The sequence below is a fragment of the Crocodylus siamensis genome, chromosome 10, assembly GCF_052110815.1.
Source record: "Crocodylus siamensis isolate JL-2025a chromosome 10, ASM5211081v1, whole genome shotgun sequence".
Taxonomy (NCBI): Eukaryota; Metazoa; Chordata; order Crocodylia; family Crocodylidae; genus Crocodylus; species Crocodylus siamensis.
The window spans coordinates 59,412,675-59,519,797 of NC_143404.1; the positions used below are offsets into that span (position 1 = coordinate 59,412,675).

Genomic DNA, 107,123 nt, shown 5'->3' on the forward strand with positions numbered 1-107,123 from the left:
CAAAAGAACGCTTTTGACGCTATATGGATTCCTATTTGAAATCTCAGGTTTTATCTTGTGAATCGAGTGTAGGTGTTCACACATATAACTGTACTCATATTGTGTGGCGCCCTGCAGCACCCTTAAAAGAATCTTGTAGCATCCTGCACTGTGTGAGAGTCACTGTCCTATACTGTTCAAGCACTTAGCTCCATAACTAAGGGGAAATAATAAGGGGAAAAAATCCCTCATGGTTTTCCTGACCCCCTTACTATTGTGTCCAAGTGACCTACTTCTGCGTCCGTTCTGAGACCTTTCTAGCTGTTTCTCCTCAATATTGTACAATGCTCTGTTTAGTGCTGCTATTTCCACCCAAGTCCTACTGCATAGTTTGGGTCAGTAACAAAAATAAGTTCCTTTTTCTTCTGCTGCTCCTGCAGTTGCCTGGAAAAGTGTTCTGAATTCTTACCTTCAACATTGTCACCCAGACTGCTTTGGTTCTGTAGAACATAATGGAGATGAATGCCTGGAAAACATAATCCTTCTCAACCACAAAGAAACGTTTTCTCATTTTCACTACAGAGGTCACGAAAATAAGAACCATGGAAATGTAACGGCCCTATCTGCTCTGGGCACCTTGGGGAAACAGTTCTGCAGGAAAAGAGGAAGCTAAAAACAGAGCCTTCCTCAAATCCAGAAGTCAGTTCCTGTGCCTGCAATAGCTTACATTTCTGTAAACTCTGCTAGTTTCCAGTTATTCTAACAAACATAGCATTATGGTTTTCAGTTGTTTCCTTTGGCTGTGTGCGAAGTGTATTTGAAAGGCAGCAGAGGGAGCAGTGTGAACTGAACATCTTTAACTGGCACTTCATGACCTTCACTGGCTGGGGGCCTATATTTTGCAACTCTGTAAGGCGGTTGGGCTACCATGAAAATGATATGCAGAAAAAAGCATTGTTGTAAAATTTACACAAAAATCTTTGGTTTGCATTTGGGAGGTAACACGCACATTAATTCCACACTGCAGGCCTTTTCCTTCAACAATGTAACTGCTAGAGAAAAAACACAACATACAAACTCCTGTTGTCAGAAATACGTGTGCAGCAGTGTATCCAGCTATATAGCTCCAGTGTAGCTAAGACATCCAGCTGTTCATAAGTATCTGCATTTAACATCATTGCACATGCATTTTAAAAAAAGAGTAGGCATACAAATGGGCATTTGAGATAGAAAATATTCTCCTGTGTTTTGGGAAATAACAGAACAGAGAATGTTAAAGCAAAATGTAGCATCAGATTTTATTCTAGAACATACGAGATAATTAAGTTAAGATTTTGTACAAAAACACCCAACAAACAAACAAAATCTGGGTTATTTAATATTGTTATGTGAAGCATTTTCTGAGCTGTCTAATAAAATCAGTAACTACAGAAGCTCACATTATCAGCTTCCTTATATATGCAGGATTGAGAATTTTCACAGAAAGCATGAATTGCTAATACAGTTATTATGAAGTGTCAAATTTATTCCTGGTGTTAAACAATAAAATCAATGGAGTTACCCAGGAAATGAATATGGCCCTATATTTCCAATTCAAATTATAACAACAGTGAAGCTGTTCCCTACAGGGAAACCTGAAAATTGAACTAAGTAAAGAAGCAAAAAAAAATCCCACGTTGTAGCATGACTTCCAGCAGAATAAATCCAAACTGAGGCTCCAATCCTGCTATGAACACACTGTCTGAAATATTTTTATAGTGCCTGCATTGTAATTAAGACTCATTCAACATTGTTTACCTCTGTTATTCTAGTGCTCTCATCACAATAATATCTAGCTACCGAAGTCTTTGTGTTTGTTACCAATGGTTGTGAACCTCTAGAATGAGTAATCCTGCGATATCATGAGTGCCAGAAAATCTATTCTTGCACTGAGCTAATGGACCCTTTGTAGATCACATTTTTATATAGGTTAACATTTTTTGATTGACCCTTTTTGTATAATACTAGGTATGATTTGTGTGTGTTTCTTTTCTGCAGTCTATTCTTTTATGAACGCCTCACACAGCTTGATTAGTAAAGGATTTTAATACCTGTTCTATGTTCATGTTTCCACCTTTAACCTATAAAAATGATTATATGACGCTTGGCAGTATAGCATGCTAGCATGGTGCCAAGGTTGATGGACAAAAGGCTGTTAGTCTTGTCAAAGCATGCTGAGCCTGAGTCACTCTGATTGTCATCAGCTTGAAACTTTTCCTATAACCCTGTTCTAAGGTCTCAGAACAGGTGTTTTGCCCCCTACTATGTGATCTATAACTTGAATATTTAAAACTAGAGTGAGAATCCACTTGCTAATAAAGGATTGTTTTCTTTGAGAAATTTCCTTCTTCCTATTCTCAATCAGGGAAGTAAGGTCTGTATATTTCATTTTCTCCATGTGTTCAATCACCTCCCTTCCTCTTTACCATTATATGTACTGTAACATCTGTTCATTTCCCTTACATCCAGCTGGCCTTCTCTCTGGATCTGTATAACTCCTCTCCATAGAAGAGAATAGCTTGTGTTGTCTGTGTGCCAAAGTTAAGTCTTTCATCCAAAGGTCTCTGAGCATTTTATGAGCATTATTAATAAATGAAGCCTCACAACTCCCTCTCTTTAAAGGAACTAAATATCATTATTTTCTCAAAGCAGACAGCAGCAGGTGCCCAGCCAAGAACACGGGGTGTACTGCAAAATATTTTGAAGGAGATTCTGATAGAGAACAGTACATAGATGGCCTGGGACAATACTTTTTAGGGACATGGGGTAGGATTTTATTCTTTGTGAGATTAACAGATACCAGTACATGAGCAACTGAAAAAACTGGAGGAGATTGCAGCAAGGAAGATTTAGGCTGGAGACTAGGAAAATGTAGCTGCATGAGGAGTGAAGCACTGGAGTTGGCTTTCTTACAACAGGGATTTGGAGGTTTTCAAGCACAGGTTAGACCAGTGATTCTCAGCCAAGGTGTTGCAGCACTTTGGGGTGCCTTGAGATCTTTTCAAGGGTTCTGTGATGTGCCACACCATGTTATCACTGTTAGGTGTGCAAACATGATTCACAAAATGAACCCAGAATTTTTAAATAGGAATCCAGGGTGTGAAAAACATTCTGACTTGTGACCTTTCTGAGTTCCTTGCAACAGAAGAATTGCTGTATTATTTCTCTGTAGCCGATAAAGTGAAAATGAAGAGACGGCATATTCTGAAGGGTGCCTTGAGTCAAATGAGGTTGTGCCTTGAGTCTAAAAAAGTTGAGAAACCACTGGTTATACAAATATCTGAAAGGGTTAGTTTTAGTGTACTTGATTCTGCTCAGCACAGGGATGAACTTGATCTCCTGAAGTTCTGTCTTGCTGATGTTTCCGTGATGCTCCAATTTCTAGCAATTAATTTTCAACTCATTTTAGTTCTTTAATGAAAAGGAAACTTCTGACCATCTACCCTGCAACTACTCCAGCAAACATTCCCTTGCCGGACTTCAACTGTTCTGCATAGTTTTGCCATTTATTACACTGCACATTTCCTATCAGCAAGGAGCTAAACCTAGTGTTAGCTGCAAGAGAATGGTTATAACTAGCAGGTTTTCTCTGAAATCACACCCTTTGAGACTGTGACCTCATTACTAATCACACTTATGTCACACCCATTCCTGGACTGGAGATCGCTAAGGAAAACTTGGTCTTAAGATGTCAGCAAGCCTTAAAACAGTTTCTGAAAGATGCATTTTCCACTTCTTACCCTTCACTAATAGCACTCACCAGTCCCCTTCCTATTTGAGTTATCTTTTAAACATTAATTGAGTCCGGAGTCCAGAATGAGCAAATCCGTAGTAATGTGTCGGCCATGGGGTTGGTCACGGAGCACCTCTTTACTTTCCTCAAAGTCAATATTAAATCAAGGCCATAGGAAGTATCTTTTGGATATGAGTTCTGCTAACCAAAGGTCCATTTATGCCATTTGGAAGGCTTTGTGTAAGCCCTATTGACCTAGATATATTGGGTCATGTAACAATCTAGATAAACTAACAGACCACAGTAATTTCAGCTGGATAATATATGCTTCACTTTTCTGTCTGAGCCCATTGTGTAATGTTGCTGACACAAATGAGGCCATGCATTTCCATGGTGGTTTTAAGTGGCAATCCAAGCACGGGGCAAGGATGATCTAAGTATGCAGTAAAAGTTTTTCATAGATTCTTTTAAAGAGTCTAGAAATTAATTTTGGCTATGATGAGCTTCTATTGCTGAAGTGTAAAGATCAAGAGATGAAAGTTCATGGGTTGGCAAAAGGGATTTGGTTTCTGGGATTTTGTATTCTGTTCTTAGTAACCCTGCCTTATTGTGTGACCTGGGCCAAATCTCTTGAATTTACACTTTTAGAGTTTCCTTTTCTATAAAATGAGACTGATGCTGTAACAGTTCATTTTAAAAAACACATTGAAATTTTTAGATTAAAAGGCTTCAGAATGGAATGTTAAGTAAGACCTTAATTCAGCTTTCTTTTCAGTGCCCAGAATTGTGTTTGTACAAATAGGCAATGCAATAAATTGTATGGTACACACTAGACAGACAGGGTTCTTTGGGTGAATCTGAACAACCTTGTCTACCTATGTCCTTAGACCAACATGACTACAACCTACATCCATAGTACACACTATTTACATGTCTTTGGGACTGAAAAAAGACTGTGCACTCACCCAAACTTAATGTAAGCAGGCTCATTAAGTAGAAAATAGCCTATCTTTCTGTCAGTGCTGGGGTACTAGCAGTCCTGCAAGTGACCACTCCTGTCATTTTCAAGGCTTTTAATAGACAGTTTTGTGTCTGATAGTCAAAAATTAGCCAGTGCTTGCCAGTGAGCTTGCCAGTGTCAGGGCTGCTATCTCCCCTCATTTGCAAGCTTTCTAATAGTAGCTCTGAAACTGCCCAGTTCCTATCATTTCAAGGTTTCTGATAGTAACCCTTTGACAGTGCTCATATCTGGCACTGAATGTTTTCATGTAGGGAAACAGAGAGCATTGTAAAATGCTGCTGAAAGATGCTACGTGTCTAAGCAGTTTCTATGTGCCTCACTGCTATAGAGATCATTGAAACAAAATGAAAATTGTAGACAATATGTACATAGTGTTGATTAAAAATTAATTTTGATTTAGTTGATTAAAAATCAATTTTATTTAATTTTAAATAGACCCTGTTTTGATTTCTTTGATTATCCTATTTTTTCCTCCCATTTCTCTTTTTCCTAATGGAAAGAAGAAAGCTAAGGAGAGAGAAAAGAGGCGGGGAAACGGGGAAAAAAATTTATTTGACTAGGAATGGATCAGAATGACTCATTTTGATGAATTAAAAAACTGTGGAAGAAAAAATCAAAAACTTTTTTTTTTTTAAAAGTACCGAGGCATTTTGTAATAAGCCTTTATCACGTGGCAATGTTGTCCGGCAGTGAGCGTGTTACCAATCTAACGTACCTAATGGCAATGCACCCAAAGGACACGTTCACGGGACTAAGCCAAGAGACTGTGCTGCCTCTGTGCCTTTGAAACTGGGGTTCACCCCATCACGCTCCTGACATGTAACGGCCACGTGAGGGGGCTGCCGTGAAGCAGGCATGCTGGGTTTTGGTGTAGGCACATCCACGCTGTTGCCAGGGGTCAGCACCAAGACGGGACCTCCTGACTGGGCCGAAGCCTAGGGGCAACAGGACCAGGCCATTTAGAAAAGTGCGAGTGTGTGCGTGTATAGATGTGCTTATGTGTGTGTATGCATGTGTACGTGTGCCTGTGTGTATGTGTACATGTGTAGGGGTGTGCATACATGTATAGGTGTGTGTGTGACCTCAGAGCTCCCCCTCCCCTTCCCCCCGCCACACCAAGCCCCGCCCCTCTCCCCTCCGTCCCACCCCATTGGCCGCCGGAGGCGGTGGGGTCAGAGGTCAGCCGGGGAGGCGGGGGGGGGGGGAGAGCGAGATGTCAGTCACGTGACGGCTCCAATATGGCGGCGCCGTGTCCCTGGCGCTGCGGCAGCTGCTGAGGGAGCCGCGTCTCTTCCGGATCATGGGCCGGAGCCTGTGAGCGCGGGGTCGCCCGTTTCGTGGGGGGCGACGGCCATGCAGCCCCCGGCGCGGGAGCAGGACACGCGCACCAAGAGCATGTTCGTGTCCCGGGCGCTGGAGAAGATCCTGGCCGAAAAGGAGGCGAAGCGGCCGCCGCACGGGCAGTTGCGGAGAGCCTGCCAGGTGGCATTGGGTGAGTGCGCCGGGGGTGGGCCGGGCTCCTGCGCCGCGGGGTCGAGCTGCGCTGCCACGTTGGATCCTCCTGGACTTTGCACCTCCCAGGGAGGATCCCCGGGGAGGGGGCGGTCAGGCGCGCACCTCTCCACACACCTGGGGGAAGCAGAAGTAGGATGGGGGCATCTCCACAGGGAAGGGCAATGCTGCAGATCCTCCTTAGGCTCATCCCACCCTGGTGTCTCCGCCAGTCGGATCTGGAGTGGGTGGTCACAGGCTCCTCAGCTTGAACAGCAGAGTTATCTATCCTGCTACTGCTTTGACATGTGTTGTCTCCTTCCAGCAAGGCAGCACTTGGAGGTGGCCATTTGTGTGTGGTCAGCTTCGGGGGGCACCTCTGCTGCTTTCTGCATCCCCACTGCTTCATTTTAGAGTTTATGGTTTTCCTGCAAAAGTCATTTGCCGTCTAGCCAAAGCTGTCCGGGGGCGTTTTGGTAGTGTTCCTATTTTTGAGGGATCACATCAACTTGAAATCAGATTGCAGTCGGTGTTGCAAATTCCAACCTGGAAACTTCAGTGTCTGCACAGTTGTTTGCACCCTTGTAGTTGGGTTTTTTCTGTTTTTTTGGAGGGTTTTTTCCCTTCAAAGTGTGTATTCCCTATTACTGTGCAAAGACCCAAAAGGGAGGAAAAGACTAACTGAATAGGGAGGGAAGAGTGAAACTTTACATTTAGAAGGATACAAAGTCCTGTTAAATGTAAACAGACAGAAATAGTGATGCTGGCTTCTGCCACTTCCCCCCCCCCACCCTTGTACAACAATACTGGGTGTTAATTGCAATGACAGTATGGGAAGAAGTGTATATATAAGGGGTTATATATATTTACAGTTATGTGGTAATCTTGACTTCTGCATATGGCCTGAGCACTACATTAGGATAAGGGCCCTGTGCTGTTCAATACACAGAAAAGATCTCTGCCCTGAAGAATTCATAATCTAGGGCTTCCATCCAACAGCTGCATCTGTGTGCCCAGATAGATGTGTGCTTGGACCCTGTGGCAGGACTAAATAATAATGTGTAAAAGACAATGAGAGTGGGGAGAAAAGAACGAATGGAGTTGTTGAGATAAGAACATGTGTCCATATATATATGAGATGTCATAATTAGCATTCATGTTTTAAAAAGTTTAATCATATTTAATTTATATTGAATAACATACTTGCTGCCTACTGGTAAGCATGTGGGTTTTGGTTTCTCACTATTCTTATTGCTTTCTTATTCGTAGCTTTTGAGGTAAAACAGAAAACCGAAACCCTCTTATGAAATCAACCAGTGTTGCCTTAAATTAATTGTGTTTTCTCTTTCACTGGGATGATTCTGCTAATGAATAAATAGTAAAATTGTGCATGTGTGGTTTTTTTTTCTTTTCTTTTATTAAACTGCAAAATTAAAAAAAAAAAGTAAATATGTGCTTGAAGATGATGGGTTTATTTAATATAAGTAATGTAATTCCTCTTGCTCAGAATCCGGTAAGGGTGATGTAAAAGGATTCATAGTGTTGATGTGGATGTGTGAGGGAGAAGGAGATAATGGTGACGGGTATCATGAAGCTGAAATTTTATACTTGAGTCATCTAGTCTAATCCCCTGCACAAATACAGGATGTGATCTTCCTAAACCTTCCGAGACAGATGCATGTCCATCCCTCTCATGAAAACTTGGGTAACCTGTTCCATTATCTTGCTGTTTTGACACTTAAGGAAGTTTTCCCTGAGTTGTATCCTAAAGTTTTTCTGCTGCACTTCAGATCTGTTGCTGCATCTCTCTGTGGCAAAGGAAAAATGTTTCTCTTTCCTTTACAGCTGCCTTCCAGATATTTAAAAACTGGTATCGCATGCCCTCCTCACCAACTTGTAGTAACTGTTCTTCAAACTAAACATACGTGTTTCCATCTGATTTCCAGTTTGCTTTTCAGCCTCTTTTTAGTCTTCATTACTCATTTCTGGACCAACTCCAGGTTGTCTATATCCTTCTTAAGACAGACTGCTCAGAATGACTCCATGTTCCAGCTGAGGCCTGAGCTGTGTTGGTACGGTCACCTCCTGTGCCTTTCCTACAGTGCTTTTGTTTAACTTTCTTTTTTTTCCCTATTTTGTAAGTTATGGCATCTGCAATAAACAAGCTGGAATATAATTATTCTAAATTCCATTTATTAGAGTAGTAAATTATTAAATAAATGAAGGTCTCTTCAGTTAGATGACTTACTGGTATGTTAACCCACAAATTAGCAAGTGAGGTTACAAAACACTTGTATAGATGTCACTCATGCTACCCATATGATTGAAATACATGGTGCACATAGAGTTGGTCCACATCCTAAATAAATGGGGAGGTCCAGGCCCTCTGTTCATTTGCTCTTAATTCCTTATTAAGCACCTGACAGAACCTCTCTATATTAAACGAGTAGATTTGAATTATGTAATGTTAGCACTGTTTAGCACTAAAATTAAATAACTTATTCTAATATCTAACTTTAAGACCACACTTCTGTAACTCTTGTGTTATATACAGGCTCAATTCAAATTAACTTTTAAATTCCATTGCCACTCTTAAAATCAATGGATAATATTAGAAGATTTGACCAAGGAATGTGTCATATTAAACTGATCTGGGGTTGTGGCAAAGGGGACCTTGATCATGCTTGGCTGGTCCTGTAACACTAAATTATTCTGCCGGTTATAGCTATCTGAGCTTCATATATGTCAGGAATTAAGAAATCCTGTAGATAAACTACAAAAACCTACAAAAAAGCCCCCAAAACCTCTTCCTTGTTATACTGGAGAAAATCTAATGGGAATAATACTTCTCTGAAATTCTGAAACAACAAAAAGTAAATATAACATTAGTCTGCTGATGAGAGGATGGAAATTCAAGTGAATTGCCACATTACAGTGAATGTTGTAGTGATTCTTATTCAGAAGTGGAGGTACTGTTTCTCTGTAATTTAAAGAATTTTCTGACTTTTCTGACAAAAGTCCTACTATCCCCAGTTAAACTCAGGCTAATATATTTTTTTAGGGACTGCAGAACTACTTGATGTCTAGCATAAATTCCATTAAAGGAATGAGAAACAAGTAATATATTTTTTAAAAGGCCAGAGAGGAATGAAAGGGAGTGTCTAAGGCATGTAAAATGTTTTGCTTGCTATGCCCAGTAACACAATTAGTTCCTGTAGACTTTTCAAAGTCTGAGGCGCATAGAGCATTGGGTGAGAATAAATGGAGTTTGAATAGATTCCTTCATTCCACCTTTTGCTTCAGTGGTGGATGTAATAGTTGCAGCTTGTACTCATAGTGCCAGTAAATCCCAGGAGAGACTGGGAGAAATGGAGCTTTTAAACAGAGGAGGCTTTCTGTTGTGCTCTAGGGAACAGTGTACATAGGAAAACCAGTTTTCAATAGACAGGTACCTAGTACTTCCTGTATAAATAGTTGTTTGATAAACGTACTCTAAGTATATGACTCCTGAAGAGTTACAAAGAGACATAGAGAAAACATAGGACAGCAGTTAGAGTGGATGCAAAGCCAGTCATACCTCTGTTTCAAGCAGTACTTGGCAGTGGGCTGTGATAACCTTCTCTGTGGATCCTGGTTTTCTCTTATTTAAAAAAAAAAAAAAAAAAAAAGCAAATTCTCTGATTAAAAATGCACAAATCCATGATTAAAATGAAACATCACTATAGATGTATATAGGTATCAGTTGAATACAATGTTTTATTGATATATTTACAATTTTTAAAGCAACTGGAAGCCTACCAGCGCCTCAGTCTCCATAGTAAAATAAATTCTAAATACCTATGAATTTTAATGTTTGATTTTGGGTTTTTTATTATGGAACGTCAGAACTCCCCCTGCCCCCTTCACTCACCAGGCTGTCTCCTGCCTCTGCTTTGTGGTGCTGAGCAGCCCTGACATGCCAGTGCCCTGCCCATGTTACTGCCCCTCACTCCCAAGCCACAGCCTCCAGCCCTGCCGGAGGGGACCGCCAGCTGCTAGAGCTACAGGGCCAGGGACCCATGTCTGCAGCCCCCTGCAGCAGTGCCTGAGCTCCAGCTGCCACCTGTGGGAGGCAGCGGCTATTGTGGCAGAGCACAGTGTGGAGATTGACTTTCCTCCCGTACGGGTGACACAGTCAGAGCAGAGCCAAAGTTATGGGGGAGGTGGGTGCGTGCTGCCTGCTGCAGGCTTGGGCTTGGGCTCCCCACCCAGCTGCCTTCCCCCAAGGGTCCCTGCAGTGCAGTGGGCGGGACCTGGTACAGCACGGCAGAACAGAGTGGGGCCAGACAAGGAAGCTCATTGCTGCTGCTGCTGGGAGCTCTACGCCGCCATGGTGAAGGACCCCCTGCCTGCCAAGCAGCAGCGAGGTCACAATTCCATGCTGTCACCCATGCTGCCGCTACTGTGTTGGGTCCTGCCTGCTGGGCTGTAGAGATCCTAGGATGAGGACAGCAGGCTCATCCCAGCCCCACAGTGGATAGCCTGCCCCTGCCCTGCACCCAAATCTGGGGGCATGTGTGCCCCCCCTCTGGAGTGCATGCAGCAGCAGGGAACCAGCCCCTTCCTCCCCACCCCACCCCAGATGAGCTGCCGTGTCTGTTCCACTTCCTGCCTGGGCCCCACAACCCACAGCAGCTGGGCACCAGCCCTGCCCAACTCCCTCCCTCAGTATGGGGGCCTTAACCCTGCCCCGCCAGACTTACTTGTGGCAGCTGCTCTCCAGGCTGCCTGGTGGTCATATGCACGTGTACATATGCCCATGGCACCCCCTGCCTGACTGCCCTCCTCCTGCTCCCTGCAGCCCCTTTCGGGCTGGAATTCTGCCAGCCTGGAAGGGGAAACCCACCATTTCCCTGCAGTTTTCTCCTTAAAGGAGAAAATCGGGCTTTTACCACATTTTTCTGTGGTGAGTGGAAAACCCAGATCCCTGGTCTTCTCTGTCCAGGTAGTTTAAATGACAGCCAACCAGGTAGCATGATCTTTGCCAATGGAGGAAAAACTAGGTTTTTTATATTTGATGTTTAAGGCTTCTGTTAACATATGCTAAGTAAACCTTTTATAAAATCAGATTAGCCAGGACACACATTTGCTGCCTATCCTGTATGACCTTCTGTGGCATCCTTGAATAAGCAATTGCAGTGTGTAATATATGAGCTAAAATTCACAATATAGTTGGGTAGCCTGTTAAAACAAAACCCCAGTCTTAAGATGTGACTTCTTGGAGATGTCTAGCTAGCACTCAGTATAGACAGCAGATGGGTTGTTTTTGGGGGTTTTTTGGGTTTTTTAAATAATACCTTTTTCCTAGTGAAGACACATGTTACAGCCTCTTGGCCAGCATTTGTTGTGGAAACGGGAGCCAGCAAGGTGTGTCATGTTGGCAAAGAGAGGGTCTTGCATCACTACCAGTAGGTTTCTCAAGAGGGCTGGTAGGGTGTTGTTTGCTCTACAGACTTATCTTTGTGTTAAGCATTTCTTGATTCATGGAAACCTGAAAATGTGACTATGTTACAGACCAGCAAGCACACCATAGTTTTGCTGTGTTTTAAAGATTTTTTTTCTTTAGAGGTACATTGCTTGACTTTCTGTTTAAAGCTGCACAGCTTGCAGTGATGCATTGTATGGGAGAACTTTATTTTCTCCTGGAGATTATGAATGTAGAGGTTTGACTTTGAGGGCTCCCACAAGTCAGCTAGTGCAGCCAATCACACTTTCCATTTGATATCTAGTCTGCAGCCCAGGTGCAGTCACAGTATGGATCTTCCACAGCTCAGTGACATGCTGTTGCTGTGGCAGCTTTCATATTGCTATGGCTTTGTTGAGAGGCAGTGCAAGAAGTTGCTAAAGGCCATGTTAGGTATTCCAGCTGAGGTTGTTACCTAGAGAATGTGAAGGCATGAGATTGAACAGGGAATGCACCAACTGCAGAAGGAGCTGCGGGAAAAGATGCTGTTGTGAATAGATGCAGTCTCTTTATAGTGGATGAAATGCTCTTGGTTCAACAGCTGTTCTAGAAATGACCTACAACCAATGCAGGGACTGTATATTGTGGAGATGGGTGTGGAGATGGGTATGTAGCTGTGGACCCAGAGCTGTGCAAGGAACTTGTGCTGCCCCTGGATATGGGAGCGTAAGAACAAGAATGGCAGTTACAAGTTAGAAGCGCATGGCTTTCCCCTCTTGGAATTTGACTGTGGCTGATTTAACTGCTGGCAAGTCCTGTGGATATTGTGGTGATGTGGTTTGGCAACAATTTCTGTATCTTGCTACATATGCCAAGTTATTTGTGTATGAAACTTTAAAATTGTTATGTGTACATCCATGGCTCGCTCTTCTTCAATTTCCAAGGAAGTATATTATTAAAAAGCATACTATTCATTTATGAGGTAGGCCTTGGTAGATCAGAAGTTTGGGAAACCTTTTTCTAAAATGGGTTCCCAACCCTTGGACCGTGAAGGGTTGGCTGCCAATCTGCAGGAGGGTTGGCTGCCAGACCGGAAATCCGGAAGTGACTGGCATACTGTGAACCAGCAGCCAACCCTTTTTCATATTGAGTATAAAAAAGGGTTGGGTGCCTGCTCGCAGTATGCCGGCCACTTCCGGTCCATGGTTTGCCAGTCCACAGCATAAAAAGGTTGGGGAACCCCAGTTCTAAAACACTGGGGAAACTCATCCAGACCTTAGCTAAAAAGCTGTTGTTGAGTAGTGTAGGATTTGGAGGCTAATGTCTTGGGGGCTTCAACATGAAAGGGACTTCTTGTCATTTAAAAAAAGAGTGGAACAGTTCATACTACAGCAAGACTAATGAGTAGCAGAAATTCTCAGTGCAAAAAAAAGTCAGAGATTATTGCAGTATTAAGGGCGCACATTAATCCTAGCCAAGTCTCTGCAAGGCCAAGATTCTTAAGAATTTTCCATCTTAAACATACTGTTTGAAGAATAAGAGCAGGCAAAAAAATTCTCAGTTCCTATGTATGGCCTTCTGTATGCCTTGGAGAAGCAGACACTTGAATGCAAAAACTAACATTCCCTAGTCCTTTTCAGTTTATATAATAACAGAGCTTTGAAGTTCTTTTAACTTTCTCTTCTAAATGCTTCTCAATAAATCAACATCTATTATAAATTGTAAATTTTTATTTTAAGTGTTTTAAACTTTTTACAGAAAATCCAGTTCTTTGGCAAGTATCTTTTTGGACTTCTTTTTAAGGAACAATCTCTAAAATAAGTTACTTTTCCATTAGAAACTTTTGTTTGAATGTTGATCTGATCTAGTTTCTTGTGAGACTGAAATGTTTCTAGAGTGTGGCTTGGCCTAATACAGACTACAGAAAAATTTTTGGGGTGTCCAAGCAAGGACAAGCCTTTTTCTATGCAGTGGTATTGGCAGTAGGTTTGGAGGGACTGACTTTCATCACTTCCTGGCAGAAACTAAGTTTTGTCAAAGTGTCTGTAGCTGATTGGGTGGGGGTGGGGGCACGGAGAAGGGAAGTGGGGAAAAGGTGAGTGCTGAGTGTAACCTTAAGAGTAAGGGTCAACTCAAGGAGGTGGCCAGCCAATTTCATGGGGAGATTGTGGAGCTGGCTGCCATTTTCACAGGCTGATTGTGGTGCCCCCCCCACCCCCCCGCCACCTCTATCCAAGGGGCCTTGGTGGCCTCACCCCTTGCCACTGATTGGTTGCAAGGACTGTCTGTCATTTGTCCTCCTCACCCATTGGTAGAGAGGGGCAGAGCTGCAAAACAGGCAGCACTCTCAGCCAATCAGCAGTGAGGGGTAGGGCAGTAGTCATCTTGGACTTCCCTTTGGTCTGGCAGTCCCCCCCACCCCCACCCCCCCGGTGTGCTGCATGGCTAGGCTGTAGCAGCATGGGGACTGCTGGCTTCCTCTGGGGAGCTAGCATTTTATTTTCAGTCAGGGGTTTTTGTTTTGTTTGGGTTTTTTGCAATTTCCGCAAAATTACAGTTTTGTTAGGTCCCTACCCATGAGTGGATGGCTTTAATATGATGCCCCTGAAATATAAAAACACAGAGTAGTTTTAGTGACTGTTCTTTGCATCTCTCAGTATATCTGTCATACTTGAATGCTGGGGGCAGAGGGAAGAGTGCGGGAGTTAATCTAAATGCAATATACTTCTGTGCACCAGGAATACAAGTGACACTGTTAATAACATGTTATAAATAGAAGCATGAAGCATGTTGATAATAAAAATTTAAAAATGTTGTGGTCAAACAGCTGGTGCACAGCAAGCACTAGGATCTCTTTTTGGTATTGCTAAATCAAAACTTTTTCCTTTTTTTAATTAAAAAAAGAAATTTCTGGTCCTGATTGGGTGGGGGGGGGGAAATTGCCTGAATCTGCTCATAACAGACCTATCTCAGAGAAGTGTGAAAATACGTGTCACTTCAAGAGGGCATGAATTCTGGAGCCAAAGCTTAATTGAAATGTTAACGTTAACTTGTGTCATTGCTTTAGAAATCCAGGTCCTGGGATTGTGGGCATAGCTTCAATACTAGTTTTCTTTGCCAAGTCTCTCTCTTTGGCTTTGGTATACTGTGCTAATAAAGCCTGTGCAAGTGTTTTAAGCAGTCTGTCCCCATATGCACAAACAACCGGCCAATAATAAAGATTTAGACCAGCCTAAAGATGAGGTAAACAGGTGCTTGATCAGTAATTTGTTAGATGCTTTTCCATGATCTAGCTGCCAGAATAATTTGTGGCATGCTCTTAGTGTAGCTTTGCCTGCATAATTATGCCTCTATCCAGTTTTTCCTTACTGTGGTACCTAAATCCCAGAACTAAGGATCTTAATACTTTTGTTCATAAAACATTTGACTCTACTGCTTGTTTAACCTCTGTTCTTTGGCTTCCTTTATACTTTTGGCAGATGATTTCCCCTGATTTACCTTTTCCTTTCTTGCTTATATTCCACAAAGGGATTCATAACAGGTTTAATATTGAGCTTGGAAGAGTTGGGACTGAGGTGGTATTTGTAGCAGCTTTCTCTAACGACACAGGAAGTAGCAAAGGCCAGTACTATTCAGTTGGAAATGTCGTTTTCATCAGTCAGCAGATAATTCTGGTCTGTTACCTGCAGCAGTGTTTTCGGGGAGGAGAGGGTAGAATAAGCCTACAACTCCTTTCCTTTTTAAACAAAAATGATTATATGCAAGATAAGGCAGTTGAGCAGGGGAGGCAAACCTGAGATCAAACATGGCTTGAACAATGGAAGACTTGGATTCCATCCCATCTGTGAGCCAAGTATCGGCTAGCAGAAACCATCTAATAAAATAAAAGCCTTAGTTAGTCTGTCTGTCTGTCTGTGTGTCCGTAACGCTTTTGCCCAACTGCGCATGTGCCGATTGGCTGGGCGGGTGAGCGGGTGGGACCAGCTGAGTTCAAACGGGAGCTCCTCTGCAGCCGCCACTGCCTCCTCCAGTGTGGCAGCTTCCTCCATCCCACCTCCACTTTATAAGTGTCCCTGTTTTTTTTTAAGCCCCCTGATCACTGTCCAGGTGGGTTTTTTTTAAAACTGCCCAGAGGTTCAGGGTTTCCCTTTTGCTCTGGGGGTAAGAGCAGGGAGAGGGCAATGGGAGGCAGCAGGGAGCACACATGGACTTGTTTGCAGCCATGCGGTGCTCCCTGCTGATTGCCTCCCCCTGCATCCACCCCTGGAGCACAGCAAAATCTGAAACATTTGGTCAGGGCAGGGGGAGCGGGGGCTGCAGCTGTGACAGGGCAGGGGGGTGGGGAGGGTTGCTTGTTTTCCAGCAGGGGGAAAAGGGGTGAGGGCCAGCGGAGGCAGCACAGGTGCTGGTGCCTGTACTCAAGGGGCTGAGCAGCCACTGCCTGGGGAGGGGGGAGAGGGAGAGGGGCTGTGGCCTGGCTGCCTTGCAGGGCACTGCAGCCCTATCCCAGGGTGGGAATGGCACAAGCCTCCCTTCCTCTTCCCTCAGCCCACGCTGGGGCTGGACGTGCTCTGCCGCTGCCTGTGTGAATTGAAGCCACCGTGCTCCTGCTCAGGCAGGACGGGGGCAGCTGGGGCCCTCCTGCAGGGAGGGGGGGACAGGGGGCTGGGGACAGTGGGTTGGGAGTGTGGGGGGCTTTAGGTCAGGAGTGAGGGGCACTGGCAGCACTGGGGGGCTGCAGGGCAGGAGTTGGGGGCACCAGCAGGGACAGGGTTAGTGGGGCTGTGGGTCAGGAGTGAGAGGCACTGGGGTGGAGGCGGGGGACTGTGGGCTGGGAATGCAGGTCAGTGGCAGCATCATGGGGCTGTAAGTCAGGAGTGAGGGGCACCAGCAGGGACGGAGGAGAGGGCTGCAGGTTGGGAGTGAGGGGCCTAGGGGGGCAAGGTACTGTAGTTTGGTGAGTAAGAGGCACTGGCAGGGCTAGGGGGCCTGTGACTTGCCAGTGAGGGGCAACAGAATGGGCAGGGCCACCCTTTGAGGTCGGCCATGTAAACACGCCTTTGAAATCCATCATTCGTGACGGGCAGTTGGTATGAGAGAGGTCTCATTTTGTAAGAGAGACCTGAACAATTCATTTCCAGGCATGATAGTTTCAGTGAGTGTTTAATCCTTGACTTCTATTTAACTGTATATAAAAGTAAAACAGTAACTATCAAAGAGTTGAAAGAGAGGCATTTTAGATGATTGCGTCAAGTTCTTTTGTGATGAACCGGACGTTAATTTGCATTTTGGTAACCTGTTGCATTTTTCAGTCGCCACGAATATAGATTCTAATTCAGGGATGGGCAAAATATGGCCTATGAGTCAGATCCGGCCTGCAAATTGATTGTATCTGGCCTGTGACTGCCCCTGTGGTGCTCTGCTTAGGCATGTAGTGCCTAGCATGTGTCCCCATGGCTGCCACTGCTTTCCTGTGCTGCCTGCTGCCCAGAGGGGCGCAACAGGAGGAGGAGGAGCTGCTGGAGGTGGGGGGAGGCCAAGCAGTACCCAGATGACTGCAGAAACAGTGGGTGCAGCCCTGCCAGGAAACTGCATATTGGCCCAGGGCAGTGCCATCAGTGGGTCTGGGGCAGGTGTGGATGGGAGTATGGCGTAGGCTGCTGCAGGCGGAAGCAGGTGAGGCTTTGTCTCATGCGGAGTGGTGTGGGGGCAGCTGCAGGCCAAGGGGGAGGGACACAGATCTTACCTACACCCTACTGCCTGGGTGAGCTCTGCTGCACATGCCCCCTGTTGGCACTTGGGAATAGAGGGTCTCTAATCTCAAAAATACCCCTCAAATATACCTTCCTTGGTGATTTGTTCTTATATAAATTGCTTTCTCATACTGCTTTCGTTTCTCCATTTTACAAATGACAATAGCACTAACTTGCTGATCTACTTCTTGGGCATTCTGTGATAAGTTTTCATTTATTTTGAAAAAAAAAAAAGGATATTCAAAGGTTTAGAACATGTAATACAGAGCAAGTCATCGTCTAAAATGCTGACCCACTCTACCAGGCAGTGGGCTCCCTGTCTAGCTGTACAAACTGAGCTGCTTATACAATAAGATTCTGTGGTCGCATCTACGTGTGCTATTAATCCAAAGTAGGCTTACTGCACAGTAAAAATACTGTGCAGTAAGCCTACCTGGGAACAGATTTGTTCACAGTGGGAGAAGCCTGGTACAGGGCTGCTCCTGCCCTGCTCTCCCCCGCTGTAGCAGCCAGGGGGAGCTCCAGGCTCCTCCTGGGTGCTAGCCCAGGGACTGGCAGGAGAGCTCTGCCAGCTGCAGTGGCAGCTGTCTCCTGACCCTGTACACATTGGCAGGGGTCCTGATATGCACAGGACCAGGAGACAGCTGCTGCAGAGCTCTCCTGCCCCAGCACTTGGGGATAAGCCCCATGCCCAGTGGGGGCTTCGCAGTGCAGCCTGGGGCTGTCCAGAAACCGTCCGGTTCTGGGGCATGTCCCAGCCAGCTTCAGGCCGAGTGGAGAGTTCAGCCCTTGCTTGTCCCCCAGATTAGCCAACTCTGCTGAGGAGCTGGGACAGGGGACAAAGAGCTCTCCAGTCCTGGTGCTGATCAGCTCCTAGCTTCTGTGGGGAGCCAGGGAAATGAGCAGCACCAGGACTGAGAGAGTCCCCTATCCCCTGTGGCTCCTTGCTGGCTAGTCTGACCAGGAGCAAATTTGTTCTTGGACAGTGTCTACATTTGTTTTACTGCTCAGTATCTACTACACAGTTAATTTACTATTTGTATTTATAGACTAGCCAATTGCCCATCAAGAATGATGGGCGAGGGGGGTCCCTCTTACCCCACCCTCGCCCCTGCAGCTTCAGGGTTGGGCCCGTTCTACACCTCCCCTCCCCCCTTTTTGGGGCTGGTGTTGGGGCGTGGCAGCCGCGGCAGTGGTGGGGTGCTGCCACCATGCCCTCTCCCTGTCAGCTTTTGTCAGGGCCTGGCCTCTCCTTGCCCCCCTGCGTCTGGCCCTTCCCCTGCTTCCCATCCAGTTGGGGGAGTGAGGGGAATGGGCCTGCTCCTCCCCTCCCCCCTGCTCCATTGCTGCTGCCTGTAGCGAGTGGAAGGGAAGCAGTCCAGCTGTGTTGGCCTGGCTTTCCCCCCACCCCAACTCCATCCCCTGTGTCCCCGCCATCATGGCAGCACTCCGCCACACCGTCTCCTGTTCAAACACTTGGAGCACTCTGGTTGGTTGTCAGCCAATCAGAGTGCAAATAAAGCATTATGGACAGACAGAATAAGGCTTTTATAATATTAGAATAGTAGCTAAGTGCACAGTAGACTAATTTTACTCTACAGTAAATATGAGTACATGTAGATGCTGATGCTTTGCTGCTCAGTAGACTACTATACGGTAAAGTGTCTGGTGTAGATGTACCCCATGTGCATTTCTTTTGTCCTTGTCTTATGCTGCTACTAGCAATAGAAAATGTTAGACTAGGTCAGCCAGGTGGGTTCTTCATCATTGCACTGTCTTATTGCCTGTGTTTTGATTACACTAGCATTTCCTAGAAAGTGGGAGAAATACTTTTAAATTTCTCTTCGGGTGAAGTCCAGTAGTGGATCAAATTCTCAGGTGGGCTAGTGAGCACGAGGGTTTGATTTGAAAGGGATTGGAATGAGAGTGGAAGTATTGGTTGACTAACTAATTCTGGCATTGCTGAGAAATTTGCATAAACTCCACAAAAACAAAATTGGGAGAGGAGGTTCCAATATTTTAAGAAATTCCATTGTATTTTTCTTTAAAAATGGGACTACTGTTTTATGAAGCATGGAAAAGGTTCAACCTGTTCAAAGTACTTTGAGAGCTTTGCATGGCAAGTGCAAACTCTCATTAAACTCTAAACAACTGTAGATGCCACAGAGAGGCATTGCAGTTGCCATGTGTTAACGAATTACATCGTGAGCCAAGTGGCCCACTATATAGTATCAGCACTTGAACTTAAGAGAGACTCTAAGCATTCCACTGGGGAGAAAAATATTTGCCGTTCTACGTAGGCTTTGTTACTCGATGTGGATGGTGTGTTTCAAAGTCTACCAGTAGATAATATCTGCTGGCTGCTAATAGTAAAAGCATAATCATAGTACTTGAGTCCTGCAGGTGTCTCAGCAGTTTTGTCATCTCCTTTCTTACTGTCATTTGCATAATTACACTTTTGAGAGTGCTTATGTAACTGGCACTGTCCAATAGGGGTTGCAAAGAGTACCTATGAAGTGAATTGCCTATCACTTGGACTTAACTTTGTAACTGGAACTAGTATGGTTAATAGTAGCAGCCCAGTGGAGTTATGGTCCACAATTAAATCTAGATGCTATACTAATAAAAATAACCATATTGGGATGTTAAATTGATACCACTTTGAGTAAGGTGATGAAGTCTCTGTTGATACTTCTGAAGACTTCTGGAAGCATCACTCTTTCCATGGGGTGCTGCAGCACCTTCATTATTCTTTCTTTTCTTTTTTTCCCCAGATGAAATAAAAGCAGAGATTGAAAAGCCAAGGTAAGTGTCTAATTGCTACACCATGTTACAGTTTTTATTTTTGACCGTTTGTCAACATCTACATGGTAGCGAATGTGCAAGTATCTGAGTAGTAATAGGTGCAAGCAAGTTAGTTTATTGGAACAAGTTTATAAATGTGTTCCTGGCAAGAAAGGTTTCAGGGGCGGGCAAGGGATGTCCTAATTATGAAATACTCATGATTTGACTACCAGGGCCACAACTGCTATTGTAAGTCAGATTATTGCTACACTTCCTCAGGATGTGGAAAATTAGCATCCTTTCTTTTAACTGGATTTTTCCTTCAACAGATTTTGAAGAAATTGTGCATGTTAATGAATTACACTTGGTGTCTCGTGTGTGTTCAACTATGCATGCTATTATTCGTCTGGACCAAAGATACCAATACATAAAAACGTTTAATTAGATATCTGTTAATCAAGTCTCTGTATTTCTTTCTAGCATTATGAACTTTGAATTTGAATTGAAACTGAAAGGTGGGATGGCTTTCATGGAAGAAAGTGTATGGGGTTTTTGTATGAGATCATGAGCACTTAAGGATTTGGTGTAAAACAAAATATTTCACTAGAGATTTGTACACTCCACAACCTTTTTTCAGGAAAGCAGAAGATGTTTCATAGCTTAGACAAGCGCTTCTCAAACTGGCTGATGTGGCGGACCGGCAGGTTTTTTTTCCAGTGGGCCAGGGGCCGGTGCCCGGTTCAGCTGGTGGCAGCAACTGTGTGTAACAGTGCTACACAAATGCGCAACCGGCTATTTCTTTCCCTTTCCTCACCTTGCACGATGTGACATCACCTGGAGTGTTGGAATGTACAAACTGTGGCACTATGACATCAATATTATGCTTCTGAAAATATATTTCTTTCTTTCCGGGCAACTCGCTGCAGACCAGCACCGGTCCGCAGATCACCACTTTGAGAAGCACTGGCTTAGACTATGCTTTCTTACTCGGACTATATTAGTTGTCTAATAAATAATCAAAATATAATCCAGAAGCTAGTTTATTTTTTCTGTGCAAAGTTGGAGAGAGCAATTGTTAAGGCCTGTTTACTTCTTATCTCTAATAGGTTCTGTTTCTAGCGAAACACTTTGACAGCAAGGTGAAAAAGCATTACTGATTTCAAAATGGATAAATAGCAATTAAAACTTGTTTGTGGAACTCAGTCATGAAGATCTGTCCTTTGTCTTGCTCAGATTTTCAAGACATCATTATCTTATCTAATTCTGCTACTAAGAGTAAAAATATTTATTGTGGTCTCAGTATTCCTCCCCCCTTGCAATCTGGAATTCATACTCCTCCCCCCCCCCCAGCTTACATACCAGGAATTCATACTTGCTTTCTAAAGAACCTACAAAAATATGGGCTGCTGGCCATGCACCCAGCATTTCATCCATTTATTAGCTCTCTCTGCTTCTCTGCAAGTTGGTTGATATCCAACTATTTTCAGTTGAATTGGCAATTTAAGTAGAATAACATGAAATGTCACTTTTGTATGGTCCTTTCTGTACCTGCTGTTCATGTGCTCAGAGGGTGGGCATTTTATTTAAAGTGGCTCCTGGACAGCTGCTCTAATTAAAATGGCTCACCAGCACGTTTATTGGGCCCCTGTGCATTTCAGAGTGGCTGTGGGATGCCTTATCTAAAGCTCATTTGATGAGGTTTGAATAAAGCGTCTCTGGCCATTTTGAAACGTGGGGACTTAATACACATGATGGCAAGGTGATGCTGGAGCGTTTTAATTCGAAAGAAAAGCAGACTCAATTAACCAACAATTAACCTTAACGATTAATCAGTACTGCTCTGATGCATTCTAGCTAGAACATGAATGAGTGTGTCTGTAGGTACAGTCTGTCTTGGAGAATCATTGAGGAAAGAGTAGGCTTGTTTTCCCCCCTCCCTCCCTGCCCCCACTTCTCATTTGTATTTGCTGAAATTAGGAGCAATTCTACTAAAGCCATGATATCTTCAAATAAAATGCATGGAAAGTGAATTGGGTTTTGTGTGTGCTATTGTTGATGGGCTCATCAAAATGAATAATGGAGAGAGAACTTAAAGTCTGTTTTTGGTACACTGCTTATAGTGTGATTTGATAAAAGTGTGTATTTAGTGTTTTGGGGATAAATCTGCATGTTCTTTACATAATGCTGACTCAAATGGCACAGAGCAGTCATTCTGATGGGAAAGAAATGCAGTCATTTTTAGGGCAATTACTTCTTTTCCTTCTTAACTCAGTCAAGGCACTGCTGCCCCACCGAAAGCTAACTTCATTGAAGCAGATAAATATTTCCTTCCGTTTGAGCTGGCCTGTCAGTCAAAGTCCCCACGTATTGTCAGTACCTCACTGGACTGCTTACAGGTGAGTCTTCTGTCTAAACTTGAATAATATGAGAAATGGGCAGACTGGCAGGTGTAAAATCTTGACACTCACTGTAGAAATCATTAAGGTGAAGGAGTTAGTTTAGCCAGGATGCATACAATTCCAGAGTTGCGCTATTCTGCATTTACATATGTACACGTAAGGCTTTACAAAACGTGGTTGAAACTGCTCTGTGCTGAAAGCGGACATTGTTAAAATGGGAAATGTGTGTGGTTTCCCTTGGGGTCTTCCCCAGAAAAGGTCGCTTTCATTCAGTCTTCACTTGAAGAAGTTTCTGAACTGAATAAATATGCATCAACTGCAGATTTTTTTTTAATGCATTTCAGCATTTTCTGTCACCATGTAAAGCCTTTTCCATAAAGAGTTGAGCAGAAACAAGCACTTCCAGTGGGGCTATTGTATCAAACTCAAACTGCCTTCTAGTGGTTACTTGCAGTCAGTTGAGTTTTTTTGCATGAAGGATTGATCAGATAATTGGATTGTGTTCCCTTGTCTTCTGTCTTAAATGAGTTAAAAAAATTAACTTCTTGAACAGAATTAGTCTGTCTGGTATTTTTAAAAACAAGTCCTTTTGAGTTATTAATGGCAGCAAATGGTGATAAAGACCTATATTTTAATGGCTGTAATGCAGATTGATATGGTGAAATCCTTTTGCTTCATATATAGCTATTTTAGACATGACACCAAACTTCGGGGCAAAGCATCCATGCCAGAAGATAGGCAGGTGATCCAGGCTGACCTGGACAGGCTCGGCAAATGGGCGGACGAGAACCTGATGGTGTTTAACACCAAAAAATGCAAGGTTCTCCACCTTGGAAAGAAAAACCTGCAGCACCCTTATAGGCGCAGCAGTGCTATGCTGGCTAGCACTATGGAAGAAAGAGACTTGGGGGTCATCGTTGACCACAAGATGAACATGAGCCTGCAATGCGATGCTGCGGCTGCGTGCTGTGACCAAAATGCTGGCTTGCATCCATAGATGGTTCTCAAGCAAATCCCGGGATGTCATTCTCCCCTTGTATTCGGCCTTGGTGAGGCCGCAGCTGGAGTACTGCGTCCAGTTTTGGGCTCCACAATTCAAAAAGGATGTGGAGAAGCTCGAGAGAGTCCAGAGACGAGCCGCGCGCATGATCAGAGGTCAGGAAAACAGACCTTACGATGACAGGCTGAGAGCCATGGGGCTCTTTAGCCTGGAAAAGCGCAGGCTCAGGGGTGATCTGATGGCCACCTATAAGTTTATCAGGGTTGACTACCAGTATCTGGGAGAACGTTTGTTCACCAGAGCGCCCCAAGGGATGATGAGGTTGAACAGTCATAAACTACTGCAAGACTGTTTTGGGGTGGACATAAGGAAGAATTTCTTTACTGTCCGAGCCCCCAAGGTCTGGAACAGCCTGCCATCAGAGGTGGTTCAAGCACCTACATTGAACACCTTCAAGAGCAAATTGAATGTTTATCTTGCTGGGATCCTATGACCCAGCTGACTTCCTGCCCTTTGCGGCGGGGGGGCTGGACTCAATGATCTTCCGAGGTCCCTTCCAGCCCTGATGTCTATGAAATCTGTTGCTTGCAAAGGAGGTGCTACATTGTCTAAGTATGGAAAAATACTTAGAATACTTCAAATTCTTTAAAAGTTTAGTCTGCCTAGAGCAGGTATGGGCAAAAGGGTGGATCTGGCCGGTAGTCATACTCCATTTCCCAGCAGCCCCTACCCAAATCACTGCAGCCAGTTTCCAAGGAAGGGCTTTGATGGTGTGGGACTGGAGTTTCCATGGAGGCTGGCCCAAGCTTTGCTGGCAGGGTACATGGCCAGGCAGAGAGCTGCACTGGGACTGGGGCTGGGATTTTGTGGCAATGGTGGTCTGGAGCCAGGGCAGAGCCATGATTCACTGTGTATGTGCCCCAGGGCATAGACCAACCAAGCAGATGAGTTCATGGCTACCGAGCACTACCAGGAGTGACTGGAAATAACCGTCACAAGCTGGCAGAGGGTAGATTCAGACTAGACATCAGGAAGCGCTACTTCACTGTCAGGGCTCCTAGGATCTGGAACCAACTTCCAAGAGAAGTGGTGCAGGCTCCTACCCTCAGGGTCTTTAAGAGGAGGCTAGATGAACACCTTGCTGGGATCGTTTGACCCCAGTACTTGTTTCCTGCCACGGCAGGGGGTCAGACTTGATGATCTGCTTAGGTCCCTTCTTACCCTATGAACTATGAAACTTACTACTAACTATGAAACTATATTTTATGAAAAGTCAAGCGTCTCCTAGAATGGTCCTGTTAGTTCATGGAATTGTAGACTAAAAGAAGGCTTCTGTGCTACCCTGCAGGTGTTTGGTACTTGACAATATGTAATTTGTATTATCTCTGCTTAGAAACTCATTGCGTATGGGCATATCACTGGCAATGCTCCAGATAGTGGAGCTCCTGGAAAACGCCTCATTGACCGGATAGTGGAAACCATTTGCAATTGCTTTCAGGGACCTCAAACAGATGAGGGAGTTCAGTTGCAAATAATAAAGGTATTTGACTTTGATATTTCTAATACAGTTACTTTAAGAACTTAATTTGCTTAATAGAAGATTCCTTTCATCCTGTGCTTTAAGGTGCTACAACAGGCTTCTTAAATCTGAAACTTCATTTAAGGACCAGTTTTTCCACTTGTTGCACTTTATCTAGCCATAGGCATTTTGGGAGGCTGTCAAATCAGTAAGGAATTGGGGCTCAAAAACAACACCCCCCCCACGAGGGTGGGGGTGGAAAGGAAACCACAGATGAATAATTATGACCAAACTATAAAATCGGAGGTATCTGTATAAATGGCTTCTAAATTTCTTACCTCTCTCTGGGACGAAGCCTTGATGTGCAAGTTTCATGTGTCAGAAATTGAGGAGAGGAATTGGCTGCTAATCCTTTTGGCTTTTCCCTAGATTATTATTAGTCTATTTCTCCTCTTATTCAGGACTATTTGGGTATTGCCATTGATGGTAAAAAAAAAAAAAAAAAATACTGATTTGGTGGATGTTGAATAATTTGATGCTAAATCTTTGAGGTTTCCCTGGTCAAAGATAGGAATCCTCATAATAAATGACTGCTAAGACAGGTGCTAGGGGTGCTAAGACAGGTGCTAGGGGTGGAGGTAGAAAGGGTTTACTTTGACAATAAATCTTCTACTGAGGCAAACACGCACTGATTTGAAAAATAGCTGCATAGAATAGATCATCCAGTATATGAGAACTCTTTAATCATTCCAATTAAACTTCCTCCAGTTTATAAAGATTGAAAAAAGGCACATTTAAAGATGATTATGTGAATGGCCAGGAGTAGATGCTCCTATAACTTAGTTTAAATCTACTACAAATATGGCTGTTCCTGTGTATTTAGATCTGTTGTACTCTTTTGTGCTTTTTTTTTCCAGGCTCTGCTTACTGCTGTAACTTCTCCATATATAGAAATTCATGAAGGAACAATCCTTCAGACTGTTAGAACCTGTTACAACATCTATCTGGCCAGCAAAAATCTCATTAATCAGACTACTGCCAAGGCTACCCTTACTCAGATGTTGAACGTTATTTTCACACGGATGGAAAATCAGGCTGTATGTAGCTATTACCTTTTTACTGATCTGTCTTCTCTAATGTTGGTGCCTTGGAAAAGGAGCCACACTATTCTGCTTTTTGTGCTACCATAATTGAATACCTCTGGCTTTAATAGTGAAGAGCACCGAGTCCAGATTCTGCACTTAATCATGTTGAAAGCCACACACTTCAAACCTGATTGAAGCATGTTCCTGATAACAAGATATGACCCTCTGTCTTCCACTTAATTCTGCATAAACAAATTGAGAGATGCTATAAGCTTACAACTAGAGCAGAAGGAATTAGTGTTAACTTTAATCAGCTAATTGTCCTCCTGAATTTGAGACACTTGGTATACTTTTCATGGTGTATATCCTTGTTTGGTCCTTTAGTTACATTAAGTCTCTGCTTTATCATGTTGCATCATAGAGAGAATTTCTATCATGCTGGGTTTTTTTTTTAGATACAAGAAGCCAGAGAATTAGAAAAAACAAATCAACAAAAATCCCAATCTCCTGTGATTCAAACTGTAGCAGAGTCTCCAAAGATTAGTAAACTAAAGCACAACCAACAGGAAATGATGCTTTCTACCCCTGCAAAAGGAGATTTAACTAATGGGGAGCCTGAGAGTACAGAAAATGGGGACCAGAAGCCAGGGAAAGATCAGACTTCTTCAGTATCTGGTAAATAAGATTATATTGTCTCTGCTGACTCTTTTTGACAATGGTTCTTCCATCTTTTGCCCTTCTTTGTAACCCAGGCCTATGTCGCTTTAATTTCTTTGTCAAAAGAGTGATTGTGGCAGTCAAGTTATTCAAATGGGGTTTTAGTTTTCTGTGTATATGAGTGTTGTCACCTTTTAGTTGCCCAACCAAATATTCCAGGATCCTGCCATTGACTGCAGTACCTTTTTAAACTCATTAGTAAATGAGATGCATCTTCCTTGGAACTCAAAAACATTCTCTACCAGATTAAAACCATTTACCAACAAATCCAGTGTTATATTTTATAGTAAAATAATGACGTTTGCATATGTAAGATTTGCACTGATTGTGCCCTTTTGATATTCAGGCGATGGGTGAGTGGGAAGGAAAATGGAAAGCTGAGCTATGTTATTTGGAAATGTCAGCACTAAGCTTGGCGTTGGCCCTCTTGGAAGAAATTGTATGTGAAGTTTTTGTATAGCTTGGACCCTAGTGAATGCACACTAAGGTTCCACAGGCAGCTTTTACTTTTGGAATTTCCTAACTTTTGTGTGCTTGGCTTGGCACTCTTCATGTCCTGTTTAAGTAGGGTTTTTGGCATAATAGTAAAATAGTGTAATTTTTAACAATAATTGAAGCATAGCATTAATATTTTACTGCAGTAATTAAAATATACCATTTCCTAATGTTGAGTATCTCATGCATGTATGTATTTTTATATATGTTTAAAAAGGCCTTTTAAAATAGATTTAAACTTGCAGTATTCTTAACCCTTCTGTCTCCCCTCCTGCCCATCCCTCCTCCTCCCCTCCCCCACCATTTTTTTTTTTCTTGGTATCAGAAGAAACAACTGAAGGAGGACAGGAAATGATTAAAGACATCTTGGAGGATGTGGTCACATCAGCTGTTAAAGGTAAATCTTTTATTTGGGAAGAACCTTTCCCAAGCAGTTGTATAGCTGTTTGTCCAGTGTTTTTCTCTGCTGTCTTAAAAACTACACGTCTTGTCTAGGGCACCTACTGAGCCATTAAGTAGAAACACTCAGCACCCTCCTACACATTAGCTTTTAGTGCATTACTATAACCCTCCTCTGGCTAAGGCTAAGACAGAGTCCCTAAGCTATTAGTGCTGCTCTCTGCATCAGCAACGGGAGTGTCACTTGTACACACAAAGCATTTAATCATACAGGATTGATATGGAACATAATTTATTATCACAAGTATTTACCTTGTTTTTTGGGTTTTTTTAAGTGGCTGAGGAGAAGCACGTTGTATCTGAAACAGTCAGGGCCTCATCAGAATCAGAAGCTGTGGATCTTGCCCATTCTGGTTGTAGCAATGAAAATGTACAAACAAACGGAATTCCAGATGACAGACAATCTGTTTCCTCCACAGATAACTTGGTAAATAGCTTTCATGGTTATTGTATTAGTAATATTTTACTTTTGGGAAGGAAGATGAGGCAAAAATAACTCTAATGTTGCTTTCATGTTAATTTGTTTTTTTTTAAAAAGGGTGACTAAACTGGGCTGTACAGGTACTCTGCAACTTGTATTGCCTTTTTCAGCTGTTCTGAAAGTTTCATGTTATGGTTCTTGATCCATTAGGAAACAGATGTACCTGGACCTCAAGCAGCTGCCAAATTCTCCCATATCCTGCAAAAAGATGCCTTCCTTGTGTTCCGGTCACTGTGCAAGCTTTCAATGAAACCCCTCGGTGATGGACCACCAGATCCCAAGTAAAGACATCTTGTTAATTGAATCTTACTTCTTCCTGGAAGCTGTTATAAGAACAAAATGAATTGAATTCTGTATTACTTTAGAGCACAAACCTGGATATCCAGAGCTTCCAAGTTACTTCCTTGTTTCAGATATCTAGATGGTTGTTGCAATGAGAATTTTCTCTGTGTAACATCCTTACTTAGATAATTCCCAGTGTTTGATGTACAATACTTAAGGGAATCTTCAGTAACTCTTTAATAATGACTCGCCAGTTCTGCAGTCAGTCAAAGATACATTGGCAGTAGTATTTCTGAAGTTCTTTAGAAGACAATACTCCTCCTGTAATTCAGACCCTATGTCTCTGTTCAGATAGTGTGACTGGCTGAGTTGTGAGTTTCAGATGTTCTGTTCTTAAAGGATAGACTCCCAAATAAAAAATGTAGCTTTGCATGCATGTAGTGTCAGCAAGCAAGCTGTCTTCTGTGAAATGGGCAAAGACTATGCTCACTTCCATGCGTCCACAAAGAACTGCTGTAACTATCACATACTACATGCAAAGATGCATATATATGAGACATCTGAAAGTGACTTTAATTTTAACAACTCTCTTTTTTTGGCTTTTCTCCCCAGATCCCATGAGTTGCGTTCTAAAATCGTGTCCCTTCAGCTGCTTCTCTCAGTATTACAGAATGCTGGTCCAGTTTTCAGGACACATGAAATGTTCATCAATGCAATCAAGCAATATCTCTGTGTAGCATTATCGAAAAATGGAGTCTCTTCTGTACCTGATGTATTTGAGCTGTCTCTTGCCATTTTTCTCACCCTGCTTTCAAACTTTAAAACCCATTTAAAAATGCAGATTGAGGTAAGAGAGCTTTGTGTTCAATTTATATGCAAGATGTTGTATATTAATTAATCCAATTTACTTTATTGATAAAAGGCAGCATATAATAACTTCAAAAATTGTCACGTCGCAATTTTGCTTGCTATGCAAGCTGGTGGACTACTGCTTTCAAATAAAATTACTTATGCATGAGATGAAGCCTTGTATCCAAGCAAAATTGCTATGTAAAAAATGAATATGCTCATTTAGCTGTGTTGTAAAGCTTTTCAGTAGAAACATTCAGGCATCAGGTCCTGTTCTTATTTTCTCTGCACAGGTTTTTTTCAAAGAGATCTTCCTGAATATATTAGAGACCTCCTCGAGTTCTTTTGAGCACAAATGGATGGTGATTCAGACCTTGACTAGAATTTGTGCAGGTATTTCATTGTAAAAGTAAACGCTTGTTCTTCACCATGTAGCTTTATTTTGACTTGACAATGAAGTGGAGGATGTCCTTGGGACGTGGCCCTTTGCTCCCTGCCCCCCATCCTCCATCCTTTTGCAGCCTCTTTCCTCTGCCCCCTTCTATCAGACCCTGCTTTCTCTAAGTATGTGAAAGTGAGGGCAAATTTGAAAACACTGACTTTTGAACCAAACATTCGTATACTAATTTGCACATAAGCAAATTACTACAGGTACCCGTAGACTTCATCCAGAATTGATGCATTCTACCCTTTTTGCAAACTGCTGCAGGTTTTGGTGCAGGTATTCCTTAAACACATTTTTAAGTAAAACTTTTGTACTTTCTTATACATAGTACAAACTATGCATGATATTGGTTCAAAGCCAAAAAGCTCAATTTAGAGTGTGTGTGTGTGTGTGTGCACACTCCAGATTTCCCCCACCAAGTATCAGTGCTGAGGGGGGCTGTATGCAATGGGCATTATCATAAGTAGATGGGCTGCACTGACCTGTTCTTGTGGTAGGTTCCCACCAGCATCTCAAGGAAATACCATGACCAAGGTAATGCGGTTTAAATGGCAGTGTGTAGTGGACCTTTGTCTGCTTACAGACGAGACTCCCCACGAGAGCCTCATAGTTAGCTTCCCACTGGCCAGCTTCCAGTGGGAGGATCTCAGCTACTTGCTGACTTTATGGAAATGGGAGATTCCTCCCTAGCTTGCTTCTGTGGCCGTAGGGCTGAGGGCAAGTGAAACCGGAGGGCATTTGGACCCCAAGCCTCCAGGCTTGGGCCTGCACATAATATCCCTGCCAAAAGATTTGGAAGCATCTGAAGCCCCAGGCTGAAAAGTCTGGGGTGGAGGATACTTGCCAGTAGTAGGACCATGTATGGTTCTTAAACAATTCAAAGGATTTGGAACTGATCTGGCTAATTTGATTTGGAGGACAAAACTTTTTCCTTAAAAGCTCCCACCAGCATCTCAGCCTTTTGGCTTTGGACCTCGCAGGGGAAGTACCGTGATCACCTCAGTGGTTTTTCCAGGGTGAGGCCTATTCCTTATACTCCAGGCATGCCAACCCCTGCAAGTTTCCTCAAATGCAGGAAACTTAACTGCACAATTTTGTTTGCGGGGGAGGGGGCGACAACACACAACTGTTTTCTTGCTTTCCCCCTGGCTTGCTCCCTGGTCTTTGGGCTAAGAGCAAACAAGGCTAGAGAACATCTGAATCCCAGGATCCCTGGGCTTGCACATAGGATGTCTGCCACAGATTTGGGGAGTATTTAAAGCCCCAGACTGAGTCTGAGAAGGAAGATCCTTGTTCGGTGGTAGAGTCATTTTGATGTGAATGATTGAGCTCTTCTCAGTTGAAACTTGGAACTTGACTACTGGGCTTTGCCCAATAGAAATCAGAACTGATCTGGTCCTTAAGGGGTGGGGGGAGAATCAACAACTCAGCCTTTCATCTAAGATCAAGCATTTTTGACACCAAGAGAAGGGCATCAGGGCTGGCCCTGGCCCTGGCCCTTCTAGTGCTGGCATAGTATTGCAGTACCTCCAGGCCTGGTGCCAGTTTTCTGTGGAGGGAATACCTGCTGGTCTGGGGGGGGTTGTTTCCTTTTGTTTTTTGTTTTTTTTTTTAAAGGACAAAAAAAAAATGGTTCCCAGGTTTTCTTGTATGTGAATACAAGATTAAGGGTTTTTCCCCCATGCTGATTTGCAGGGAGGGACAGGGGATTGGGACCTTGTCCTATAGGCAGGTGAATATGGTAGATTAGTAGTAGCAATAAGTGTTGTCTTTTTTTTTTTTTTAAGCATTTTTCTCATTCATATAGAATATTGTCAATCAAGAAATTATTTAAAATTGTATAGAGATGCATAATTGTAGAGCTAGCAAACATATTTAAACCTAACTGAGATCATTATTTTTGGAATGAAGTGTCATCTTTGTGTGTATGTGGCTTCATATTGGATTATGACATTGAATTAAACTAATCTTGCTTTCTTGGTTTCTTTTTTTTTTTGTTTAAAGATGCCCAGTGTGTGGTGGATATTTATGTTAACTATGACTGTGATTTAAATGCTGCTAATATTTTTGAGCGCCTTGTAAATGACTTGTCTAAAATTGCTCAGGGACGGAGCGGACATGAGTTGGGAATGACACCTCTCCAGGTAAGAGGGAGCCTTGAAGACAATATAGCACTACTTTTCCTTTTTAAGACCTGTGTACTTTGTCATTTACTATTGTTTCTTCTGGTTGAGAGTGCAGCACAGCTACAGTCATTTGGCTTCTATTGTATTATGTCATTAGGGTAGTAATCCTGTTTCATTTCCTAATGAATTGAGCTGGATAGATGCCAAGTAATATAGTGCGAGTATATACATGTTCTGGCCAGTCCTTTTGTTAGGATATGGATGGAAAATGTAACGCTTCTGTAAAGTGAGGCTTACCACATACAACTGAGATGTCATCATCACCATCACCATCACCATCTGATTTTTTTTGCTTTTTAATTGCATGCTTCCCTCAGGAACGTCCTCGGTTAACAGAGCCTTCGTTAAATGAAATGTAAGGCTTTGGTATCACTAGGGTACCTCTACATCACAAAGGTGTTTTTTGTTTTGTTTTTTTTTTTCCCCACCCTCACTCCCCTTTAAAACAACATGTTCCCAGTCCTTAAAGGAATGATGGGGCACAACTATGGCTTTCCAGTAAGAGCACATGTATCCTTTCGATTACTGAAAGTAAACCATAGGGACCATTCAATGGCAGAACTCATCCTGGACATGACCACATCTCCCTGCTACAGTTGTAAAATCAGCAATATGTTACACTTACCTCCTTTTCTCTCTCTTTACTCCCCCCTTCAGGTCAGGAATGAAAATAATGATCAGGATGTGTATTTGCAAAAGAACATAGTGCAGTTAGGATGCATGTGCCTGTCTGTTTGTTTGTAGGGTTTTCTTTGGTTTTGTTTGTTTCCTTGGATTGTTTTTTTAAGCTGGAAGTGAACTGAGTTTGTAAGCCTTTTTGCTGGTAGTATAATCGAGGTAAAAGGTAAGAAGTACTGTTAGAAATGTTAGATAACAGACTCGGTTCCGGTTACTGTATCTGGATTCCTATAATCAGTGTGGGCCACAGCAAAACATTGCTACTTAGAGTTCTGATATCCTTGCAGCGTTTTTCCTGCCTTCATGACAAAATTGAATTGGGCTGTTCTGGTATTCCATCTAAAGTCTTAAAAATACCACTTGATCAACAGTTGCATGGTAACACAGTTGTCAGTTTGAGATTATTCAATCTTAAAAAAACAAAACCTGACTTTAGACCCAAGTTGTGACAACTTTCTACTATTAAGACTCTTTACGTGAGTTTTGTTTCCTAGGATTTTCTTGAAGCAACTTATTTATGAGTAGAAATTTTTTAACCTGTTGTCTTGCTCTTTGTTTTAGATGTACTTTGTGCAATGTTTAAGTCCTTTAATATCTCAACCTGGAACTGTCGGGTACAATTGACTTTTTTTTTTTTTTCTTTTAAATATAGGAACTAAGTCTGCGGAAGAAAGGTCTGGAGTGTTTAGTTTCAATCCTAAAGTGCATGGTAGAATGGAGCAAAGACCTTTATGTGAATCCCAACCATCAAGCCAGTCTTGGTGAGATTCTTTTTTTTAAATTTACACCAATATATGTCTAGCATGTAGCACTCTGATCAGATCAGTGGTGTGTACTTGAATTTTCACAAAAACTCCTTGCTGTTTCACAGAAAGTGTTTGTACAGACAGGCTTTAAGGAGAACAGGGAAAATGGAGAGTATGGTTATAGAAATAAGATCTTCAAGTTACTTGGTTTAAGCATGCAGTCTCTTCCTGTAGCTAACTAAGGTCATTCCTTCCTTTTTTTTTTTTTCCTCTCTTTCTGCTAGATGCAATAATAACATGGTTTTAGGTTCCTTGGGGTGTGGACTTTCCCAGATGTATTTTTAAACTACACTTGTGGAAGCTTGTAAGAGTCTCATGCATTTCTGTGAAAAGTGAAGTTTCTTATCTACCAAGCCCATAGGGATTAAAAGCATAAATGGGGGAAAATTATTTTTCTTAGAAACAGAAGTATTAAGTTAAGCAGGAAATGGTATATATCTATAACACAAGTTAGGCTTGCCTGTTGGACAGCCACCAGCCTGCTGTGTTTTGGGTGCTTCACTGAATCCATGTACTTTGCTTTAAGTCTGAGCTGAGTACAGGCATAGCCTCTGACTGCCGTTCTATGAGCACTTGTGATGCAAATTTTCTCTTCCCCCTTCTGAGTGCTGAGGCTTCCATGGTCCAAATGCCTACCCCCTGAGATTAGTGCCAGCTCTCTCCAACTCCACAGGACTTGAACATGGCCTTTTTTTCAAAGCTTCAGCCTCATGGGTACTCTGGCTTACAGTTTTACTTTTTCAAAGAAAATATGATAGTGTTTGATCCTACCCCTTTAAGCTCATGGCTTCTCCAAATAGTGGCATATCTTTTCTCCTGAAGACTCCTTGAATGACCAGTCACACAATCCAGAAAGAAGTCCCTCTGATCTGAAAAATATGCCCCCTTTCTTTTGGGGGGGAAGGATTGCTTTTTTTCCCCCTGCCATAAACTTCCTTTGAATTCCTTGTAAAAGCTTGTGTTTAACACCTGGTTTCCATGTACTTCATCTGGAGATTTTCAATTCCCTTAAACCAGTGCTTCTCAACCTTTTTTTAATCTTAAGGCATCCTTGGAAAATACCAGCTCTTAGTTTTTACTTCTTTTGACTATAGAAATGAAATAGAGCAATTCTCCTGTTGAAGAGAACTCAAAGCCTACAACAGGTCAGAATCTCTGGGTTTATCTTGTGAATAATGTTGGTATACTTAACAGTGCTAATGCTGTGGCACCCCATGGGACCCAAGAAAGGATCTCAAGGCAGTACAGCACCCTGATTTGAGACTTACTGCCTTAAATCATAGCCCTCAGCAGAGAAATGTTTTTGTGGTTTTTTTGGATACTCACACTCACACAGCGATGTGAAATAAGCTAATTGCTTTTATCAGATCTCTCACATTCTTTGTCTGTTCTCAGGTTCAGATAAACCTTCAGAGCAGGAAATGGGGGAAGGAAGATGTCTGGAAAGTGGAGGCAGAAGGAGCAGTGTAAGTTCCTTAGAGTCAACAGTGTCATCGGGAATTGGAAGTGTTGGCACCCAGACTTCTGTCCCAGATGATCCTGAGCAATTTGAAGTTATCAAGCAACAGAAGGAGATAATTGAACATGGAATAGAATTGTAAGTTTGGCTGTGTCAAGAAAATTTGAATGTCTGTTGGATAAATCTTTACTGTTACTGTATGTTATAGGAAATACATGTCACATTTACAGCTTCAAGTGACAACTTTTTTTTACTAGCTGTTGAAGCTAATGCCTGAGATTACTGTAACCAGAAGCACGTGCCATAATTGCCTTTTTATGGTTTCTCCTCTTTGGGCTGATTGTGTCACAAAGGAGAAGAGCTTTTGGCATAGAAACGTGACTTTCAGTCTATAGATGAGCTCTTCTACCATTCATGTTTACTTTGTGTTGTCAGTTAAATGCAAAATCCTTTTTTTTTTTCCGTAATACATGCACTACATATACTAGCATTTGGACAAGACAGGTTTTTGTCCTGAAAGATCTTGATTTGTCAGGACAATGACCCTTTCAGTATTGCTGACTTTAAATATACTTGGTGGGTTCTCTAGAATGACATAATTAATTATTACCCTTTGGATTTTTAAAAAATATATTTTTCCTTTCTTTGTCTTTAATTGTGAACCATTTATATTTTGAGAAATGATAGCTAAATTTAGACTACAGCTTTGCTTCTTTTTTTCTATATTGTACCTATGTGAATAGGTTTAATAAAAAGCCAAAGAGAGGAATACAATACCTGCAGGAACAGGGAATGCTTGGCACTACAACGGAGGAAATTGCACAATTTCTCCATCAAGAAGAACGCCTGTGTTTTGTAAGATTGAATGTCACGTAAAATAAATTGGTTAATGTTGTTCTTGACACAACTTATACCTATGCCTTCAAGCAGCTCAGGCTGCTCTTCTCCATATTCCTTTCTTTCTTTGCCCTTTTTTATTCTTCTACCCTGACATCACTCTCCTGTTTTATACACTCCCTCCAGTTTTGTAGCACTCTTCTTTTGGGATGGGATTTTCCTGGTGTCTCTTAATGCTGTGGCTATAACTATGCTGACTCTGCACTTTTACTGGTATAGGAACATCATTATACTGTACAAGCAAATACTGCTAGTGTAGATGTAGTGTATAACAGCAAAACAATGCATTTTGTACTAGTGGAATAAAACTCTCCTTCTTCCTTTTCTCTTCCCCATATTGTTGCCACTCCTCCATCCTACCAACTCAAAATGAATGCTTCTAATGTGAGTCAGTAGCTCAGTGGCACTGGTTTCTAAAGGTGGTGCTAGTAAATGGCATGACTGACCATGCAGAATACTGTACTTGGAACCTTCCATGTTCAGCAGTGGCACTGCCTACAGTGAGCAGCATATCACAGTTTATAAAACTGGCTATAACTGTTATACCAATTACTTACTGCAACATAAATAAGGTGCTAAAATTAGTTTGGTGTAGAATATTCATAACTCTCTTTTTCTATGTTTAGACTCAAGTGGGTGAATTTCTAGGGGAGAATAACAAGTTTAACAAGGAGGTGATGTACGCCTATGTAGACCAGCTTGATTTCTGTGGGAAGGACTTTGTCTCTGCTCTGCGGATATTTCTGGAAGGTTTCCGATTGCCAGGTGAAGCCCAGAAGATTGACAGACTAATGGAGAAGTTTGCAGCTAGATACATTGAATGCAACCAATGGTAATTCAGTGTATAATATTGGATAAATACTTTATGAATGGCAATCTTGCTGGCAGCCTGTAGCTAATGGCCAATTCCCTCCTACTTGTAAGGCATGTTGGCAGGACACTAGGGATAAGTTTTATGTTTTATTTTGTTGTTGGTTTTGTTTCGTTTTTTGGTTTGGATTTCTTTGGGGGGTGGGGTTTGCTGTTACTACCATGATGACCTAACCTATGGTTAAATAGGAAAACTTGACTCCTAAGACTTTCCCATGAGAGATTTTCTAAATTACTGTGAAGTCTTGACAGTATAGGCGTTTCAGAGGAAGCTTTCTGATTAAGTATCTGGGTACTAATTGATCAGCAACCTCTGGATACTTTTAAGTGCTGTATATCCTGATAACTTTCAACTGATCAGGTGCAAGACCAAAATTTGATCAGCATTACTTAAGAAAAAATTAATAGGAGCATTAAAAATGTGACTTGTGAAGTAACTTATATGTAATGACGCATTTTTCTACTTGCCTTCTGCCACTCGCCAAACATGCATATATGTGCCACTTTGATATAGACCATTTCACTCTAAACTTCTGAGTAATATAACTTGCTTCAATACGTTGGCACTGATTTAAGGCTAGATGTTAGTGTTGTGCCTCTCCTCCTGCCCCACAGATTGGTATTATAGTATCTGTTCTTCTAGAAATAATTTTGAAAACCTTAAATGTCATACACTGGTGAGTAATCATATTTCTGTAAGTGCTTGCTGAATACAAAAACCTAGGAAGGATAGCAATGCGTATATTTTTTAAAAGCCTTTCTTAATGTGCCTTTTTTTTTTTTTTAAAGCTTCTCTCTCCAATTTATTGGCTTTGTTGTAGCTTTCAGTAGATAAGTAGGAGCTGGCCCTATTTTTAGTGTTAATAATTTTAATATTGGAGACTAAAGTGATAGATTCCTTGTTGGATTCCCCCCACCTCGCACACCCCTTTTAAGAGTGTGCATCTTTCCTTCATATGCAAATAGAATGAATGATCCAGTTGAGATGGGCTCTAAAATCTGTTTTTTGTGTGTTTTTGTTTTTTTTTGTGGTTTTAGGCAAACCTTGTTTGCTAGTGCTGACACCGCCTATGTTCTAGCATATTCTATTATAATGCTGACTACAGACTTGCACAGTCCTCAGGTAGGAAAAAACTACTTACAAGCTGGTGCTAGGGCTCTTGAACTTGCATTCAAAATCTGACATCTGCATTTCATCCTCTTGACAGGTAAAGAATAAAATGACAAAAGAGCAATATATTAAAATGAATCGAGGAATCAATGATAGTAAAGACCTTCCAGAGGAATATCTGTCCACCATTTATGAGGAAATAGAAGGAAAGAAAATCTCAATGAAAGAGACAAAGGAGTATGCAGTTTCAGCCAAGAGTAAGCCAAGTAAGATTTAATTGGACACTCGAATATAGAGTTCTGAGCTTCTTCTAATGACTGTCATTCAAGAATTAGCATGCTCTAATTCAGCTTTGCTAACACTTCTATGGTACATAAGCAGCATCTGGGGGACACTTCAGCCACTGCTAAAATAGGGTCAGTTCAGAAGGTGAAAAACACAGCAGGTGCTTAAGAAGCCAGCACCAAGCAACAGTTAAGATAAAGCAATGAAGAGTAATGTTACTATTTTGAGAATCAGAGGGGTGTTAAAATGCAGGAATATAAGTTGGCAGTTGACCTAGAGGAAATAGCTAGCAGTTCTCCTTGAAATTAGTATGTGGCTGTTGTATGTTGTACCCTACTTCCCAGTGGCACTTGATAGTTCAGAGGCTTACTGCTTGCCTGAAAGAGCTTGTCTCAATTGATATGGTGAAAATAGAGGTTGGAGGTGATTAAGTCATGTTTGCAGAGTGACCTTCTCTTGCCTAGAATGGTGAGAACTTAAGGTGTGCAGCTGGAGTTGATGTACTGTGCTCTGAATAACAAACTGGACATTCATTTAGTACTCACTCTGAAAGAAAAGGGCTAGGCACTGCACCTCCAGCATCCATTTCCTTCGATAGGTAGGTGTTCCCTGTAGGTTCCCTATTCAGGTAATGGTTTTCTAGCTTAAGAAGTAACTAAAGTCACCAGCTGAGGAATTATGGTGACACAAAAGAAGTAACCAGTGATTTTAATAGCAGGATCTGTTTGATAGACCTTGGAGCAGAAACTGATAATCATGTTCATACTAAACTTAATGAATATTTAAATAAAATGTGACCTAGGTTATAAAAGCATAATTAAAGATCAATTTCATAGAAAATGTGGAGCACAAGACATATTAAAGGAAGAACTGTATAACTGTCTTGTATCATCTAGTGGGTGAATTTCTGCATTAGGCAAGGCTTTGCCTTGTTCTGGAGACTCATGGAAAAATTCTTGAGTGAAATATTAATGTATCTGAAAAAGTTTTCATAAGCTGCTGTTTATCAACGGTCTTCATTCAGCATCTGGGGTAGCTTAAGTCAGGAGTTTGACAGAATAATTTTATCTGTTGTGTCATGTTCTCCTTAGATGTAGCCAATGAGAAGCAGCGACGGTTATTGTACAACCTGGAGATGGAACAAATGGCTAAAACAGCTAAAGCCCTCATGGAAGCAGTAAGCCACGCCAAGTCTCCTTTTACAAGTGCCACTCACCTGGAGCATGTCCGGCCCATGTTCAAAGTGAGTGCGTGGAATTCTCTGTGTACCTTTTGGTAGGGCAAAAGATTTTCTTGAATCCGAAATGTGTAATTAACAAGCGTTAGGACTCTCACCTGAGAGGTGCAGTGTATCTTTTTCTGATTATTTCACTGGGGTGTTGCATGCTGTCATATGAGTCAGACTCACGGATACAAAGAAGACAACTAGGAGCTTTGGAGGGGGGGCATGGACCTTTTTCAGGGCAATGCCAATATATAGAGCTAAAGGAAAACAGCAAATGATACTGAGAAGAGCTTATGTAAATAGTTACATACCTGGTTGGCACTAGTTGCCTCCAAATTAGTTTTCATTGCTGACTAACCAATTCTTCCAGAAGCAGTTACTAAACTTACAAAGGCTTGTTTTTTGTTTAGCTTGTGTGGACTCCGTTATTGGCAGCTTATAGCGTTGGTCTTCAGAACTGTGATGACACAGAAGTTGCATCTCTCTGTTTGGAAGGAATACGATGTGCAATCAGAATAGCCTGCATTTTTGGCATGCAGGTTTGTATATAGTGGATCTGATCTGTGTAGATCTCTAGAAGCAAACATGACATCGGAAGAAAAAGGAATTTTTTAAAACTGATTATAAAATGGTGTTATCTCACAGCTTTATATAGTATAGAAGGGGATGACATGTATTTTCCACTAGTCACCTCAAGCAAGTTTAAATAAAAAAATGACTTGTTGACTAGGAGAGCAGGTGGAATGTTTTGTTACCAGAAAGATTTTTTTTTTTTCATTTTGATGCAGTCTTGAGGTGTTGAATATTGGAAAATTTGATTCTTTTTATTCTTAACTATCAGATGACCCCTATTGATGGGGTATCCACTATGATCACTTGCTAGCTTGTCTCCAGTTCTTCCCTGATGACCAGTGAATAGAGACCTGCATGGGTCTCATATTTAAAGGCCCACTTCTGGCCAGCACCTGATATTACAGATCTGGACCCAAACCTGCAGCCTGCATTAGCAACATCATTGTACCCATGCACCAAGCCAATCTACTTTTAAGCAAACATACAACCTGACCCAGACACATTTTTCTAATCATTCTGCTCAAGCTGCTGACAGACATGGAAAAAAATCAAACAAACCACACTTCTCTGGAAGAGGCAGTGCATTAGTTCAACCTAGCTCCATAGTGTCTGTATAGATGGGTGCTTCAGCTGGGCTTTCTGGTGCTTGTAGCTAATTGTAGCTTGTAGCTAAAGCTCATTCAATTGGCTACTAGATATGGGGTCAGCAATACTCAGCAGGTGTGCCAGAGCACGGCATGTGAAGGCATTGTGCTCAGTATGCCAAATCTGGCTGGGCTTTGGGCAGCTGCTGCCAGCTACAGAGCCTAGGCTGCTTGCAGCAGGTGACAGGCTGCAAGCCTTGCTTTAAGCAGCCTGGGCTCTATGGCAGGCAGCAGCTGCCCAGCCGTGAGCCTAGAAGCAGCTGCGCTGCGGTCTGGAGTCCCAGCTGACTCATTGCTGCGCTTGCTTTGGGGATCAAAGGGCAGGATTTGGCCTGGTCACAGGGCTGGGGGAAGGTGCTCGTGGGTGGGGGTGCTGTCATGGGGGCAGCTGCCCCAGGCAGTCCCGGGGGAGACCCCCACCTCCTGTGCTGAAGTTCCAGCAAGCTAGGTCCTTGCATGTGGCCAGTGCCCAGTCTGCAGCAAGGAAGAGGCTGGGCTGCCCTGGCCCCCACCCCGTGTCCTGTCCCCTTCTGTGCCGTGTTCCCAGAGATGTGGCTGCAGCTGCTGCCAGCAGTAAGGCTGGGTTTCTAGATCCTGGTGCAGCCATTTGCAGTGGCTTCGCCGCCAAAGCCCAGGTTGCTCACAGAAGACAGCTGCAAGCAGCTGCACTGGGGTCAGAGCCCCAGACCTGTTAGTTGCTAGCAGCAGCTGCTTGGGGTGGACAGCAGGGAAGAGGCCAGGGATGTGCTGCCACAACAAGCATTGGACCCTTTGCCGTTCCCCCACTGTCCAGCATGCCAGCATCTTCGAAGTCCAGGTTGCTGGGGTTTTTTGGCACTTGGCCCAAAAATCATTGCTGACCTCTGTATTGGATAAAAGCCCCACGGAAGCACCTGATCCATACAGACATTGGACAAGCCAGCTCCAACTAACGTGATGCCTCTTTTGGGTATGAGTTAGACTTGGTATGGGGGCACAGTGACTTTAAAGTGCTGGGGGGTGGAGATTTAAGCATGGGAGGGGGGGTCACATCTGTCAGTGAGGCTTATTCTGACCCGAGTCTAACCTGAAAATTTTTTTCTGACCCACACACAAACCATAAGATGTGAACTAGTTCACATACCAATCTGAACCCGACATGCTTTTGCGGGTCATCTAAGGACACCTGTGGGTACCCAACTCGATTCAAGACTCTGCCAGGAAATACTCTACTGTAATTGCAAAGCTGTGTGTGAGAGGGGGTGGAGAGGGCAGGAATGTGGTCAAAATAGGGCTGTCAGGAGGGTTTTGTGCAACACAGCATGGCTTTTTCTTCTATGCTTGCAGACTTGATTTTTCTCATTTCTGTATTCTAGCTTGAACGAGATGCTTATGTACAGGCCCTTGCTCGCTTTTCATTGTTGACTGCCAGTTCCAGCATTACAGAAATGAAACAGAAAAACATAGATACCATTAAAACACTTATTACAGTGGCTCATACAGATGGCAACTACCTTGGGAATTCCTGGCATGAGGTAAATGCTTGGATAGCTAGAGCACATGAGGACTTGATGTGCATCAATAGCCTCAACATTTTGTTAATTTAGCTCTGTCCTGCTATTTGTACAGTCTAGAGGATTCACAGCTGCAGCCCTGGGAAGCTTTACAGATTAAATCCCCCCTCTTACAGAAGTGCATGCTTGTATCTGAATCTGGAGTGTCTGACAGAGATGTTTCTAACCTTTAGAATTGTGAAGGCTCTTAAAGTGGGATCTGGGAGGCCAGTCCTGAGGTGTGTGAAGATTGTTAAAAATGCTCTCCTTTATGGGTGTTAAGCTGTCATTAAATTTTGAGAGAGAAGTCAACTTCTGAACCACTGAGTTTATCAGACATGTATATTGACAAATAAATTCTCTTAGTATATAATCCTCAAGTCTTCCTTCTCACCCTTTGGCAACTCCTACAAGGCAGCTTCCTTTGTCACTGGAGAAATTTCCAGGGAGAATGGGAAAACTGGCAGGATTAAACTTAATTTAATCTGAAAGCAAGACTGCTGCAGTTTCCTGCTTTCTCTAGGTCAGAAATAAAGATCCCCCCCAAAAAGCAAGTCTTTGCTGATCAGGAGGATACAGATGGGAATCTTACTGGACTTTGCTGCAGATCTTTGTTTCAGCTTAACATGCAACAGAGAGGCTAGATTTCAGCTTTAATGGCAACACAGAGGCTTAACTAGCTTGCAGGGTAACAGAGTGCATGTTTGTGCTGTTGAGGGAATAAACTCTACCCAATTGGTACTGTTCCTTGTAAAACAAGCTTTTTAACTGAGGCAGTGAGGATGCCTTTGGGTGCCCTGGCACCACCCGAAAGTCCTGGGTTCTGGGCAAGCAGGTTTGAACAGTCCAAGGGATGCTCCTAACATCCTTACCACTTTGTTTCCATCTACAGAGCAGGCTTGTCTACTCGGCATTGCTAGTGAGAACTCCGCTGTGGGAATGACATTATCTTTTGTCTCTCTGGATCTGCCTTTTAAGGGCCCTGCTACATATTCAAGTTATAGCTGGATAAAAACCAGCTATAGAGTTGTTACACATTTTCAAGCATTAACTCTTTATGGCTGGTTTGCTCTTTTTATAGCTGGATAATGTGATAGCTGGATTTATTGTGTGATAGTTACTTTGCACATGTGACTAGTCTAATTTATTGCACAGTTAACCAGTTAGTTGTGTAATATATGCAACACGTAGCAAGAGGCCTAAGATTCCCAAAAATTGCAGCTAGATTTGAAGTAATGGGAGCCCACCCATGTACCCCAGTGGAAAGGAAATCCACTGGAGATTTATAAACCCAATCGTTTACATACTAAGCTGGGTTTAGCAGCTGAAGAACCAGGGGTTAGATTTCTAGCTTCTGATTTCACATTTGTCACTGAATCATCATGATCTTGGTCATTTAGAATAAGCATATTTGCAATAACATTTGTCTGCATCATAGAGGTATTGAGACTTAATATTAGTAAAATAATTTGACTTGTAAAATTCATAGTAGAAGATGGTGGTGTAGGTACTCATGTTGTTGACACATGCTTTTTAGATCTTGAAATGCATCAGCCAGTTGGAACTAGCACAACTTATAGGAACTGGGGTTAAAACACGATACTTATCTGGCTCTGGGCGTGAAAGAGAAGGCAGCATTAAAAGCTATACATCTGGGAGTGAAGAATTCATGAGCCTGGGACTAGGTAAGATTAATCTCTGACACTTTACAAGCTTGCATTTACAAGTAAATTAAATCTAAACACTTAACATGACAGATGATAAATGATACATTCCTATGAAATGTTTAAAGCCGATAAATATGAACTAAATGTGGAGAACAGTTTTACTACGTGATTAATAAAAGGAGCCCACTGCTTCAGCTACTCCAGTAATGATTACCTAAGTATGTTCCAGCTGTTCTAAATTGGTTCTATGAAGTTACTTTGATAAAATTCCTAAATGTAATTGTCTGTGGTTATGACTTTCAGATATAGCATAATATAGTTTTGTTACCAATGTTAGTTTCCTTTTTTTCTTTGTTTAGAAATAAAAATATTGTAACAATTAAAATCTTTTATGTACTAAACTTTTGATGGCACCTAGAAACTGTTTAGAATACAAGCATTTGCAAATTTCATACTAGATACTAGATCCATTGTCCATCTTAGTCTGTTTTTTTATATTCCACAAAATAGGGTTCATGCACAGAGAACTATAGGGAGAAGAAAGTTTCTTCATAGAAGAGATTAATATAGAAATAGCAGTGTTTTAACAGAAGCAGTAGCTACATCCACTTATTTGGATAACTAAACTGCAGGTAACCAGGGTAATATCTCCGGGCACCTATACACATACTGGACATCTGTTCCAGTGTGTGCTAATTGGCACATGGCATGGTCTTCATTAATTGAGTCTACTGGAGTGTGCCAGTTAACATGCTCCAGCAGCCTCCACATCATGTGTATTCAGTGTCCCTGCACTTCAAAATGGTGGTGAAGGGTGCTTTAGCTAAAGCTTGTCAAAAAAACTTTAGTTAAAGCGCCCCAATCAAGATTTTTTGAAGCATGGGATGTTGTGGGTGCTTTAATTAGCTAAGGTGTGTGCTATTTCCCCTTCCCCCATGCACCCTCTATCCCAAAGCATGTGTAGAGACACCCTCTGGTTCCACTATAGATAATTAATTAAAGTTCAAGCACTTATTTATAGGCTAGAGCAGTGGTTCCCAAACTTTTTTTCTTTTGTCTTTTACCGCGGCCTAGTGTGAGCGGGACAGGGCGTGCAGAGCCAGCTGCCTCCCTCCCTGGGCTCCCCCACCATCCAGCCGTAACCCTGGAAGTTTAGCTGTGACCCTGGAAGCTGTTCGTCCAGGCTGATGACGGGGCTCTGAGCACAGGCTCACGCCATAACCCTGCAGCCAACCTGGTGGTTGGGAACTTTTGGGCTATAGGGACATCTGTCGCTTGTTTTTTTGTTTTTGTTTTTGTTCTTCTTGCTCTTTGTTGCTCTTTTTTTTTCTTCATCAACTGAAAACCACTGAAGATGACTAATTTTCATGCAGTCCTATGATGCAAAACCTGTTTCATTTGAAACAACATCTCCCTTTCCAGTGAACAAATGAATGCAAGTTCCTGTGCTCATAACTTTTTTATTTTACTATTAACTTGAAGCTAATCTTCTGGAATCAAATATATGGACAGTCAAGAAATACTGTTTTGAGATTGGCCTTTAAATGTTATTAATGTCACTTGTCCTGTGTGAATTTTGGAAGTGACTTGGGAGCAGCAGCTGTTGATCGCTGCTGCTTGTGTAAAACTGAACGCACTATTGATGCTTAGGAATCCATATGATGTCATTTGTCTCTGAATATTCTTTTTCCAGGTAACCTTGTTGGTGGTGGAGTTGATAAAAGGCAAATGGCCAGCATTCAGGAATCTGTAGGAGAGACTAGCTCACAAAGTGTGGTGGTGGCAGTGGACAGGTATTGTCATTAGCTTCTGTAATAAGATTATGTGCGCATCGAGTTTCCCAAGCTGTCCTGATGTTTGTTTTTAAAAACGAACAAAAAACCTGTTGATTCCAACTGGGTTTTCAGCTTCTGAAGTTTAAAACCATTATAAGAATCTTGCCAAATCTCATGGAACTATTGAGTACATTATTTCAATCCCAGAGAGAGACATGTTTTCCAGTGAACTAGGTGGTTATTGATGCTGATTGCTGGATAACCAGAGGGATTATTTTGCATAAATTCAAATGGATTTTAAGGGTGGGAATATCGTATGCATATTCTGTTCTTCAGTCCTTTACTGCTGCAAAATAAATTGGAGGTATTGTGTTGTATAGAGCACAAGAACCAATTTAAAAAGCACATAAATTACTTTTGTATTGGCTGTCTGCTACATGAAGCATGTCCTGTTATGTTTGGTTATTTGCTACTCTAAATTTACACCATTTTTTGCCTCTGCTGGGTCACAAATCCAAATTGGGTTCTTTGAAATCCCTATTTATTGGACATGCATCAGTATCTCCATTTTATTAGATTAGGGATGCTCAACCCCCAGCCTGCATAGCTCTTGCCCTACGGTTAGTGCAGCCAGAGCTTCTAGCACTGTTGTAGTCTGACAAGGTATCAAGTGGCACCCATTTTAATGCCTTCTAGTGCAACACTTTCCCATCCCTTTCTGCCCCCCTCCCCCCTTGCTCAGCCTCTTAGAGTTTTTAACATGGAAACACCCTGAATGATTGATGTATTTTTTGGCAAAATAGTTATTGGGGCAGTGCAGGCCTGCATGCATCCTTCTAATGTGCATTTCGAGGCATGAGAATAATGGCATACCCTGGCTTGGTAGATGAGGATACCCAAAAAGCTGCAGGCTGGGGGAGGTATATACAAGTTCTTGCCATGGTGGCAGGGTGGTAGTGCAGGGGGTTAAACAAAGCTCATGAAATACAGGAGAGGGTGAGAGAGTAGCATGCATGGGGCTTGTGGGATGCCATGGAGGGAAGCAGCTTAGCTTCTGCAGGACAAATCGTTGCCTCTTTTCAATACAACTTAACATGTTAACCACATCTTAATTTTGTTCGACAGAATATTTACAGGATCAACCAGGCTGGATGGCAATGCAATAGGTATGTATACTGAACATATAGTGAAAAGGACCATTGCAGGGGAAACCATCCCAAACTCACGGCCTATAATATCTGTTTAACATTCAGTTGACTTTGTCCGATGGTTGTGTGCTGTTTCCATGGATGAGCTGGCTTCCCCTCACCACCCACGCATGTTCAGTCTACAAAAGATAGTGGAGATTTCATATTACAACATGAATCGCATTAGGCTGCAGTGGTCAAGGATATGGCAAGTGATCGGAGATCATTTCAATAAGGTACTTAAACCTTAAAGATTACAGAATATAATCTTACAGTGCCACTTGAGTTCAGGTGGAATAATGTTTATTGGCCAAGAATTTCCCCTTATTATGCATCATGGCTTTAAAGGGTTCTTATGATTCAAGTGTCATGGGTTTGGGGATGTATGGATCAACATGGATTGAGTTAATGCTTTTAAATACTCTGGATGAACTGAAGCGGTCATGACTATCTCACATTTGTATCTTAACAAAATCCACAATCAGAGTACATTATGGAGTATTTAATCAAAAAGAAGGAAAAAGATTCTTAATTCCTTTAGCTCCATTGTTAGAAATAATGTAATGAATTCTCTTTGCAGGTGTAAACTGAGTGTTTGCAAACTTGAACAGTTTGCTAATTCTCTAACCAAAATTTTTTCCATGTTCTAGTGTGGTGGTGGTATGCTACTCATTCCTTTAAACCACCAGGTTACAAATTTCTGGGTTTTTGCACGGCATTGTCTGTTTGTAAAGACAGTCTAGTTACCTGAAGGATGAAGCATGGAAGCACTGTGACTGCATTCTTCAATTAACTGTTGGTCTGAAACAGTTTATTGAAGAGTTGACTTTTTTTTTTTTTAATGTATATTGGTATACATAGACACACACTTTTTTCCCTTACTAGGTTGGCTGCAACCCTAATGAAGATGTGGCCATCTTTGCAGTTGACTCATTAAGGCAGCTGTCAATGAAGTTCCTTGAGAAGGGAGAGTTAGCCAACTTCCGTTTCCAGAAAGACTTTTTGAGGCCTTTTGAGCATATTATGAAGAAAAACAGGTGTGCGTGTACTAAAATTTCTGCTTTTGCTTACTTTTTGGCCAGCATCTTAATGTGACTGTTTAGATTCTCTGTGGCAAATAGGGAATGGCACTTGACGTGGTGGTTCATTTTTTTTTTTTTTTAAGATCGCCAACTATTCGTGACATGGTAATACGCTGCATTGCTCAGATGGTCAACTCGCAGGCTGGGAACATTCGCTCAGGCTGGAAGAATATCTTTGCAGTATTTCACCAAGCGGCTTCAGACCATGATGGGAATATCGTGGAGTTGGCTTTTCAAACTACAGCACACATAGTTAGTAAGTAATTCTTGGCAGATAGATCACAGCAACAGTTTTGGTTCATGCATTGTATGCTAGAAGAGCCTATTTAAATAATGGGTTTGTTATTGTAGTTTTGGGATTTGGCTTTTAAATATCCAACTCACTAAAATTACTTGGGTAGGTTTTGCATACTGGCCTAGCTAGAACAGCTCCAACACTGTTATAACTGCTCTGCTCCTCTGACTGGCAAAACCAAAATGGCATATTACACCCGATCTCTAAAGTAGTGCTAGGAAATATCTAAGGGGAATGCAGGAGGATATATGAAATACTTTAACAGCATGTGAAAGGGTCTTCTCAACATCTGGGCACCAAGATAATTCTTTCCCAAGATGGGGACTTGAAAAAGTGGTAGGGGGTGAGAGAGAGGTCCTGCTTTTTGTAAAGGTAGTGTTGGATGCCTTAATAATCTCATGGATGGCAAGAGGGGCAGAAAAGTTTTTCCAGTTGAAGGAAAATCCATCCCATTCCTCTGGCTGGGGAATTGGTGGGGGAAGCAGGTGGAATAAATCACAAATGACTTGAGTGCCAGGCCAGGTTGTACTGTAACTTTTTTTTTCTGAAGGCATCCAATCAATTCTGCTATTTTGAAATGGCCAAAGATATGGCTACACAGATATTAGGGCTGTGTTTCAGCCGCTAATTTGATTCAGTGGAGGTTCGGCTTGATTCAGTGGCCTAATCTCTGAATCCAAATCGAATCAGGAGACCCTTTCATCTCTCTGAATCGATTTCAGAAAGATTTGACGATTCGGATATAGATACAACTTTAAATGTTTGTTCTACATACCTCAAGGTAGCAGGTGGCTCGTGAATGCTGCGATGCTGGGACAGATGGAGCATCCCACAGGAGCCTGGCGGGGGGTCCTCGGCACACTCGGCAGTAGACCCAGAAGTGGACCACAAGCACTTCCAGTCCACTTCTGGGTCCACTGGGGGGCCCTCCCGGCTCAGTGATTGGTGCCTTCTGGGTCTGGAGGGGTGCAGGGGGGCCCCCCCAGCAGGCTCGGCAGCAGACCTGGAAGCAGACTACAGGTACTTCTGGTCCACTTCAGAGTTTGCCGCCGAACATGTGGGGGCCCACCTGCGTGCTCCTGTGGGACACGCCATCCACGCCACCATTGCAGCATTCATGAGCTGTGCCTGGTACCTCGAGGTATATAGAAAAAACATTTAAAGCTCTGTGTCCGAATAGTTGATTCTCTGAATCGGCATCAAATGCTCAGATTCAGATTCAGCCGAATAGAATTGGGAACAGCGATCTGAATCAATTAATCGAATCACTGTCTCCAATTTGGGCCAAATCCGAATTGAGTATGGCCTGGTTCGCACCCCTAACAAATGTGCTTATTGTAGAGCAGTGATTCTCAAAAGTTGTTCCATGCCTCACTAGAGAGCAAACATGATGTGCTGTGAGAGCCCTCTGTGTGAGGTAAATGCTCTCCTTCCCCATCCAGTACTCTGCACTGCTCCAGTTTATGCTGGTGGCACCTGCAGCTGCTCCTTTGGAGAGTTGTCATCACCACTGTTACTGCCATCCCCTGCCCCCCAGGCAGCTTCTGTGCTGCCTGCCTGCACCCCATGCTGCCAACAGCGTGTTTGCTGCAAGCAGATGGATGCACATATGGAGCTTTGCTTTGCAGCCTGGCTTGTCCCCTTCACTCCTCTCATGCTTCTGGGGCTAGCAACCTTTTAAGTGGCCCCGGTTAGATTCATGATTCTTAAACTTTTCAGCCTCAAGGCCCCTTCCATATCTTCTCTGAATTTAGATCAAAGTGGCTTTTCAACTAGGGTGCCATGTAATTCAAAGAAATTTATGGACAGATGCCTTTAAAGCTCAAAACGTTGTGGACCATGGTATAGAGACTCCTTTGCTTAAAGGAAGGTGTATTTGGTGTCATTTTTAACAGTATATTTCAGCATTTTAACCACAGATATAATACACACACGTGCATATGCATTAACCCTTCCCTCCCCACTTTTTTTGTGTAAAAGAGAAATTTGTCACCAGTTTTGAATCCAGAAAATTGTGCCCTGTATATTTAAAAATTTGGAAAATACTGAAAATGAGAAGTGGTTATAGATACAGTTCTGTTAAAGTCAAACGATAATCTAATAGGATAACTTTTGCAGCCTTGAGATATCTGGATCTCCTAGATTGTAGGCAGAAACTTTCAGAGTAAACTAAGGTTCGTGTTGATTTGTCTCTCTCCAAATTCTAAACTTTTGTCCTGGTTTCTTACTGCATAGTCTGAGGGCCCTGTAGGCCATTTGACTTAAAGCTTTATATCAATTTTCTTGTTCTAAATTGAAGCACATGTTTAATACCCTGGAAGTATTTTAGTAAGTAACCAGCTTCAGGAAAACATGGATTTAATGAAGCTATAACAAAGAAGCAGTCATAAAAGACACCTTTTAAATATTAATATTCTGTTTCTTTCTCTTCTGTTTTCCCCAGCAAATATTTTTCAGCAGCATTTTCCAGCAGCAATAGATTCATTTCAGGATGCGGTGAAATGTTTATCTGAATTTGCCTGTAATGTAGCATTTCCTGACACTAGCATGGAAGCCATCAGACTTATTCGTTACTGTGCTAAATATGTTTCGGAAAGACCACAGGTAATTTATGCTCTGCCTTCATGTTCTTCTAGTATCTTTTAATGCTAAACCAAATTACTGTGAAATGAAAAATTGTTTTTAAACTCAGGCTTGAGTCTAACAGTGCATATGTGAAAATGCTTACCTAAAAGTAGATGCCTGTTTAATATTAAAGGTGGTATGCTTGTACTAGTTTGTCCCCTTTTGAAAAATGATGAAACTTTTTGGTTTCAGCTTTGTGTGGCTGAAACCAATGTAATTTAAACTGAATGTGATTTAAGCTGCCTCTTGCAACTTTATGACAATTTAGAAAATATATGAACTTTGATTCCAAATGTGGATTATTGCAAGCTAAATTTCATGTTTTGTTATTTTTATGCCTCTTTAATACACTGGGTAGAAGCTTAAATTGTTCTTTGTGGAAGTCTTATTGCAGGAATATGCAATATGGCAATAATTTTGTTAAAAAGATCCTGAAGTATTAATTACACTTGCAAGATATGCATCCAATATCTATGTAACTGCACAAGCAAAACATAAAATGACTTGCACAAATTATGTGAAGGCAGGTGCAGTTCAGGAGTCCATCTGAAATTTGACTTCATTATATACCAAAAAATAGTTTTTTTAAAAGCTATATGAGGAATGGAGCTAAAATGAGTCTTTAACAGCATTTGTGGTACATTGGATGTATTTGTGGATGTAATTAGAGGAGTGAACATACTGAAACGATAAATCCAAATACCTTATTGCACACCTAACTAATAAATCAGCTTTTTAACTTCTAAGCTCTTTTTAAAGGTTTTAAGCTCTGATGTAAAATGGTCTCTAAAGGTGCATTTTTAAAAATGACTTTTTTTTTTCTTGCTACCTATCCCAATATTTCTTAGGTATTAAGAGAATACACAAGTGATGACATGAATGTTGCTCCTGGAGACAGGGTCTGGGTCAGAGGATGGTTCCCTATCTTATTTGAACTGTCTTGCATCATTAATAGATGTAAATTAGATGTTCGGACAAGGTAATAAGAATATTTTGCCTTTTGGGTGTATTCAGTTATCTGAATGAACAGAGGCCCCCATTTGAGTCTTTGTGCTTTTTATTGTTTTCTTCTCGTAGAGGTCTGACGGTGATGTTTGAAATAATGAAGAGCTACGGGCATACTTTTGAAAAACACTGGTGGCAAGATCTCTTCCGAATTGTATTCAGGATTTTTGACAATATGAAACTCCCTGAACAACAAACTGAGGTAACAAAGGTCTTCTGAGGACAGTTTTTTGGCCCTTAGAAATCTGACAGCTAAAGACCTCAACATGGGTGGTGGTATCATAGGTATTCATTTTCCACCATGTCATCTTCTGAGATTTGCCTGTTCCCTCCTTGAAAAACTTGCTTGTAAGATTTCCATGTCTGTAGTTTCTCCATGATGTGTGGGACTACCAAGAATGGTGTCCAGTGATTTCTCGCAAGTTTAGACCTTACCTTGCTGAACAGATGCAAGTTTGTAATTAATTCTAACCACACCTGAACCTCTGGTGTTGGCAAGCTATAGATTTCTGGGTATGATGTGACCTCTATCCAAATTGTATTCCTCTTTTAAGCTGTGTGCTTTTTTTTTAATGACTAATCATTCTTCTGCCACATGCTATCACAGGGGTGGGCAAAATATAGTCTGCAGGCTGGATCTGGCCCACCAGACGCTTTTTAATCCAGCCTATAGCACCCACCGACTAATTGGACCCTGACCAGCCCTTCCACCCACGAAGGTGGGAGCAAGATGCCCATATGTGTATATGTTCTCATACATGTATGTATGTATGTATGTGAGCGCAAGGTGCCCTGTTATACAAATGCCCATGGGGGCCAGCAGCAGCTTGGAGCACATGTGGGTGTGAGGGAGTGTGCAGGGGATGGGTCCCCCCGACTTTACCCACTGCACGCAGCAGCAGCACCAGCAGGCAGGGGCACAGATGTCCAGCGCAGCTGGTGCCTGATAGTGTGTGGCTCCAGCCAACACCGCACATTGCAGTGAGGAGTGCAGCCCCCTCCCAGCTGCCTCTATTGCTGACACTCCCCACTGTGCACACACAGTCCCTGCACTTACACACCACTGGAGGGAAGCTTCACACATTGCTGTCAGCTGCTTTCACTGCTCTCTGCTGTGCAAGTCCTGGGACTCCACCGGAAGTGGAGAGGAGCCCTGACCCCTACTAGCAGGGACCAGTGAAGGCAGCCCGCTCCAGTGCCTGGGGCTTTCCTCTTGTGGCACATGAGTGGGGGCTGTGCGTGCATGGTGGGGAGCGCTGGCGATAGAGGCAGCCTGGGCAGGCTGCCCCCCTCATGGCAGTGTGCACCACTGGCCAGAGCTGCACACCACCGGGCAACAGTGCCTGCACCAGGCTCGAGTGCCTGCTGCGGCGCCATGGGGGGACTGTACAGAGGTTCCCCATACCCACCCCCCACCATCCCTCACACCTCACAAATGCCCACCATCCCACACACCCACACCGTGCCCTAATAGCACCTCCCACATGCACATCCACCCACAGACAATACAAGACTAAGAATTTATTTTTGAGTTATTGTGCAATCACCTCCTATATACACTACGCAAACAAATCATGACAAAAATATTTTTTGTAACAAAATTAAAATGTTATAGTGGATGTTTGACTTCTAGTGCATGATTTGGGGCTTTTTTTTCTGGTTCTAAGATGGCAACCCCCCGTCTGAAAAGGAGTATTTCTGGGGAGCAAGGGGAGGGACTTCAGTTGGCAAAGGTCAGGGGTTAGAAGTGGGACTTGTGGTCCTAAGATGGCAACTAGGGGGTTGGGACAACTGTCAAGGGGCAGGACTATCCATGTGGCCCTCAAGCTCACCAGACCTCGTTAAGTGGCCCTCCATCTGAAATAATTGCCTGCCCCTGCTGTATCAGAACTTATTCTCTCCATTCACTTTGTACTACAAATAAAGTAAAAGCCTCTCACTTACTTACTTTCTTACAGAAATCTGAATGGATGACAACTACGTGTAACCATGCACTTTACGCAATCTGTGATGTATTTACACAGTTCTATGAAGCTTTAAATGAGATCCTTCTTCCTGATATATTTGCACAGTTACACTGGTGTGTAAAACAAGGTAGCTTATTCACATACATATGTGTGTTGTTAATTTGATAAACCTTTTGGAATACGTTAGCCTCTTCTCAAAGAAATTAAAACAGGAAAAACAAAGCAGTATTTATATATCCGTGAATAAGTCGTTTCCAAGGATAATTCCTTCATGCCATTTAGTTAGTTAGCCTTTCCTGTGATTGTTTCTTGTTTGCCAGCTGAGCATGCTGATACTTGGAGCTTGATTTAATTTTGCTCTGTCATGAATTATGTTGACACTCCACCATTTAGCTTTTCTTCTTTTGTCAAAAACTAGTTTTTCATCCTTGGCTGGATGCACAAAATAATAATTCTCTTACAATTTGAAAGTAACCCCAGTAGTTTGTAGACAGCATCCTAGAAAGTTACTCTTGTGTAACTACTTATCTAAAGAATCCAACTGCTACGTATGTCATTTTTTAAGTTCTTGTGTAAACTACTAACATGGAATGAGGGCGGAAGCAATTTTGGTAGGTGGCTATGAGGGCGGAAGTAATTTTGGACTTTTTAAAATTTTTGTCCTTAATCTACATACTTGGGAAGAGTTAAGTCTGTTTGATGTCCTGACCTCCAGTACAGTGTCCTAGACTTTATTCCCAGCTCTGCCATTAATCTGTTACATGACCAAGGCAAGAGGCTTCATATCTCAGCCTCTTTGCCACCCTTTTTGTCCCTTGAATCCTGTCTTTTCAGGGTTGGAATTTTTACTGCCTTTGTCTACCATTTGGTACAAAAGAGCTTTACTCTTAGCGGTACTATAATGCCCATTCATTATGACTGCAGTTTGTTAGGTAGGCTTTGAGCTATTGGTGAAACTGGTACTTGTACCAAGTCTTCACAATATAAAATGTGCACAACTGTTTGTGAATGTTTTAATTCTTATCCTTTCTTCAGGCAGGCTTGTAGAATCTAATAAATAAGGGTAATTCATTTACAGATAATGAACAGCTGGCTCGATCAGGTACCAATTGTCTAGAAAACTTGGTAATACTAAATGGAGAAAAATTCAGTCCTGAAGTTTGGGACCAAACGTGCAATTGTATGCTGGAAATCTTCAAAACCACCATTCCTCATGCGTAAGTTAGTTCAAACAAAAAATTGATACAATATGTGAAGTCAAGATAAGTGGATTTATGGTATTTTCTTTCTCTGTGAAGCCTGCTTACATGGAGACCAGCAGGAATGGATGATGATGTTTCTGAAAAGCATTTGGTAAGAATGAATTTGCGCTATGTAATTGAACTTGGGGGGGGAGGATGTAACTAGAAACATTTAGTGTGGTAAATGTATTTGTAAAGATAATAGCTAAAACTAGCACACTGCATTACTCTGTATTTAGACCAGTGGGAAATAGAAGCATCAAATGCAGCACAAGAACAAGATATTTATAGAAATAGCTTAAATAATCAGAAAAGTGAGGGCTGGGACAAATTAAGTATATTGAATTAATGGAAGTTCCTGTGATACTGTTGTCTTCTAGGATGTCGACTTAGATCGCCAGTCTCTGAGCAGTGTGGACAAAAATGCTTCAGAAAGGGGACAGAGTCAGTTTTCAAATCCAACAGATGAGAGCTGGAAAGGTGGTCCTTATGCAAGTAAGTATGCATTTCAGCATTAACATCAGTTTCCTCAAACTCCTAGTCATTGGCTCAAGCAGTTTATTTCAAGAAAAGAGTTGCTCTCTCGTTTTTGGAGGGGTCGGGTGGTTTAGGCTTCTTTATTTGGATCCCTAAGGCATTTTAGGATACCTTAAAAACTTTAATGAAAAATTCCTAGCCCAGGTTTGGTCTAAGCTTTGCTTCTACTAGGATTATAATGAAGAAAATGGTTCCTGTACAATGATTTAAAGATGATTCATAAAGTAATGGGGTGTGGAGAAGCATGATTTTTGGAATATCTTATTCGTCTATCATAAATTACTTCTCAAACTTAATATTGCTGTATTCCATCAGACCAGAAACTATTTGCCAACCTCCTTATTAAGTGTGTGGTGCAGCTGGAACTGATACAGACCATTGATAGTATAGTATTTTATCCAGCAACTAGCAAGAAGGAAGATGCTGAGCACATGGCTGCAGCTCAGGTAAAGACTCTTCTTTGCACTCTAGTAACAGACTGTATGTACTATACTTTTCCTGAAAGAGGCATTTCTTTTTGATGTAACTCTGAAGACAGACTCCAGTTTGTTTTATTTTGTGGCTTTAGCATTTTCATTCTCTGTAGGGGAGCAGGGAGGGTGATTTTGTTTCTTTGCTTCCTGCATATCATGGCAGATAAACTTGGCAAGAAGCCATGGTTAAGTGCCCAGACTTAACCTATAATGCTTATTAGTGGGTTTTCTTTGGTGAAACAGTCCTTTTTTTTCAGCTGAGTTCCAGTAATTTGGTCTTCAAGGGAGTGTACACAGCCCGCTATTTATTCCATAGAAGGCCTGGGTTAGGGTTTTGGACCAGAGGAACCTTATCTGTGTTAATGCTTGGTTAGGTACCTCTTATTTTTATGCTGCCTGGGTAGAGAAGGATCTGACATTTGGATGATGTGCTTCATGCCAGTTGGCCGGTACGCATTTATCCAGAAGCTGGTGCATTTCCATAACAACATATGCACTGTGCAGCACTTGGACATATGGAATAAAATATCTGACTAGTCAGCTTGTCTGACAGTCTCTTTAGTAGAGCTGTGCAAAGCTTCGATCCCTGATTTTGATTCAGCCCCATTCGGTGGCCAAATCTCCAAATCCTACTCAAATCAGACCCTTTTAATCTCTCCAGATTGAATTGGAATCCTCTCAGTTGATTCGGAGAAATTCAGAAAGGTTCAACTCTTCAGCTATATAGACAGCCTTTAAGTGTTTTTTCTACATACCTCAAGGTACCAGGTGGCTTATGAATGCTGAAATGTTGGAGCGGATGGAACATCCTACAGGAGCATGGGGGGCTCCCCAGTGCGCTCAGCAGCAGGCCCAGAAGTGGATTCTGGTCCACTTCTGGGTCTGCTGCCAAGCACGCTGGGCCCACCCCCACCCCCTGGCTCGGCAGTCAGCCTCAGGTGCCTCCCTCTTCCCCCCAGACCCAGAAGTAAACCAGAAGTAGTTCTGGTCCACTTCTGGGTTCACTGCTGAGCATGCAGGGGTGCAGGGGAGCCCTGCAGTCCTGTGGGATGCTCCATCCTCCCCAGCATCTCAGTGTTCACAAGCCGCACTAGTACAAGGTACGTAGAAAAAACTTTCAAAGTTGTGTCTGTTGCCAAATCACTGATTCTTCAAATCGGCATTGAATCCGAACTGAATATGGCCCGTTTTGCACACCCCTGCTCTTTAGAACCCTACAGATCATGAATTGGCCCCAAAGGATATGTGGTGCTTTGTATCATTCAGCAATGATTTTGCATAGTCTTGAAATGGAGATCTTGCTTGGTTCCAGATTCTCTTACCAATGAATGGTTGATATCAACAATACTTTCTTTGCTAGTATATTTGTAAAAATAAGGTACTGAAATGCACAGAGACGGCCCTGGCATCGTCCAGGCTTATGGAAACATTATTAACCATATTCTGCTGTTTTAATATCGTTGGCATGTATCTGCATTGATAAATTTGGTCTGGTTTTACACCAGTGCATGGCCATAAAGTGTAAAAGTGAGGGTAGGTTTAGCTCTGTTCTCCCTTTAAATATCATCTTGTCTTGCTTTTATATAGAGAGATGCCCTGGATGCAGATATCCACATTGACACAGAAGACCAAGGAATGTATAAGTACATGTCTTCACATCACCTCTTTAAATTATTGGATTGTTTGCAAGAGTCTCATTCATTTTCCAAAGCCTTTAATTCCAATTATGAACAGCGAACTGTCCTATGGAGAGCAGGTACGCATATCTTACCTAGCAGGAATCATGTAAACAATGTGTAGCATTGCAGAAGCATATTTCTTCAGTTGGACTCAATACTGCCTTCTTATTAGTAGTTAATTGCGTAGTACTCCAATGATACATTTAACCCTTTTGATTAGGTGGCTTTTGATTATTCCTTCCATTTTGTAACCAAATACCTAATTCATTTCCACCACGGGGAGGGGGGGCGGAAATGTGATGGGGAGATAGTGGATTTAGTTGCCAGCAATTTGGAATTACAATTTAGAAATCTATTTTGGAAGAGTTGCTAGTAAGAGGCATGCCATTTGACTTCTTTCATGGAAATGTCCTGACCACAAATCATTAGACCACCTAGAGAAGGCCTTTTTGCCATTTTGGGCTTTTTGTTTGCTTGCATATTTTAATGAAACTCTATATAAAATATATGCAATTCCAAGACAAGTGAGAAGCCTTTTCTGTGACTGCATCTGGAAGCAATAGTGAAAATCTCCAAAGGTTTTAGGGGGAAACCCAGAACATATGGATTACAAATCTATACTTTGCAGTAATGGGCAACCCTTATTACCAGTGGATTCACATCAGACCTTGGAAAAGTTGAGATGTTGTGCCTACACAGGCTGAAAAAGGACCGTATCTTTTTTTTTTTAATATATACTATATGTTTGTCATCTCTCAAAATGCACTACAATAGGTTTCTCCACTCTGCTGGATCTTGAACTTCAACTTTGTTTTTCCTGATTTTAAGCAAATGTAGATGGATGTTCCAATGTGTAATTAATTGATTTCTAGGGTTCAAGGGTAAGTCAAAACCCAATCTTTTAAAACAAGAGACCAGCAGCTTGGCTTGTTGCTTGAGAATCCTCTTCCGAATGTATGTTGATGAAAGCCGTAGAGACTCCTGGGATGCGATACAACACCGACTTCTAAAGTAAGAATGAGATATTACATAAAAATCTGGGGCCTCAAGATGTCTCTGACCCCAAGAGATTTTGTCGGTCTAGCTGGACAAAGAATTCATTGGGCCATTGAGACAAAGTTCATCAACCCCTCCCAAATGAGAGAGATGGAGGCTCACGCTGGGTTTGGAGGGGGAATGTTGGTAGAGCTGTACATGTTCTGAGGATCAGGAAAGGATTTCACACTCCAAGGCTATCAGACTGATGCCTTTTTAAAAACAATGTTCTTTTAAAAAAAACAATTACTGGAGCAGGAGGGAAAAACCCTTGGCCATCGTAACAGTAGCAAGCTTCAATTTTAAAGCAAGCATTTATGCCAACTACAGCCACCTGTAGCAACTCCCATAAACTAAAATCTATGGAAGCAAACCACTGTACTTGAGTAAAGCTAACAGATTTGATTGGAAATATTCACATACAAGTGCAGCTCATTGGGGAACACAAACTATTGCAGTCACAAATGGGACACACAATGTGTACATGCTTTTTTCCCCTGTATCTTAAGGTTTGTATGCTTATGAAATAATTAATTTATGAATACTTTCTTCTAGTGTGTGCAGTGAAGCATTAGCCTATTTTATCACGGTGAATTCAGAAAGCCACAGAGAGGCCTGGACCAATCTCCTATTGTTGCTGTTAACAAAAACACTAAAAATCAGTGATGAAAAGGTAAGATAAGGCTAGAAACCAGCTTTATTTACTACCAGATATAACAGAGGTGGCAAAACGTGGCCCGCCAGGCCGTTCTATCCAGCCTGCGGGGCCCTTAACCAATTTAGAAAATTAATATTTATCTGCCCTGGGCTGCCTGTCATGTGGCTGGCCCTCAATGGCTTGCCAAAACTCAGTAAGTGGCCCTCTGCCCAAAATAATTGCCCGCCCCCGAGAGTCTCTGCCATACCTTCACTGCTGCTAAATGTTCATTCAAATATCTGATTTCGCTGTCTATCTGTTAGTAAAGATGTAAATTTTCCTTTTGCAGAAGATCAGTTTTCTTAATGTGTATTTTGCAAGCATGCCACAGGACATACACAAAGCTTTGCACTGATTCCCAGAGCTGGGGTAGAGAAATATTTACATTTTGTTAATGATACTTATGGCATATTTATTCGTACATGTGTAGCATAGAGTTATAAGAAAAAGTGCACGGCTTGCATTAAATCTGTATGGTTGTGAAACTATGCTAAACTTAATGAATACTGAGCTTATATTTACACTGATTTCCTGGTAGTCAATAATGATGAAGGCTTATCACCATGCATCATGTCAGTGCAAACTAAAGCACTTTGGTAATATTGTTACTCCTTGCAGCGTAGTTCAGAAAGGTAAAGTAGCTCAGTTTTTGTTGGTGATTTGTTTTAATTCAGTTACTGCAACAGCCTGTTGACGAACCTAGGGTTACCATACATCTGGGTTTCCCCAGACGTGACATGTCCTTTTTTTGGCCTTCTGTCCTCGTGTCTGAGTGGGTTTTTAAAAATGCAAGCAAATGTCCAGGTTTTTTCTTTGCCTCTGTTTTCCCAGGCACTAGCAGTTTGGCTGCTTGGGGCTGAGAGCAACAGGCAAGATGATTGGCTGCCGGGGTGGGAGGGGGTCATGTACTCTTTGCGTGGGCCCCAGCAAGCTGCTCTGAGAGGCAACGCGCACAAGCTGTGTGGTTAGCAGGGGTGGGGGCCACGGTGCTGGGAGTTGGGAGTGAGGGGTACTGGGGAGCAGGGGCTTAGGAGTGAGGGGCAGTAGGGTGTGGGCATGTGTCCCCCCAGCATAACCCTTCCCCCTCGCCCATGTTCCCCCCCCCCCCTTCACTTCTCTTCCCCACAGGTGTCCTTTTTTTGATACTAGAAATATGGTAACCCTACCAAATTTTATTAAGCCAGTTTATTCAAAATATATAGTCTTTAAACGCTTTTCATAGTAATACATATGGTAATTACAGTAAGAAAGTCTGGACACTGCAATACATACTGGTCTTGTCTCATTATCATGTGGTTTGGGAAAGTGCTGTTGTAGCTTTTCAGGTATTTTTAATGAGAAACTGCCTTCCCTTGTTGCTGGAGCATCTGGTGACCATTCCCACAGTTCAGTGGAGTACAACTGGGAAACAGTGACAAATCGTTAGTTTTATGCCAATAAGTGTTCTAGGGAATAGCCATAACTTGCATCATGTTATTTTCCATAACAGTTTAAAGCACATGCTTCAACGTATTACCCATACCTGTGTGAAATCATGCAGTTTGACCTGATTCCTGAGCTCCGAGTTGTGCTACGGAAGTTCTTCCTGCGAATAGGTGTAGTGTTCAAAATCTGGATGCCGGAGGAGCAGTTACGGACAACTGGGACCCCCTTACCTTCATGGTAGCCTCAAGTAAAACTGGTCACTGCTGCTTACTCACAATGCTTCAGCTACGGTACGTTCAAGGAATGGATTCAAGAGGAGAAAAACGATTGGTACCTCTTGGCACACGAAACTGATCAGGACACCATTTTCTTTTGTTTTCTCTCTCTCCTTCCCTCTTTTTTTTTTTTTTTTTTTTTTGAAAAACAGATTTGTTTTGCCCACCCTGACAAAAATGGCTATCAGCAGTGTTAATTTTCTTCCATATTGTTGCTTACAGTTAATACAGTAGGTGTATAAAGTCTGTTTGTTTCAATGTTAGTCATTCTTATGATCAAGTCTGTCTTTTTGGATCTGTTATTTCAATTGTTCAGTCTTACACTTCCTAGCTAATTTCAGTAAATCTGCTGCAGACAGTTTCTTAGTGGAAATTACTCCCCCTGGAAATATTGAATATAGTTGTATAGGCTTGTGATGTTAGCACATGTGTTCATAATAAAATATATATTGCAGTGGCTAATGACTGCCTAAGATCATGCTGGACTTTTTTTTTTCTGTGTGTACACATGACTAGAAGAACAGTTAGCGTGTTTTGTTGTCTGGCTGTAGATGATACTAGTTTGGGGAAAACTTTCCCACCCTCTCTTCCTCCCCCTCCTTCCCCCCACTAATTTAACAAGTTATTTTTACAGTCAGTTTTGAAGCACCTTCCTACAATTTGGTTTTTATGGAAGGTTTATTTTGCATCAAGAATACACAGTAATATGTATTTCAATTCAGCTCATGAAAGTCTCATATTTGAAGGCACTGAGTTAAAAAGCACTTTGAAACTTTCCATTGACATTTATACACTGTCTGATCATGGAAAGAGCACCTAAAATAAGGTTACATTCAAGAATAGGTTTATTTGAGGTTTTGGGGTTTTTTTCCTTAAAATAAAAGTGCACACTGAACAAATGAAATGAAAATGGTATTGGTTTGTCAACCTTTTCCCTTCTGAATATATAATATATATATAGATATGTATACATTTAGTAGTAAGGATGTCTATTTAGCCAGAAGTAATCTATCTTTAATACGTATCAGGATATGTCTATTTTTACTGCAGATCTGAGTATTGGTTGTTTTTTAATGCCTCATCTTTCAGGTTCTGTCAGTGTGATTTGTGGAAGATTAGTAAATTCTAGTTTCCACCAGGACTGCTGTAGTTTAAATTTTAAAACAAACAAAGTTTTAAGCACACATGTACTGCAGTATAGTTTCCAATATACTTTCTGTTTGGAAGCAACCAAAAGGAAGCCTGTGATTAAACTTTGAAGTTTCATTAGCCCTAGTGATTTACATTTTTGTAAGCCCAGATTCTAGTGTTCTAGATCTGTTAGCGATTCCTCTGATGCAGTATCAGTTTTAATTGATGTACAACAGAATCAAACCTTGTCCACAGTATTATCTCTAATAAGCAGTTTAGAGATTTGATAGAAATGGCTAGATTGAAAGACGGCAAAGGATACGTATGGTGGTGTAGAGTCTGATCCATCTTTCCAATATGTTATTAAGGATGTCAATTTAATTTTTCTAGCGTAGTTAATTTTCCCACATTCACATGTTAAGGGATTTTGCAAACGGTGCTCTTCAGTTAATTGAGTTTGTGTTTATACCGCATGGGCTTTATTATGGCCAGAAGTACTCTTAAGGTTTTCACATACCTTATTGTCTTCTTTTAAAACTTATTTTTTCTACCAAAGAAAGTCAATTGCAGAGTTGGTGTTTTTTTTTTTATTACCTTTATACAGTAGATAAGATATATACACTACCCATGTTGAAAGGATCATATAGCTATAGTTTACTGGGAATACAGATGAGTATTTGCATATTAATTGCTGCATTTGAAATTATTATACATCCTTTTACACTGTACTGTAAATTGTATAGTCACTTATTCCCTGGTACTGCGTCATTTCATCAACTACAGTAAAAGTCAGTTATTTATTTTGATATTCTTTAATTTTGGAACTGTAAGAGTGAATTGAAAATAAATATACTTTTTTTTCCTGCCCTAAACTTTAAATAGGACAGTACATTTTCCTATGTTTGAATGTTTTAATATTTTATTAATGAAATGTACAATCCTATCTCCTGTCAGAACATAACTTTTTTTAAGTTGTTCCTTCTATTAGACAACATAAGAGCACTGCAGTTGTCTTCTGATTTGTTCAGATTTTACAGATTTTTTTTTTTTTTCAACAACTGTTGCATTCTAGGCTTTTTTTCATTATAAAATTGCTTTGAAGAACTTCTTCTTTTTGTTGTTTGCATACAGGGTTTATCCAGGTACTAAAATTGAGGATCTTTCTTGATGTTGGAGCATCTTTAAGGCAGCCTTACGTATTCCTTTACTTATTTAGGAAAGAGTTTGTCTGTCAGCAATTTAGAAACTGCTGAAATTAATCATGACATCAGAATTATAGATTTATGCTGCATTGCATGGAGAGCAGAAACAGTGTAACAGTCTTATTCCTGCCTCCAAGACTTCTGATGGTTGATTGTATATACTAGATCAATAGAGAATGGTGCATCAGTAACTACACTGTTCGAAGCACTTTTTTTACCAGCTGTTTGCTGCTCTGTACCTTTTGGAAAGGCCATAACCCATTGGCATCATTATAACAAAGCTGAGAATGCTCTGTCAAAACTCCAAAAGTAATCACTACTACACTGGCTTGGATCTTGTGCCAGGTTCTGCTAGCAGTGGCTCCTATTGCTTGTGGTAAAGCTTCTCTTTGGCTTTAATGTGACTATATTTGAGATTGGGGGTCCATGTTAGCATATCCAGAAAAAGATCTGGCATTTGTATGCAGTATATGAACTCTATTCAGGCATTGCATTTTAAATGTGTACACGCTAATTAAGATGTTATGCAACAAATTATAGGTAAATGTAAGTTCATAATTTAATAGTATAAATGTGGAGGATCTGCATGTTTCATGATTTTGTTTCTCCTTAATGGGACTCTTTTCAAGTGGGTGGGCAGGGGAAAAATCTTTTTTCATTTGGTAATTGGGATAACCCTGAAAAACCCCTGTTCTTGTTTCTTTCATTTGTTCTGGTGCAAGAGCATGTTATGTTTTGACCCTTGGCTTTTTCTCATTTCAGTTTCGCTAATTCTATTTCTATAATATCTAAAATATAGGCAGAATAAGAGTCTGGAATAGCTCCTAGGTAAAATTCTCTAATCATGTAAGCAAGCCAAATGATTTAAAAGAATGGAAAGAGGAGGTAAATTGTATCCTTGGCCTGAAGTACAAGTGTGGTATTTTTTGTTTGTTTGTTTTTTTTTCCTTTTGTCAAAGGCACAGCTACCTTAATGTCTATGATATCTTACATTTTTTCTGCCACTTTTAAGGAAAATGTACTTTCTGTGCAAAATGTATGTCTTACCTATTTAAAATGCCTAAATTAGTTGCTAGTTACTTTCATAAAGATCTTATTAAGTAAATTTTAATATCAGTAATTTAATGAACAGCATTCCTTGCCCAATGGATGTATACATTTTTTGAGAGAATAGCAGAATAATTATATACTATGAAAAGCTATGTAAAGTTTTCTACATAAAATTATGTATAATACTGTTATAATATTCCATGCTTTAATCAGGTGGTAAATCAATAAAATTTTAAAACTGAAGTTTGCTTTTTAATTCAGTAGTTAAAACTTGTATGAAACTTTTTGCTGTATCCTGTTTGGAATATAACCATTCATGGGTATAGACTTCTTTTGGTCTTTCTCGTATGTTGAGTAGCAAATGCATGGAAATAGTGAGTTAAGAAGTGTAACAGAAATATATTTTTTTCCTTGGAGCTGACATGGAAAGACATTTTTGGCTAGCCAGCCACTCATTCTGCTCATTATTAGCAATGGCTTAATTAACCCAGTGATTTCCCAACCTTTTTAGACTCAAGGCACCTGAGGGTTGGGGACCGGGAGGGATGCTAGCTATTAGTGAAATTTAAACTCTTCACTACTGAAATAAAACAATTCTTATGTTGTAAAGAACTGAGACCAGAAGAGGTCAGAATGCCTTTGACACTCTGGATTCTTATTTTAGATCTCTGGTGACTCGTGTGTAGGCATGGCAGTTGCACACCTAATATTGCACAGCATTCCCAAAATGATTTAATGGCTTCTTGGTTGAGAATCACTGACTTAACCATTAATATAATGGAAGGGTGCTAAACCATCCATAATTTAAATCCATAAAATTTATGGAAGTTTATCTTTTTTTTTTTTTTAGGGTGTTCCATGTAGGTGGCAGCTTCTAAAAAGTACATGGAGGAGCCCACTATTCACGTTTCATTAAATTTAAGCTACTAATAGACAAAGGCCACACTACTTGTAAATTTCCCTGCAACTCTTTTCTATGAAGAGCAAAAAAGTGCAAGTTCTTACTAAGTTTGCATAAGAGGTTTCCTCTCCCAGGCTTCATTTCCACAGAGCAGTCTGTGAGGAAGGGCTTGGATGGTAATGCCTGTTAATTCACTAATCAAAAAGTCTGCTTTCTTGATCAATACCCTCTTCAAATTACAAAGCTCACTAGAGCTGTATTTTTTTTTTTGGGGGGGGGTGCCTGGCATGTTGGGATTAGGCAAAACCTATTTCCTCTAAAGGTGGCCTATAAATAGCAGATTCCTGCCTGCTCCTCTAAAATTTTAGTAAAATGAGTAGTTTTTCTTTTATACTTTTTAACATGAAATACAGATGAAGCAGTAATTGAAACAAACACCAGCTGATTAATTTATGGTTTTAAAATACTCCTTGGGCACAATTCTAATATTATAGAAGCTTAAGTCTGGCTGTCTGTAACACTTTATTTGAACTCTGACTGGCTGATGCAAACAGCCGATCAGAGTGCGCCAAGCATGGGGGACTGCTGCCATCATTCCAAAGCTGCACCAAGGACTGGACAGAGGGTGGGGGAGCAGAGGTCAGCGGTGCAGACCTCGACTTCCTCACCACACTCCCTGCAAGCAGCACCAAGAACCGGACAGTGGGTGGGGGGAGCCAAGGCCAGCAGCTCTAGCCTTGGCTCCCCACCCCACTCCCTGCAAGGGGCAGAACAGCAGCAACATGAGGCATTAGGTGGCAGCATGCCATTGCAACCCCTCTCCCTGTCATTCTTGATGGGCAATTGGCTAGTTGTAATATAAAATTGTTTCTCTCCTCTCCTGGGACATGTAGAGATCTTGTCTTAAATCTACATCCATATTTTGTAGTTCTGCTACAATTGCAGCAAAACACTACTTTTAAGGGTTCTCAGTTTAAACTCTTCCTACTACATTGCTTCATATAAACAGAATGTAAGCTTAGGTGCAGCCCTAAGGCAGATAATATGCATTTTGCCAAAAGTACAAATTCCTTACCTAAATTTTCTAATCTTTTGTTGATTCCTTTTCTTGTCCAAGCAGGAAAAAAAAAAGTCACAGCTCTGAGAATAAGGAAGTACCTTCCTTACATAAAGTAAGAATTAAAAGGTTCCATACCAACCACGTGGCAATATTAGAAGAATCACAATGGGTATATTACACTAGACTGGCCTTCATCAGTATGTCTTCAACATGTTGTCCTATTAAGAGAATGCAAAAGCCCATGCATAAAAATTATTGTGGTTTGTTTTCTAAAACAGCATTGTTTTAGCTTAGTGATGCCTAGGGTCAGTATCACAGGGTGACTTGTTTTGCACTTCTCAATTCCTTATGTTATGAGGATTAAGTAGTCTTTACTGGAAAATAGCATTAGGGGAGACCTCCTCGTTCATAAAGCCCAGTCTCCTGCTATTGCAAGCACCCATGTACTATAAATTCCTCTTTAATCCTACTGGAAAGCTGTTCTAAAACATCCAGTCTGTTGGCTAGAAACTTTCTTACTTTCCAGCCTAAATGTATTTATTAACCTCCTTAGACTCCATGTACCCTGGGGAAAGTTCTAACTTTTAATTTAATTGCCATTTTTCTGTCGTAAAGACCTCCAAAAGACTGCAACTGTAAATCTCTATTTGAAACCTCTATGTTTATCTTGTGAATCATGCTTGTAAATCCAACAGAACTAATATTGCATAGTACCTGTTGTCATTGTTGCTGAAGTCTCGGGAACTGTGGTGCTAGCAAAAATTACAGGTAGGAGATTCCAACACTAATCTTACCTTCAAGACTAATTGTAGGCTCAGTTCAGTGGCAGATTTGGCCAGGTTCACCGTCTACAACGGCCAGTCTAACATGTTTTGGCCTAACGGGTACATCAGACCAAGTGTTTAAAAGCATTTGTGTCTGTAGCAAAGTAGGTGGCACACCACGTAGACTGCCCTGGGCTGCAGGCAGAGGTTCTCCATTTCCAGTTCAAAACAAATTATATGTACCCTCCCACCTGTGCTTGTTACACGGTTCCTGTTCCAGCCTCATCCTAGTACTGCACTACCTATACCTAGTACAACCCTCTCCCACTCCCATCTGTCAGCAGGAACGAGCACCTAGCCCCTACACCAAGTTTTGCAGTGTGGCTCAGGTTTGCTGGTCAGGCCTCCTCCTGCCACTGCCTTAGCAAAGCCTTTGTGGGAGCAGTACATATTGGCCAGTACCCCCAGGATGCCTACAGCCTAAAATACTCCCTCCACAGGGGTGCCAGACACTCTAGGGTGCTGTTTTCCCGGTTGAGAGGCACTGGCTCGTGCCTCTGTGCTTGAGCTTTCAGTAGCAAGAGGGCGGCAAAAGTGGCGCTGGCTCCTGTGGCTGCACGGTGACCTGCCGGGATGTCCTGAAGGCGCCGGGCTCCGCTTACAACCCGGGAGGCGGCGACTGTTCCCGCTTGATGCCTGCAAGCGAGACCGGGCTGGCACGTGTAACACCCTGCTCCTGATAACTTGCACGTGGGCAGCCCCGGGTGCATTGTGGGAGGCGGCCAGGGATTGGCCGGGGCTCCTCTGGAGGCAGACGGCCGCGGATTGGTTCGAGCTGGGCGTGTTCCAGAAGCTGGTCGCCGATTGGCGCGTAGGGCTGTTCTGCGTGATGCGGTCACCGCGCCGGCGCCGCGCCCTCTCGCTGAGGTTTGAATGTGAAGCGGAGCCGGAGCGCTCGGAGTCGCTGAGGGGGACGTGTCAGGTGAGACTGAGCCGCGCGGCGCGGGGCGGGGGGGGGGCCTCGGCGGCGTGACTCTCCGGGTGGCATCTCCGACAACCACCGCCACCCGGCCCTGCCCGTTGGTCCGCACCCGGGGCCCGCGGCGCAGGGGGAGGCGCACACAACCCTGCTGTCATGGCGCGGGCCCGCCTCTTGCACTTGGACCCGCGCCCATTGGTATGTGGGTCGAATGAGAACGCAAAGCGCCTTCGCGATTGGCCCGCGCCGCTGTCAGTCGGGGGCGCGGTAAGTTAGTGTGGCCTCACGCGAGGGGCTGCTTCAGGTGTTTCCCCCCAGGCCTGGAGCGCGCGGGGCCTGTTCTCGTCCCCCCATCCTCCGGGCGGGCTCCCTGCGGGGGGCAGCGCCGTGCTCGGCCTTGTCCGCTCCCCCCACACACTGCTTAAATTCAGCAGGCTTCCCGCACCCCAGCCGGGGCCTGGCCTCCTTCATCTAAGGGCCTCCCTGGGCTGTTGACAGGGAGGAGGGCGGGTGTCGCCCCAGGGAGCGGATGGAGTCAAGGCTTATGCAGGGAGGAGAAAGCTGTGCTGATAGAGGAAAGGCCCAGTTCAGTGCTAGGCAGGAAGGAATGTGGGGCCTTCCCTTCCTCTTGTCCTTGCGTTAACGCTGGCTAGAAATGAAAGCAGGGTCCTAAAGACATGGCGCAAGTCATGAAACCGTGGCCTTGGCAGGGAGACCCCTCAGATGGTTGGCTGCAACACCCGCGTGCACCACCCTGCGTTCAATGCCTTTGTGTTTCTGTTGCCCATCCAAAATGGGGACAGGCGATGGCAGCTCTGCTGAGGAAGTCAACCCACTGGCTTGTTATTTTGAGAGAAGATCAAGATGCAGGAGTGGGGAGCAGGGTTTTAGTAGAGGTACGCCCATATATCAGGTCGGTACCGATAACAGGAAAATTTAACGTTATCGGCAACTGGCTTTGTTTGGCCGATAATATCGCCGACAAATGCCGCGTGCGTGTCTGCAGCCTCCAGCGAGGGAGGGGGGGAGTGGGACAGGTGCTGCCCAGCCAAGGTGATGAATGCAATCCTGTGGGCATATCGTCCGGGATGCACAGGGGGTAGGTTGACAGGGGGTGGCTCCCCACTGTTCCATGCCCCCCAAGAGGGGCATGGGGGGTATGTGCCCCCCTGGATTTATGCATGGAGTGAGGGCTGGCTGCCCGCTACAGACTCAGGATCGGGGCTGTGGCGGCCTCTTCTTGGCGGTGGGGGGAGGGGGCTGGGCTGGGGCTGCCCTTGGGGTGGGTAGGGATGGGGTGGGCTCAGTTGCGTGGGGCAGCTGGTGGCAGCGCTGGGAGGGGTGGCTGCAGGAGGGCTGTGGGGAACTTTGGGGTGGCTATAGCTTCCCAACCCTGTCCCTGGACCACCCCTGCTCAGGACACCGCTCTGCTGCAGCTGAGCCCGCCCCATCTTGAGCACAGCCCCGGCCCAACTGCTCTGCTGAGAAGAGGCTGGCACAGTCCCTGGCCCTAAGCCTGTAGCAGGCAGCCCACCCTCGCCCCGCGCAAAATCTGGGACAAGGTATATGCCCCTCATACCTCCTCCAGGGGTGCACCCAGTAGTAGGGAACTGCTGCCCATCCCTCTCCACACCCCCTGGATGAGCTAGCCACTGCTCCGTCTCATGCCCCACCCTGAGGTTGCATTCACCGCCCTGCCTTGGCAAGCCCTGCCCCACTCCCTCCCTCATTGTGAGGGCTTTGGGCTGCTCTCTCTACCCCTTTCTTCCCCACAGGCTTACCAGCGAGACTCAGCTCTCCATGCTGCCTGCTGCATTCCTGTAAATCAGCTATTGGATCAGTATCGGCTGATATAGTCTATTAATAATTGGCCATCGGTATTGGCCAAGTAAATCTTTATCGTGTACCCCTAGTTTTTAGTTACCAACTGTGGTAAAATATTACCAGCAGTGATAGCTGAGAGGAAATGGAAAATATCAGAACACAAGACCAACCTTGCTGCAAGTGTGTAGGCACCATCCTGTGCAGCTGAGTGTGATGGTCTCCAGCTGAGTGTGAAAGAGAAAAAGGGTTTCTCTCTGTTTTTTTGAGAAGGCTTGGCAGTAAATGTAATACAAACACACACCCACCCCTTTCTATCTCCTCCTCCATCATCTCCTGTCAGATAACCTTGTACAATCAGTTGCTTGGCATTATTTTTTTTACAGTCATGGTGGGAAGAGGAAGAATTCCACTCAGACTGCTGTGTGACTCTACTTTCTATCTTGCCACTAGGGAAATCCTATACTTCCTTTCAAAATATTGTTGCTTGGTGATTTAGAATTAAACACTAACTTTCCATGAAATTCAGATCTGAGAATTAATACAGCAGAAATGCAGAGTTCTCCAAATTACTTTTATGGAATTTCATGAAGAGAAGACTAGGGAAAAGGAGCAGTATGTCATACTTGCTGCTTTTCGGCTTCTGATATACCAGCCCTGAATTAACATGGTTTTCTCCTTGAAGGATTATTTTAGTATGTCTCCAGTTGGATATTTAGCCAGAGAAAATTTCAAAAGCATTATTTTCTGCTCTAGTTGTACTTGTTTTCTTTAATATGCACCTTGAAGCCTTAAAGTTATGTCTTTTAATATAAGAAAAGTTGCTAATAATATTTTGCCACAGTTTGTAACTAAGAAACCTGCTCACCACACTTCATGAATAGATCCATTGTTGTTTAGCTGAAGCTTACATGAGCCTTTTTATTTCGGGGAGACTGCTTATATATGGAAAGCAAAGGTGTAGAAAGGGACCGTAAAGGGACTTCATTTTCTTGTTGTGTGTGATGGCTTTTGTTATCTGATGGTACAGGGATCCTAGGACAAAAGCCCATCCTGCTTTGGAGAATGAGAGTCTGAGATATAGGATGTCCAATGATCTAACACAGGGCTGTCCAGCTGGCAGTGTGTGGCCTGCATGTGGCCCCCAGGGTGTTAAACTGCAGCCCCTACTGTTCCTCCCTTTGCTCCCTTGCTGCTCTCACACCCTCCAGTTTCTCATGCTTGCCCTCACCCTTGGGAGTTGGATTGGGTAGCAGGGCAGGCAGGGCCTTAAATGGCACATTGGAGGCTGTGTATTACAGTGGGGAGTCCCAAACCACTTAGAAGTTGGACAGCCCTGGTGTGACAGGAACAGATACAGTCTGAAAAAGTTTTGAAAGTCTGAATTCAGTAGATTACTAGAGGATTCATAATTGTCAGAGTTAATTGTTTCCTCCAGGAGTTTCTAGGGAAGATAGACTTGTAGAATAAGAAAATAAGAACCTGAGGCTGACAGGAACAGAACTGGCAATTAGTAGTCAACACTTTTTTATCTTTCACAAGAACATCTCTTATTTCCCAGTGGTAACAGCAAAGAGCAAGAGCAGTATCTGAGATGAGAAATAGGAAATAGAGAAGGAAAGAAGTAATAGAAATGAAAAATCAACAAAGCATGTCTTGTTTCTGTAAATCTTAGCCAGTGAGCAAATGGGAAAGTGGACTGAGAGGACATTTGGAGTGTTTCTTACCTTTGTGGCCATTGGTTGAAGTCTAGACATGTAACAAGTAAAACATGTCTCAGGATGGAGAAATGTATATATTATATAGCAGCGTAATAACTTGCTATCGAGGTCTGGGCTTTGTGCTGCTACTGTCAGCCTGCTTGTTTCACAACAGTAGGTTCTGTGACTTGAAAGAGAGATTTATATAAGAAGGTAATTTTTTATTTATTTTACTGAGACAGGTGGATGAAGATAATTTGTATTGATTTTTTGTCTGTTACATGAATTATGATGGTTGATACGAGATGAGTTAATAAATGGGACCAGAATTTGGAGGGGTAAAACTACAGCGAAAAGTGAGGCCTGTTTTGAAGGCCAAGGCATAAAATGTGCTCCATGTAATGGCCACCCACAAACATGTTCAGGAGAACTTAAGTATAGGCACATTTTTGCTGTCTCTTTAATATGGTGAAAGTACCCTTTTAAAGGCAAAAACATACAGGCAGTCCTCAACTTACAACATTTTGAGTTGCAACGAATGGCACGTACAACGTTTATAAATTGACACCCTGTTTTGACTTTCTGATGTCAGTTTCGACTTTACGACGTTCGATTCAGTGCCATGACATGCCAGCGAACAAGTTTTCTGCGTTCCCTCTCTCCTTGGAGAACATCTGGCCAAACTTCCTTGGGCACTTTCTTTAAGAAAGCAGCCAAGACTCCAGAAAAAACCTGCAACCAAGACTCTTGAGAAGACTCCAGCCAAGAACCCTTCAAAAAGTCCAACCAAGAACTCTTCAAAAAGTCCAGCAAAGCCACCACAAAGAAGTCCTTCTAAATCAATATGATTGCTGTTTACAATATAAATGCATTATGTATCTATATTACTCACCTATAATTGATTGAGTACAAAATTCTGGGTTATTTTTGGTGAAAAATAAGGTATCAGGCCTTGGTTCAGGAACCAATCCCCCATTTATAACATTGTTTCCTATGGGAAAATCAGTTCTGAGTTGCAACGTTTCAATTTCAGAAGCCATGTTCAGGAACCAATTGTCGTAAGTCTGAGGACTGCCTGTAGTTCAACAAAAGGTGGTCTCCAGATAGGCCCTTGAGTTCATACAACAATGCTGGAATAGGATGCTTGAGACTTCTGTTTAGGTTACTGAAGTTTCTGCTAAAATTCAGAGAAGTTGCAGGTCTGTGTGTACATAGAGCTTTTATACCGAGCAATACACACAGTTGTTAGCAACAGCTGAAGTATCTTCTTGTAAGTTAAAAGGTTATAGAACAGTATAGAATTCCAGGATCACATTTGCCAAAATAGTACAGTGAGAGTGCTTTTTGAACCGTCAAAAGAAAAAAAATGGGGGGATGGAACTGTCTACCTATGAGGAGGAGGGGATGAGGGAAAAATGATCCAGAGCAAATTGCCAGTAAAATATGCTTTGATTCAAGTTGAGTGACTGTTGTCAATTGAAAGATTGCCAAATAATTTCTGAATTTAACACTTCACTGTGATAAACTTGGGAGAGTCTAGGAGCGTGAAAGGAGAATGACAATTTGGGTTTGTCTACAAAGGGAATCTATTCCAGAATAGCTCTGTGTGTCAGCACTCTAAGTCTGGAAAAAGTGTTTACACGTGGAATCATTTTGTAATATCTATTGCTCTTTAAATTTACCCATACCCGAATCAGAATTACCTTTTTAAAGTGTGATCAAGCTCTTTGACTGTGGCTCAGTACATTTTTTTTTTTTTTTTATTGGAAATCCATTGTGCACTGGATTTCCACTGGAGTCTTAACAAAAGAAGGCTGATAAAGCAAGAATCAGTGCTTTGGAAAACTGATCTGTTCTATCTGCGGTTCTCTAGGACTTTCAGTTTAATGGACAGAAAGCTTGTGGTAGTTTTATATAATAAAAGGAAGAGTCGCAATTTCTGCTTTAGCTGTTTACTTTCACAACAATTCCTGCTTTTGTTGGGTGTGGGCATATTTCGTACGCAGGTGGTCGTGCGCTTTACCAGATTTTCAGCCAGGGTGTAACAAGACCTGGGTGCTTTGAGATCCTTTCAAGGGTACCATGGGTGCCAATTAATGTTAGCATTGTTATCATGATCAAAATTTCTTTACAAGTTGAGTACCGAGGGTTTGAAATGGGCTCTCCTCACAGGTGGTACCATGGCAATCTTCAAATACCATCTTGATGTCCATCTTGCTGTGGTCATCTGATCCCAGCAGTCTTTCCTGCCCAAGTGCAGGGGGGCTGGACCTGATGATCTGTAAGGTCCCTACCTGCCCCAAACAACTATGAAACTATGATTCACAAGATAAACCCAGAGGTTTAAAATAGAAATCCATAGTTGTAGCCTTTTTAATTCTGTGTAACAGAAAAACTCACATTTTTCCATACACTCAAAAAAAAAAAAAAAAAAAAAAAGAATGAAAACTAAGAGTTGGCATTTTCTGAGCTGTGCTGCAAGTTTATCCAGCGGTACCTTGAGAATGTCCAGGAGTGCCTCAAGTGTAAAAAGGTTCTGTGGTGCTGTGGGTCTCATTTACGCCAGTGTAACTTGTACACATATGTAAGTTACACCACCATGTAGAGTAGATGGATCAGCTCTCTAGAGGTCCTGTAATAGGTCCTGTTTCAGTGCTTTGCCATTAGGTGGAAGGGGAGCTGATAACAGCCTGTTTGTGTTCAGCAAATGGCTACACTGCGATGCTGTGGACTAGAACTGCCAATGCAGGTGTGGGTATGCTGGTGTGACATATGATGAAATAAGCTCTTGCTCACAAAAGCTTATGCATCTCTGATTCAAGTACTATGTAATATGCATCTCAACTTGACACTGATAGAAGGCAAGGTAATGCTCGACTTTCCAACGAACATCTTTACTTGAGTATAGTGAATTCTCTTGTTATAGGTCTATATGTACTGTAAAGGCAGGTTATACTAGTATGTATGTGTAAGTCCACACATTGAAATTGCATATCAATTTGCATACAGTTATTTGTATTCAGTTTCCTGACAAATAGATAGCACAGAACTTATTTATATCTTTTGCTTAGAATGGATTTTTTTTGTTGCATTTTTTGACAAAAATGCTCTATGTTTAGGTTTTGCCAAAATGGAGCTCAGTGATGCCAATTTACAGACGCTAACAGAATATTTAAAGAAGACATTAGATCCAGATCCTGCTATAAGACGTCCTGGTAAATCTTTAACAATATATAGCTCTTGGCTGAAACATGTGAGAGCTTTCTCTTCTCTCTGCTTAAGCTGCCACTGAAGTTCATTTGGCATGATGTTCTTACTTAAAAATTATTCTGGACTAGTTTGAAGGAAGTGTGTGAGGGTTGTATTTAAATATAAACAATCTCTTTAACTCCTTTCCCTATTTCTTTTTTTTTTTTTTCCCTGTTCACATATTTTCCCATTTTGTGTGATCTTATCTGTCTTCATAATGTTTTCACTGAAAATAAGTGATGCTGTTCCCACACATGGATAATGCTAATTAAAAGTAATCCAGGATTTGCTGCTAGAGGGTTATGGCTCTTTTAAAAAAATGGTGAGGATGCAGTATTTCCACAGCCTGCTTTGAATTCACAGCTTTTGTTTGTAGCCGAAATGCTGACAGATATTTAGAAATAGCAGAGCTATAATTTTTTTGTTGAAATAAAAATTAATTCTGTTCACATACTTTGATTCTTGAAAAGTGCTGATGAAATATTAGGCTGCTGATTGCTAACCAGTGGCCTTTCTCTCGAAGTCAACATTGAAAAATGGTAAGATCATAGAAAAGAAGGTTCTGTAGGTTTGATATGTATGCTTTTGTTTGGGGTTTTTTGCTAAACTATGCATATTCTTTTACAGCGGAAAAGTTTCTTGAATCAGTTGAAGGAAACCAGAATTACCCATTGTTACTTTTAACGCTGCTGGAAAAATCACAAGAGAATGTCATCAAAGTTTGTGCCTCTGTAACATTCAAAAATTATATTAAAAGAAACTGGAGAATTGTAGGTATTTTAGTTACTAGTTGTGTTTAAGATATAATATCTTCTATTGATGTTAGTAGAATATAGTAGGTACTTTGAGATGATGGATGAAATATCTTGGGGGAGAGGTGGGGAGGAGAACAACACTTAATGTTACCAAGGATTGCAATTTCACTGTTGGTGACCCTAGAGCCTTAATTTTATCTCCTTGTACAAGCACTGGCATTGCTGTAACAGATGAAAGAAAAAGATATGTTTTTCATATGCATTTGTGCTATAAAATGCAATACAGGGTGACTTAAGCCTGGTCTAAACACTAAATTATACCAGAAAATGTGATACAACTTCAGTTAAAGAAATTCAAGAGCATTTTCCCTTTGGGCTTGGCCAGTTGAGGCATTGTAGTTCAAACCTGTTATCCCTTGTCTTGTGATTCTGAAGTATTCTTGGCTGAAAATGTTTCAGCTTTTAATGAAATTTCACTTACAGTGGAAATTATTAATTAGGAGATTTTTTAGAGGCGCACACAGCAGCTAGGAGCCAGAACTGTCCTGATAGTCATTAGATGCTTAACTGCTGTTCATAGAATCATAGAAAATCAGGGTTGGAAGGGACCTCAGGAGGTCATCTAGTCAAACCCCCTGCTCAGAGCAGGAACATCTCCAGCTAGATCAGGGGTGGGCAATTATTTTGGGCAGAGGGCTGCTTACTGAGTTTCAGCAAGCCATTGAGGGCCACATGACAGGCAGCCCAGGGCAGATTAATATTAATTTTCTAAATTTTTTAGGGACCAGATAGAATGGCCTGGCGGGCTGCATTCGGCCCCCAGGCCTCATTTTGCCCACCCCTGAACTAGATCATTCAAGCCAGTTAATCCATTAATTAAAACTGATTACTATTAATACATTTGATCTTCTTTTGAAGGTGTACATTTGTAAATATTTTCCCAGGATGATACAGACTATCATAAACTGACTTTTAAGTCAGAATTTGAATATCTAGTGACAAGTGAGAGACCTTTTTTGGCCATTCCTGTTTGGTAGCCACAGAGGGGCTAAATAAAAATTTCCACATATTCAGTTTCTTTGGTCTAATATTTGCCAAGTGTTTGACCCACCTACTTGGTTTGTGCCTCTACCAATCAAGTACTAGCAGGCCCAGCTTTGCTTTGACATCAGACAAGATTGGTCTATTCAGTCTGGTATGACCACAGGAAGAAACTGTACAAAATAATGGCAAATGTTACACCTTCACAGTCTATTGCAGTAACATTTGTGACTAAAATGTTTGTCTACTGGTGTCATATCAGAAATAATAGGTCAGATTTGAAGCAGAAATCTGCTAAAGGTCTGTGCTTTGCTGCTGTCTGGCAAGGGGGATCCATGCCCAAAAGACAACATTCCTGTGTGTATAAAAAGGGGACAAGCCACATTCCTCTTCGTGTGATTCTTTTATTCTGCAACTTACAAAATAGTCTTTAGTAAAATCCTGGGAAGCTGCAGTTGTTTACAACAAAATAATTACTTGGGGTATAGTATCCAAAATGACTGAATTCAATATCAGTTTGGTGCATGCTTAACTGCATTCAATAGAAATACCTTAATTTATTTCCAGTTCCGGTTAAAAGTGTCATGAGGTGATTGGATAGCTCTTAAAACAAGCAATTCTGAAGAAGAAAAGTTGACTTTTGCTGTTAAAGAAACATTTAACTTTTGCTGAATTTTTATAATAGCTCCAACACTTACTGACATAGTCATTGATAAATTATCAAGTTTGTTTTGTTTTACACTGAGTTTCCTTTTAAATGCAAGTCAGAGCTTTGACTCGCTTTACAGAAAAGTAATATGTCTATAATTTTTTTTAACATTTTTCTTTCAGGTTGAAGATGAACCAAACAAAATATGTGAAGCAGATAGGATAGCTATTAAAGCCAACATAGTACCCTTAATGCTTAGCAGTCCAGAACAAATTCAAAAACAGGTAAGATGACAGAAAAGGAGGTAAATTAGATTGTTTCAGTGAAGCTTTTATGTTATAGAAAAATGCTTAGAGGTTCTCCTTAGGTGACAGACATCCATTTTGCTAGACAGTGAATGTACGCATCAAAAGGGCTGAATTAGGACACACATTTTTATGATAAAAGCAAGTACAGTAAAAGCTCTGCTATGCGGCATCCCCTGGGAATGGGGGATGCCAGTTAATCAAATATGCCGGTTAATCAAATGTGCACTGTCTGGTTCACTCCCTGGCATAAGTGTGCTGGGAGACAGGGAGGGGGGGCCCCATGCAGGCTGCTTCACTCCAGGCCATGGGCCGAAGAAGTGATAAAATAAAATTTGGCTCACGGCAGCGAAACCAAAAGTCCCCTGAAATTGGTATTTCCAGTTTTACTTTTGCTGCATCCCTTGGACGCTGGTTAGTAGAGTTCTCCGGCTAATAAAGTGCTGGGTAACACAGCTTTTGCTGTAGATGAAATGGAGTAAGTTACAGAAGAAAACATCTTTCTCAATCTGTTAAGCTTAGTAAGTAGAAGTCTTTCTGGGTATTGGTCATGAATCAATCACTGTAATGTCTAGTACTGATAACTGGGCTATTCACAAATGGTTTGCTGCAACTATATAAAATGATTAAATTTCCTTTCCAGTTAAGTGATGCCATTAGCATTATTGGCAGGGAAGATTTCCCTCAGAAATGGCCAGACCTGCTGACAGAGATGGTGAATCGCTTTCAGAGTGGAGATTTCCATGTCATTAATGGGGTTCTTCGCACTGCACATTCTTTATTTAAAAGGTATTGAACATTCAGCATGTGCATTGCACAGTCTCTGTTCAAACGTATAAAGCACTGCTTCTTGAATTTTGTCGAGGTGTTAATTATTTGTGGCTTCTAATTGAAGCTGATGACTATTGGTAGATTTAGGTGGTGTTCAAATCTAAAACCTTACGTGGTCTGTTTTTTAATGTTAGCAGTTCTTGGAATGGCTTGACTGGACTAGTGTCAAAGAAGAGTTTCTTAGAAATGATTGGATACAAGTTACATTAGAATGAAGTGTTATGACCTTTTTTACACCTTTTATTTATCAGGTACCGCCATGAGTTTAAATCAAATGAATTGTGGACAGAGATCAAACTTGTCCTCGATGCCTTTGCACTACCTTTGACTAATCTCTTCAAGGTACAAGATTATTCTTGAGATTTTTTTGAGCTTGTTTGAGGGATGTTTTAACATTTGAAATTGGCTACTATGAATTTTTAAAAAAGCAGAAGCGAGCTGAACTTGCATTTCACATGGAAATTGGGAGAACAGCACTAAAACTGTCAGCACCATGAAATGGCTTCCGAATAAAAATATACCATTACATGACACTGTAGTACTTCAGTACATTGGCAGAAAAATCTGTGGTACCTATTAATTCTTTTCTTTTTTCTAGGCCACTATTGAACTTTGCAGTACACATGCAAATGATGCCAGTGCTTTGAAGGTTCTCTTTTCTTCTCTAATTTTGATTGCAAAGTTGTTCTACAGTTTAAATTTTCAGGTGAATTTTACTTTTTTCTTTTGGCTCTGTACTGATGACCAATGCTGTTTTGAGTGTAGCTTGAAGGGTTATGTTATCAGTCAAAATAATAGGTATTAATCAATGTTATGGTGAAGGGATTAAGCAACATGTGAAATAAATCAAAGGGCATTCTGAGTTGAATGACCTGTTAGTAGTAAGTTTCTGCCTCATTTCTTTCTGGTCTACTCAAATCTTAAGGAATTGGGAGGAATGTAAAAGCAACTAGTTTAAATGTGTACTGCAGAGGACTCTCAACAGCCAGACTCTGTGTTTGTAGGCAACTCTGGCACTTTAAGTCCACACTACAGTTGTTGGCGTGACTGCAGTTCCTTGTGGACAAGTCCAATCTTCACTAGAACTAGTTTATACTACTATAATAATAAAGTAATATTATTCTCTTATCCTAGAGATGAGATCTGAATTGCAGTGCTATAAAATAAGCATACCCAATTTAAACCCTAAGCTGCCTTAAACATTTCAAAGTGGTGATATTGAGTACAAGCCCTGCAAGTATAAGGTTTTGGAAAGAAGAATAGGATTGAGCTAATGGGGTTATAAAGATTCTTTATCGTAGGTCCTCATGCTTCTTTGGAAGAGAAAATCTAACTTCTTTCCTTGTTTCACTATCTGTTAAAGCTGAGTCTTGTAGAATATACTTTGATTGGTTTCTGAAGTGCAGAATGCTAGATTTTTAAAAAAGTACTAAAGATAAAAACTAGTCTGAAATGACTGTATTGGGGCTGTTGCACGATTTTCTTGTGTCTTGATGCATCATCTTTTGAGGAAGTTGACTACTGAGTTACCCTACAGTGTACAGCATTCACTGTGACTTTTCATGATGTAGATTAGTCTAGTCTATCAAATTGGTGTAACCAGAGATGAGTTTTAAAATGGGGACTTATTTTCATGTGCTTTCTATCACAGGATCTTCCTGAATTTTTTGAAGATAATATGGAGACATGGATGACAAATTTCCATACTCTTTTAACTTTAGATAACAAACTTTTACAGACTGATGTAAGTATTGAATAAAACTTTGAAGTGGCAAGTCTGTTTGCAGTGGGGAGGAATGAACGAGGATTGTATTATCTAAGTGTCCCAAGTTTCCTTGGGATTTTTAATAAGTGTTTCCCTGGCAGCCCCCTTTTTAGTAAGTGTAACCCCGGGGAGGAGGGGGTGGCAAGTGGCTGGATGTGGAGCGGGGAGGGGAGTGGTGGGTGGCCAGACATGGAGGGGAAGAGGGGGCTGGTGAGCAGCCAGATGCCAAGTGGGGCAGGGGGTGGTGAGTGGCCGGACATGAAGTGGGGGGGGGGGGAGGCAAGTGGCAACAGCATAGCATTTGTACAAGTGCGGTCCTGCCTCGGCCCTGCTCCTGTGAGGCAGCAGCGCAAGGTGGCAGTGCTCCATCCCTGCCAGTCCCCACGTAACCCCTGGGACCTTTCAAATTAGCCCCAGGGGTGCGTGTACCCCCAGTTGACGACCCCTGTTGTAGGTGAATGCAGTGGAGGGTGTACTGTCATTAACAGGGACTGCGTCTTAAGGGAGGTAGAAAGCCCCATAATTTGAGACATTTGGGCTTATTTTCTATGTTGCAGATATGAAAATGTCTGACTTGCATCCACCATTGTGCTTATGCAAATGAACATATTCTTTTGAATCCATCCATTTTCTGAAATGACCTGATTAAGAACCGTGCATCATGTAGCTCTTCAGTATAACCAGAAACATGAGAACTATTCAGCTACCTTTACCCAGAATGCATAAACTGCAAACATGTAGAACAGGGTTGTGTCAAGGAATATTTGCCTATGTCAAGTAACTGAAAATATATGTTGCTTGTCTTTGTGCTGTCCATGTCACCTGATGTGGTATAAATCAGCATTTCCCAACTGGTGTGTGTGTCCAGGTGTGCTGCAGCATTTTGGGCTGGAGCCACACCCCTGCCTGCTGCTGCTGCAGACACAGACAGATGGGGAGCCTGGCTCCAGTCAGGCGGGGGCTGTGACTCCAGCCCAAACCTTGTCAGTTTAACAGCAGTTTCAGTTAAACCTTGGCATCTGTTCAGTTACTCATTTGTATAACTTTTAAGTGCTTCAGTAAGCAGTCATCAAGAACTGAATCCTTTTTTAAAAGACTACCAATGTACTTGATTTGCCAATGTGTTCTAGATGGTAGTAGTACTTTGCCACTTGATGGAGCCACCACTTTTTTTTTTTTTAAATGCTGCTTTAAAATGTATGGCATGTATATTGGGGACATGCAGCCAGACTCCTGTTCACCTGATTATACCCTCTTTTCACCATACACAGGGTGCATCTATACAAGACACTGACTGTGCAGTAGCTGAATAATACTGCGCGGTACAGTGTCACAGCACCAACAGTGCTATAATGTTACTGTGTAGTATTATTGGGCTACTATGCTGTAGAATCATTTAAAAGACGTTCACTAGTGCTACTGTGCAGTAACTCTGGTTATTGAGCATTTATTTAGTATTTGTACAAGTAAAAACTTTTACTTCATACAAGTACTAAATAAATGCACAGTAACCACTGCGCTGTAGTGTCTTGTGTAGATGTGCCACTAAGCATGTTTTCCTGCTATATTTGGGAACGCATTTAGTGCAGGTTTAAACCATTTGGAGGGTAAAGTAATTTCTCACTCTCATATTTCTTTTTAAATGTAGTTACTGTAGTATAAAGTTGTGACTTGTACTTCTGCATAAGACACTAAAATGTATCAGCTTCAGGGAAATGGTACTCAGATTTCTACTCTTGTATTTCGAACTTCCAGACAAAAAAAGCAGTGTTAACTTCAGTTTTATTTTGATATCTTACTATTCACCGGTGTTGAAATTTGCATGTTTGACATTTTTAGTTTTGTTTTATATAAGGATGAAGAGGAAGCTGGATTACTGGAACTGTTGAAGTCACAAATTTGTGATAATGCTGCTTTGTATGCTCAAAAATACGATGAAGAATTCCAGCCCTACCTGCCTCGTTTTGTAACAGCAATCTGGAATTTATTAGTCACAACAGGGCAGGAAGTTAAATATGACTTGGTAAGTTAGTAATTATTTTTTGTATATAGTTTCAGAATAAACTGGTCATCTGAGTTAAAAATGACTCCTTTTATGTGTTCTAGTTGGTAAGTAACGCAATCCAGTTTCTGGCCTCTGTTTGTGAAAGACCTCATTATAAGCATCTGTTTGAAGACCAGAATACATTGACAAGCATTTGTGAAAAGGTTATTGTTCCCAACATGGAATTTAGAGGTAACTGCATTTTTTTTTCCTTTAAAAAAGAATCTTATTGCAGAAAGGACTGATAAAGGGCAACTTTTGAGTTAGTGGTAATTGTGTTGCTTTCATAGTATTACAAGAGATCATGATGGGCCCTATGCATTCTAATGCAACCCAAATCTTTGTAATAGTATGCTGTCCCCTTGGGTAACCTGTTGAGTTTCTGTGACTAAGATCATATTTAAATTTGTGATGAAATAAAACTAGTAGCTTGCATTTAAAGTGAATAATGGTGCACACAAACATTTACCTGAACAGGCTTTCGTGATTGATCCTTTCAGCTGCCCTGGGACATTCCCATTTTTCACATGCGTTTTAAATATGCTTGATATTGAATATGTCCTGCATTTTTCTGCACCAGGATAACAGCTCACAAAAAAGTTGTGCCATCTTGCTTGTTTGAAGCATTTAAATACAGGTTAGATGAACACTTGGTGAGAGAGTTCAAAGAGTGATCATTCCTGCTTTGAGAGGAAATTGGACTAGATAACTGCTTTTGCTGCCCTATTACTCTCTGATTTTTATGACTATAAGAGAGAAATGTCCTCTGTAAAGCATTAAATCCATTGTGCCTCATAGATGACTCAATACGACTTGTTTCCAGTAATTTTATAGATTAAAAATATAACCATAGAAACAAAACAGATTCTTTTTTGTCATGAAACGAAATTCAGTAGCAAATCTGAGTGAAAATTACTTATATTTTCTCCGTAGCTGCTGATGAAGAAGCTTTTGAAGATAATTCTGAAGAATATATTAGAAGAGATTTGGAAGGATCTGGTAATGCACATACTTATATTAAGAAGGCTTGATCTTTGCTTCAGTTCTTTAGAACTATATTTAATCTACTGAATCTGGTCTGATCTCTTCAGTTGGAAGGTCCATTCTAAGCTCAGTCATAAGAGGCTTACCCAGAGCTTGATCAGGGAGTAACATGTCCATTGCATATGTTCAAAATAAAATCACAACTTTCTCAGACTTATTTAAAAGTCAGTTAATTGCTATGTCCCTTCATCTGCAAAGGTTTTAAATATAGTTCATATGAAAAATTGGTCATGCATCAGATATACATTTGATATCTTCAGAATGAACTTGGAGTTTCTAGTACAGAATTTACATAAAACATTACATGTTATATGTACTTTGAAGTCACCTGGAACATAGTGAAGGCATTCTGTTACATCTGCGTCCTTTCATGTTAGTTCCATTTGCCATAAGTCTATTTTGTTTGATACCCAAAATAAATTAGAAAATGCTTTTCTTTTGAAAACAAAAGTTTTATGAGGTCGTCCTGAAAATTGCTAGCCTAGGTGCCTCATTCTTTTCATTATAAGTCTTCTTTCTGATCTGAAATTTCATGTTTGCCTGTCAGAATTATTCAATGGGGAATAATCTGGTCTAGGTGCTGACAACATTATTGAATACTTTTTCCTATTTCCTGGAATAAGGGCTTAAGTCTGTTCAGCTTCTCAAGTCTGGTGCATGGATTCAAACATGTCCATTCTTTGTTCATAACACAATAGAATATTTGACCTGATGTCATTTTTTAAACTTGTTGTGCATTCAGTATAAGCAGCATGATGGGTATGCGAGTTGGATCTATTATTCACTTTTTCATATTTAAGAAATATTGTTCTTGTCTCATAGATATTGACACCAGGCGTAGAGCAGCTTGTGATCTAGTCCGTGGCTTATGCAAGTTTTTTGAAGGGCCTGTAACAGGGATTTTCTCTGGCTATGTTAATTCCATGTTGCAAGAATATGCAAAGAATCCATCAATCAATTGGAAACACAAAGATGCGGCCATTTACCTTGTAACATCGCTTGCATCCAAAGCTCAGACACAAAAGGTACTTGTACCTGCCTTTTTTGTTTTACACCAGCTATACCCAGTATTTGTTTCTTGTAATTCATTCACTGTACAAGAATCTGTTCACATTAATCTGTAGACCAGTACATAAAATTTACATTTTCCTGGTAGTGGGATAACTGAAACAGTAATTGTATTTGACTTGTCTAAATCTTGAGAGGAAAGCTATTGCCATAGCCAGAATTGAAACTGGGGAATACCTCGGTCCCTTCCTTTTGCAGTACACTGCATATCAGTATCAATATTTAAAATAATAGGCTTCTAATGTTTGATATCTAATAATAGTGATGCTACTACCTGTGATATTTTTCTATCCTTTTTCAATTCAGAACTATTACGCTTCAGCTTTTAGCACTGCAGCTAGAAACTGGAGGCCAAAACAATGTACAGAATCACTTGGATAGAGGATATTTTATTTGAGAGTACCAATGTAGTGTCTAGACAGTGTGGTGATTTGATTGCTTTATGAATATCGAGATAAAATTGAGTGCCTTTATGGAAATCAGCCAGAAGGATAGATGAATCATAATGTCTATAAAAATAAATGACTTTCTTTTCTAGCATGGAATAACGCAAGCCAATGAACTTGTAAATCTGACAGAATTCTTTGTGAATCACATTCAACCTGACTTGAAGTCAGCCAATGGTAAGTTTTGTATTCCAGTATTAGTATGAAAACCCTCTTTTATCATACCAAGGTTTCTTCAGCTGCCACTTAACTCATTAATAACATTTCTTGCATGCAAAAGTCTGAAGAGTATTTGTTTGGCCAAAGCCCATGCCTGCCTATATTTGGGTAAGGTTCAGAAATTTGGTTGTTAGAGGCTAAATACTTAGTTTTATGCTACAAAAGTTCATTCTGTTAAAGCATTTGGTGGGGAGGAGGAAGCTTTTTCACATTTCCAAAACATTTGATTCATGATAGAATATTACCTTGGTCCCAAAAATACCTTCTTTCTATCAGCCAAACTTATACAAATACAGATATATCATAGTGACTTTTGGTTATTAGAGATGGTTAGAAGCAGACCTGGAAGAGGAGTCGCTGCATGAAAGAGTACAGTTTGAGTTGTATACGCATTTGATATTTGCCAGAAACACATATTTGTTTATTTTAAAAAATTTCGAAGCTTAGTGTTCAAGTGTTACCTGGATTGTTCAGTTTCACAGAATGTTGGCCAGTGCCACATCATCTAGCTGTGGATCAGGGCGCTGAAAAGCCTGCCAGTTATCTCAATCCAGAGAAAAATACCTGATCCTAAAGTAGTCGGTATAAAGCAATGTTTCTCAACCTGTGGGTCATGACCCAAAATTGGGTTGCAAAAATATATGAGCGAGTTTTGAACAAACTTGAAAAATTAATCAACAAACTTGAAAAATAGATTCTCCTTTAAAGGAGAAATGCATGGGAACCTGTGGCTTTTCCCATACAGGCTGGCAGAGTTCCAGGCTGCTTGGGGTACTTGGGTCCCCTGCCCCCACACACTAGAGCGGTGGCCTGGGGGCAGGAGGCAGCAGGTCAGAAGTGAAGGGGTAGTGGATCAGGACTGGCCATCGATATTTACAAATGGTCCTGGTACAAAAAAGGTTGAGAACCACTGGTATAAAGGAACACATTTGTTTCTGTGCTGTATCAATACTCTAAAAGCACTGTGCTCAGATAATAATAAATCCACTGGGCTGCTGTCAACTCTGCATGTAACTTTATTACTGAATATAAAGTTTATAAATAATAATGGCGTAAAGCTCGTACTATGCCTTTCATTTACAGTGAATGAATTTCCAGTTCTGAAAGCTGATGGTATCAAGTATATCATGATTTTCAGGAACCAAGTAAGTTGGGGTTTTTTTGTCTTTATATTAAAGTTGTTTAGTTTGCAGTCGTTTTATACTTTCACAAACCTAATTAACATATTCTGTCAACATAACACACAATGTTATTTCAACCACTGCCAGGTCCTTCTTGCTGCAGCTGCCCGGCCCACCCCAGGCTGCCCAGCCACTCTTCTCCACCACTGTTGCCACCACCTCCAGGCTACCCAGCGAGACAGTGGTAGCAGTGAAGAGGAGCTGCAGGGCAGCCCAGCGGCTATTGGGCTCCAGGAGACTGCAGCAAGAATGGTCCAGCGGTGGCGAAGGGGGGGGTGCTGCTTTTCCCCCACTCCAACCAGCAGCTTCTGCCCGGCTGCTGCCACTGCTCAGCATGGGCAGGCAGTCTGGAGCGACTGGGTTGGGGCTGTGCATGCGGGTTCCAACTAATCTGTAGCTGTTCTGCTCCAACAGACCAAGTTCAGAGCGGGTGCAGGGTGAGCCAGGGTCAAGATGGTGCGTGCAGGTTTCTGCCAGTACCCACGGGGTTGGGGCCTGTAGTGGCAGTAGCCAGAAGAAGCTGCCACTGCCTGGGCTGCCTAGAAAGGCAGTCCAGCTGTGAAGCTGCCCCAGCCCCATTGCATACCTGGGGAACAGCAGGATGCACCATGGGCCGGGCAGTGGCTGGGCCAGGCAGGACCAAGGGACCTGCTACAGGCTGGGTAGAATCCCTACATGTGCTGGATGCAGGCCATATTTTGTCCACTCCTATTTTAGTGTATTAGGTGGAAATATACCCTGCCATCTGCAAAAACTGTGCATCACAATCTATGATGGATTGTTAGTTCTTAAAGTGAACATAATTGGTATAAAAGTCTTATTAATCTTCAGTTTATTTGAGCTGTGCATGAATACATAGAATGATGAACATTTAGTATTTCATTTCTAACTGGCAGCATTTTATGACCCTTAGCAGTTCCAAAGAATTTTAACAGCTTTGAGCAATGCCCTTTGTCATGACAATTTTAATAGAGAAAGGACCCTCCCCATCCCCAGTCCTTTTTTTTTTTTTTTCTTTCTTTCTTTTTTTTGGACTTCTGAATAGTAACAGTTGACATTTTGAAATGAAATCCTAAATGATGTCTCTATTTTTATTAAGCTTCTCAAGGTTCAGGTCTTCGTCTCTGTAAAAGAAAAAAAAAAGCGGGGGGGGCATGGGGAGGAAGGGTTGGCATGGGAGTAGGCTGATTATACACTACTGAAGTCAATAGCTGTAGTGAGAGCAGAATCTTAACAGTTGCACAAAACATCCTGCTTACTCTTTATGCTGAACAGTATCTCACTCAGTAAATGCTTCCATTTTTAAAAATCAGTATCACTACACACACAAAGTTACGTTTACGTATACTGTAGCAGTTACAGGAAAGGAGAAGAGTATTGTATTTAATTACAGACATAGCTAGAGAATTGTAAAAATGATCACAGTTAAAGAAAAATATTAACATAGAAATTCTTGGCATAATACATTATTAATGAAAATTGTTTAAATAATATTGTGACTATGTGGATGTTCTGAAGAGTGGTGATTTTACAAATTAACAATCAGCTAGGTAGCCCTTGAGATGCTGGCTTATCGGGATTCATAGCTACTGGAGAAGCCTGCCAGAGATTCCGTTTAGTCTGCTGCAGAACTTCCAGTTTTGAAATATTCATCCTAAGGCCTGGTTCGTTTTAGAATCGGATGCCTGTATTTTGAGAAGATGTCTATAAATGGTTATGTCTATGATGCTATGTTTTTATAGGTACCTAAAGAACAACTTTTGGTGTCTATCCCTCTCTTAATCAATCATCTTCAAGCAGAGAGTATTGTGGTTCATACTTATGCAGCCCATGCCCTCGAGAGATTGTTTACCATGAGGGGAACTAACAATACTACACTGTAAGTTTCTAATTAGAAATAACTTTCTCACCAATAAGTGTTTGGCATGTCAAGTTCTTGAATTTCTTCATATAGCTGTATTCTAAATTGTTCAATTTGTAAGGGGTTTGGGTGTGTAAGTGCTTTTTCTTTGATGAAATGTTTAAGCATTGCAAAACTTTTTTTTACTTTACAGCATTACAAATACCGAAATGGCACCATTTGTGGAAGTGTTGCTAACAAACCTTTTCAAAGCACTGACATTCCCTGGCTCATCAGAAAACGAATACATCATGAAAGGTAAGAGCTTCAATATTATGCTTTGAAAGAGTGACTTAACTTAAAAGCCACTAGCTACAGGTCTCTGAAAGTCAGGTTTTTCAGATGTGACTTGCACAGACTTCCTAAAATGTTTGCATTTAGTGTATACCTACTCTTATTAAATAGAGAATTAATGTAGCCCAAATGTATGACCAAGAAAAATAAAAGTAGAGTGGTCTTGTATGGGCCAAGAAAGTATTGTTGGATACAATGACTAATTAGCGTAGGAGCAGGAACCAGAGCTCAGGGTGGTACCCACCTGACTGAGCTACAGAGCTATCCCCCCTCTAGCTGGCTTTCCCTCTGATCCCATGAATCTTGTATTACTTTCCATACAAGTGCCCTGCTTCTGCAGGAAGGATGGAACATTCTCTCAGTCCTGTTTAGCCTGTAGCTTTATTCTTAGGATGCTCTCTTTGGAGGTGGATTTTGATTTTCTCAGGCTTAGACCTTGGAACCCAAGTCTCTCACTTCCAGGGCAGGTGTTCTTAATCTTGCTGGGGCCAATAAGTGAAAGGGCTAATTTTCCTTATCTTCTCTTGTTTACCAATTGTAAACTTTTCTACACAGGAACTATCACAGTTAATTCAGTGAGGTTCTGGTCTTGGCTTAGTTTAGTTCTATTGTAACAGTGATGATGGTAACTTGAAAAGAAGGGATTTATGCTTCCAGTTCATCGTCATAAAGGTAAAATTCTGTCTCATTTTATTTTACAGCAATCATGAGAAGCTTTTCACTGCTACAGGAAGCCATAATCCCATATATCCCTTCTGTCATCACTCAGCTTACACAGAAACTGCTGGCTGTCAGTAAGGTACAAAGAAGGCTGTTTGGGCAGAAGACAGTTTTTCTTAGTTTTTCTTAGTTGCTGCTACTGCTTAAAAAATAATAGGTGCATAGGATTGGTTATGCTTTAGCGGCAGTAAATAATAAATGGCCAATCGGAACAAAAAAGCAGCTTTGTTTACATTGATGGACTTCATTCTTTCTACTTAGTGGTGGAATGTTCTCTTTCTAGACGTCCTTTCATGGGCGGTTCCCCCATTTTCATTTGAAATATAAGTTTTTGCAGCTACACTTAATTATAACAACAATTTTTGTGATATGAACTTTTGTTTATAGAAACATGCTAGCTAGAGGTGCACCGATACATCGGTCTGATTTCGGATCAGCACCCCATAAAGAAAATTGGCTTGTATGGGAAATCAGCTTTTTTTTGCCTGATGTGACTGAAAATTTGGCTGATGAATGCGCCGTGCATGCGCACAGCCACAGCACAGGACGTAGGTGGCGAGAAGCACATCCCAGTAGCTTGGAGAGCGGCATCCAACTGGTAAGTCTGTGGTGGAAGGGGGGGGGGGCCAGATCGAGGGGGGGGCCCCCCCCCACAAGTGAGGGAGGGAGTGGGGCAGGTGCTGCCCGGGCAGGGTGCGGGACTAAGCCACGGCTTGTGCAGGGGCATGGGGCAGCTCCACCCACTTTGTGCACCCTGGGAGGGCATGGGGGATGTGTACTGCCAGATCTGTGCAAGATGGGGCAGGCTGTGGCTGCAGGCTGGGCTGGGCTGGGCTGTGCTCAAGGTGGGGTGGGTGGCAGTACTGGTAGGGGGGTTTGGGGGGCTACAGCAAATTTGGGGGGGGCTGAAGCCCCCCCATGGTCCCCACCCAGCGCCACTGCCACCCAACCCAAGCGCAGCCCCCACCGGGAAGAGCCCAGTGCAGCCTTGGCCTCAGCCCGCAATGGCAGCCCGCCCCACATAGATCTGGGGGCACGTGCTCCCTGTGCCCTCCTGTGGTGCATGTAGCAGCAGGAGCTGCCCCTTCCCCTGCAGCCTCCAGATGAGCCACGGCTCTATCCTGCACCCCACCCCAGCTGGGCAGCACTTGCTCCTGCCCCACTCCTTCCCTTACTCTGCACCCACCAAGCCCCTTCCTCCTCCCCGCCCTTCCCCCACAACAGACTTACCAGCTGGACACCACTCTTCAAGCTGCTGGGCTGAATATGGGAAATTGCATTGGTAGCAACTGATATGCCTCCTTAAAAATCAGCTATCAGTATCAGCCCAAAAAATCTCCATCAGTGCACCCCTAATACTAGCAGATAAATCTGGATTTGTTAATCACATACTTTTTTCTTACAACTGTTTTGTTTTTCTTTGTCCTGGAGATTTTTCAAATTACACTGGTTTAAACTAAGGACTAATGTACAGTTGCTAAAAATATTAGGGAGAAAAAGAAACTGCTCTTGTTCTGTTTTCTTCTCTCTTGATCACTGCTATTTTTTTCATGCAGTTAGATTGACTGTAGTTGCATGTAGTGGTTCAGACATGTAAAGACTGCAGACTACATTCAGTTGCTATCTAAAAACAAACAACCCCCCACCACCACCCCAAACTTTGGTGTGGGGAATAAATGCATTCTGTAAACTGAGCGGTTGCTTACATAACTGAAAATAGTTTTTGGGGTTTTTTTTTTGTAGGTATTTTTTGTCTTGCTGTTACTTTTTGTACTTTAGTTTACTTAGTTCTGAAAGCTATGTGTGTATTTCCAAAATGAATAAGAACTTCTCATGTTGAGGGGTTTTCCTGCTTGCCCAACACTAAGGAATTGCCTTCATTAGAAAATGTAATAAAGTTTAATGACAGTATCCCTTGGTAAAATTTGGATTGCTCCTTTAGTTATGTATGCCAGTAGTTGACATGGCAAATTTGACTCGAATTTTTGTTTTGTTCACAACTTTTTTTCTAGAATCCCAGCAAACCTCACTTTAACCATTACATGTTTGAATCAATATGTTTGTCAATAAGGATAACATGCAAAGCAAACCCTGATGCTGTCAGAAGCTTTGAAGAGGCTTTGTTTATGGTGTTTACTGAAATATTGCAGAATGATGTGCAAGGTAAACAAACAAGCATCTCTCCCTAATACAGGAGCAGGCAATTATTTCAGCTGGAGGGATACTTAATAAGTTTTGGTGAGCTGTGGAGTGCCGCACAGGTAGTTCCACCCCTTGACAGGTGCCCCGGCCCCCTGGTTGCCATCTTGGGACAGGAAGTCCCACCCCTAACCCCTGGCTTTTGTCACCAGAAGTCCCTCCCCTTACCCTCTGGAAACACGCCTTTTGGGAGGGGAGGGTTACCATCCTGGAACCAGAAAAAAAGAAATCATACACTAAAAGTCAAATTCCTACTAATAACATAATTTAATTTTATTACAAAAAATGTTTTGACATGATTTGTGTTTGCATAGTGTATGTAGAGATGAATGCATATTAACTCAAAAATAAAGCCTTACTCTTGTATAGTGGGTGTGGTTGGAGATGGGGAGTGGTGTATAGAGGGGGTTTGTGAAGGGATGTGGCTATGTGGGGGGGGGGGGTTGTGGAGTGTGAGAGGGTGGGGGAGTGTGAGGGTCCCCCTACACTCTCCTCCCACGATGCACAGACCCTGCCACTAGCAGCTACAACAGGCAGGGCTGCTTGTTTGTGCCTCATACAAGCACTGCTGCTGGTGGCACACAGCTCTGGCCAGTGCTGCACGTGGTGGCAAGAAGCGCAGCTAGGCCAGCCCACCTGTATCGTGTGGGGCTCCCTGCGGTGCGGGTGCAGCTCACAGCACTCATGCCACTGGGGTAAGCCCTGCACTATGTAGCCGGCTGCCTTTCCTGCCCTCTGCCATAATAGTCCTAGGACTTCATGGGGAAGCAAGGCGTGGGGCTCCCCTGCACTTCCCAGAACCTGCATGGCAGGGGGCTCCCCCTGGTGGCATGTGAGAGCTGGGAGCTGCACGTGTTGCAGGGAACCCCATGTGATAGAGGTGGGCCAGCTTGGCTGTGCTCCTTGCCACCATGTGCAGTGCTGGCCAGAGCTGTACACTGCTGGCGGCAGCACCTGAATGGGGCACGAGCTACCCAAATGCCTGCTGCTTCTGCTGCTGCTGCTTGCAGTAGCAGTTGTGCACCATGGGGAGGATGCACCAAGGGGGATTGTGCACCCCCTTTACCCTCCCTCACAGCCACACCCTGCCCACCTGATTTGCACGCTCCCACCACACCCCTCCGCACTGCTACCAGCCCCGTGCTCTTTGCTTCCTCCCAGCTGCAGCTCCCTGCCCTCGCTGCCTGCCACTTCCTTACCTGGTGTGTGGAGCAAGCAGGATGTTGGGAGAGCCAAGCAGGTTCCCCCAGTGGCTGCAGCAATGGCAGCAGCAGCCCCATCCAGAAGCTGTGTGCTGGCTGGGCCAGGCCCTTCTGCTCACAACGGTGGGAGCAATGAACACAGGCTGGGCATGGTATAATTAGTTGGTTGGTGCCCTTGGGGGGAGGGGGGGACTGCAAAGAACAGCAGGAAGCCTTAACATCCTGAAGCACGGTGGGGGAGAAGGGGTGGAGATTTTTCATAGTGGAGAGCAACAGATCCCCCACGCCTCTGACTGAGGGACCCAGGAAATCTCGCCCCTCTCCCAGAGATTGACTGATGGCCATCTGTCAAACTGCAGGGAGGGGCAATATTTCTGGGGACCCTTGGCCAATCAGCACCATGCTCAGCCTATGAAATTGAGGGGGGTGTCCATCCTGATAGTGGTAGGTCCCTAATTATAAAGTATCCTGGTAGCTTTTTCAGTAGAGGTGACATACAAATTTAAAATATATGCATCTTGTTTTAAAGCTAGTTAACATTAACTTAACCCAATATCCCTGAATTTGCCTGCCAAATGTTGTTTTGGTTTTTTTTTTTTTGAGTGTTAGCTGCTTAGTTTTCAGGTTTATTCCCTGCTCAGTTGTCTTGTGAAAGATAGCAAATTTCCTCTCCATTTGGATATGCAAAAGGGTCCTAAATACATGTAAGTAAATTTGGGGTAGTAAAACCTTTTCTGGATTCTATTTGCAGAGACTTCCCTGTTACTTATTACCATCGTGTTAAAAAGAAAAACAAGAAGGGGAAGTTGCTTTTATCAATTGTTAAAGATCCTTTTCATTAAGTACAGTGCAAACTGTCATTTTCTACTTTCTCTTAACAGAGTTTATTCCATATGTGTTTCAAGTGATGTCTCTGCTTTTGGAAATGCATAAAAATGAGATCCCATCATCCTATATGGCACTGTTTCCTCATCTTCTCCAGCCAGTACTGTGGGAAAGGACAGGAAACATTCCTCCCTTAGTGAGACTCCTCCAGGCATACTTGGAGAGGGGTGCCAGTACAATAGCAAGTGCTGCAGCTGACAAAATTGTAAGTTGGGTTAATTTGGTTGCAGATACCTCTCTAGCTTTACTTGTAAGATAAATTCTTCTGACATGCTTCACTGTACTTGTAAAATTTTAGTAAATAGCAAGGTTAATGCAGAATTTCTATTCTCACTTAAAGCAAGATTTATTTTTTTTAATACAGTAAATTGAAGATTACAATGGGCACGTCTGCTACACGTCACTGTACAGCGATGTTGTTTACAGCACCATGCTTTAGTACTTCCCTTTGGAAGTACTAAAGCACAGCGTAGTATGGGTGGTTACTGTGCCATGCACAGGTTGATTTTGCCACTATGTCACTGTAGCGGTGTGCTATACCTGGGGAGCACGCTGCTATGGTGACATAGCTGGCAATTACGTGTAGACATGCATGATAAAAAAAAAATAGAATGGAATTATACATTAGTTTGATTTATAAACGTTTCTTTGTGGCATATACATTAAGAGTACAGTGAAATGTTTCTTTGAGGTGTAGTAAAGTGTTATTTTGTTGTTTTTACTTTGGTTTACTTACAGCCTGGATTACTAGGTGTGTTCCAGAAGTTGATTGCTTCTAAAGCTAATGACCACCAAGGATTCTACCTTCTTAACAGTATTATAGAACATATGCCTCCGTGAGTATAACAGATTTTACCAAGTGTATGTAACTAGGTTCAGCTTTCACTACTGAATGCTAGCATTTGTTAATATCGTGTTTATATACTTTGAAAGATCTGAATATGAAATGCAGTGATCTAATATCAAAGTTTCAATTTAAATAAACTTGAACAATTTTATGTACACTTGCTATAAAGCACTATTAATAGGATGCTGTAGTAATTTGAGTCATTGTTCCCATTGACTCTCTAGTGAATCAGTTGACCAGTACAGGAAGCAGATCTTCATTCTACTATTCCAAAGACTTCAGAATTCCAAAACAACAAAGTTTATCAAAAGTAAGTTCTATGCCGTATGTAATTTTTTTGGTAAACCAGAGAGCGCTATCATTTAGAACATGCAACAGACTAAATATACCATAGGTCCCTGAAATGGCTGAAGGGGATGTCTGCATGAACTTAGGAGATTTCTGTTTTCTTTTTATTCTGTTCTTTGTACCAAAATATTTTGTATTATCAAAGTGTTAGAGTGATGTAGTTGTGATGGTCCAGGAACTATGCAAGAGGCAAGAATCTGTTTGAGGTGATAACTTATTGGACCAACTGTATGGTTAGAATAAAGTTAAGCAAGCTTTTGGATGCAATGCAGTCTTTATCAGTTTTGATATTGTATTAGTTGAGAACCACTGTGCTAGGTAAACAGTAACTCTATTTCCCTAACTAATACTTTATATTCCTTTGGATTGGTACTTCTAGTCCAGTCAGAAAAATCCATTGTTAAACCAACATTTTGATATAAAGAGAATAAATTAAACAATCTGCTGCTTTTCCTAACATTTATATCATGAGGTCATTTGTTTGTATGTGCTGTAGTCTTAAATTGACTGTTTTTTCTTTCAATAGGTTTCCTAGTCTTTGTTAACTTGTATTGCATAAAATATGGGGCGCTAGCTCTTCAAGAAATATTTGACAGCATACAGCCAAAGTTAGTATAATTTTTATATAAGACTATGTATTGCAGATGGGGGGTTGTTTATTTGTTTTTTGAAGTGGGAAGTAATTGGTCTCCTGCCTGAAATCCAAAAGATAATACCTGCCCTCACATGCTTAGTTGTTTCTCTCATTCTCAGGGAAGTGGATTATGCACTGAAATTTCTGACACTATATCAAAGGCATTATGTAGCTGTGGTTCTTCCCTGAATTATTCTGTAGTAGCTATAGTATTTACCAAAGATGTACCTGAGAAGTGGACAAAAGATGTTCCTAGGCTCGTTCCCTCTCCATGGGCCTCTACAGAAGTTCTGGCTTTGTTCATCTATGGCAGGGATCAGCAACCTATTGTCGATGGGCTGCATTCAGCCCACAGAGCTATTTTTATCCAGCCTGCTAAGCATAACAAAAAAATAAGATTTGTATATCCTGCCATTTAGTAAGATTTGTGCAAGAATGGTCATTCTGGTGATGGAATATCTTAACAGCTGCTGTCTTTAGCCCACTTTAGGATGAAGCTGTTAGTGAAAGGTTACTGACCTCCTGATCTATGGCAGTGCAGTGATGTGCAGATACTTCTGGTTACTGCTCCTTCCCTCTGCCCCTGGAAAGGTGGTTTACCTTCTAGTATAGCAACCTTGGTTTACATTACAGTAGTGTAATATTACTATTAATATAGTGAACTCATTAGCTTAGTTTACTAGTGATATCTAGGAACTATGAGGTGATATGTGATTCTACTCTAGCTGGAAAACAAAACTTGATTTGCATTCTGTTCAGGTCAACTCTGATTCCATAGTGTTCTTCTTTAGATTATAGATCTTCTGAAGATCTTGTATGTCTTTTAGTTTTAGTTTTTTAATTGGCACTTTCCCATCACCATTTAACATGGTATTCAATATCACAATAGGATGTTTGGAATGGTTTTGGAGAAAATCATAATTCCTGAAATACAAAAAGTATCTGGACAAGTAGAGAAGAAAATCTGTGCTGTTGGTATTACAAAAATATTAACAGAATGCCCTCCCATGATGGACACAGAATACACAAAGCTATGGTAAGTAAGAGCATCCCCTGAAGTTTGGCAGGTGAAGTTATGAGTTTTTTTGCCAGTGCAAATGAGTATACTTGATTGCTAGTTTTTTTAAAAAGCATTATTCTAGTTTTGCTCTTGTTTATTATGAGGGGAGTATTTGCAACGTTTATGGTAAGAGATATGTTAATACTTCTTCAAAGCAGATGCTTTGAGGCTACCTAGCCAGGGATACAGCAGTGAATAGGGCAGCTAGGACCTTGTCGCGGTTCCTGCATGGAGTTCCTGCTTGACTGTAGGATGTTAAGCCTTTCTAGTAATTTGGGACTCCAGAGGTAAGTTGCTTAAACTTTTAATTAGAATGACTGATATTAGAGGTAACATACTATAAAGAAACTCTTGGGCTAGCAGAATAAAAGGATTAATTTAGGAGTGTTGTAATCCTTAGGCACTTGAAGAAAAATGTAAGCTATCTACAGTCTGTTACACTTACAAAAAGACTGCATCTGTTCAAGTCAAGACATGTAACCAGCTGATTTATTTGAACACTTAGGCTAGGTACAGACATTCAAAAAGGCCAAGGCAAAATCAATCTGTTATGCAGTTTTCCATAAGCAATGCAGTAGGAAACAAAACACATATTTGCCCTTGTGGGAGGGGGATTGTGGGAGGACACAAACCTTAGATCATGTTCTGCCATTTCTAAACCAGTCTATGTGTACCAAACTTCTGTTAGGTGTATAGACTGGTTTTGTGTGCCAAACTTCTGTTCTGTTATAAGTATAGACAAGTTTCTGAGCACTTATACTGGTAAAAGTATAATGTCTGTATCTGGTCTTAGTTCCTTGTTGGTACCTGCTGAAAACTGTGAAAGAAACTCTTGAGTTGGAATGTTTTTTAACTCTGCCCTGTGCTGACCTAGTGTGATTTTAAATTTTTGATTTAACCTCTTTTCCTGTGTAGGACTCCTTTACTGCAAGCCCTCATTGGTCTCTTTGAATTGCCTGAAGATGATACTATTCCTGATGAAGAACACTTTATTGACATAGAAGATGCCCCTGGATACCAGACTGCATTCTCTCAGCTTGCCTTTGCTGGGAAAAAGGAACACGATCCTGTGGGTCAAATGGTGAACAATCCGAAAATCCACCTGGCACAGTCTCTTCACAAGCTCTCTACTGCATGTCCAGGCAGGGTAAGTGACTTGATATATCGAAATTTTTCATTGTACAGAGAAAGAAAATCCTTTTCATAATGAATCTCATGGTCAGTAAGTCATTTTGCTAATAATCAAGGCTGTGTGTGCCAGAATCAGAAGGCACCTGGCTGGGGTCTTATGACCCCTCCCACCTTGTTCCTTGGGCTTGTTCCTGCCCATGGCAGGGGGTTGGACTCGATCTGTCTAGGTCCCTTCCGACTCATTGATTCTATGATTCTGAAGATGGTTTCTCTTATTTAGTCTGCAGCCCAATTACTTTGTAAGTTTTGCTCTGCCATCCTAAGAAGTTAGTACATCTGCGTCATCTAATTATGAGATGATCTTAAAATGTAAATTTCTTCCCTCTCTTAGGAGAAAAGAAACTTGCAGGGTGAAGAGATGCTGATAATTAGATTATAATTCATTTACTGAGTTTATGAGTTAAAGGATTGGACTAAAAACAGAATTCAGAGAAACTTTCCAGTGCTTAAATAGATTAGCAAACTTAAACAGAATAGCAAATTTACATATTAGTAACTGTAACTATGTTATTGTTGACATTGAATATCTTTTAGGCAGAATAGGTATATGCCTGGACATAATAATAGATTGCAGTTAAATGCATTAAACTACAAAATATTTGTTTTCGTAACATTAGAGGTCTTCAGGATTCTGAAAAGCAAAGATCTAGGAGATCAGGGTAAGACTTGCTGTACTAAACCATCTGTTTTTATAATTGGAGGCTTTTTGTATTTATATTTTTTATCCCATTCAAACTACTGTTAATGCTGCCTGTGTATAATTGTAATATCAAGGTAAATAATGACAAATGCTGGGAAATAAGATCTCTGCTAGCAGACAATTTCTTTGTTACAGAAGGTATTCTTTATGCTGGAAAAACCATTAATGTCAGAATTGCATTTTGGTTTCTCACCTGGTATTTTTAGATCAACATGGTTCCGAATGAAGTAATGGTCATTTTAAAGAATACACATGTTAATGCTTCGACCTTATTTTATGTTTAAGGTTCCATCAATGCTGAGTACTAGTCTGAATACAGAAGCCTTGCAGTATCTCCAGGGATATCTCCAAGCTGCAAGTGTAACACTGCTCTGATTGAAAAGTTTGACAAGCAAGATCAAAAGTTGTTTCTCATAAGGATGGTTGATATTGACTATGTTTTTAAGCAGAACACAGACAAACTGAAGCAGGTTGCTACTTCAAAATGTTATTGCAGAATCCATTGTGTAAAATATAATAAATGTTGCTTTGAGCAGAAACTGAAAGAAAGAATTAGGCGGTTCATGTGATCATAGATAAGAGGCAGCTGACTTCCATTCCCAGTTTAATTACAAAGGGAGTAATAGCAGTTTTACTGTATGGGATTGATTTTTTTTTTTTTTTTTTTTTTGAGTTCTGCATTTGCAGTGTTTGGATAACATTTTGAAATGTATGGCGAACACGAGCTGTCAACTCACTTTCAGTCACTAAAATTCCTTTTTGTTTTGATGTTTGTCCTTTGTATTTCTTTTGTCTCTTTCTTTAAACTTTATCTAAATTGTGAATAAATAAGAACTACTTGTTTAAAATGTCTACTAATGTGCACTTACTGTTTTTAAAATACTCTAATCAACAGAAAAGAGGATTTTAAAATTTGGTGCAGAACATGGTATGGGCCTGTAAGGCTTCTTCTGCTTTTACCTCTGATAATGCTTCAGATATAGCCAAGCACCTTTCAGAACAACACCACAAATATATTTAGAGGGAAATCCCAAGTAAGTTTACTCCTCTAGTAATAAAATTATTGGTGGCAATAATTGTGCTAAAAGGCATCTCTGGCTTTTGGGCAAGCATATTAATAATGCAAAAGCATAACACTCCCTGTTAAAATTTAATTAAAACCAGGATTCTGATGTACTAAAATGAGGTTATGTAAAACAGCTCTGGTGTGCCTTAATAAAGTTGTTTTTTCTCCACTCCCTTCAGATTTATATTGGCCAGATTTTAACTCTTTAATTTTAGTTGCATTAATGCATAACTGGCTTGTAAATACAGTTATTGTACTTGCAGATCTTCAGTTACACATTTTAACTTGAAGTATTTGAGAATACCAAAAATGTCTGAAAATTAGACAATTAGGCTGTGTCCAGATGAGCACAGCCATACAGTATGTGGTGCCACAAACATGTCTGTGGTTCCACATTCAGTTTTTCTCTGTGCTGCAAGAGAGCAGTGGGTGTGGGGGAGGGATATCCAGGTGTCAAAAACCGTGCACAAAAAATAAAAAACGGAGTAGCACACGTGGCGGCAGTGCGTGCTGCTCAAAACTGGAGCCTCGCTGGCTGGAGCCACGCACCAGCGGCCAGGCTCTGAGCAGCAGGATTGCTGCTGCTGCTGCAGTCCCAGGAGGCCCGCAGGACCCCAGGTAAGGCTGCTGGGGCCATCCCAGTGCTGATAGATTGGGGGGGATTAAATTTAGGACCCTTGCAGACCAGGTTTCTGGAATCAAAATCTTTGGGAAATTCACAGTGGCTCAACCAATTGTTGTCAACTGGGGTGCTGTGAGGCTCCCTCAGGGGGACTGGCAATGCAGGCAGTACCCCTGCTACAGCAGCTGGGTAAAACTGCTCTGCATATAGCACTGAAACACACATGCATTTTTTCCTGTATTGGAGTCTCTGATAATCCTAAAACGCGCAAGAGCACCCCTGTGCTGCAGCCCTTCCCTCCACCCCCATCCCCCAACCTGCTCCTGAAAACAGGAACGTGGGAAAGTTCCATCTGTCTCATGTCCTGTTTTTGGGAGATGCTGTGCATAGTCAGACTGGGCTGGGGGGATTGTGGCATGAGATGGCATTAGGATTATTGGAGAACACTAATGGAGGAGGAGCACGTGTGCTGCAGCCCTTCCTGATCTGGCTGTGCAGCAGGTGCATGGGGCAGTTCTACCACCTGTTACTACTGAAGCAGTTGAGCTTCTTTCAACAATGTTACATGCTCTGGTGTCTTGGCTGAACTTGTGCCACGGAAGTCTAACAGGAGGCTCCTTGACAGCAACCAGTGAAGTAAACCTGGCACACTGAATGTTCAGCACCAGTGAAGGTACCTGTAGAAATGGTCCTAGAAAGAAGATATTAACAGACCTGGTCCCTCTTCAGGTGCCTATACACATGCAGGGAGGCTGCTCCACTATGTTGCAATTACAGGGCATTTGAGCAGGCTCTATTAAATCATGTCTGCTGCAGTGTGGTAATTACTGCACTCCAGCAGACTCCAGCCTCACATGTATCACTGTTCCTGCACTGAAAAATGGCAGCAGGGGCACATTTAAGTAAAGCTTATTCCATGAGCTTTAGCTAAAGTGCCCCCTTCACCATTTTTCAGTGCAGGAACAGATTCATGTGATACTCTGTCTGCTTTAATTAAAGCGTGTCTCGGAGCCACTCTAAAGCGCCCCACCACCACCACTGGAGCATGTCTATAAACACCCATTGGTACCAGTCATAGATTGAAATAAATAGGAATCAGCAGGGCAGTCTGTCCCTCCTTATGGTGGAGAACTCTGGCCACCTGAACCTGTTCACCACAACATCCTTACAGGGATGTACTAACTTCCAGTTTGATAACAACAGATACTGGAATCTTTAAGAAGTGCCCCCTCTTCCTCCCCACCCTCCCCCAGCATCTTCAATAGCTAGCAGAGAACCACCAAGCTGATAGCTTGTCCTCCAAACTTTGGCTTTATTGGAGAAAACAAGTGTTTCAGTCGTCTCTGGACCAAGTTCAAAACAGCTGGCACTGTTGCTGGTTCTGAGACACCAACATCTGGTGGAGGAAGAATCAGAAGTCAGCAAAGGGGAACTCTCTTCAATCACCGCTGGCTATTTAATTTCCTGTATTACTGCAGTCTTACCAGATGAGCCAAAAGCATTCCAGAATCTGATGAATTTAGAAAATATTCTGGATATACCTCTGGGGTAATACAAGGAAAACAGCAGAATAAGTTATGGGTTGTTCTCCATGCCCTTTGGGTAGAATGACCTTGCTGATCAGGAAAGGCTCATGCTTCCATCCCTACAATTTCATTGTGTGCTGATAGGTGAAAACAAATACCAGATAAGGACATTAGTGCCTCTTGTAACAAGCACATTCTGGGGTCTCTGATTGTCCAGAAGCTGTCTAAGCAACAGACAGATTCTATGTTCAGTGAGAAGGAACTGAAAAAATTGGATGTTCTTGGATAGAAAGTTTCCTCTTTGGGAAATTTTTAATGTTCTTTCATTAACAGGTGTTTCTTGGAACATGACTGTTTTATGAGACTTCCACCCTGATTAGCAAGTTTCCAAATAATTATGGGGAGGCATGTATTTCATGCATGACACAGACATCTGTCCTGCCTATGTCCTTTTATAAAGCGCTTGATGTCTTGGAGGTGGGGGACAAGGCTATGGCTATGGCTGTGATGAGGACATCATTCTGATGCCAGACATATGCCATCCCTTGCGAAAATGAAGTAAATATAAAGAACTTTCACTTGCAAATACACCATATTACTCAGTGAGGGCAGCACAGAGCTCATGTGTGAATCAATTTACCCTGTCAACAAATGTAACAGTTATGGTTTTCAAAAAAATTTTTGCTCACTTACATAGCAAAAATGCAAAAGTAGCTTCACCTTCACCTTCAATTAGTGAATATCCTTTAATAACTAAAGAGAAGTAGTTGCTATGACCTTTCATTGGATTCTAAGAGAGACTGGAGATGCTTCACTACCTAAATTGGGAAGCACTGGAGGGGACTTAGAAAATGCAAGACTGCCTAGATCAGTGATCTTAGCTGGTCTCAGTATTGGAACTTTTTCATGCTACTGAATTTAGAACACAGCTGACATGATCGGACCTCATACAACCTAAGTGACTACATGTTTTTAAAGTAATGTATTTTGCGGAGCATAAAGTGACGGGGCAAAATGAAATTCCACTGCAAACTACTACTGTGGTAGGAAAAAAAAAGACAAGCAGAATATAAGCGTGACTACCAAAGTTTGTTAACATGTTTAGCTGCCTGATGGAAATTTTAATTTTTCGGAGGCTATGAACTGAACCGTGCAATCTGATTTTATGACCATTGTAGTTAAAGCACTGCTTTGAAACAAGTATCTAAAGGAATGCCTGACTGCATGGTAAAATTACAAAAATATTTTATTGTAAGTCCCAAATGCTTGCTTCGCGAGCCACCTGAAAATATGGTATTTACTAATGTAATTACAATATTGTTCCCTTGATCTTTTAATGCAAGGATATCTAAATGCTTTAACTAGAAAATGAGTCTATGGCCTTTTTGTTGCTTAATCGTGCCTAAAAATAAGATGACTGGTCTCTGAAAATCTTTTGCTTTACTTTTTTAGAAACCAGGCACTTACTAAGGCAGTGGAAGTTATCACACACCTGGAATGATGTGGGGGGATGATGGGGGCAAGGGAAGGGTTGGATGTGTTGGGTCTTTGAGACTTCCCCCAGCTGTTTCCTCAGATCTTTGATTTGCAATTGTGTTTATTTAAAGCTGTTTGGCTTTGTTGTCAGGCGACATATTCTTTCCATTTTCAGTTCAGGCCTCACTTTATTTGCAGTCTTTCAGGAAAAAAATAATAAAATAAAGCACACACACTGGGCATCTTTAAAAAAACAAACAAACCAAGAGAGCAAGATTAGTAGAATTCAATGTCATAATCTAATATGAAGCCACATAAACACACAGATGGCACTTCATTAGAAAGTAATGATCCCAGTCAGGTTTAAATATGTTTGCTGTCACACAGGGCCATGTCATCTAGCCTGTGGGTCTCCCCATGGGGACAGAAATTTGGTGCTGCGGCAGCCATGTCAGTATTAATTGCTGCAGCCCTGGAAACTGCAAAAATTAAGGCTGCCACCATTCCCCTGCATCAAATTTCCCAACCCATGAGGAGTCCAATGGGATGGATAATGCAGCCACTCAGGCCAGAGGTTGAGCCTCGCTGATCTAGTGTATGTATGAAAAAACATTGGCAGGTGATTTTTGTCAAGGAGAAATTGTCACCTATGCTTGTTTTTGCTTTCCCCCTTTTTTAAAAATGCAATATTAGCTATAGACAAAGATATGGAACTTAGGAAATAATGTTGTTTAATTCTGTTTGTTTTCATGGAGTGTTGTAATGAGAGATGTGGGTTATTTCTATACTCTCCTTCACATTTAATTAATAACTAAACTATTTATCCAAGATGTTTAAATTACGCAGACTGCCTGCAAGGATTCTTTGTTTTGTGTTTTTTAACTGAACAAAAGCAAAAATTACTGATTATAATAGTTTAGTGAAGGAATCATGGTACAGAGCTTTGAATGCAACATTGTAACTTGCATTGTATTTTTTACCTGCTGTGTGTGGGTAAATGTTTCTGAATTGGAAGTTTCTCCCAACACTTTTCTCGGCAAAACAGATTTGACCTTTTCTAACTGGTCATTGGGTGAGGGAGCAAGGGTCAGGGAAAAGGTTCTTTGAAGATAAATTAACTTTGGTATCATACCATAATTTTGCTCTCCTTTTGTATGCATATGTTATATAAAAATATTCCATTTGGGCATTTTTAAATGTGCTATAGGAGCAGTGGACAGGGGGGTGCTTTAATTAGCAAGCCATGCTGATTAAAAATGCCTGAATGTCATTTGTATCAGTGTCCCTCACACTGAAAAATGGCAGCGGGGCGCTTTGAACTAAAGCTCGTTTAATGAGGCTTAGTTCAAAGCGCCCCACTGCCACTTTTCAGCACAGGGACGCTGATACACATGATGCAAGAGGCTGCTGGAGTGTGGTAATTTCTCTGCTCCCACAGACTCAATTGATCAAGTCTGTTCTGCCCCACTGGGTTTCCAGCACGTCAGAGCCAGCTCCTTGCATGCCTATAGGAGCCCATGGTGTTGGTATAAAGAAAAAGCTTATAGGCTGGGGAAAGCTTTGTCTCCTACAAATCTTAATTATTCCTATTGTACATTTGTTCAGTGTCATGGAGCTGCTTTTGTTTGGAAAGGGATCCTTTCACATTCATGGGAACCTTTCATACTTCCATGAACAATTGGTCAATTGTTGGCTGCTGGTGTAGTTTTCACCTTTCTTTGCAATATCCTTTGGAAGAAGGATCCTGGCCTCAAAGGGTGTGCCCAGACGAGTGCGCACATGTGTTTCCCTGGGGACAAATAGCAGCAGAACATAGTTGTGGCGCTGCTACTTGTCTCCAGGGAATGCCCATGCATGCACACTGTGGTGTGCGGCAGATTGCCCCAGGTGGGGTAGGGGAGGCTGGGGTCAGGTCTTAGGGGCCTCCTGGGGCTCCAGCAGCAGAGATCCGGCATGTGGAAGCTGGCCAGCAGCTGGAGTGTGGCTCCAGCTGGCCAGGCTTTTTTCGGGCAGCGCATGCTGCCACTAGGGCTGTGCGAAGCTTCGGTCCCTGATTCGATTCGGAGATTCGGCCTGATTTGGTGGCCGAATCTCTGAATTCAAATCAAATCAGAGGACCCTGTAATCTCTCCAAATCAAATTGGAACCTTCTGAATCAATTTGGAGAGATTTGGTGATTTGGACGTAGACACAGCTTTAAATGTTTTTTCTACATACCTCTAGGTAGCAGGAGCTCGTGAGTGCTGTGATGCTGGGGCACATAGAGTGTCCCACCAAAGTGCGGGGTGGAGGGTTCCCAGTGTGCTCAGCAGCAGACCCAGAAGTGGGCCAGAAGCACTTCCACCCACTTCTGGGTCCACTGGAGAGCGCACTGCCCCCATGCCCCCGGCTCGGCAACTGATGCCTCCTGGATCGGAGGTGGGGTGTGCTGCCCAGGGTCCACCCGCAGCTGACCACTGAGCAGGGGGGAAGGTGCGGGGCGCAGGGGGCCCCTGGCATGCTCTCCAGCAGACCCGGAAGTGGATTAGAAGTACTTCTGGTCCACTTCTGGGTTTACAGCCGAGCATGTGGAGGGCCCCCCCCCACACTCCTGTGGGACACCCCATGTGCCCCAGCATTGCAGCATTCACAATCCACGCCTGGTACCTTGAAGTATGTAAAAAAAACATTTAAAGCTTTATTTATGGCTAAATCCCTGATTCTCTGAACCGGCATTGAATCTTCAGCCAAATTAAATCAGGGACAGTGATCTGAATCAACTAATCGAATCACTGTCCCCAACTTAGGCTGAATCAGAATCCGAATCAAACAGGGCTCGCTTCACACACCCCTAGCTGCCACCACATGTGCCATCCTGCTTTCTTCAGCTGTGGGTTTTTTTAACACCAGGATCTCTGGTGTCAAATTAGCAGCATGGTGAATGCCTGCATGTGTAGTACATGTGGTTTCCGGTGCCACAGATGGGTCTGTGGCGTCACATACCACATGTGCGTGCTCATCTGGTGCGCTCAGACTCAATGTAATATAGCAAATGTAAAATTACTTGAGGTTATGGATTTTTGTCTTGATATGCAGAAATATGAAGTTTAGAAGTTATGTTCTGCTTGAAATCCGCAAAATCAATAGATTCCTAATTCTTTTTTTTATCTGCTAGCAAGCTAGTATTTAATTAATATGACTTAATTTATTCCATGTGGTTAATTCAAGAGGGCATGGTTGAAATGTTAATTTACAAGAAATACTCAAACCAAGGTTTGTCAGCGGCAATTAGTTAGTTAAATGGCAGCTTGTTTGATTTTTTCCAGCTATTGAAGAACAATACAAATTAAAAACACATGTGCAAACCAGAGAAAGATACAGCTGCCTGGGCCATTTTTACATTCCAAAATTCATATTCCTTTGACTTAAAATAAATTCTGAGCATACAAAACACAAATGGATCTGTCTCAGTAAGCCACTGTCATCACTCGAGTTTCCAACTTGTCTTTTTTTTGTCTTTTATCTCCCAACAGCATTTGACTCTTTCTGACTAATGGCTCTACTTATAACTTGTGTTTGTATCTTCAGTGTGATCATACTTCTTTCATTTTGGAATTCAATGGGTTTTAAAAGAAAAATTCATCTTTCAGAGTGATTCTCTGGTTATTCAGTATTTGAATTTGCTAGAACATCAAAAATGAGGTCTAAGACTATGCAAAGGCCTCCGAGCATGTGTGCTGAAGACTAGCTCTTTTCAGAGAGCATACAGCACAGCAGCTGCTACTTGATCATCTTAAACATGGCAAATCCCTATGTTAAACTCCCAGAACTGAACTGTTAAGTTTCTTGTTTACTTCAAGCTATTCTTCACTACTGAAATGCATGCATTTCTAAGCAGAAACCTGGTGTTTTAAATAAAATTATTCCACTAAGCCAGAAAAGCCAGGGGGGAGAAATTCACTGCTGTAAGGAAGAGCTTCTTTAAAGTAAGGGGACCAGAATCTGGAGGAGACTTCCCAAGGAGCTGGTGCAGTCCCCAACCTTGGAAGTCTTCAAGAGGAGAC

The 107,123-nt window shown here is 41.8% G+C and overlaps 2 protein-coding genes across 4 annotated transcripts; both read left to right on the forward strand.

Moving 5' to 3' along the window:
* Positions 1-5,993: 5,993 nt before the first annotated feature.
* ARFGEF2 (ARF guanine nucleotide exchange factor 2) lies at positions 5,994-64,831 on the forward strand. Of its 3 annotated transcripts, none has more exons than XM_090064798.1 (39): positions 5,994-6,264; positions 20,234-20,264; positions 22,516-22,639; positions 25,036-25,182; positions 26,079-26,258; positions 26,702-26,921; positions 27,784-27,855; positions 28,193-28,344; positions 28,549-28,679; positions 29,293-29,527; positions 29,823-29,922; positions 31,979-32,118; positions 33,491-33,599; positions 35,040-35,241; positions 35,847-35,958; positions 36,627-36,832; positions 37,909-37,993; positions 38,079-38,247; positions 39,358-39,509; positions 39,902-40,030; positions 42,064-42,222; positions 43,778-43,925; positions 45,601-45,700; positions 46,808-46,848; positions 46,936-47,105; positions 47,755-47,906; positions 48,035-48,207; positions 50,690-50,850; positions 51,720-51,850; positions 51,949-52,078; positions 53,835-53,970; positions 54,922-55,060; positions 55,142-55,196; positions 55,465-55,579; positions 55,937-56,067; positions 57,682-57,850; positions 58,646-58,784; positions 59,364-59,481; positions 60,995-64,831. In XM_090064798.1, the coding sequence occupies exons 1-39, from the start codon at positions 6,126-6,128 to the stop codon at positions 61,169-61,171; spliced, it is 5,379 nt and encodes a 1,792-aa protein (XP_089920924.1). In that variant the 5' UTR covers positions 5,994-6,125; the 3' UTR covers positions 61,172-64,831. The 3 variants fall into 3 exon arrangements, with proteins under 3 accessions (XP_089920924.1, XP_089920925.1, XP_089920927.1); XM_090064799.1 differs by having other exon boundaries at positions 38,079-38,238; XM_090064801.1 differs by lacking the exons at positions 55,142-55,196; positions 55,465-55,579; positions 55,937-56,067; ... (2 more) ...; positions 59,364-59,481; positions 60,995-64,831 and having other exon boundaries at positions 53,835-53,956; positions 54,922-55,055.
* Positions 64,832-68,185: 3,354 nt separating this feature from the next.
* On the forward strand, positions 68,186-99,625 carry CSE1L (chromosome segregation 1 like). Its single transcript, XM_090065004.1, has 25 exons — positions 68,186-68,295; positions 74,933-75,028; positions 75,690-75,832; positions 77,690-77,791; positions 78,456-78,601; positions 78,895-78,985; positions 79,242-79,349; positions 80,295-80,387; positions 82,264-82,431; positions 82,515-82,644; positions 83,386-83,451; positions 84,319-84,521; positions 85,103-85,187; positions 86,313-86,374; positions 88,153-88,289; positions 88,465-88,568; positions 89,306-89,403; positions 91,337-91,487; positions 93,607-93,815; positions 94,349-94,446; positions 94,682-94,767; positions 95,332-95,413; positions 96,329-96,475; positions 97,415-97,646; positions 98,676-99,625. Exons 2-25 carry the CDS (start codon positions 74,944-74,946, stop codon positions 98,763-98,765), a joined length of 2,916 nt encoding a protein of 971 aa, XP_089921130.1. The 5' UTR covers positions 68,186-68,295; positions 74,933-74,943; the 3' UTR covers positions 98,766-99,625.
* Positions 99,626-107,123: the final 7,498 nt, after the last annotated feature.

Excerpts from the sequence above, each read along its gene's own strand:
- ARFGEF2 (XM_090064798.1), top strand. The coding sequence starts at position 6,126 with ATGCAGCCCCCGGCGCGGGAGCAGGACACGCGCACCAAGAGCATGTTC. Across the intron at positions 35,242-35,846 it reads ATTGAACATGGAATAGAATT|GTTTAATAAAAAGCCAAAGA; the intron begins GTAAGTTTGGCT and ends CTATGTGAATAG. Across the intron at positions 39,510-39,901 it reads ATGTCCGGCCCATGTTCAAA|CTTGTGTGGACTCCGTTATT; the intron begins GTGAGTGCGTGG and ends TTTTTTGTTTAG.
- CSE1L (XM_090065004.1), top strand. The coding sequence starts at position 74,944 with ATGGAGCTCAGTGATGCCAATTTACAGACGCTAACAGAATATTTAAAG. Across the intron at positions 75,833-77,689 it reads TTAAAAGAAACTGGAGAATT|GTTGAAGATGAACCAAACAA; the intron begins GTAGGTATTTTA and ends TTTTTCTTTCAG. Across the intron at positions 93,816-94,348 it reads GTGCTGCAGCTGACAAAATT|CCTGGATTACTAGGTGTGTT; the intron begins GTAAGTTGGGTT and ends GTTTACTTACAG.